The 114,911-nt window shown below is 41.8% G+C and overlaps 1 protein-coding gene across 1 annotated transcript; it reads right to left on the minus strand.

The window, feature by feature from the left end:
* Positions 1-5,048: 5,048 nt before the first annotated feature.
* CLMN (calmin) lies at positions 5,049-81,045 on the minus strand. Its single transcript, XM_038139249.1, has 13 exons — positions 80,822-81,045; positions 30,725-30,786; positions 28,142-28,237; positions 26,474-26,557; positions 23,826-23,918; positions 22,384-22,571; positions 20,431-20,624; positions 19,344-19,426; positions 16,859-18,172; positions 15,559-15,737; positions 14,304-14,367; positions 13,207-13,268; positions 5,049-11,691 (listed from the first exon to the last, which is right to left on the minus strand). Exons 1-13 carry the CDS (start codon positions 80,901-80,903, stop codon positions 11,538-11,540), a joined length of 2,655 nt encoding a protein of 884 aa, XP_037995177.1. The 5' UTR covers positions 80,904-81,045; the 3' UTR covers positions 5,049-11,537.
* Positions 81,046-114,911: the final 33,866 nt, after the last annotated feature.

Consider the following 114,911-nt stretch of genomic DNA (forward strand, 5'->3'; position numbering starts at 1 on the left):
CACAAGGACTGGATGGTATTGGCCTTGGAGCCTATAAAGATGACCATAAATGCAATGCCACTTCTGGCCAGCCACTGCCCTTGTAAGTTGTGCAGAAGGCTGTGTGTTTTCAGTGGAAGATATGTCACTGCGCATCCAGCTTCCTCCTTCCATCTGCTCGCTACCAGGGACTTGCCATTGTAACTCAACCATTGTAACACAACTGCCCGCAAAACCAGTATGAAAAAATAAAGCTGACTGGAGCACTCCTAAGGTTCGTTTAAAACAACCCGAGTAAAATTACTTCAGATTCAAAGGGATCTAGAGGTCGGGGGTATTATCAAATTAAGTATTTTCATGGCACAAAGTTCTGCTGCTGTTTAGAGCACAACTTCTGTAATGCCTGACGTTATGTTGATAAATGTTACAGTACTGGGTATTTTTACAGGATTGAAAGAGCATCCTTCTGTTTTTTTATGGATGGAAGAATAATTATACCCCATGACAAAAGCTGAGGAAGAAGAGCAGCTGTTCAGCTTTATCCAGTGGGAACTGTCAGAGCATATGGGTCTATTTTTCCAATTTTAGCTGAAGTACAGAAGGAAATTGGCATTCTTGATTTCTTCTAACATGAAATAGAGCAGAAAGAAACCCTCCTTAGTGCAGGCCATGGTTAAATAATGAATTTTATCCATTTCAAGTAGGTTCAAAGAGAAAGCAAGCAGAATACTTAGAAAACAAAATAGACGAATACCAGGAGAATTCTGGAAGTTATTTTCTTATAAAATCGGGTGTCTTTCTCCACAGCTATTTCCTCCTTGAGCCTGCCTGCTGACAGGAGTTTTTGATATAAAAGCACAGGATACAATCTGTGCTGTTCCTTACAATCCTGTTCCCACTACCCTCTCTATTCTAAGAAACACATATTTTTTGTCATATATTTGTGTAATCAGACCTAACCTTCAGAGTTAATCCCCAAATAAAAAGTTTCGTTTTATGTTGATTTCACAAATTCCTTACAAAGATTTTTAAAATGAGATGAACTCGTCAATGTGAGATGCAACTGAAAAATTCCACATCTTTCAAACTGGTTGGCATTCAGAGTTTGGTAAAAAAACACACAACCAACCATAAAAACAAAACAAACAGGCTGTGGGATGAAAAGGACACACTGCCCAGCTATTAAAATCTGGAAAAGGATAAGTTACAATGTACCAAGTAACAGCCTTCCCCGTATCTTTAGTACTATAAATACTGATATCTACTCTATGGGGTAACTGTTGTCAGACAACAAGAAGACAGAGACATTTATGTCCCTTTAAAAAAAATTAGTAATGGATGGGGAGTGGAGGCTTTTCTGTCTTGGTTTGGTTTTTTTTGTTTTTGGGTTTTTTTCTGTTTTGTTTTTGTTTTTTTCTCTTGACTAAGATTAAAGAAAGATTCTGTTGGGGTTTGAAAGGAGGAAAACTAACATTAAAAATCACTTTGTCACAATGAATTGTCTTTGTTCATGCTACAGAACTGTCCTGTCACGCTGGTGGAAACCAGGCATTTCAGCTCCACTCATATCAGGGTCTAAAATGGACTCTGAAGAGGTTCCTTCCTGCGAGACGGTGGTGAGCTCTGTTCCCTGCTGCTGGTACCAGCCATCTGCCTTCTGGCCTCCTGTCACACCCTGGCTCAGTAAGGCACTTCGAACAAGCTGGCAGTTACCGAGGAAGTACGTGCCCAAGTGTTGCATTCTAACTTCTGTCCAGGAAAGGATGTGTCTGTTCTGCACTCCACTTGGGAAATTTTTCCTTGAGGCTTTCCTCTCAAGAAGCCCCCAGTCTGGCTACCAGGTTTTCCAGCTCATAGCTGTGAATCACTGCTGGAAAGAGCAGTTGAAAACGTTTTAAACCATGGTGCTAATTATAACACCTGCAATGTATTACGAGAAAAAGCTGCAGGCATGATTATAGAGAAGGAAGTTGGAAGAAAGAAAGAAGATTCCATTTGTAAAACTGAAGCTTAGGTTTTAACAAGGTGTTAGGTTGCATGAATCTTTGTCTCAACCTAAAATGCATTAAAAAAAAAATTGGCGTGCTTTCCCACTTCAGTGCCCCAGACTTCATAATTCCAGGGATATTTTCCTTAGCGCAAGAGAAACTTCAGTAATATTTTCTTTTTTTACCTCTTTAAATTACTGACATGAGGATATGATCTGACGTAGTTTGGAAACTGACCCCCCTCTCTCCTGGCAGCATTTCCCAGACAAGTTCCCTGCTTTTTCCTTGGATTTCTTTAGACTGATGATCTCCTCCATAATCATCTACTTGCAGTCTCTAGAGTGTCTCTATCACAGTGACACATCACTAAAGAAATTAAACAAATTTAAATCACTGGTAAGGAAGAAGGATGGAGAAAAATATATGTTCTGTTAGGAAAGAAATCAATTATAGCTACCAGTGGCTAAAAAAAAGGGAACAAAATTTATTTCAACTGCAACATTTGTATTCAACTCTGAGCTTTGAATTCTGTAGCTGTTCTGGAATGCCTCACAGAGAAAGAATATTTTTAAAACAAAATTGGCTTCCAACTCCTCTATAAATAATTTTTGGCTTTTTTTTTTTTTGATGCCATCAAACGTACAATGGGTTTCGATGCTGTGATTAATTTTCCTATAAATTTAGAAATACATCAAAATTAGAAAAAGGAGGGAGTCACAAAAGACTTGGGTGTGACTAAAAACCCCTCCAGAACATGGAGCAAGAAGGAAGAGTTTTGTTGAGGTTTACTGATGATGTTAGCCTGTGGAGAGCTGAGCACTGCACTGTTTCCTTTCAGGTTTGTGCCAGTAAGGAACTAGAGCAGCAAGTGGGAAAGGCTCTTCCTTTCTGCCTTTTGTAAAAATGGGTGCAAGGTTTCCTTTTTCCAGTCACTTGAGACTTCACCTGATGGGATTTTTTTACTGAAAGAGGGGAGCAATTTCACAAGTAGCTGCAATGGCACAATGCAAAAGATCTGTCATACAACAGTTAACAGAAGTTCCTAATGTCCTTGAGACATACCCTTGTTAATGCTCATTTATGCCTGAGAACCAAGAAATACCACTTTACAATGTATAAATCTATATTTATGTTGATTCTTGTTAGCATGCAGAAAATACATATCAGCAGAGTGATAAATCTGTTCCCCAGGGAACAGAGCCATAAAAAAGAAATGTAAAAACAATCAATTCAAAGTCTTTACAGCAGATGGAGCTATACATTTTGCTTTGATCATGTGTTATATGATATTCCATGATAAAGTGTGGTTTGCCAAGGACTGTGGTAAGCCAGTGATACTGTCTCACCAAGGAATGGAGGTAGTCACAGAAGGCATCTCATAAATTGCTGCAATTAGCTCTCCTGGAAATAATCCTTGTAACATCAGTAGAAACAGCAACTCAAGAAAAGATCACCGCCGTATATTTGTGTCGTAATGGAGAGCACAGCTCAAGTCAAAGGCCTTGCTCTCTCCACTCACCAGTTTGAAGGTTCTCCTGCTCCTGCTGGCTTTTGTTTACTGAGTGGGTAAAATGAGCCCTGAAGAGAGGATGAAGGTTTCAGTTTACACTATCAACAAGAATATGTGTGATGGCCACAGGTTATCCTTGAAAGTCTGGGCTCCTGCACAACCCAAGTGCATACTCAGTGTATACGTATGTGGAGGGCTCCTTATCTGAAATGAACCCTGTGCTTGTCTTTGCTTCTGCCAAGATTCATATGGATCCAGTGTGTTTCCAACACTGCATGTGCATCATCTTCAAGCTACAGTAATTGTGATTTTTACACAGCAAGGATAAGGGAGATTATTTTTCATTTTCTGTCAGAATTACTTTTATCCCAGAGTAGTTGAAAGAAAAACAGTCCAACAGTTCCTGTCTTACTAAGTTTGAATTTGAACTAAAGTTTGTATCTCATACCATTGTAAAAGTTTGCTTTGCTTCTACACACACTTGCACCCTCCCCTCCCCAGTGCATTTGCAAATTCCACTAACCAAAAAAAAAAAATTAAAAAAAATTTAAAAACTAAGTGTATTTAGAGATTTTAACGTTTTGGTAATGAAAAGTGGTAGATGCCCTATCCCTGGAAACATTTGGTCAGACTCGAGAGGTCTCTGAGCAACCTGATTTGGTGGAGGTGCTCATGGCAGAGCAGGTAGACTGGATACATTGCTAACGGGACTGGACCCAAATATCCCAAATTCTCAACAGAACCATGAATATTGTCTTGCTATGTACACTTAGGGGTGGGGGAGGGTGGTCCAATAGGGAGGTACAACTACTACAGGAGTGGTTAGAAGCACTTTGAAAACATGTGAGATGATTTGATTTTGCAGAAGGATTAGAGGAATATTTACAAGTCCTAAAGTGTGATACCCATGAAACTTTTAGAGAAGGAGCATTCCTATACCTTTCCCGTATGCCATTTCTTTTCAGTGTGTATATTCAATGTAGATATATTTTTCAGGACACACATCATGGGGCTGATTCTGAACTGTATTGCAACTCTGTTGTACTAAGTTTTCTTTTTCTCATATACTGCAAGGGAATTAAGGTGTAGGGGGAAGTACATAGTAAATGTGAAATGGTACTGCAGCTAGTGATTTACTAATCCCCAAGTCTAAACATGTATATAGAAACAGCCCAGATAAATAAATTGTAAGAATAGTAAATAATTAAGCACAACTGTTTTTGTAAGCTTTCCCGTGGCTTCCCTTTATAATGCCAGTTTCTATGCATTAATGAATTAGTAATTCTTCCCCTTTATAAAAATTTTAAATCCATTTGTTTGTTGACCAGAAGAAAAGTTTAGATTCTTTCTCCAAAATGAAAAGTCACTTTTTGGGTAAGTGGGAAACAATGCACTTTATGAATTTGCAGTCTTTACTGAGGTCTTCTCTCCTGGAACATGCATTTAGTTTCTGGGCATGAAAATGTGTAATAGATCCAAAATAATATATAAACAGATACAATATATAAATATAACAATTAATAATTGAACAATTAGAATCCACAAGACAAACCCACAGGTAACAGATTAGCTACAGGAAGCTGGTCCATTTATTTCAAAATTGGAAATTCTGTAAAATAAATTGGAGCTATTCACTAGTAAATGCTATTCTTATAACAACATAACAGTTTCTAAAAACATTTTGTTTACCAGCTATACAGAAGAATTTAGTTCTTTCTCACAAAATTAGCTTTGATCAACTAGTGCAAACATCCAGTACAAGCCCCTGACGGAAAGTATTCAGAAAAAATGTATTTGATAGTACATGAAAATGCATTTCCTTCAGTATATCTGGACCCCACTCAAATCCTCCCAGCATTTGTTCTCATTTTTAAAAAAATCATCATTCCTCACCACTTGCCAAAGAGAAACATGTATTTTAAATATTACATTCCTTACTTACAAATTATTTATTTAGGATGAAGTCCCTCATTAACTCTTTAGCCATCCAGCACTTTACAGTTTAAACTAGAGAACTTTAACAAGAAAGGTAGAACAGTTTATTCAGCTTTTTACATAGCAGTATACAATAGCACAAGGTGGTTTGCCTACTAAAATGTTTTGTTCAAGACAAAAGTACAAGTTGAATTTTTCATTACAGTAAAAATACTTATTTGACTTGTGTAACTTATTTGGCATTAAAATGTGACTGCATTGTTTCTCTCAAGGACTCAGCAGCATATCCATTGAAAGTTACTTGATTCACATCAGAACACTCATTTTGAAATAAACGAGTGATTTTCTGTTACAGTCTTAATAATGGCCACAGACCAAGGACCCCCCTGTACAAACTAGTCCTTGGACACAGCAAATCTATTCTGTGAATCAAAGAGATTCCAGGAAGGCCTAGTGAAATTAAGGAAATTATTAGGGAATAAGATATTACCTGGCCTTAACACAGCAGTGATGACCAGGAACTAGCCTTTCTTGAATGGTAGGTTATAGTATTTCTTACTAAGGTAAAATCATTTCTATTGATCCTTCTAACCTTTTCATGAAGAAAAAAAAATAATAATCACTCAGGGGCAAATTTTATGTTCCAAAGACAAAACATTTCTCCCCACTATGGAGAGAAATAACATGGGTCTCATTTTCCAGTATCAGCAGACGCAGCTGCTTGGAAAGGAATTGTCAAAAGTGCCACTAAGGTGGGAGGAGGTTTACCATGTCTTACATTTAGTGGAGGAAAGAAATACTTTGATGTTTCACAATTTCAGTTAAGATAACTCTAAAATGACTATGGCACTTGAAAAAATAAGGATTAATTTTTCACCCTTTGTAAGCTCTGGAGTTGTGTGAAGCAGTGGACAGAGCAAGTGAGCAACTGCACAGAGAACATGACTTTTTTATATAATTGAATGCACATGTATCCCATCCTCCTGCATGAACGGCTTCATGATCTTGGGCTGGAATGGGTGAGGACAAGCCACACTGTGTGTCCTGTTTATATACAAACCTGGAATGTGAACAACGGTAAGTTGGGCAGCTGTAAATTAGTGTTATCAGTGGTGTGCCAGGGGGAGTTATTTACCTGACAAAAACCTGCACAATGCAGAAATACAAGGGATTTTGTGGATTTTACCTCCATTCAGATCTGCTACTTACTGGCTCAATGGAAACAGCAGGCAACCTATTGTCAAGGTATGAGCTTTCAGCTGCAGCAGTTTGGGAACTTCTATGGCCATACCCCCGCCTGAAACCTCACACTTGTTTTCCAGTTATTTGTTCCCTGCTGCTGTTCTCTTAATTGAAGATAGAAGTAGATGTTAACTTACTCTCTTTGGAGGGTGGATTCTGCAGAATTTAGGCAAACAAATGCTCTGTATAAAATGGAGGTAACTGAAGTGAGTGGTGTATGGTTGGTGTACATTGGATTTGCATGGGCATTGCATAGGCTTCAGCGACTTCCTGGCCTATGTGGTTGATGTTGATTTAAGTGCCCTCAGGGCCAGATCTTGTAGTGTGTGCTTAGCACACAGATGTGTTGCACTGACTTCCACAGAAGTAGAGGAACTGAACACATCACTGGATGCATTCACGTTTGTGCTTGGCAAGAAGGGACTCCCAAGTATTTAAAGCTAGTATAAGTGATAATGCACAATTATAATTATTATTGTGTTAGATGGCTGAATGTGATACCACATACACAGGCCAAATGAATCTCCTAAAGCTCCAATTCTTTGGGGATTAGTGCAGAGAACCCTAAAAACTCCCACTGAGTATGGCACGGTACCCTTGTAAACTCAGTGGAGCACTACTTGAATAAGGAAGTTACAGTCATACTGAACAGGAGTAAACTGGGAGTGTCCAGAAAATGTACGGGATTTAAGTGTGTTTAGACGCCAAATATAAACATGTAGAAATTTCAGCCTCAGGAAGTTTTAATGGAAGAAAGTAGCTCAATCACTCAGTATATTTTGCAACTTTAGCTGAAAGTTTAACATCACAAAATGACATATTGCTATGCAGCTTTAAGAATCACACAAATGTATTCAATCATTTCCCCTGCTTTTCAGATCTGCTATTCATTAAAAGCTCTTCTCCTGTTTGCAGTTTCCAGTTTTCAAATGGATGACACAACCAATGCATAGCTTAATGTTCATTCTCATGAGTCCTCATTAATAAATAATCGTATCACATACATATAATTTTACAGGTACTCTTAAAATGGTTTTACAATTCTATTAAATATATAGATAAAATAATCACTGCTATATAAAAAAATCATTTTAAAACAGCTGAACTCTCAAGCTTTGCATAAAATTCTGTAGACACATTCATTACAATCTAGAAACTCAATAAAAATACATTTTAGAGCTCAATCTCTCAAAAATATTCATGGCATTGAAAATTGATTGTCGTTTTTTACTGTAGTCTGTGTTTGCCCTGCCTTTGCACTGATAATTTCCTACAATTTGGCAAAAGCTATATTCTGGTCAGTTTGTAGATTATGTGACTGTTTAACTCACTTCTTCAACTTTAAGTCATCTGCCCCATAAATATTTAGTGGGGGTTCTGTCTTTAATGATGTATTTTTCCTTGCACTTTCTAAAAAATCATGATGAAACACTTTGCAGTTATGACTACAATGACATTGAACCATCCTATTACAGTTACCTCTCAGTCTTTAATGCTGCTTCTATGAACACCAAACATCCTTTATCCAGTGATTCTCAAGGCCCTTCCTGACACTTACACTTCACAATGCTCTGCTACCCACATTTGCTCAAAACCAGCAGGTTTTAGAAAGAGTCTTAACAGATCAGTACCTCTGTGTATCTGAATTCAGCTGCCAAATCAATATACCATATGTGGTCAGTTCAAGCTTAGCATTTTTCAACCCAGGCAAAAGTTCAGCAAAAACTTCTGTATTCAGACAGTGCACCTACCTATTGGAAAATGGGTAGACACTGGATTGCCCACCACAGTTTAAACCCTCCACTATCGCCAGCCAGCCCTCTGGGCAGCAAGTTAAAATAGGCTTTGCCATAATGAATGTTTCATAATCAGGCTTTTAGGCAGTAGCTCAGAATAGGCCACAAACCCCAAAACCAAGCAGTGTTTTCAGAACAGGGCTCTTGCATTAAGGAATTGGATCTTGCACTGTGGAAGAAGAGATGCAGGCTCACAAGTCAGTGTAACTGGGGGAAGCTGCTGCTTAGGTAGATGTCAGTCTTTACAGTTCGAAGTAAAGGCAGAACTCTTCAAGAGTTCAGTTTTTTTAAGCACAATTGACAACATCAGTATAATCACTCTTAGTGCTTCACCCTGGGTCTTCTCACCCACGGAATGGCTGGGTAAGGTACACTGACTCTGTTATAGCACACCCACAACAAAACAAACCCAAAAATTGAAAGCAATGTAATACCAAGTATCATGGAATTGCTTAGTATTTTTTTTTCATCTATTTTGGATGGAAGAAGCTGTCTCTGTCTCTCACACTGGAAAGTGTACCTCAATTGAAACACTGGTGGACATGACCAATACAATTGTGGGATGCTGTTTGACATTTAAACTGCTCATTGCAATGTATCAGTCACTGTTCATCAGTGGCAGGTAACAAAGAAAACCTTGGGTTTTCTCCTTCTTGGACAAAAATACTGTGTAATGACATTTCTGGCATCACTGTGTTCTCATTCACCTTTCCATTCTTCATGGATGTCAGTTGGTTAGCTAAGACATCCAAATTGCTCCTCATCCTGATTAATTTTCTTAGGAGGAAGGAAAGAAGAAGGGAGCATACTTGATTGAACTTTGATAGCTGTAAAGCCCTATAAAGAGACTGTAATCCAACTCCAAATAGCCTCTTCGGAAGATTAATAAACATGGAAGAACCAGAGTAAAGATACAAAGGGTCAGAAAAAGTTATCATAAACCAAAGAAGCCTATGAAGAGTGGAACATAATGAAAAGCTGTCAATATTTTGCTCCAAACTAGTGTAGTACACTGCTGCTTGCAGCTATTAAATAGATGCCGTACCCCAGCCTAGTATTCCCTAGTTTTCAGGATAAGCATGTTTCTTGTACTAAGTTTTATTCTTTCTGAGGAGAAAGCACTAACCCTTCAACTTTCTCTTTTAGTCTACTTCCAGAAAGCACCTTCAAAAATTCTTATATAGGTTTTCTTTTGGAAGAAAGTCTGTCTTCTACAACAAGCACAAACAGGTTCATGGATCACAAAATCAGCTGACTCAAAATCTTGACTGCTTTAGTGAACAAGATGAAAGAAATGTATCTTTTTTTTACTTAAGCTGATTTAAACCAAAATTAAGTTGGGACATTTGAATCTCTTCCTCAACAATAGATCTTATTTCTAGGTTCATGGGGTGAATCCAGCTCTATGAATAATGCAGGACAGAATAGGAAAGATTTCAGCTTTGTTGAAAGGTGTTCAGAATTTTATCTTCAATGTTTAAGATCTCCTGTCATTCTTTGCTTCTACTGAATTCCAACTGCAACTCCAGAGAAAAATGTCAGGGGAACAAAAAGAAGAAGAATGAAGTGTGATGGATGATTAGGATTGCCCCAGCAGACAAAATGACTACAGACAGGTTTTAAATACCTGCAAATAAATTGCTGTATATTTTGATGTATCTTGATCCCAGGTAAGATTACTTCCTCTGAAAACTTAGCCTGGGTAGGGATACACCTTATGGTACAACAAAATAGGTAAAATTTATAGCCATGTTATTTAATTTTCACTCAGTGTAAAATTATAAAACCCTTCATTTTAGGAAGCACATTGCAGTCAACCTTCTGAATTTTCAGATGGAAGCAGCAATGTGATGTAGTCTCATACAGCACACCATGGAACTAAAAATGTGCCAATGAGAAGTAGTGACTTCACTAAAAGTCACATGGAGAGAAGTTACTGTATGAAATTGAAGACTTCTCTTTAGTCCTACAAAGCATGAATTACACCTCTGGCAAAAACCCTATATGAAGTATCCTAAAGTGATCATTGATGTGGACAAAAATGACAAGAGGCAGAAGTAGCTCAACTGTGCCCAGGGATAAGTCACAGGAATCTCTTTGGTCACACTAGGAAGTCAATACTCGTTGTCAGCATTTATCTGTATTTAGTTTTACATCTATCATTTCTTTCTGAATTGAAATGGACACTTAAAAGATATTTCTAATTCTTTTACCATGCACTAGTGCCTTAACAGTAGCCTCAGCAAAGCTGGCTACCTATTATTTTTTTAATCTGCAAAAGACAGAAATCTTTATGTTAATAAAAGCAGCAAAGAAATTGAAGCAGAAATGGACTCAGAAGCACTGAGGTACTTTAAAAAAATTTTAGTTTCTGGCCTGAGATTTCCCATATAAAGTCTCCTAAGAAGCAGCTAGCATGTATATTCTCCACACTTCTACATACCAAATTTATTCCTGCAAATCAAACATACCAAAAGGAGCAGGATAAAAATTACTTTCAATCCTAAAAAAATCAAACTTCCCTACCCCAATAAACCCTCAACCTGAATTTGTTGCTCCACTGCATTTGCTGCTGTAATCAGTTCCTGATGTGTGTTTCCCTACCTGTAATTCTGCTCTGCCTCCAACTCTTTGAAATGGAAAATGTGAAGAAGCATTTCTAGCCTTGCCCTTGCAGGTGGTCAGATCAAGAGGTAAGTCAACACCATCCCTCTTCCAAAGCTATCAGGCCCTACATAAGAAAGTGAAGCCAGAAGAATAATTTTTGAAGACTAGAGCTCTGAATTGTTCATACTTCTACTGATAATTATCTGGTTTTATTTAGCATCTTATAAAGCAAGGCACAAATGTACAAAATCGCATCTACTAAATCAGATAATTTTATATATATTTACACAATTACCGTAATATAAAACGTGCTTTGACACTGTCATAGCACAACAGTAGCGGAATTGAGGACAACCTGATAATAAACACAAATACCAGGTTCTGGATTTCTGTTTGTGCTTCACCTGAAGGAACATATTCATATGCAGATACACAAAGCAATCCAGCCACCATCCCTTTATTTCCCACACCTCACACAGATCAAACTTTGTTGCTAAGAAGCTGTGGAAGGAGTAAAAGGCAGTAGACCAGCACCCAAAAGAAAATGACAAAGTAGAATAGCTCTGGCTGCTCAAAAATTGTTATCTCATGAGTTGGTGCTGGAGTCTCGCTTGCTTCCAAGTCCTTTTTCTTCCTGAAAATAGGAGAGAATTCAGTAAGAGGCAAGGAAAAGAAGAAGAAACCTTCAGTGTTAATAATTACTGTGAAGATCAGAGGGTGGTCTAAAAGACAGCAGTTTAATGAACCTTTTCAGTCCTGACAGTTGGAGGGCCCCAGCTAGACTAGGAGGGGCATACTGGGCTTTAACAGTGTGTTCCTTCCAGAGTCAACATATGTAAGAATCAGTCTTCTGAAAACTCCAGACAAATTCTAAAGTAGTTTAAGCAAGTGCCATTACAGCACAGCCCTCTGATGTAAGGAGATTTCCACCTGCCAAAAAGATGCCCTTTTATTTTCAGAACAGTAAACATAGCACTGGGCAACACATCTCACACTTCCAAAGTTTTGCTTATACAATGCATCTGACTTGATATACTTTCCCCAAATCATCTACTTTCAGAGCCCCTCATGGTAGGCACTAGAATATTAAACAGAAAAAGCCCAAGACTTCAAGCCAAGAAACCAACTAGCAGTTGGGGGTTTGCAGGACAACTCCAAAATTTCAACTTCACAAATTTCCAGCTGTGGTTCATAAGGGCAAAGGCTGATGGATTCTGCCAGCACCACTGAGCTCTCACAAAGACAAGGAAAGGTCTTATTTAAAAAGGTACAAGATGGTACAATCATTTTATAATTTTCTAGTACTGTAAGAAAAACACTCCGGAAAACTGTTTTTAATCTACTTTTGGAGAAAAATTGTGTTTTCCTGCTTGGGGCCTCCTACTGGATATATACCTAAGTATTACACAAAATATCAGCAAATTGTACACAACTGATACATCTGTAACAGCTATTTGTGTATTTTTATTTATTTTTTTTAGCAGAGAGAGAGAGAGAGAGAGAGAGAGAGAGAGAGAGAGAGGCCAGTGGATCCTGATAATATTTTGTATGTTTTCTGCATCTAAATATAACAACCATTTTACCTAGAAGTTTTGAGAGGTACTATTCGGTGTCAGCTAAGAGGCAAAACCTAAAGTGATCCTTGTTTCTTAAAGATATTTAGACCCTAATACCAAAGGGATGCATGTGTTTATCACCAGTCACCTTAAGTCTAAACTAAACACACATACAAATTACCAAAACTCAGAGATGCTCCAACAGGGGCCAGTCCTCCACTGAAGAAACTGACTTTCCCTGGCACTGATCTCACTAAACATTGTTTTGACAGTCTTCCAAACCTGGAAAGAGTCATCGCTGCCAGAGGGCCTAACGTTTGAAGTTCTCCCACTGTTCTCTCAGCCTGAGATATCCACCACATGGGGAAAATGCTCAGAATCTTGCTTAGACAGCTGAATCTTTCAAGTCAAAAGCATTTTAGTAAAGGGACAGATTGAGCAATAAGAAAATTTTGTATCTTATACCTATGGAGCCATTGCAGAAGACAGTTGCTACCATTATAATTAATTTCCAGCTCCCTTTGTATCACTGCTAGTAGTACCTAGGAGTTATGGCTGCCTTGCAAAAGTCAATCTGTATAAGAACCACTCACCCAATGATTAATGGATTTTCACCCATATCTGTCATCTTCTGCTCGTTTACACCATAGGTTTCCTTAAACAAACCACAAACAGATTAGATAACAAAAATAAAATTCAGTATCTCAGAAAGGTGGTAATTCTGTATTTTATGCAAATTGTATCTAATGTTTGCTCAAATAAAATGAAAGTGTGCTTATAAACATATTTTCTGTCAGCACATCCAGCACTGCAGTCTGGTGCACACACAGAAAAGGAAAAGAGTTGTGAAATAAGATTTTTTTGCTTTCAACTGCTTCCATCAGTTGAATAAAATTCCCCTTGTTCATATGTATTTGTAGTAGCTCTGACAGTATTGCAAAATTAAAGCATCTGCGTGAAACCTCCCTTTCACTGAACAATGGTGGCAGCATTTTTTTTAAAACTCTTAAGATGGTCAGAATTTTATTTTTGTGTTGAAAAAAGGCCATATTCCTGTCCTTGCTCAGCATGCCCAGATTGCTGATGCTGTCCTTCCCTTCTGGCTTTAAAAATAAAAATCCAGACCTCAGCTGTATTGTGTGCTCTCAAGAAGCCAGTGTGAATCACATCTGTCATTAGGGATGCAGTTTCTCATTACAACTAAAATTCTTGTAGGGTTAGTAGCTGCTACTGATAATATAATACACTGCTACTGGGAGGAAGAGGGACAGAGCCCAGTTTTTCAGAAACAGTGCTCTTCAGGAGACACCCAGCATTTTTGCAGTATTGAGACCAGGGCATCAACATTATACAGAGAATGCAAAACCTAAAATAAACTAGAGCAGCAAACAAAAGCAGCTTCAAACAAGCAAAATGTTGCAGCTGTACAGGTATGATGAAGAAAGATTTAAAGTTACAGCAGATGTAACTGTAGTATTAGGTAGTCCTTTGTGAATTTGCTTAGGGTTCAGTAAAGTTTAGTATGTTTTTAGGAGAGTTCAGTAAAACTTTGCAACTATGCCTGGTTTTAGCACTAAAAGTCACAAGAAGTCACAAGACTTTCATACTGTTAGAGGCCTTTTTACAGTGTGTGAACTTCTGGAGTTTGAGAGAACCAGAGAACCAGCAATAAATAAATGTCCACACTTACCTCCTCAGAAGCATTACGAGAAAACCTTTTCCGGAGATGAATGTTGGCATCACTGTCACTGCTTCTGTATGTAAAAGCAAAGTTTTTAAATTCATAAAGTTAAGTTTAAAAGAGACACTGCAAATGGATGTGACAGGTTTAAGATACACAAAACCACAAATATCCATTGCTGCATGTGTTAGAATATGGACTGGAATTTATCAGTAATGTGATAAAAATGGCTTTGGGAAAATCTAACCCATAATAAAAAATCATATTCTCAAAAAGGAATCTTTTCTGAAAAATGGTATCTGAGGCATCACTGACATTTAACTAAGAGTATACCCAAGTTTTACAGCCATTGATATAAAAAATTTGGACTGACAGGGAACAGTAAGCTTGAAGGGAACAACAGGTTTTTCTAAGCAAACTCTCAAATTCATTGGAGTGCTCCAGACAAGCATCAACAAATCACAATGTCCCACTCAAAGAGATTACCTAAGAATAAATTAGAACATAAGAAAAACTAGAAGTAAATGAAGCAAAATTAGCTGAGTGTCTCTGTACTGGGTCTGCCTGGGCCGCAGTTAAATTTCCCTAGAGCAGTGTGCTGGGGCTGGGCAAGAGGCTTGGAGGGGACCCAGCCAGGAGAGCTGACCCAAACTGACCAAAGGGCAGTGACACCCACAAGTGACACACACTTGTTCTTATATCTGCCTTCTGAAGCAACCACTACACCTTGCTTCCCAGGAAGTGGCTGGACACTGCTGTGCTGATGGGAAGTAGAGAATAAATAATTTTTTTTTTGTCTTCTTCTAATTTGCTTCCACACATGGCCTTTGCCTTTTCATTAAAATGCCTTTACCTTGACCCATGAGTTCTTCATCTTATTTTCTCTCCAACACCTCATTTACTTGCTCATAACCAGAAAAAAGATCTAAAAAGTATCTACTGAAATCAATCAGTGTCATGCTTCCTCGCGGTGTCACAATGCATATGGACTATTTAATCTACATTACAACATACTCTCTCTGTTAGGAAAGCAATTATAACACTTCCATGTTCAAAATGCACTGGGCTTCCACTTGGGTTTTGTGTGGCAAAGTTTGTAGCACAGTCAAATCAAGTCCCACTCAACACATTTAAGAGAAACACAGGAAGAAGTCAATGAATCCCAGTACTTCTTCCTAAAACAAGACTACAACAAACATCCAATGGACAGGGCAATTTCAAAAGACCACTTAGGTGTATTTAAGACAAAGTTAATGTGGGATACCCGGTAAATTCCTGGAATTCAGCATTTTCTTCCAGGTCATCTTGTGATAGAGTAGTAGTGGCAACATCTGAGATCTGCAAATCTTCTTCAATCACATTTTTCTCTTCCTCCTCTGTATTACTATTTTCTTCTGGTGTCTTTATGGCTATTGTTAAATCCTCTAGATGTTCTACTATGGCCTGTTGAAATTAGGAAATGTTTTGCTTTAGACAACATGACTGATTCCCCACCCTTCCAGATATCTCAGTGATGCAGTCTATTCAGACACTCAACTGCAGATAGTATGAGACTCAAAGTCTCACTGAAGAGAATAAAAAAGCAATTCAGTTCTTGCAAATCTTTTCCGATACGCAGAATCATCAGTTCTACATACATGCACACATACACACATACAGTTGAAAAGTCAGATCTTTCTATTAAGAAGTCATGACATGACATGGCTCTTTGAAGCAATCCACTAGACTTTTTAAAATCTACCCCCAATTAGTCCTTCAAGTTAACAGCAAACTGAATTAATTACTGTAGGTAGAGTTAGGATGAAAATGTGTTCAAGCAACGTGTCTAAGCAACATGTAGAGCAGCATTAAATGGACACTCATTCCTGAAAAATGCTGTCAAAAATTACTGTGCTGGAAAACATGTAAGGCACTTCAAAACTGGTGTCTGCAAGAAGAGATTCAGGAGCAAACTGCCTAAACCAAATACCCTCAAAGTACTCACTTCTTTCTCCTCCTCCAGTGCAGAGAAGCCTTCATTTCATCCATGTAACGTATCCTACTCAAATTGCTTTTGTAAGTTTTTGTAGGCAAACTTACTTGGATTGAGACAACATTATCATTGTCTGTATCCTTTCTTTAGAAGCAATACTAATTTTTGTTACTCTTATTACAGATTTTTAGAAATACCCTCTCTGGTAATCTATTATGTCTAAGGATTATACAGAAACCTCTATTTTAAAACATAATAAAAAGTCACATTTTTGCTGTACTTTTAGGTAATCTTTTATGCTTAGGGATTACAGAAGCCTCAAATTATTTTAAAACATAGTATAAATTCACATTTTTGCAATGCCATTAGTATTAGGGCTTATTTTCTCTTTTAATGTCAGATCTTCTCAGTTATCTGCAATTCCATTCATTCCAGTAGGGGGCTGTGGCAAACAGTGTAATGGAACAGGAAACCAAGTACATTTTAAGTATTTCTCCCAAACATTGCAAAATGATAGCAAATGAAAACCACTGGGATTGGATGCTAAGTCCACATATATACACAAAGAAATGCTGGTAATAAAATTAAATACCTCAGGATGTTGTGGAATAGTGGAATCTTCATGGTTGGTGGCCTTATTGCCATCTTCTTCTATTTCTAGCTCTTCTACTGGTAATGGCACTTCTTTTTCATCTGAAGAATTCACGTGACTGCTTGTTTTTGTGGTTTCCTCCTCGCTGTTCTCAGTGTCTGTTTCTGATGGAGGGGTACCTAGCTTATTCTCCAAGTCTGGCTCTGGTGCTTCTTCTTTGTGGTCCTGTTCTGGTAAGTTCTTGTCAGGTAAAACATCTGTTACTGTTTCAGAAGAAGCTTTTTCATTTCCTGTATCGTAACCTTCGATACAAGGCTCAAGGTAAGCGTTCAGAACTGCTGATATGGGAACATTATAATGTGGATAATAAAAGAGATCATGGGGTATCACGGATACTTTTGAAGAACTGGGTAGCACTTCAGCTGCAGATTCAACTTCATCACAGCTGTCCAGGTCCTCTGGAGTTTTAGGTATATCTGAGAGAGAGTCATCAGATGTTTCATGCTGTGTAGATAGCTCTTGGCTTTTGAGATCAGAATCATTCAGTGAACAAGTATTTGTTTCTATTGTCTCAAGGACAGGTGATTCCTTTGTATGTTCATCTTGTGGAATTGTCTGTATTTCCTCATTTAGAAGGTGGAGAACGTACTTCTGTGTATCTTCTTGTTTTGATGTATCTTCTGGTAAAAGAATTGAAGACTGGGGTTTGCTGTCTTCAACCTTATTGATAGAATCATCTGTAAGTATACCTGAAGTCCAGGATAATGGACTCAAAGAAGAAGTATTGGCTGAAAGGCTCTTGGTTTCATTGTCATATTCAGTAGGGGTGTCCTTAGTTAATTCTTCGGAGTATTCTTCAAAAGAGTCAACAGAATTTTTCTGATCTGTCAGAACAGCTGGAGAAAGGTCATCATTTTGTTTCGGTGGATCATCAGAGATGCTCTCTTCACCTGACATGAATTTATCATTTTGAACCTCCCAAGAGGAATTGGATTCAAAACTGACAGGTCCTGTAATTTTCAGTGAGGTAGGCCTTTGAGGCTCCTCTTCAGATGTTCCCTGTAAATCGCCTAACACTTGACTTAGTTTCCCATTACAATTTTCAGAAGTGATTTCTGATGGGATTCTCTCAGGGATATCATGAATATGGACCTTTGGAGGAGCCGGATGACTCCTCTCATGATTAACAGTATACATGTTTTCTTCATTTTCACTTAAAATCAAGATTTTGCCTTCTTTCTCTGATGGTGTGTCTTTGATGTGGACATACGTGGACTCAATTGGAAGCTCCTTGTCAGGATCTGTAAAATCTTCCTGTAAGTGACGATACACCATTAGAAGACAAATCCTAGCTCAGATACCATTTTACATTTCCCAAACACAATGGAAGGAATAAATACCTAGTCTTTCAGTCCATTACCTTATGAATGGCCAATTAATGACTCACTTATTTTGAAAGTAGGAAAACTAATTTGGCAAGTCAAGTGCCTTGAACAAAGCTCAATGTCAAGAAGGCAGTTGTACAGGAAGATCAGAATGCAGACAAGCCTACTCCTCAATTGTTAATGAATTTATCTCTCCCTGCTGCACCTGTGAAGACAACTGACTTGGCTTTTTGACACGATCCCAAACCCTGGGAATAACATAAATCTAACAACTCCAATAAATCCACTGTGAAAAATATATTGATAAACCAGATTATTTCCTTCCAACAGACTCTACTAAAAGAAAGGCAGTTCAGTTTTTAACTTTGTTCATAAAAATGTCAACAAGTCTTAATGTCGACTAATCGTATTGCTCATCTAATCTAATAATGATTATTAGATTACTATAATAATTTTAATTCCAATTACTTTAGTAATGCCCACCAATTTTATCAACTACAAAATATATGCCAACTGTAACCTTCAGTCAAGAAATGAGAGAAAATGCCTGTTTCTCCAAAAGGCCTTTGCCAATTCTTGACACTGTCAACCCTTGCTTAATCCTCAATTCTTTATTTTTGCATCAAAGTCCTGGTCATTTAAACTGCAGTTTATTTCATGCTTATAATTAATGCTTTTTACTGTTGTTTTGACAAGATTCAGCTTTTGGTGTCTTGTGTCTCATACCTGCTAAATTCAGACTGATCATGGCCCTCAAACTTGAGAAGAGAGAAGAAAAATTAAATTTGAATAGATAAAGGAATAAACTTCAGCCTTATTTAAAACCAATATAGCAAAGCAGTAGATTCCTATGAAACCAATTCTAACCTCTGAGAGTTACAATTGGATGTAAATGTATAAAAGCACAATTCTACCTAAAGCATTTTAATAATCACCAATGAAAGCCCATTTCACTGGATTTAACAAAAATGTGAAATATTAAATCCAGGTTTGTTGTTCATTTAAAATAGCTAAGAAAGAAACGTAGAAAATAAATCTGACTTTATTGCGTACACCAAGGCAAACTAAAGAAATTACATGACACAGCAGTAAACACATACCCCTTCCAGCTCTGGGAAGTGCTCCAGAAATTGTGCCACATATGTCACAATTGACTGTTCATCGGGTGACTCCACCATGATATCTGTGGAGACAGACGCGAGGGGCTTGAGCACAGACAGCTTTGAAACGCTCTTGCAGAGGAACAGATTGTCAGACATTTATCCTGCCATTATGGGCACAGAAATAACAGCTACAAACACTTATTTTTTTTTTTTTTCTGACAGATAAGAGAGATGCTCTTCACTGCTGATGGCACTTGACAGAGTTCTCAACATCCTATTCACATTCATTTTTTCCTATTTCCAGACACATACTGAACCTCGATCAGGGTTCCCTTTTCATTCACTTTTATACTGCCATTCATGCTGTTGTCACTAGACAGTTGGCTGTTGTTGGGCGACAATACAGAGGTTTATTTTTAGAAGGATGGCCCAGTCTTCTAACAGGTGATGAAAATGTAGTTGTGCTTTCAATCATGACACCAAGGCCAAGTGCCAGTCTCATATAGTTCAGTAAAAAGAATGACAAGAAATCCATTTATACATATTTTACATACACATACACACTTAGGTTTACAGGTATAAATACCTGTGTGTGTAAAGGGAAAACTGGGAGATGCAGATGCATTCGAATGGGTATCTCTCCATTTGCCTGGTATGGCAGCCTCGTACAGCTCATCCTGGAGTGACATTTAGTCTCTGCAGCCTGGGTGTTACAGAACAGTGCTAATGCACTGAGACACCCCTCAGCAGAACAATTAATGCCCTCTAAGAGTGCTGATATCACAAAGCATCTAAGCATGAACCAGGACCAGCTAAAAACATAGCTAAATGTTAAACATAGCTAAACATTGGCATGGTGTACGTAGCTAAAACCACAGTAAGATCTTTGACCTCAAGGAGCTTACAAATATGACTGGAAGCATACAATTACAAGCCATCACCATTTTTATTTTTCTTATCAAAAAACTCAGCACACTGATCCCATCAGCAGCCTAACCACTGTGAGGTTTTTGGTATGTATCACAATGCAAGATTCATTAATTCATTGTAGACTCATGTTACCCAAAAAAGCTGATGTGTTTACCTTCAGGTTCGAGGAGCCGAGGGACACCCAGTTTATTCTGCGCTATGCTGAAAGCATCCTCCAGGTTTTCTCGTGCTGATTTCTCCAGTGCATGCTTCATGTCTACCAAAGTACAATCTATGGCTTTTATGACGGCTAAGAAAGCAAGGCCACTCCTCCAACTACTTGTGAAGTCCTGGACTGCAACGCCATACCTAAACAGAATTACATACATTTGACATGGGTGGTTTGTTACAAAATCCAAAGTAAAGGCATCATCATTTTCAGACTCCTGAAAGTTAAAACGTAAGGTTGCTGAGTAGCACATGTCATATTTGAGGTATTTTTGGATTTCAACATCTAGAAATACATTCAGAAAACACATGGGTTTACAAACTGAATTGGTGTGGCTAACAGTTGACACCAACCTGCTTGTAGGAAGTAGTTAGTAAAAACAAAGCCCTTAAGAATTCAGCAACCACATTTAACATTCACAAAACCAAATGTCTCTGTGATTCCTGTTTCTGTTGCTCTCCAGCATTTTAATGCCATAGCTTGGGAAAACTTCCAAGATTTAAATATTTAAACACATAAGCATAAATGATTCACATTCCTGTGTACTTGGCCTTCTATAGCAGAAAATCTGCCAAATGCAAATGGTGTCAGCATATGCATAAACCACAAGAGTGTTAGATGCCCAAAGTTTTGGAGGAAAAACAGCCATCAAATTTGCAATGGAATACAGCCCCAGAATAGAAAATTCTGCACAGATCATGAGATAACAGGATTACAATGATGCTATTGTGTTTTAAATACTGCAGTTGCAAGAACAATTTTCTCTTATTAGATCTTTCCAATTTGCATTCTTTGACTGGGCTGAAAAGTCTGTGGCCTTTACTTCTCAGGTCTTCACCTTCTTTGCATCACCTATTAATAACAACATCAGCATTATTTTGGACTAAAACTGTACTTCCTCTATGGTCTGCACTGGCAGCAGTGAACTACAGGGGGCAAGTTTATCTGCTCAACAAGCACCCTTAGCTTCCCTGGAGATAACCAAGGGATGATGCAGTCCACAGGACCAAGTATTTAAGATGTAAATTTTTGTCTTCAACACTAGAAAATTTGTTTTCAAAGGCGAGATATAAATCCAGAGACAAAAACGCCAAATATTCAGCTAACCAACCTGTATAAGTAACTTTGACACACGCCCTCTTTAAAACTCCCTGCCAGTCACTACTTCAATAACAATACATGTAAAATACACTCCAAGAATTTGCATGTGCATGAGACATCTTACACTACAGTTTTTTTAACCTGACAGTAACTCTGCCAGGATAAGGCATTACTAGACAAAATGCTTTGGTGAAAGAACCACTTTTTATTAAAGAGGAGAGAGCTGTCTTGTGCAGTGGAAATCCACTCAAATGTTACAATTTCAAGAGAAGCGACTTAAGTTTCACTCCTTTCTCCTCTTTAATACTGAGGAAAGAGGGACTCTGGTAGGGACTCTATCCTTCAAGGCACTCTGCAGTGCACAGAGACACTTCCTCTGGGCTACCACTTAATTTAAAAGGCTGCTGATAAAGTCTTTCAGTACATTTATTTTTTCAGTTCACCCCCTGGTCACACCTAACCTTTAAACAGCACAAGATGTCAAAGAGACTGCATGAAAGCTGGGGTTTGGGGAGTAGAGAATGACCCTGCTTTAAACAGCACCAAGCAGGTTAGTGCAAGTTAACATTTAACACTCAAACCGTGGAGCCAGCAGTGGCCTTCAAGGTCAGATGGCTGCTGTAAACACATGGTCATAGTGAAACACCCCCATGCAGAGACCCTGTGCTCCCCAGCTTCAAAAGCAGAAGAAGCCACAGCACATGGTAACACACCCATGGAGCAGGACAGAGAAAGGAGACTCAGCTTCAGAGGGGCAGGTGGCAAGACATTGTTTTGTTCACGGGTTTGTTAGCTTACTTTCTGGTTTTCCTCTGAACCCAGATTAGAAGGGCCCTGATGGCTTTCCGCTGATCCTTCACTGTAATGGACATGTTTCTCTCCACGCTGGGAGTGCTGGGGGATGTGTCTGATTCTGGACCACTGGGCCCAGAGGACAGGCTGGAAGAAGAGGAGTTCCTGTTGAGGTTGCCTGTAAGCTCCTTAATCTGTAATAAAAGGTGAAATACACAGTGTTCTGCTTTATCACTGGCTGCATCATGTCCTTCTTTTCATGCAAACTTTAAAGAGATCAGTGCCAAAACTGAATTTTAAGTGATAATTATAAACCTGTTAATTTTAACTTTCAACTTGTATTTTATAAGCATGACAGCCAGCAGCACCCAGGCAACAGAAAGGGCAAGCTCACAGTTCAGACCGAAGTGTGCAAATGGAACAAAAAGCAAAGAAACATGTCCTTGAAAGAAAAGTTAGTTTAAGTGTGATTGTTCTCTTCACAGGAATTGCTTGAAGGAAATATTTTCGTCAAGAAATGGTGATCTGCAGCAGCACTCATGTCCTTGATCAGCACTGACATTTGAGACTCTGCTGCTTTTGGGTCTCCCCGTGCCCTCTGCTGTTTTTGGGTAACAAGTTCTGGTCACACCATCTTTGCCTGTGAGTCTGCTTGGCCAAACTGGTTCTGTGCAGCACTGTTTAGCCTGAGGAGCTCAGCCAGGGAGAGAAGCCCCAGTGCAACTTTAAGATCATTTTTTTTAACCTTATAGCCTTTTTTTAATTCAGACCAAGAGAATGAAAGGGTCTCACAGTCTTACGAGAGTTGCAGAACCCTCCCTCCATCTCTCTCTGTCCACTAGAATTTGGGATTGTCCAGAAGGTAATTTTCAAACTATGGGCAGGTTAGGGAGCAGTTTTAATCTAAGCCTGGCGATAAATCAATTTTCAGGCTCAAATACATGTTATCAGTTCCAGGTCCTTTGAGATCTTTCATATGACCATGTATATCAGTTGCGAATTTTTGCTGTGTTGAGTAAGTCTCCAGAGAACAGTGATTCTAAATGGAATTTCCCACCACATTGGACCAAATCCAGTAAAGGTTATTGAAAATAAACTGTGACCTGGAACCATACCCAGGACATTGGTTCAGTTCCAGGGAATCTGGAACAGAACCCTGAGAAGGCACAGGAAAGAAGGGAAAGTAGTAATCTGAAGCTCTAATTCAGGTCCAAGTTAAATGAGGGCTTAAATTGTCTCCAATTTACATCAAAATAGGTCCAATGAAGTAAAATGAAAGCAGCTGCAAGTATAAAATTAGTGTATATTAGGAGGGGAAAAGCTCAGGTTTAGCATGATTAATTATGTTCTTTAGGATTAAAAAACAATTTAAAAATCAGTATTCAGCTGGAATAGATGGATACCATGAAGACTGATTACTTATGGTTAAAGTATTCAAATTTTATTACCTGAAAAAACAAGATTATATTCCATATTAGCCCAAGTACCAGAGAGGAATTTCCATCTGCTATTTCTGCTGCATCGATGCTAACAAGCTTTACCTGTAGAAGAGATCATAAATTCAGAGCCAAATTCAAAGCAGCAAAGTATATGCAAAAAATGCACTGAGACCACTGGTTATGACCATACCACTGCTGCCACTGACAGACCAGCAAAAAACCAATGCTGCAATCTTGTATTAATGAAAATTTGCCCTGATCACAATCACCCTTCTCCTGGAACTCCTATCTGAAACCCCCAGCATAGTCTGCAGAACAGAAGTGAACTCAGTTCTGCATTTTTGGGACTACAAATGCATTTCCTCCATACAAAAATGGAAGAAGATGGGGCCCCCTCCAGTGGACCCTACTCATAAAAGGTAATTTCTCATACAAAAATCTAAAATCCTAGTAAGATCTGCTTACTTCTTTTTTTCTATGCATCTCCTTTCTCCTTCCTTGTCCCACCTTACCCAGCTCGTCACAGGGTTCTGATTAAATCAGTTAGCAACGGATAGGGTTGCCTAATCCAAGCAAACTCTAGACTTTCCCACACTGAGGTTTTTTCCAGCTGATAACACCAGGATGTTATTCTCTTAGACAACACAGATTTGGTTTTGGCAAAGGTCACGGAGGAGGGAGGAAACAAGGAAGCTGTCAGTACTGCACATGGCACCCAGACCGAGTTAAAGCCCAGCAGCCCAGTTATCTCTGAGAAGTCCCGGACACGGTGAATCACTCAGCAGGGCTCTACCCTGCTGCCCCAGTTCCACAGACACTGTCGGGTTCCACCCACTGGGGTTTAATATCTAACCCTGAAGCTCTTGGCAGCCAAGGCATTTTGCCAACACTTTCATCACCGCCCTTCACTAACTGGTTTGGTTAAGCTGAAAAAAGGAAAGCAAAATAACTTTTTATCTAGTGGTCTGCACAACATTTTCAGTCTCAGCAAGAAGACACCTCCAGTTGTCATATTTCAAGGATCAGATTTCTTGCTAGCTCCAAGGTATTTGGCATGGGAAAACCCTTAAGACTTAGTACATTTGAATAACAGTTTCTCCAAAATGGGGAGCAAGTCGCATTTATCATTTCATTGTTTAGTGTGAGCTCTGTCCTCTTACTGCTGCTTATGTTTGTCACTCAGCCCAGAAGAGATACTCAGCTAGAAGACATTAACTGCTTACTTTTAAGGGAACAAGAAATCCAGAGGAAAGTAGTTTGTAGCACTACTAATTAAAAAACCACCTGTATTCAAGGTTCCTCCTTCCTGGCCTTGCTGATTGAGGACCTAGTGAGGTCCTGGCAACCAGATATGCTTCAGCTGCAACTCTGCCAAGCACTGGTACCAACAGAGAGAAATAATCTCATCTGCCAGTGGGCCTTAGCTGGATTTGGGTAAATTGGGTAAAAAGCATCAACTGGGAAACTGTTAAGAAATATGGGAATATGTAAAATATTTCTTAGCAGTTCTACAGCAGGACGTGTAGACGTACACATTTAGGGCCAGATCAGCCCCTAATGATGGCGTTTCCATAGGGAGGCTGGAACACCTGGAAGTTACTGGACAACTTCTTGACCTTTCAAATCCTCTCCTGGGGAAAAAGGCAAAGGATGTTAAACCTCCCACACCTACAAAGTCACATGAGATGTGCTGAGACCTCATTTCATGCTCATTCCTGCACCGGGGTTTGCAGCAACCCTCCTCCATGACAAGCACTGCTGCTGGAGCAGGAGCTAAGCTCAGTGCAGGGAAGAAGTCAAGTGACACCAGTTGCTGTTGGAGCATCCCATACAAGGCAGGGTTTTGCACACACTGATCCTTCCTCGGTCATAAAGTTTAACCTTACTTGAATCCCTTACAGGAAATAGCTCAATATCTGTTTACTCTTTCTGGAGGATCTAAGTATATACCATGTATATGAACTGTTACGTGGCTGGGGCTTCTCTTGACCCCATTACCCTCAACAACACACAGGCCACTTCCACAGGGCTTTGGAATAAACCCATCAAAGGAGAAATAAAAGGAACTAATCATTTCCAGCTACAGGGTCTGATCACACTTGGTCACTTACCACTGTAGGAAGTGATGCTGTGGTAGTACAAAACTGACTATGAGGGAAGTTATATCCCTTTAAGGCTTTGATTCCTGGAATTTTACATTTATATCATGTTCCCAGGTTTCACTTTCTCTTGCTTTTGACTCATGATCAGCTGCTGCAGCAATCAGTTTACCAGATAAATACATGATTTCTGTAAGTGAAAATATTTCTGAGAAAAGAAAGTCATCTACCATCAGTGTAGCTGAAGTAATACCACTAAGACCCAGATCATAAAAATTACTTGCATTTCTTTATATTTTCTTTTAATATTGGGTTCCTGATCCTTTAATCCCGTTGAACTTTAACATATAAAATGAGCAAATAATCCTTGCTTTAGACTCTGTAGGTGTTCTTGTTGTGCACTTTTTGTGGCTTTTCAGCCTTGCTGCTAAGGTAAGTCACAGCCTCTTGAGCAGTACACTCCTCTTGCATATATGCAGCAAATCAGCTTAGCAAAAAATTACAACTTGCAGCATACATCAAGAGAAAATATTAAGACCAGTCTTTGAAAATACTCACATTACTGTCCTCCAAGAACTTAAGTGCTTTGGCTATGTTGTTCAAACGAAAAATGCGATGAGTTGAAGATTTGTATTCGTGCATCTAGAAAAAAGAATTGCCACGCTGTTTTTAAAACTGGTGGAAACATTCACCACGTCATACAAACCTTAAAACACTACAAGCACTGAGGCAAAATAAAGCTAAGAAAATCTATCTATGAAAAATTACTGCCATCTTTTGTGAACAGTGAAATGCTTCAACCACAGGATTTTAGCAAAACAGGGTGAGCAACCAGCTTTCCTGCTCCCCAGATGTTACCACTCTCTTGGACTTGCCACTTTTGATTATTTATGTCATCACTCCCCAGCCATGCTCAGTCACAGGATCAGATTTGCCTGAAAATTCATAATAAAAGATTTTCTTTTGTCTTGAATTAAATGAAATTATCCTAATTAGGAAGCATGAGCAATTTTAATAGCAGGCACGGGCAGGTGGGAGGCAAAAACCTTCACTTTGGCAGAAATGAAAGATTTTGCATGCCTGTCTCCCTGCAATTCCACTGTGGCACACTGTTTTTTATCCCCTATGTGCAGAAACAGCTAACAAGAAATGCAGCCAGCTGACTTTGCCCCCTTTTCTCACCTCCTCCCTGACCTGTGAATGCACAGTCTAGGGCTTATCATGATGTATCTCCCTGTTCAATTCATTTCAAGCCTGGCTCTCAATGCAATCTGTGTGAATGCACATAGAGAATGCACAGCTACTTCTCCTGCAGCTCTGCCAACCTTCAAGAATATTAAAAAATATTCTTGACTCTGAATGTGTGAGCACACATTCAGGAGGCATTCCTGCTGCAGCGTATGCAGGTGGTCAGTCACTACAGAGCATCACCGGGTGCATCTGCTGAGAGAGATGGGTAAGAGACAGCTGCTCCTCTTACCCAAGTGTGGTAGCCACACACAGGAGAGCTCTGGTGACAAGATTGATGGAGAAAGAAAACATTAAAGTCAACTGGGCATTTATATTTGCATTGGGTGTTCCGTTTCTGGTATGTGGAACTTTACACAGCTCTTACAAAGAAAGGAGGAGAGAGAAGTTTCTGATTAGTAAAACTTTGCCCTGCTGATTTAGACCATATTAGTAAGACTAATGAAACTTGAGTCAGAATACCAGAATGAAACTCAGGTTTCATTAGTCTTACTAATACGGTCTAAATAAATGAATTTAATTCCTTGATTCATCTAATCAATGAATGAAACATAGCTCTACAGCAGGCATCAGAAGAGCTACTGAGTTTCATAATGATCTTAGACAAAACAGAAACAGAACTTAGGGATAAAAAAATGATACAGCAATTATGTGTTTTCTTGGTAACATAACTTGGGTGATCTCCAAATGGAATGTGTGAGCATTAAAGTATTAAAGCCTTAAAAACCCTCAGGGGTAGGAACATTAACACTGATCACCCACCATTATACACCTCATTGCCATAGTTCCTTGAAATCTACATTATAGCTCAGGACACCCACCTGTAACATAAGAAAATTACAACAAAGTTGCTGAAATTCTTACTACAATATGCAAGACATGGGTCCAAATTCACCCTTATTCCTTGGATATCCAGGCACTGTTGCTTATAACATACCAAGCTTCTAGGTATGGAGGCTTCTCCCTCTCTTTACATACCAGCTTTTGTCCTGACAGGACTTCCAGGAGCGCCATCAAGATTTTGCCATCTTGTATATCAATGAACAAGTCTTTCACTTTCAAAGGAGGCTTGCACTGTGAAGAAAAGAAACCAGGTAGTTTTTAAAACATTGCTCTTTGATAAATCATCACGATTTCAGAGAGATGAAAGGCGAATTTTACAGCACAGATACAAGAAGTAAATCATAGCCTGTTGTATCAAAGAGCTTACTGTTCTTCACATTTGTGGCAATTCTGTCCTATGAATGTTGGAGCTAAATCTGAAAGCAGACAAAGACTGATTACAGATTTCCCATAACAGAATTTAACCCTAAATACTCTGCCTAAGAAATAACCAACCAAGGGTTGGGTGCTGATCCCTCAGACTAAGACATGTCCAGCAGAAGCAAATACCACTTTGTGCAGAAATAAGCCCATGATGAGCCAGCCACAATGTCCCTTCTCATGTGAAAGGCTTCCGGTGGTGCAGTTCTGTCTCCCAGCATTTTTTAAGTACTTTAAAAAGCAACTTGTATTGTGTCTCTTTTCTCAGCAAACTCCTCCAAAGGGAACCATCTCCTCACTTCACTACGGTGTTGGTAGATGCGTGCACTTCAAGGCACACAGCCAAGTCAGATCAGCCCTTAGGGGTAGTCCCAGCTGCAGCAATTACAGTCTGCTCAGGTGCCACTCACACACATGTGCCTAAAGAGCTCAATCTTTTCATTTTTGGTTGGGCAATGCAGTTCTGTTCGATTCAGCACTGCTCCTGGCAAACTGGGACCACACATTTTCATTACTGGTCTTTAATCTAGCCAAGAGACTAAATAATGCTCTATGAAAGAAAGCAAAGTATCTTTCCTTTCAAAATTAAATAACTCATCTGAAAGACTAAACCCCAAACACTTTCTATTCTTTCAGTACTTAAAGCAAGAACAGAACTCAGAAATTCAGACTACTCCCATGATCAGCAGAGCCAGATCCTCTCAAGAGATGACCCAAGTAGGATCACAGCAAAAGTTTCCTGAAGAAGTACAAGAAGACTTCATTGCTGCCTCTGAAAAAAAGAAGCCACTCTGTAGGAAGTGCCTCTTTGAGGATAAAGGCAGAAGACACCTTTCTCAGTGAGTCTCCTCAGGGAATCACCTGAAGTTAGAGACAGCTTCAGTGAAGCTGTCATTGTTTACATGGTTATGTTTATTACACCATTTCCAGGAAATACCTTAATAAAGCATTAATAAAGCAAAAGGCTTTCACCCTTTCTCCAGAAAAGCATTTTTATTTGTTGAATCAGTGAGGAATAAAAATTGTATGCACTCCAGAGAAAGCTGACCTGCCCACAAAGGTTCTAAGGCTTTGTATGCCTGGCACACCAGAATTAACAGCACCCTTTCAGCTTTTTTTAGTCTTTTTCCTCCAGTAAATCAAAGACCTTCTTTGCAGTCACGTATTTGACAGCCCTTTCTGACAAGTTCCAAACCTGCAGTTAGTTTAAAGCCCTAGAGCCTGATTCATGAAGGCATCATGTAACACTGTCTTCGTTCTGAGAGGCCTTTGGGAGCAATTGCTAGTCAAAACATTTCCAACTAGCCTTATTCTGATTTTCCAGTGAGATTTAAGGGGATCCCTTTATGCCTTCAAAAACACTCACTGCAGAGTAGTGGACTTAAGCAACTATATATGTGATGGCTTTCTTCTAAAACCCCTTCACTTTACTGTGTCTGGAATGCAATCACTTCTCAAGAACTACTCAACTGAGAGTCAGCCCAAACCTAGTCCCACTCTGTACTTTTTGAAATTAAGCTGCACTAAAGCATTGTGAAGCTCAATCACCAGTCTGAATAGGTCAGGAAGCTGGTCTCATTCCTTGATCCTGCACTAAGCATTGCTGCTGTCTCAGTAATATCAGGATTTTTTTTTTCTTTTTTCAACCTCAACACCAAAAAAAAAAATTCTCTGCATGACAGACTACTCAGGAGAGGTAGTACTTATCTACTATCAATAAGAACAGTATCTTAGGTTTAAGAGCCACATTATGGTGTTATTAAGAAACAATTACAACTTAAAGATATGATGTCCAAACATTAGCTCTCTGATGTAAGTGGATATGTGAAGATGTCATCATATTGCCCCCCATAACATGACTGATAAGGAATTATTGTTTTCCATCTTCAGATCTGGGATGAAGACAGGTTCTGAAGAACAGCTTTCTTTAGCCCTGATTCCTCAGATGTTCAAACTTCCAGTTCAGGGAAGAACACAGACATCATCATCTCAGAGCCTCAACCATATTTGATTTTATGTGGGTCCAGTCTATGGGAAAATTCTACCTTCATGGTAACAGGTAATGGCATTTAAGATTTAAATGCACCTGAGAGGATAAATGCCAGTCAAGCCTTCATTGTGCCTGGAAATAAAGTTTAATTAATCCAGAAACAGGCTTTGAGCTTCCACTCATTCTACCCAAAATGTGCACAGACGTCAACTTTGTTTCCAAAATTTAACTACTTTAGAGGAGTTAACTGCAATCTCTCTATGGCTATGTCCTTGTATCACAATATCAAGACTGTTTGTCAGTCTTACCTTTCCCAAGTGCAGGTTTATCCATCTGGTAAAGGTCCTCTTCTGCACATTTTCGCGTTCAACTAGAAATATCAGAAACAAAAAACACCACTTAACTTTCCAGAATTGGGAAAACTGGTAGTAAATTTCAGAAACTGATGCACAAAAGAGTTAGAATTCATGAGAACTTGATGAATAAAACAAATATATTCTAAATCAGGAGAGATAAGCTCCAGTTTCAGTGTTTTATTCAATTTCTTTGACCAGACGTGAGCTATACACTTGTAGAAGCATTTAAAAGGAGCAGGAGGAAGGAATTTCTTAGTTTTGCAATCTTCAGTGTTTAGCTTCTGCAAGGTGAACACTTGTGTGCTGTGCACAGCTCTCCAGTGTTGTCACTCTCTGAGCTTGACCCTTCTATGTCAATTTATAGGATTATTGCTCTGACACCCTCATGCAAATTGGGCTGGCGTGGATTCCAAGGTATTTGCATGCACAAGGCAACAGGACCAACACAGCAATTTTGTCTTCATTCTTATGAAAGGAAAAGCCTCACGAAATCCCATCTTCCCAGTCTCCTAACTAGTGCATTTAGAATGAAAATTCCAAGTCCCTAGACTGAAGAATCATTTTATTTATATTGCAATAAGACTAGGAGTGCTTGTCCTCGCCAGAACTGTGCTGTACAAACAGCTCTTGGGCCAGCTGAAGAGTTTTTAATCACATCTGCCATTTCCTGAATCCATTTCCATAGTGAACTACGGCAGGAGTGTAAGGGGAATCATATTACTGGCCAGCTTTCATTTACCTTCTAATATAAAAGAGTAAACCATATATTTAATATAAATGAAATAGACTGTCAAAGCAATATTTCACTTTAAAGACAATTATTCTCAAGTGGTTACCAAGTTTCACTTGAATTAAGGAAATCTGGCAATTTATGAACAAAACCCATTAAAACTAGTTATATGCTAGTATTTCAATTTACTCATAGAGCATATCAAATACATTTTAAAACCATTTTGTGTTTCTTCAGCCCTACAAAAAAGGCTAACTTATCTACTGGGAAATCACATTCTGAAAAAGTCTGGGCTGCTTTTATTGGTCAGACTGATTACAGGCCAAGCAGTAGCTTGTGTAAATCAAATTTTAATACTGTTCTTTTTGATCATTTGAACCAAAGGGTCAGCAGCCTCTAATCATATGTATAACTGTTTTCCTTATTTTGATGCAGTGGAATAGAGCTTTTCAGCATGAAGTACATCTGTCACTGATGTCCATTCAGGCCTTTTAAGTCATCTTATTCCATAAAACCTGATTTTCTCCAAGATTGGTTGAAAAAAAAGTCATTACCCTTTAAGTGCTTTAGAAAACATAGAAAATGCCAAACTAATTATTGCTGTTGGCTTTTCTTTTAAAATGTCTTAGAAGAATGTGCAAAGATTTGAAACAGCTCTCTCCAAATGAAACTGTAAATTATATTAGGACTCCGGAGTGTCTGTAAAAAACACCCACAGCATTTACCACCTACAAATCTCAAAGTACAATAAACTGAGAGATGTGTCACATATTTCTTGGGCTTCGCTTTCTTCAGCACCTCAGCTTCAGAACTGGGTTTCCATGCACTCACTCCCACAGCCACTGCTGAGCAGCAGAAGTGCTGTGTGTCACCCAGGGTGTAACTTCGACAATCGAGATGTTAAAATTAACCTTTGACAGTGGGTGGAGGTTAAGCCAGAATTATTCCCAGATATACTTATTTCTGTTCAAATACAGGTGAACAGAACAGGCAGAGAAGCTAGCAGTAGGCAGCAGGGCCACCCATTAAACTTGTCTGAAATGGTGAGGAATGCTTGGATGGGCACCAGAGCTAGGCTTCAGAGAAGAAAAAGGAGACCTTATCAAATGGGCTGGATATACAGATTTTCAATGTCAACCAAAATCAAAAAAGAAACACAGAAAGGTTCACAGAAGCAAATACAGTGTTTTCTGGTCTCATCAGAGGCTTGGTTTCTTGTCATATTTTTCGCCAGTCACTTTGGCAACCTTCACTTTCAGTGTAAATAAGGATGCAAAAGAGAGCTGTGTTTATTTACAGATCATCCATAAAACTGAGCACACACTGGCTCCTAATTTTGCTGCAGAAATTCTGCCATGATGCAAATCAGGAGTTACACATATGCCTCAAAGGATGGGTGAGCCAAGCTGGTATTACTGCTTCAGAAAGCTCACACACCAAACATTTAAAAAAAGGCACATTCAGGAAAGCACTTGCATACATAGACAGGTTTCTGAGATGAACTTGTCTCTATGGCAAACAGCTTCTTTCCAGGAAGTGATGAACCCAGAATGGGCACTATTTGGTTCTGTAAAATTCTAAAGCAACAGTAACTGGAAGGGGAAGAGGAAAGGAGAGGAAATGTGTTTATAAAATCCCTAAGGCACACAAACCCCTAATGCAGTCCATATGCTCGATGGCAGATTTAATGGGAAAAGTTCAGCACAGGTATTTACTGGTGTGTGCCTTTAACTGCTATTCTGCTCCAGACTTGTGGACCTCCCAGTTTCAGTACAGCCCCTCCTCTCCACAATCCTTTCATTTAAGACTATTGTAGAGACTCTATAAACTTTATGCAGTTTCTGTAAATTAAATGGAATCTTTTTTTCTCCTTCACACCTAATATTATATGAAAGTGAAGAAAATCATTCAAGTCCAAAGTTCCTATACTTACATATATAGTTTACTAAAACTGCACTGTGTTTACTGGGCAGCTAGAGAGCAATAACACTATTATAAAATAATAATTGCACCCACCATATGGCTGGCCTGTAAACAAATCCTATACTGGAAAAGAAGGATGCCTGCTGTGAGGATTGAATTGAAAGATGTAATGCTGGAAGGAAAAAAGTCAGGAGTTGCCTTTTTGATTCAACTCAGCTCAGACCTTGATATAAGAGAAAAATTAGAGAGACAAATTCTGACCACTCACAGAAGCTGGGTCTTCCACACTCTTCCAGTAAGCCCAACTACAGCATGCTCTCACAGGAGAGTGTAAGAGGCACAGTGTTTGTATCAAAGTGCATGGGTAGGGCACTGACAGGCATTAACTGCAATAATTTAGAGGGAAAGAAGCAACTGGAGAAGAACAAGTTGTACTGTTAGGATTGGGTGTACCCTATTGTATAATCCACACAGTTCTCTGCCCCACAGCTGTGTCCTAGAGGACAGCAGAATTTGGCAGAATTTGGCTCAGCCTCAGTAACTGCACCCTAGTCAGTATTCAATAGTCACACAGATATACTGCTTCACAAAATCTTATGGCAAAGGCAGCTAATTCCTCAAAGAGTAAAACTAAGCTAGTTCAAAAACCACTTGGGCAAAATTCAAGCTTAAGCTGCTAATGCACAAGGGGGTTTGGCTGCTTTCCTGTGTGGCACTATTTCCTTCCCCATCAGTCTAGAAATTCCTCAGGCATTTGCTAATGCCATTTCTCCCCCTCCCAATTCTCCTCAGAGGTCACTACTGTTTGCATCACCTGCAGGAAGCCAATCCCTAAGAGCCTCTATGTTCAACAGCAAATTGGAGATAGCAAATATTGATTTGCTTCTAAATACTATTTATTTTGTTGTTGTAGAACCAGTTATGAATAATCCTCTGAGGCACACCACCATGGGGCTGGGCACTTCAAGGAACTAGGAAACATGGAAGCTGATTTGAGTAGAACACTTGTCAGTGTATAATTATACAGTTTCAGGAAACTGCTTGATTTACATGTATGGATATTACTCCCTAAGCAAAGCAGAAGGTCACTTAAATTTGCTTCCAAACCTATTAGCATTTCATCTAGGATATCATCATCAAATGACGTTAAAACCTTCACAACAGGCCAAGCTGGCTTGTAGATCCCCTTACAACTTACCCTCCAGACATCTTGCCAAGTTCCAGTTTTGTAATAAGCACAAAATCCAGCTTTCTTCTTTCTACCACAAGCTCAGCCTCTATAGATACACTCGCTATTAACAAGAAGCAAGTCTTCAAGATGGAAATGCTGGTGTTTGCTATCTAACTGTGACAGAGGATGCTTTAGCCACCCTTGGCTGCAGAGGCAGTAACTTGCCAGGATAATCGCCCCATATTCACTTCATAAGTAGCCAGTGGCCACCACAGAACCAGTTCATAATGTGCATGGCTCTGCATGTATCCCAGCATTTGCCAATGTCTTTGATCAGGAGAAAATGACACTTCTTATTACACAACAAAAATAGATGGGGAAATGTATGATAATTAAATACTACAGCCTAACTCCAAAGTGGAACGTGGTTCAGACACCCTAAGTCTTGGGAAATGCAAATTCCTCTCCTGCCTTCCTCACCCCCAAACTCACGTTCATAGAGTTAAGCAATCAATCAGTTTCTAATGAACCCACATTGAACAATCCACTTTTGAACTCCAGGCCACTAAATAAAATGAGAACTGGATTTTAAACTGGGTGTTCCTGCACTGTGACGCAGCTTAGGTATTTCTGATTACTAGGTGTCATACTAACAAATCTGAATACTCCTTTCTCTGCAAACAGTGTTCACAAAGGAAGCCAGACTGACATCTTAGAAAATGGATTTTACCTAAAAATGCTCATTTGAGATGATGATAGATGCAAGTAATTGCCTCTGGGCAAATAAAGACCATGCCATTAGTTAGAGTACGTGGTCAGGCACTAGATGCAGGATGCTGATGACAGATACCGGATATGGACAACCCTAAGGAAGTACGGATCCTTGTCTGGGAGACCTTCTACTGTTCAAATACATGGGACAAAGTTCAGGTGCACAGCCCAAGGACAGAGCACATCTAAGCAACACATCTGGCATGGGGAGGATGATTAAAGGTGTACTGCAACAAAAGGAAAAGGGGGGTGAGCAAGAGAGACTGGGTGCGGGTGTAGCAACTGACACCAAAAAAACTGAAGAGTTTAAGATTAAATGTGTAAAGTAGGGCAGGGAAAAGGGCAATTAAATTTTGTACTTTTTTTCATGTCAACACAGAGTTACATTAAACACATTGAACTATGAATGCTCAGAGACATAATTTCTATTAAATTTTTTCACAAGAGGATGAAAAAACAGCTCAAAATATCCACTCGTGTATATGGTGCAGTCCAGTAACACTGCTCTGTGAATACTCAGTACTTGCACATAAAAATCTCCATATTTGTAGGAGTGTGAATTTTAAAGGCATAATCAAAATATAAGGAAAAATTTTAGCCAAATTGCCTACAAAATTAATTTTATAAGCTCATGAATTCCTGTGAATTCTATATTTTCCTTGTGCTCAAGAAATCCCCAAACAGCTTAGAAGATTAATATAAATTTTCTGTTTGATCTATACAGGGGTTGAAGGCTTTGTTGTGTACCATATGCCAATTTGATGTAATCTGGAGCATATGAAATATTAAATCTTAAAAACCCTGGTTTTCTAAAGCAAACATTAACTACACTATATAACATGAGTCCGCTCTCAAGTTACCTCTTATGAACAGGGCCTCTAAGCTCTCCAGATGAAGTTGTTAAGTTAATTGTTTGTTGAAACTGACCCATTTATTAGGGTCCTTATTAAATTTCTATGGCAGGTGTTGAAAGCTTGAGGCTTTTTCATTCCATCAAAGTTGCAGAGTCCGAGTCTTATTGGTCCAAAATTCTTTAAAACTCAGGTTGGTGCTGCAGAACACGAACATTGTAAGATCCCAAGCATTACATTTTCATTAGCTGCAGCTAAACAGGTTTCTTTTGGACTTCAGTGTCTGGTTATAGCAAAATATTTACTGCTGCAATTGGTATATTACGATTACATGCACCAGACAAATACTACAAGATGAATATGAGATTTCTAAAAAACTCTTAGTGCTTCAATCCTCATAATGTCTGAGACAGATGTTTCTCTTGCCAAAGAATTAGATGAATTTACTTGTAAATTCTATTGGGCTTTGGAAGAGAAATCCTACATAAAATATTACTATTAGAGCTGATCAAAATAGCTTCCAATAAGAGGGATTTATATTTTCCCTTGAAAACTAATTTAGTAGTGGCAGATGGTAAAGATTCCCCTCCATGTACCCTTCAACCACAAAGCAAACATCTTTGTTCTCACTGCTCTTTATATACATGGGAAATGTTATTGAACAGAGTAACAACATTTCTCATTTACATACCAGGAATGTTATGAAACAAAATCTGACAAGGTTAAAAAAGAGAAATGCAATTCTCTTCTGAACACTGAATGAAACAGACATCAGTGTACACCGTGAAGATTGCTGGACCCAAATAAACATTAATTAGGTTAAATTCAACAGGTTTGAAATTGATCTAAAAACTGACTTAAGTGTTGGTCCAGCAAGGGGTTTTCAGGCTGTGCAGAACACCTCTTGTGGTTTATTACACATTGTTCAAGGACCATAATACCTCCTTCTGTGTATGAAATGAAACAGGATTTGCTGTTACCAGCAATTGCCATTAGGAGAAATGCAACAACAACCAAGAACATCGTGGTTCAAGAGCTGTTCCTCGCCCAGATGATGTTCCAGTGCTGCTTGCTGCACTAGTAGTGGCTTCTCCAAATGGTTCACCTCCTGGGACTGCTAACGTTTCTTGAAGGGACTGAGTCCCCAGCTCTGCAGTGGGCAAAATATCCCACCCCTGTCATTGCTGGCATATTGAACTCTGTTTAAAGCACAAGCTTAACTTCAATTTCAACCTCTTGCACTTTTTCTACCTACTTGAGTATACTCAGTCAGATTCTCTGTACTTGCTCAAAAATAAAATCAGGAGGGCCCATCTGAAACTAACAAAATCATAGTTGTCACGTTCAGCCAGGTACCAGTTAGCCCTATCTTCTTATCAGTTAGAGAATTGGCTCTTGAATAAAGTTCACATTGACGTAGTTTTACCACACAGACCTTTCCCTCACACATGAAGAAGGAGGTCCCACAGCCATATCAGCATCTGCACCAGTGTATCACTTCTAAGTGATCCTTGGCAAGATCTCCATTCTCATCCTGTGGCATCTAAAATGAAAAATTCATCATCCTCCAGAAACCATCCTACATCCAGCAAGTATGGGCTAGTCACAGAGTCCAGTCCATTCCATCTCCACTTTGCATTTACCTTTACTTGTTATGGCAAACCTAGAAAGCTTAAACTGTGAAGCATTCCTTATTCTTCTTTTTTTTTCATTTCTAGAGAGGAAGAAAAATCCTTTTGGCTGGCTAACTTTGTTGAGACATCAAAATCTGAAATGCAGTAAGATATTCTGCTATACATCAGATCTGACAACAGTGCTAAAGCCTGAATAATTTGAGACGAGCAAAGAAGCCAAACAAAACCCACATTATGTGACAGGGATATTTCTTGACATTCAGAATCAGATGAGAACTAGCACGTGCCCAGAGTCCCACTGTTTCCTATATTTGTCAGTTAATGTTAACAGGTTGGTGTTTAACTGTAGCATTTGAAATCACTGTAATTAAATCTGCAAGTAGAATGAAGAAAACGCAGGAGCGGGGGACTGGCAACACATCCACTTTCCACAGAAGAGTCCCAGGCAGTTTCCCAAGCTTCTTTAGACAAATCAGTCGTTAACTCTCCCTGTTATTAACTAGAATCTTTAAAGCACGACAGGATAATACAGAAAGGCTGAAAAGACAACTGCCAGAGGCATATCATCTTCTTTGGAATTTGCCTTTACCTGTGGGAAACTTAAATACAGTAGTTTTGTTTTCTAAAATCAGGTAAGGAAAGGCAACCATGAACATGTCACAGAACTACCTTGCAAAAGCTCTGAAATCACAAAGAATTGCTTGTTGGGGTGCTGGTGGCTTCTGGATTTCTCTTTTCTGCTTCTCCCACTGCCCCCAGACAACTTGAGATTACTGGGCCAATACATCATCCAAACCAAGGAATGCTTACAAAGCCTTCTGCACACCTCAGTGCTAGAAGAGGTTCAGAAGCAGAACTTAGTTACATATTTGCAGAACTGAAAGAGCAGTAGTAAAAGCCAGAAAGAGTAACCCAGTGCAGGGACCACCAAAACCTGCTGGTGTGCTCAAGAAATGGAGGAGCCTTGTATGGATATGCAGAATCCAGAGCCACGCTGCCTACTGCCTCTATCCCACTGATTCTTCCTTTTAAAGTCTCTTATCAAAGCCAATAAGCAGCACAGAAGAAATAGAGTGAATAGCATGGTAATCAGGTGAATATTAGAGACATGCAGAAATACATGCAACTCTAAGAGCAAAAGATTGAAGAGATTTATGGAGATTAATATTTACTAGAGAAAAATCCTCTGGCTTTGGAGGAATAAGCAGATGCTTTGTTCATTGTGGGCCAGACATGTGATCTGAAGTAGAGGGTACAAACTTGTTTTGGAGGGACAGAGAGGAACACAAAACCAAAACCAGCGTAAGAGCCACCATTCAAAAATGGATGAAGGCAGACCATAGGCTGCCAAAGTTAGATTAAAATGGATAAAAAGCTGAAGTACAGTAGAAATTCTTTTTAAGATGCATTTTATAAAATGCAAGAGCCTGGCATACTCCAGTATGCTGTACCAATACATACTCCTAAGGAGTTGCCATTTGACTTAAATGACCTGCTGGGAGGTATTCTAGGAGGCTTCAAGAGAGTTACTGCTGTTTTTCTAGAAAGGGTGGCTGCCACAGAAGAAGTTACAGACAGACTAAGGATGGCAAAATTGTAAGTGTTCAGTGAAGTCAATCATGCAGTCTCCCCCACAAGATCCCAAGCCTGGCCCCACTAGCACAGGCTTTGTGGGCAGCACAGCAGAAAGCCTGGTCCCCTCTGCACCCTGGTGAGCACTGCTTTAGGTAGCACAGGGAATTGTGAGCTGAAAGTCCTGAGTATTATTCAAAAGTGAGCAGAGGAATTATTTTTCTGAAATCAGCAGCAGTATTTGCTTTGCTCCAGCAGGCTCTAAGACCAGGTTATAATGTATGAACACAGTTCAGAAATAATATTGGCACAGCTTACCAATTAATCAAAACTAGAAGGTGTCAGACAAAATCTTGGACTGGGTTTGGATTAAGGCCTGCAGTAACACTCAGAATCCCAGTTTTTCCTGGGTTTCCCAGAATGTGGAAATGCAGCCCTCAAGTGACGGACCGATGCTCTTGATGGAGTTCCACATTTTTAGCTATATGCCTGAAGGAAGGTTTGAACAAATCTGCCAGGATGAAAACCCAAGGAAGAGCAATGTGTGTATGAGCTCTCTTGTTCTGAGGATCCAACAGTAAAATAGTACCATTTTATGGCATTAAACCAATGTCATCAAAAACCACAGCACAGTGAGTTGTGCTTCATCCATCTTCAACACTGACACTGACATGGCTCCTCACTTTGCTATTAAATAGTTCACCTGTAGCTTCCAGGACAGCCATCACTTCTCTACCTTGCTAATTTTTGCAACTATTTTTCAAGTTTCAAATGAGAACGTGGCAGGAACTATGAAACTTCACACTCTGTCCTTCATAGCCATGGAACATCCACACAGAAGGAAAGGCCAACATAAAAGAATTCGGATTTAAGTGCCAAGCAAGTATCTGTGTTGTTTATGGACATTTCCAAAGACAAAATCTACCAGAGAGACATTCCTCATGTACAATTTTACCCATAGCAAGAAAATCTTCTTTCAAACAAAACACCCATTACTACCTAACTATACTGTGTGTTTGCACTGTACCTTCAACCGACTTTTTCATCCCTGGGGACAAGACATAGCAGTGTCTTCTGTTACAAAGAAGCAAATGGGGGCAGCAAGAACTTCAGGAACCAATTATCACGCAAGCAACAAGCCCTTCCTTTAATACAATCTTCAGCGCTCATATGGCATCATCACATCTTTCAAAAGCCAAGTTTAAAATTAACAAAAAAAAAAAGCTCATGGAAAGAACACGTATTTTGTTGCTTTGAACTGTATCCAGCATGCGTAACGATCCCTCCTGAGATGTGTTTAAGAGATATACTTCAAAACAGGACGTAAGCCATCTATTTGTTCTATTAGCTTGTACTCAGAAGAAATTAATCTGATATTCCAGAGAAAGGCAGACCTTCCAATATGTGTCATAGTCCCTAGCAGAGGAATAAAGGTATTTTGGCATGAGAGGGAGGGCCAGCCCAAGGGCAGGGTCAAGCCACATTTTGGCAGCAGACCTGGCCTACTGTGTACAGCAGCCCCTGGCCCAAGAGCACTTACATTTACAAACACTATCACATGAGCTCACTCTTGCTCCCCTTGTTGCACTGCCTTGCATCTCACCCCAAGCCTTAACAGCAGGATTATGGTTAGTGCATGTTCCTCCTGTTTTTTTTATCCATTTGCCATATCAAATCAGGAATGTTATGCAATGGGAATAATGCAGAGCATGAGGGCTGACAGCATTCCTGCTGCTGTAGGAGTCAGAAGAGCTCTAATCAGTCAGCTTCTGTTCTGCCTCTTTTTCCTCTCTCTGACAGGCACACCTGGCAATTTCAGCCCAGAGGAATGCTGGTATGTGCTGGATATGGTTAATAGGTGATACCTCCACATTCTTTAGGCCTCCAGTTACCTTTAGAGCTGGAACATGCATACTCCCCAACAAAAAAAAATCAGTGCCTTAGCCTCCATTTTTCTTCAACCATAGGAAATGAGATGGATGAATGGATGGGTGGATGGATAGATGGATGGATGGATGGATGGATGGATGGATGGATGGATGGATGGATGGATGGATGGATGGGTGGATGGATGAACAACAGAAGAGGACACCAATGCTGTCAGGACCACACAGTTCCTTATGGCAATCTTTAAGGAGCTGAACAATCCAGTTAAATAGGAAAAGACACCAAAAGCATAAGGAAGGCTGCCCTGCTCACAGACCCTGATATCTGAACACCTTGTCACCAGCATTGGCAGTGTGTGTGGATGGGATGACAAAACCTCTTCACTCAGGCCCTGTCTATGCTCAGACGTAGAGATTTCAAAGCTGTTTTAAGATTTTATATGATTTGTAGAAGATTCTTTTATAAGAAGCTCAGGTATCTCAGAGAGCTGTGTTAGAGCCAGGACAGAGCCATTCTGCCTTTGCATGTGCTTTCAGCTGAGAAGCTTTTGCTGATGGTCATGGTCCTGTGCAGCAAACAGTGCCTTGCCTGGCTCATGCCATCCAGCAACTGCTTCATTGTGAGAGCCTGGTTTTAAGCTGAGAAGATTAACTCTTGTGAGGAGTTTCTACTTTTTACAGCTGTATGAAATGACTTCAAACAAACAAACAAAACATTTCAGAAATATGAGACATGACTCATGGATTTTGAGAGCCAGAGTTCACATATCCCCATTGTGTGTCATTTTGAGATCATGGAAAGACATTATTAAGTATTCCAAGGACTCTGGCAGGCTTGAAGTGTGCATGGCAATGAGCACCATCAAAGCACTTGCAGCACCCATAGTACAAGCCAGAAAGTCAGACCAGAAAATTGAGTAATCATGACTAAAACATGATCATACAGTCAGCACCCCTCAGGATTAGAAACACAATGAAATTTTCATAGAGAAAAAAAAATCAGGAATGCAACAACCTGATTGCAGCCTTTTGCATGGCAACAGGGAAACACCAAGTCTTTAAGCAAAAGATGCTACTTTGAAACTGAGGTATCATTAAAAAAATAAGTTTACTCTCAATGCAAAACAGCATTTAGATTGTGCTACAAAATATTGCTGGGAAGGTCATGGATACCAGAGCATGACCTCTATCAAAAATCCTATGTAAGGTATGTCAAGGAGAAGGCTCAAAATCTAAATGCCTGTGGGAATTCCTTTCAGGCCTTGGGTAAATTTTCATGCTCTGTGCTTCTCATCTGTAACAGTGCAATGATTCACACTTTGAAGGTAACTTGGAATTGAACCCACAAACACTGACTGCAAAGTCAGGCCCTAATGTTTCGTAAATAAGGAATTCATAAGATTACTTTCATGATTCATCTATCCAACAATACCAAAACTGCTGATCAATAGCACCACTTGCACAGCCAAGGAAGGAATGCCAACAGGACTTGATACAACAGTGTGCCTCTCTTGTGCTGGCTTTGTCTGCACCCGTATATTAACTCCAGTGCAGTAAAGTTGTAAAGACAGAAATACCTTTTACCTACTAACCCTGGAAGCTACTGATACTGGAAGTAACAGAGGAGAAAATGTTAAAATTGAACTTCATCAGCAGGCTATTCCTCCCTTGCTCACCAACATGACATTCATAAGAAAGTAAACAAAAAAGTCAGGATGTGAATTTTGTTTTAGTGTAACTTCACAAACACTTTTCATGGGTACCCTTTAGTTTATTTTTTTCCATTAATAATTATGACTGCAATTTAGCTGTAAGAATGGCTTTGAAAATATACCTTCTCTATTTCAATTTATTTCTACAGCTGCAGAATTACATTGTTTAACTTTTCTTTCTTAAGTGGATTTCCTTTGGCTTTGGCTCCCATTTAATAAAGTGACGAGTTTACTGAAAACAGCCTTTGCAGTTTCAGTGGATTAGTAGGGTAAAGCCTATCTTGATTGAAAAATAACTTTGCTCCATGTTGCTTTACTGCTAGTCAGCTCACACTACTGCCTACAGCTGTGTCTGGCTGACAGACCAGTAATTTCACTTTTTGTTTGTTTTCAAATGGTCAGCAACAGCCACACCAATAACATGAACACTCTTCATTTTCTGTGGCGTGTGCAGAGACCTGCACCAGAGAAGGTGGGAATCCTCTAAGTGGAGACACATTGTCAGAAGAGGGTTTTGCTGCTCTGCTGGAGATCAGCAGTTGGTAAACGCAAAGAAAGCATGCATGGGCCAAAGACAGCAGTATAATTACTTACAATTCCATGCCAGATGAAACACGTGGGTGGCAATTAAGTACAAAAAGCTTGTCAGAAATCCCTAAGCCCATAATTTAATCAGGATTTGATGCTATGACACCACAATGTGCAGCACACCTCTTTAAGGTCTGCAGAGCCTTCGTTCCTCACTCATCTCACATCCTGCAGCATTCTGGGCACAGCTGTGTCCCACAGAGGCTCTTCCTTGACAGCACCCACAGCTCCTCAAGATAAGCATCAGGATTTAGCTTTTATTTGTCTTCTAAAACTAACAGATTTAATCTGTAGATCATTTCATTATAAATAAAATAATAAATAACAGTTACTCTGTTCTTTCAACATCGAAAAGGTTTAATTTTATAGGTGTTTTTTGTAGAATAGTCACATTAAACCTCACATGTGTAAGCAAACAAAGACACTTTGATATTAACAGATGAGAAGAAAAGACCATGGGTCATTCATATTCCCAAGACAAATCTTGTCTTCCTCTCCTACCTTGGCCAAAAAATTAAAAAATGGAGATAACTGGTGGCTTTTAAGAATGACAGTATTGGCTCATATGTCTCCGCTGGAAAAACAATAATCAATCTATTTACTTCTATGACCATTAAACATAGAATTTTAAAGCTTAATTATATAAGTCCTTCCACTTAGACACTTCCAACCAACTCTCTCCATTAAAAAAAATTTAAGAGATACAATCAGGTATAGAAGTACAATTATATAGTAAAGAACATATTTTTGTCACAGACAACATGAAGAGAAATAAAAACTTTGAGTTTATGAACAGATTAAAATTTTCAAAATAATGACAAAAAGTCCTAAGACAAGTTCATAATATTTACAATTTCAACAGAGATTGATCACCTTGCATAAAGAACATAAAGTTTGCCCACTAAGTGAGATACAGCAGCCTTCTAGAGAACTTCACTGGTAAGGAAGCTGCCAAGGGGTCAAGAGATTAAATCATCTGGTTTCAGAAGGAATTGCCGGTCAAAGGAAAAACTTCTGCTGTTATAAACTGAGCCTTTTCCTCTGGATTTTTAGACACTTATAAAATTCATCCATGCAATTTCAGGGTCAAACATAAGAAATTATCACTGTACTGATTTTACAAACAAGTTACATTTGATTGATTTATCTGATGTCATACAAGAAGCCAAGTTTACATCTCAAGCCTTGCTCTTTTAAATCACACTTTGCATGGCATGCCAGGATATGCTTAGAAAGCACTGATTTGATTTGAGTTGCTATGCAAGAGATGGATCTTTTAAATGCAGCTTGCCTGGGCCCTTTTCTTAATGAAATCCACTGAGATACTGAACTCCACAGTTAAAATAGGTTTTTCCATACAGGTTTGAAGCGAATGAATTTGGAGCAGAATGTACTTGCTATAAAAAGTAAAGGGAAGAAAAAGTCTTCAAACTTAACATTTGTCCCAAGAGTCACAGAAAATTTAATGTCTCAGGGTTGTCTTCCAGGGAAACTAATGTTTCCCTGGAAACATGTTTCTAAATACAGTTGCTCCACTCACATCTTGTACTAACAGTTTGTTCTTCAAGAACAGAGATGGGCTAATCAATGCTGAGTTAGTATCCCTGAAACTTGCCCACTCGAGTTAAATCCCACATTTTCTCAGGATCCACCTATTTTTTATAACTTAATGCATCAACATTTTGTAACAAACCTAACCTGTGGTTCGAGTTACTTCCGAAAGTCAGTGCATGCAAGTCCTCATCTCAAACTTTAGCAGTAGCCCTAAAACATTTTTAACCTCTGGCACAAAAATAGAGATGTACTACTAATTACTCTTCAAGTCTGAGACAGCTGGTGCTCAGCCAGGTACCAGAGGCATTCCAGGAAAGTGACTGTATCCTGACTTCGTATCATGCCTGGCACATTGGAGCACCAATCACTTCTAGAAGCAAGATCCAGTTAAGCCTTGATGAGTTACACATTTCTGAGGAGCTTCTGGGAACCAGTGCAGGAAATCTGTGAAGTCACCGTGGTGTGTGGTTTCCCTCCTTATCCAGGCACTAATGTAAGCATTAGTCCCAGTTTCCCCATGGATAAAGCATAAATGCTGGTGAATATTTCACTTCTAGAGTGCAAGAAGAAGGAGCTGCCTATTTCCAGCACTTCTTCTGGTTACCCTGCATTGAACTTCTTGCCAGTATCCACCTACAACAAGGAGGCAGTGCGGGTCCTGGCATGTTTCCTAACAAGATCTCCAAGTTGCAGTGGGTTTGGCAGAGTGCTGTCTTGTGTCTTGTGTCTCTGCCTAGGAAGAGCTGGCTCTGAAAATAAGTCGATGGGTGATACCAGCCTTTGCTCTGTCATCTTTATGCTTTACCAAAACAGAGGTGCTGGAACACATCATGCTAATCTCTAGTGACTACTTACCTGGCAGATGGATATTTTTGGTGACAAACAATTCTTTGATCTTTTGATACAAGAATGGTGGCAAGAGTAAGATTATTTGATCTGAACAAACGAAGACTTAGGATTTGACGGAATAATTTTTTCTCTTTGTGTGAGGTGTCTCATGAGTGCCACTGAGAGACTAATTTGCTGTCTTTCCCAGCAAAAGAACTAAGGAACATCAAATGAAAACATCAGGACACAGGTTTAAAAACAAAACTAAGGGAATTGCCTCTTCACCCAGTTGCACTGTGGAAGTCCTCACAGTCAGACGCTGAGGATTCAACACCTTTAGTGAGAACTTAAGGGGAGGCACAGTCACTCAAGAAAATTCACAAATGTTGTTCACCAGTAAATTCTCTCCTGACTCTGGAAGTCCCTGTTTTGCAAATGGTTGCAGACTAGATGAGACAATTGTGAAAACTCTTGCCCTTTTCTTATACTAACTAGGTACCCCCTTTGGCATTGTCAGAGATACCTGGCTGGGCAGACCTCTGTGTGAGTAAGTGCCTCCAGCACATTCTCTACTGCAGTGGACGAGTCTCAGCTGTGGGACAGGTCAGAGAGAACCTGGGCTGAAGGCATGCTGACATGTTCTAGGCTGCAGAAAAAGATCACTATGGATAAAAGGCCCTGGGAGTAGAGAAACAGTGAGAAACCTTTTCTTTTTTGTATAGCAGTGGCAGGGCAAGGGCCTTGGGTCTGGTTTTCCTTTTAACTATGGCCTGCTCTGTCCAGTCTACAATAGGACTTTCACCACTGCAGATAAATAGATGATTGTTACCATACCTGACATCAATTTAAAGTCTTCTTTGCAAGATCTTGTATGGTCCCACCCTTAGATGGACTGCAATATTAAAAAACAAATCAGGGAGAAGGAAGGACCTGGATAAAACAACCCTTTTGTCTTCCTGCTCCAAGAGCCTTTCACTCGCTTTTACTGGTAAAAACTAATACATCTTGTTAAAGTCAACTGCTTTAACAACTTACTTTATTAATTTGAAATGTACTACCTTATTTCTAAAACAACTGGCCTTGTTAAACCAGCTGTCTGTCAATAAAACAGCCGTGAAAAAATTCTGCCGTGTCTTTGACAGTGCAGCTATCACAGAGCCCATGGGTGGGAGAAAACTATTGTCATCCCAAGCTGGACACACAGAAAAACCCCTAAGCATAAGAACCAAAGTTAATAAATAGGTCTTCTGTCACACCCTGAAGGTTGCCACCACCCAGTCATTGCCAAGGAAAGCACATTCCAGATACAGGGCCCTTCCTGCCTGCCACAATTACTTCCAGAAACAGGTCTAATCCATCAGGCTCCAGATCTCTGTGGGAAATCAAAAGCCAGAAATAAAGTCAGGAAAGTAACACAAAATTATTCTCAGACAGGTCACCACAGAGAATATTTTTAAACCAGAAACAGTCTGCTCAATGTGGAATAGAAGCAAAGAGCAGTTAGTTTCTCTTACCCTCATAGTGAGCACTATATCACTGATGCAAACATCTTCTGGAGAGTTATTTCTCCATCTCCTTGTAGATCTGTTTATCTTAGCCTGACCCCTAGTTCCTTCCTGGAGATCAGAAAATGACACTTCTGCCTGCTTTGCCTAGGGCTGTCCCTGCTTTCCCTTGGGCTGACTAGGTTGTATGAACACCCCTCTTCCTTCCCTCCCTTCATTAGGAGAGCATTTTGTAGTGAAGCAGGTTGGCTAAGCACCTAGGGATACAGAAAATGCTACTATTAAAGGTTTTCCTAGCAATGCAACTGCTTGACAGACAAGGTCACAGTTGTATTTACTTGCTTTAAGAAGGAAACACTACAACATCAACTGAGTGTTTATAAAAGAAACCTGCTGCTTCCAGGCATGTCAGCATCTACTGTCCAATGTCCTTGCCTTGGGCCTGTAAGAGCATCCTGGCACTTTTGGAATAAACTCTGGGCAGAGAAGTTATCAGTCAAAGACAAGAAGAAAGAATTTTAAGCACAAAATCTGACTCTGATAAATTCTGTGGGTGTGGTGATATAAGAGAATGTCCTTTCAATTTGAAGCATCTCATTGCTGCCTCTGTTCTTTTCTGAGAGGGAAAAAAAAGGTGTTTCTTAACTGGTATTTTTTTTAAGGAATTGCGCCTGTAGCAAAAGAGAATACCACAGTTATCAAAAAGGACTCTGTGTTCTTACTGAGGAGGCAGCTCAGTCCCCAAGTGCTGTGACTACTCATGACCTATACACGAGGTGCATATCCAAGCACTTTTCCCACAAAGGCACCTGTGCTGCACTCTCAAGGACACATTCCCTTCAGTCTATCTGCCACCCCTTGCAGTTCCTGGGCAGAAACTTCTCACACTGTAGTCCCTAAACCTCAAATGATCTGCACTGGTCTGGACATACTCACCAGCAGTTTCTTATGACTTGGAGACTTTGTATTCACTTCAGACATAGAAGTGAGAAGGTAGAATTGCTTTGCATTAAGGAATGCTGTCAGCAATCCAGTTTTGGAGAAGACATTTCTTTAAAAAGTTTATAGTTTCCCGAGTTGCAACATGGATCAATGAGAAGTTGATGGCCAATAATGGCACACCTGAATTTTTGCCTTCAGTTTGGAAGCACCAACTCATGCTTATCTTTAAATGCCCTTCTGGTTCTTGCTTGAAATTGTACAAAAATGTCCCTGTGACCAAGTTACACTGTCTGCAGTTGTCTGTACTGAAGAGGTTCACAGGTGTTCTAGCTAACTCTGCACACCAGTCTGCTCTTTCTGGGTGAATGCTCATTCCAGTGAAACCCTCTGCCCTGAACAGAGTTGGTGGTATCAGACATATCAGTCCTTGGAAATTGATAATTTTTGTCCTCTATTCTGCTGCTTTAGAAAAAAAAAAAAGAGTTCCTTCCGCGTTAGGAAGTTACAGGCCCAGTGAGCCCTAATTCAAACCCACACGTCCTCTGGGTGCCCGTTTGCAGATGCACGTCCTTGTTCTCCACATGGCTCCTGTCAGTGTCCCACATCACCGTCCCAGATTTGTACCCTCCTGCCAATTCTTCTCAAAACTGCAGAGGTGCTCAGAGCCAGCCCAGTTCTGTCGAAATGATCCCCATTTGCTGAATCCCCAGCGCAGCCACAGCAGCTGAGCCGTGGCAGGAGGTGCCAGGGTGCAGCAGCAGAGCAACTCCCGGCGCAGCAATGCCGTGGCTGGAGCACCAGCCTGCCCCCAGCCCGGCAGCCCCGAGCCTGCAGGGCTGCCCTATGGCACCTCTACCAGCCTGGGCCGTGGGGGAACTGCCCTCCCTTCCTCCTGCTTTGCCCCAACCTGCAAGGAGGAGTTTTGCTCCCTACTTCGTGTGCCACTGTCTAACATATGTCTGACATCTAACTAGATCAGATACTACTTTTTATGTCTTCGTTAATCTCTTTGAGCTCCTTTAATTGCAGCCTGGAAGCTTTTTCCAGACTAGTGGCTGGCATTATTTTATCCTTTCCCTGAACAGTTCATCTGCCTTAGCAATTTACAGGCATTTCTCTAGGGGTGAATTTCAATTTTTCCTGGGGTATGAAGTCACATGTTTCACAGATTATCCCACCATCCATCCTCCTTCTGTTTCTTGAGTCAAGTCAGAGAAAAAAACCAATATGCATACTTCTCTCTCCCCAAAAAGTACACTCTATCCCATTAAAAATTGATGCACCATGTACTTCAAACAGCAGAAATAAATCTTGCAGATTCACCAGCTTGTCATTTGCTCCCCTGTGCTACCATTAGACAATAACATTAAGTGAGGTTTTAATTTTTTTTTTCCTATGGTCCTCTCTGCACTCAGGCTCTGTACTTTTCCCACATGAAAGCAAGCATTATTTGCCAAGGAGTCCCTTTTTCCAGGCAGTTTCTACTGGATGTACAGCCCTTCTAATTATTGTTGCTTTGCTTTCCTGTTCTATTCTTTACTTGTTAAATTGTTATTTGATTCTATTACACATACCAAGTACCAGAAAATATAATGTTTCAGAAAAGATCAGAAAAGGCTGGTTTCAGAAACACCTCAGCTCATTCCAAGACCAGCTTGTCTTGTGTCTCACTGGGTGCACACAGACCCTTGTGGGGCTCTCTAAATTCCTGCCCTCTGTAACCTGAGTTTCTTCCTCAAATTTGAATGCAAGTTGCTCCATGTTGCTTTTGAGCAGTTCTCGTGTTTCTTCATAAACACGCTGCATCTCTGTCTCTTCTCCAGGTTTGATAATTTGACCTTCAGTAGGAACATTTTGAGGAGCAAGGAAAAAATGTAGGTGCAAATCACAGGCACTTTCATTTTTTCTTCATGCATATTAAAGGCAGATGGAAAAGCAAGCACAGCAGACCAATATTGTAAATAATTCAGGGACATGAAAGGTTCCTCTACAGAAGCATCATTATATTTTAAACTGCTTTCAGCTTAAATGTTTTCAACAATTAAGAAACAGCTGTGCAGGCCACTTCCTTTTAAAAGCATCACTCTCATCAATAAGCACTGTGTTCCTCTGCTGAGTAAATACTATTTGTTAGGATTTCCAAAAGGACCACTGATTCCTGTTGTATAATTTGGGTACAACTCCTTAATAAGATTAATCAGCAGCTCAGAGCTTGTGGGAGGTGTGCAAATGTGATACATCAAAAAAAACCATGCAACTGCAGGGTGATGGAAAATTAATACTTTCCATGTCAAAAGGATTCTGGGTGAAAGGAAAGAAGAAAGAAAAGGAAGGATTTCTGCACATTATTAAGTAAATATCAGTCTGTAGATTTTATCATTGGAGTAATGTCAGCATCTCACATATTTTTGTAGCTCCTAAGATGACTATTCAATTCAATTCACTGAAGCATTAGGCTTCTGCAAGTTTTGGTTAAAGTTACACTGAGCTGTCTTTTTTTTTTTGAAAATGCAAAGTGTACTGAGTTTTACTGAATCATAATCCATTAGATCTGTTGATTTTGCAAACTAGTTCCTTCTCTCTACATATCAGAATGAACTTTTTTATTACAAACCCCCAAACCTAATACTGTCACATTCAAAATATCCTTAAATTGTGACTAGGATATAAGACCTGCAGCCACATCTGCAGAGACACGCCTGAGACGCCTCTCCTGGCACAGAAGCAGGAAAAGGATGAGGAGAGAGACTGGTGGTGCTACCAGGAAAGGACAGATATCCTGGTGCACCTCTGGGGCTGAAAGCATTATTTGAAGATTTCAGGTCACCTACACATTAGGAGCCTGAGCAACGTACCTGTTGCCTAGCAAATAATTGAAATTACACACTGGGTATTTCTTTAGTAAGCTGCCAGTGTTTTCTGGATGTGTTTATTTATTTTTTTAAAATATAATTACTTTCATCATCTTCTATTCCTTTGTCAGTTTAGCTTTTATGCTGCATTCTGAAAAAGCTGAAGCTTTTTCAGAACTTGCTTAAAGCTTTCAGAAAAATGCACTCGTACCCTTTCAAAAAGGTCATTTTAAAATGTTTATTGATGTTCCAAGACTCATGACAAGAAACACAATTAGAGACACTGTGATTTTCCCCATATGCATTCAATTTCTCTATTCCCCATGGTAGCTTGGATCCCAATTGTGGGCTATTTTCCCAGAAAATCATTCAAAAAGATACTCTTAATGGTGGGTTGAGGCTGTTTTCCCTAGCCAAGAGTTTGCCTCCTAAAACCTTTGCAAAGCAAAGTCAATTTTTCTTTCATTTTCATTATCTTTAGAGATAAACATAATAACTTAATAACATAAGCAGCAAAGAACAACACTGTAATTCAACAGTACAGTAAATCCATCCTAAATTGTTGGAACCAATTTGTTTTTAAACCCACATCATACAAAATGCCGAACTAATATAATCTTAACCTAGCAGCTTTATTATGTAAAAGAGTTGGAAGTTAACTTCATATCTCCATGTTTTGGATCACATCAGTTATTATCTGGTGCTCTGCAGCCAGCAGGTCAGTGCAGAGCTGTCAAACTCTTCATTGCACGTTCTGGCAAATGCAGGAGAGAAGTAAACGTGAGCCCACGTGGGCTCTCGATTACCTCCACGTTGTTTTCTTGTACAGTAACAACACATAATCAATATTAACAGCAATGGGCTAGGTAGTGTTAAAATAACTCCTGGTTTCAATGAGCTGGGGCAGCAGGATACACTTCCCTCATGAGTTAGGTTGTCAGCCTGTGCATCCCATCAGCCTGTGCATCACATCCTGGCACGCACCGAAAGGAGGTGATGCCTTGAGAGGATTCCTAGAACAGAGGCTAGACAGTGTTAAAGGAATAAAGTAGGGATTTATTAAAAGGTCTTCAGAGGATACACCTCGGGAAGTGCAAGAGCCCAGCCGAGGCTCCGCCCAAGATGTGGGTGTGATCACAAATTTTCACACTTTTGTAAGTTTTGGTGCATTTACATATTGGGGTTAATTGTCCAATTAGAGCTCCAGGTTATGAAGCCCCATCCTCCCAGATCACTCTCCCCAATTCGCCATTGTTTTTACTTTCTGGGCCTGAAGCTGCAACAGTGTCTTTGGTTCTTGGGCTGGAAAAGGATTGCTTTGCCTAACTAAATGGTGAAGAGAACTTGCTAACACTTTATATGAAGTTCAGAGTTATACACTAATGCAGTACAGAACCTGGAAAATATGAAAGCTGACACTTAAGGCATCAGACGGAAACACTTAATGACAAGTCTGTTCTTGGCTCATCTTGTATTTTGGCACAGCCAGTTGCATCCAACCCAGGAGAGCCTCAGACTTCCTTTTACACCCACTGAGGGGACCTGAAAGCACAGCAAGAAGAGCAGATTCTGCCCATCCCATTTTGCCCTCAATTCCTTCCCCATGAGGGTCGGGAAGCAAACTAAAGCCCTCATGCCTATAAATAGGGTGGTTGTGGAATGCCTGGATTAGAGCTTATTTGCAAGGGAAGGGATATTCTCACAATCTTCAAAAAAAGTTTTGTTTGCTACTTTTAATGTGACTTGCATTTGAATATGTTCAGTCATGTAATTTGTTATAGCCTATTCTTGGAAACAGAGGTTGGAACTAAAATAATACTACTTCTTTAACTTAGAAGCATTCATGTAGCTGGATTCAAATCTTCATCCTAGGAAGCAATCAAAAGCAGAAATGCAGAAATGGAGAAATGCCTGCCTACAGGAAGCTTCATCAGCCACATAACATATATCTCATGACAGAGCTGCAATACCACAACAGGTAGAAAAGACCCAGAATGACAATTTGCTTTTTTCTTCATCCCTTAGTGGTACATGACTAAATGTGACATGTAGTGCCATACCTGTTTTTCCCTACCTTTATCACAGATTCACCATTTACATACCCAATGAGAGCATACAGATGGCTCTTGTGCAAAGATTTGCCTAATGTTCTCCATCAGCTCAAATGGCTGATGAGTGGGGGACAGGGAAGAGCTGTCTAAATCCCTCTATAATTCTGTGGAAAACCAGACGCAGTATTTGATGCCAGCTAAAGTTAACCTGATGGACAAAAGGGTTTATTTTAACTTGGTCACTCGATCCAATTCACTGCACAGTCACACAAACACTTGTGCCTGTATGAGCCAAGGGGGAAAAGGGTGTGTTATAGCTCTGCCTGTCTTGGCAGCAGCACTGGCTTATTTCTATTTAAACTGTACGTTAAAGTATGTCTTAACAGCCCTTGAGCCATTTTATTTAGTCTCCTGAGTCACACATACATCACAGAGATTTTTGCTGCTGTCCAGACTGGAGACACTTCATAAACAAAGCATGAGTCCTCATATAGGAGGGAAAATTATGGCATGTCTAACCAAATACTCAGCGATCCAATGGCTGCATACAATGGCTGCATTTTCAGAAATAGTTGCAGTTTGGTAGTTAAAGCAAAGGATTGCTGAGGTATGCCACCAACATGAGAGAAGCAAACAAATGCATTTGTTTTCATGCCCTAGTCTCCCTACCTTTCATAAGCGCTTTGTAAGGTCTCAGGATGAGAACTAACATTTTGATGTGTATCTAGGAAAAAAACAGCTGACTAAACCTTTAGATTCTCAAGATTCTTAAAAGCATTCAAAAATACAACATAGAGCTGAGATAAAAACCAGGTATGTGTAATGTCTGTCAACAGGCTGACTATCCATTCTCTCCTGTGTATTTGCAGGGTCTGCACTATAAGAAAAGTCCTTAATAGTTTCTTCATTTTCTCTCTCCCTAATACGTACCTTTACCTATCCAGTCATAAGCCATAGAAAAAAGTACAGATACATTTACAGCATTTAAATTACATATTTTAGCTGCTTGTCCAGTTAGCTGCTTGTCCCAGTCCTACTCCCAATGACATGAATGGAGGACTTTGTTTCGCACAAATGGTTGGAGACATAAGGATCAATGACCATCTTCCTCCTTGCCTGCTTTGCATTTATCATTCCTACCTCTCTGTTTTGCTGGTGCTGATTTCCCCATTCAGTCTTTGATCTTGGCTGTAATCTTGGCACACGGTTATCTCTTCCTCTTCCCTTCCCTGCTCATTCTTTCCGTCTCACAGCTGATAAAGTGGTGCAGCTCTATAGAGGTAGTTCCCTTCCTTACCAGACAACAATTTGGAAAACCAGAGCAATCATAACCCACTTGTGATGCTGCTCTGCGATAGCTGTGGTTAGGGGAGCATTACACATACCTAGTCACACCAGCTATAACATTTCAGGCCAGCACAAGATGAACACAGCACCCCTCAGGCATCTCTGCATTATGCTGCCCAAAGGCAGCAGCTGATGCACCATCTCAGGAGGCCTGATAGCAGCATTCAGTCTTTGCTCATGCATTAAATATCAGAATCACAAGAGGCTGCTACCTTTTAAATCCAGCTCACCATAAAAGGATCCTCTCTGTTGGTTATTTCATAGCTGAAGTAATGAATAATTAAAAGGCAGCAGGTATTCTTCACCAGAACTAAATCTTTGGTTAGAAGCAGAACAGCATCCAGCAGATCCAGACTTTCATATATAAGAAAGAGCTTAGACAAGTCAAAGGTCCCTCAGACACAGGCAGAGCAGGCTGACAGCAGAAGTCTGACGTGCAAAGCACACACCCACTGATCCTGAGATACTCTGGCTCTCAGCTGGGGAATGCGTTTGTCACACAGGCACCCCTGCCTTCTGCAGGACTCACACAACTGTCCTGTTTTCACTGTGCTGGTGGCACATTACAGGCAGATGAAGATTCCCTCCTTTCCAGTTTAATTTTACAAGCTGCTCCGGAATGAAACCTGCCACCTGGTTAAACAAGAGCTGGGCTCAGCATGTGGGAATTGACTGGCATTAGCTGCAAGATGCCATATCAGTGGAAATAAAACAAACTCATCTTGTTCCAGTGACTTAATGCTGCACAAACAGAAGCTAGTTAAATATAGACCATGGCTGAAGAATCATTTTCCATAGGTGAAGCCTACTAAAATCCCTTCTCTCAGCAAAGCTGAAAAGCTTGCTGCTAGCTGACATCCCTGGCAGCTTCTCCAAGGGGGCTTGGTGCTGCCAGCCGTGCTGGGGCACAGTGGAATGGACTGGGCACACATGGCATGATCCACACCTACCCAGGTAGGATGGGAGGTGCAACAAATGCTTCTCCAGTCCAGAAATCTCTGTGTTACAGCCCCGTGATGGAGGCTCTGCTGCCCACAGACACGTGTGAGGTCTGTAGAGCTGGCAGCTGCACTTTCCTCCTTAACAGCCTGACAGCTCTGAAGTGCCAGTGGCACAGTCAGAAGTCCTCTTACCCTTATTAGTGCAGGAAAATTGCTATGGATATACATCAGGCTAAGGGGTGAATCTATCATTTGAGGTAGGGATGTAAAAACAAAAAAAATAAGAGAACAACTTTTGATGACAAAGTCCCTTTGAATACTCAGCTTGCTAAACAGAACTAAAACATGTGAAGGCTGATCATGGCAGAGTCCTGTCTGCCTCCACTTGGGAGTCCTCACTACTGCAGGATGAAGTGTTTCAGCATCAGTCACCAATATTCTCCAAGGAATGACCACATTGCAGTTGGCATTTGCTGGGTGTGGAAAGGCAGCCCAGAGGGCAGTGGGCACAGGGCTCAGCTGCACGTCCTGGCTTCTAGAAAGAAATTCCTGACCACTTGCAGTACTGCATATCTTCCAAAATTGGCAGGTAGCTCTGTAACACTGAGAATAGATGGCATAAAAATCACTTTTATTTCCTCCTTCAGTTCTTTTTAAAAGCTGGATTATTTTAGACAAATAAAAGCCATTGTTTTAACAATTGGTCAATACCCAATAACATTTTTCTGCCTTAGCAAATTTATCTTTTCTCAGGTCTCCTATGGAAGTGCAAACAGGCACGTTTCAAGTAAAACTTCAGGATAAAAACACATGTTGAACAAAATGCAAGTGCTCAGACAAATGCAAGTGTTCAGGAATGCACCATCTCTCAGGCAAGTGCCCTTCCACAGCCTGTAAATGTCAACTGCAGTATGATAGCTCCTTGGAGAAGACTGGCCTTGACTAACACTGAAACAAAAGGCAATGACCTTCCCAATGTAACCCAGAAGATGGCTTCACTTATTCACAGTCAAGGTGCATTGTTGGGTTGTTTTCAACTTTCAGATCTACTGGCATCTTTTGGCCTTCACAGTAACACCCACGTCCATATCAGCTGGACCACAAGTCACACAGCTGCTTCCCAGCCTCGACCGTTGCAAGGGGCTGGTCTCACCAAGGTGCAGACCGTTTTGTTTTCTGAATTCCACGAGCTTCATGTTGGCCTAGTCACCAAGTTTATCCCTGTGGATTTAGGCTCTCTCATTTGCTGTTGCCACCCCTAATTTAGTGTCGCTCCCACATTTGAGGAAGGCACACTCTGTGCTGATCAAAATGTCCAGCAACGTGGACTCCAGCAGAGTACGCTGCTCACTGCTTGGTGCCAGCTGGATGTCAGCCCTTTGATCTCCTGGAGTCCAGCTGAAGGTGGTCCCAGCAGATTTCAACCCATCTAACAATCTGTTCTACCAGATTGTGACTGCAGTACCAGAAAGGCCATTTCCCACTGGCAGAATTTGGCAGCTTTGAATCTTTCCTGCATTGGCAAGGATGAAAATATGCAGATGGAAAGAGAAGCCATGGTATCTCTGAATGAAATTTTTAAAGTCCAAAACCGTCTGAGACCTGGGATTGCAAAGGTCAGCATTGAACTGTACCACAAATTTATCAGCACAAGCTGCCTTTGTGGCTGTTAGATTCTGAAAAGGATGATGATGTTCACAGATGAAATTGAGATCCAGCACAAATTCAAGTGCATGTTATGCACAGCTTGCAAGAACTGATTAATTTCCAATGTCAGTAACTGTGTTTTAAGCACCCCTCCAAACCCAAAGAACATCTCTTTAGTTAGGCCTCCTTAACAGTTAACAAGATTATGCTTTCCAGAAGATCACAGAACTTGTGAGAAGAGATCTTGCAGCTTTCAGTAAGCCATTAAAAAGAAAGACTATGATACAATCCAGAAATGAAGTAAAAAATGGAAGCAAAACCACACTGACTGACTCCAGTGAGAACTGGGTGTTCAGATGAAGAGATTACCATTTTGGGTGTACATACACAAATTAGCAATTAGGGGTAATTGCTTTCAGCTGCATTTTGCTGCTTAAAAAAGTATTAATAACTTGTAATTAACATTAATTTAAAACCAGATGAAAGCCCATGTTGGTGCTGCGAGTAGACACGCCTGACAGAAAACAGCTACCTCATACGCAGTGCTGGTGGTTGTCAACTAGAATATTTCTTGTGTGTTCCCAAACCAAAATTACAACAGCTTTAATCTCTGTGTCTTCTCAGGCAATTCCTGTCCACTAATCCCTCCCCTTAACTATGGTCAGATCTTCTACAAAAGTACCACAGAGGAAGAAACTCATTGTGCACAGGCTGCCAGGTATCAGCCAGACACTCTCCTTGGTACGCGCCGTGGCACCGTGCCTGCCGTGCCCGAGTGAGCTGCACCTCTGAACTCCAAGGGCAGGCCTGTGAGCCACACTGCCCTGCCATTCTCTTCTACTGCCATGTGAAAAGATAAATGTAGCCAAGATTTAAGACTAAAATGAGTCCGCTGGAAGATTTCCTCATAATTTGCCCTGACAGCGTTTCCTGCCTGGAAATAAAATCTGTCCAGCCCCAGGCAGCCCTGGTTGTGTTCCTCTGCACATCACCACAGAGGCAAGCCCATGCACAGGCCACAGGATGGGCAGGACAGCCCCTCAGCCAGCCACACCCAGGTGAACCTTTCCTTGTGCTTCCAGGGCAAACCAGCGAAGGGCTGGGGGGTGCTGGAGAAGTTACTTGGCCATCACAGAGGTGTGGCTCTGTTGCTCCCCGAGGTCAGTGAGAAGGTACATGGCCCAAGGCACCCTGCCTGGTCAGCACTTGAGCCAAGTCCATCTCATGAGTGCCCCTCCCATAAGTTATAACTCAAGAATATAACTTTGAAGCTATAGTTTCAAAAGTTATTTCTGTACTTCACTCTGTAAAAGTGCTTGCCTGTTACAGGCTTAAATGCATCAGGCTTGTAGACTTGTTCCAAAGAACTGTGCTCCCAGCATCTGGTTACCCAAGCTGTAAAACCTTTGTGCAGGGTGGTTTAGTACACACTTTTCTGGACAGAATGCTGGGTCACACCTAAGTGTCCATTTGACACAGAATCTTATCTGGGTTAAATGGAAGTGGACTTGGTGTTCTCAACAGTAGCCAATAGCACATATTTGTCAACAAACAGGGCAAAGGCCAACAGGGACACTTTCTCAGCTGAGCTCCAAAAGACCAGGCAAAGCAAAAAACCCCAAACCTCAAGACAGTGATGCACCTGTCCTACACAGCATGTCCATTTCCATTAACTGTATTTCCTCCTGTGGACTACAGTTGAATTTCTAGCATTTTTTCCCCCACTCTAACCAGTATTTCTGTTTGGTCAAATGGGCAGCCTTCAACCAACAGAAGCATTTCTCAAGTTACCCACCACTGCTTCCCTGAGCAGAATCACAAAATATTCTGCATTGGAAGGGACTGATGAGGATCACTGAGTCCAATTCTTCTCTGAATTGCCTGCTCAGGGATCAAATCTGTGACCTTGGCATTATTAGCACCATGCTCTAACCAAATGAGCTAATTCCAGGGTCAGGTACTGACCTTCCCCACTGGGGCTGGAGCTGTGACTAGAGTTCATTGCCCAATTCCTGTCACCATTCCAACACATCTCTGTGTTCAGCACACATCACCTTCAGTGGCAGAGCTGAGCAGACTGAGGTCCCTACACTATAACTGCCTGTGTAAGGGTCATGTGACTTAAAAAAAAAAAAAGAAAAAAGAGCCCTAAAAATAATTATTATTATGAAGCCTCAGCCTGGCCTCCATTCTTCCAAAAGTGGAGAAGCTCAGAGATCTCATTTCATCTCAATTTCCTGTAACTCCTGTTTCTATAGTCTGAGGTCTCAGGCTTGGGAACCTTTTATCAATAAAAGGCTAGCTCCTTACAGTCTCTCCGAGGGTCTCAAACAGACTGAGAACAGAATTCAGTCACTTCTACCACCAAAACTTAACAGCAAACAGGTTTCACTGTAAACAGAATTGGGAATACACTATTCAGATATTTTTAAGCTTCTTGGAGCACAGGACCCCCTCCCCCCTCCCCCCTCTGATTGTGATTTTCAGTTTAGCTCTGGAAAAAACCTTTAAACTTCCCACACTCCCTCTATTCTACTGATTTTGCAAGGAACATCTCCTTACCTGTTACAGACCATTAACAAAGTGCCCTTTTTGTGCTTCCTCGCCCTCCCCCACAGCATTTGGAGAAACGCTGCAAAGCTGCGACCCTCCTCAGACTCCACTGCCTGTTGCCCAGGAGCTGAGGAAGGCAAAGAGGAAGGTGTCCTCTGAGCAAGGGTGCAGGAAAACAGGAATTTCCCTGTAGGGATCGGCTGCAGAGAATTACCTGGTTGCTTAGAAACATGAGATTAACCACAGCTCAGTTTCCCTTTCCTTCACACATGCACTTAAGGAGAGGCTGTAAATCAGCTTGGTGGGAGACTCAGGATGGCTGGTCTGCAGGGTGAGACACAGGGTCACCACGCAGGGTCACCACACAGGGTCACACAGCAGGGTCACACAGCGGGGAGGGCATGTTTTCTGCTCCCCTCCCCAGGCTGCCTGAGCTGCCTTTGGTTTGCAGTGAAAAGTTTCTCACTGCCGAGTTTCAGCCACCAGGATGAGGTTCAGTCATGGAGCTCCGCAGCCACGTTGCCTGTGGCAGGATTTCAGCTTTCATGACAATCAGATGAGGGAGCGCAGTTAGGGCAAAGCATCTGACAAGAAGAAGCAGATGATATTTAAAGCAAATGATATTTTAAGCATAAACAAAAGTTACATTAATTCCTGCACCTCTTAGTAATATTTTCTGTATGAGCTGCCAAAGCATCAGTGATTGGCAGCCGTAAACACACTCCCTGCCTGTTTGCATCCTTCATACCTCAGGGATTTGGACAGAAAGGGTGATTAGCAACACAGAGACCCAACTGCTGCTTTGCTTACCCATCCTCACGTAACACAGAAGAAGGAAAAAACAATCTAGGTAAAAGAGACGTGGACTTAATGTCATCCAGTTTATGGTCAAACCAGTTTAACATGAAAAAGCACCACTGCTAACACAAACATGAGAGCATAGCCCACAGTGTGTGCTCAAGAGCTTAAATGAAGTCTCTGCGAAAAGAATACTCTTCAAATCTGACATAACAGGTCAAAGGACAGATGAACTGGTATCTGCCTAAAAAGCATTAGAATCTGGAAAAAGATACTGGCAAGTGTGCCTAATTTAGAATCTTTCACATTCATTCTCATTCACAGACATCAGCTCCCAGAGACAGAGTGGAAGGGATATGCTGTACAGTACATACCCAATAACCTTGTGGACAGGAGCCAGCAGTGTGGCTATCATGCTGGATGGTTACTACAAGATGAAGGTTAATTATTAGCACAACTTAAAGAGAGTTTGATCCAGACTGAATAGCTACACACACACACACACACACACACACACTGCTTCTACCCTGAAGCACTTCCCGTCTCTTTACAGACAAGCTCAGCATAGTTTAGACACGTCCAAGGTGGCACACCATGCCAAGGTAGCAGTGACAGGGAAATTGTAGCCAGGCACCTCTTGAAGAGTCAGCACCTACAGGAATGGCTACTGCGGGGCTTTTCACTGGTTTTTTTTTTTTGCAATACTGTTTCAATGGTTCTTTAAAAATATCATGACCACAACAAAGTTATGTTTTGAGTATTATTTGTAAGTTCTGCACACAACAATTCTCTCCTTGACCTTGGAAATATTTTTTTTTCAGGGAGAAAAGACTAGAGTTATCTTCTGCTCCACATTTGCATAATTTACAATGAAAAGCAATGACCTCTCTGCAAGAATAGGTTTGCAAATATCAGCACTGTGATTTTTAGAGATTCTTTAGTGATATTTAATAGTGAATTCAAGCTGGTGGGATGGGGAAGGCCAAGGGAATGAAGCAACAATCAAAACCTGCAATCATCTGACAAGTTTCTTTTGTAGATTAACAGAAACTCAGATTTGGTAGAGTTGTTCTTTTTCCACAGCAAAATGCTCTTTGGGCCTACATGAGCAATCATACCCAAGGGTTTTTTCCACTTAATTGTGCTGTTAATTCAGCATTAATCTGATGGACTCAATTACAACAAATAGTTTTACCTGTGCATAAGCACTTGATATTCAATCTGCATTCCGTAAGAAAACCAGGAAGTGGGTAAGCAGATCAGGTTGAGTTCAGAATACACCACTTGCAGTCTTCACCTGGGATGGTGCAGATGTACAAACCTGGAGGTTTCTAAGGCAGACACAACGAGCAAGTACTAGATACAACTAATAGATGGAACACAGTCTTCTACCAACACCACAGAAGAAAAAGAAAAGGAGTTTACCCCACCAAAATGAAATAAAAATGACGAGCCAAGTTGGTTAAACAAGGCAGTGTTTGTATAGGGCGGGGGGGCTCAGCTGACAACACTGCTCTTTTATGTGCTCTCATGCTGTGTTCTGTGCATAAACATGGGCTGACGTGACCAAGGGCTCCCCGCGAGCCAGCAGAGCAGCTTTCCCCTGGCAGAGAAGGATTGGTGTTTGCTGACCCTGTCAGAAGGAAATCGGGGTGACCTCTGTCTCCCCCCTGCTAGTCCTGCCACCTCGGTAGCTGCAGGGCTTGCACTGTAGCCTGCAGTGTTTACATCGCTGGCTCCTAACCTTTTTCTGTGTCTGCAGAGTTACAGCACAGGCTGAAATTGAGCCTAATTCTCTCACAGCAAAGGAGAGTGCTTTCCCAGCCTGGCATTTAGCGTTTCACATCCTCATGTACTGCAACCAACCATCAAACCCAGGGAAAAGTCATGCTGCAGGGGAAATCTACATGACCAGCTCACAAGGTCCAACTTCCACTTAGGGCTTAAGAGAAATGCCACCCAGTGAGCCAAAACTATAAAGAGCGTCCCGGGACTCTTATTAGGCAGGGCAGCTGGGTTCAGGGATCACATCCAGCCCCTGCAAAGTGCCACAACTCAGTGTTTGTCGTTAAGAGTCACAGCTGTGAGAACGGCACAGCTTTAATGAGGGCTAAGTCAACAGGAGGGACCTTCCAGGCGTGTAATAGCAGCAGCCACGGTGGCTGCAGAGAGGAGCAGACTGTACTGATCAAGGAAACATTTGCTGAAGTAGTTTGGAAAGGAGAAGTTCAAACAAATCTCCCTACTGTTTACACCAGTGTCCTCCCAGACAGGGGGCTTTTGTTAGTACCTCAAATATTGCTTTAGTAAATTAAAATATATTTCCACTTTGCTCTGCTAGCCATTGCAAGAACAGAAAAGGTGAATTAAATCCTAACACTGTTTTTGGGAATGAATGATCCCGGGACAATGTCAACAGCCTGGTAAGGGCTGAGGAAACACTCAGGCATCTCCCAGCCTCCTCCCTGAAGTACTCCTCAAGGACTTTCCATGCATAAATAAGCTAAGGTAGGATGAACTTTAAATAGGCCTCGCCCTACACAGTCAAATAAACTAGGGAAAACGTATATATGATTTGTAATATTTGCATTTCAAGCAGTGAAACTTCTTGTTTTGATACATTATACATGCTGGGATCACTAGCAAGCTGCAGACTGGAAGGTATTTTATGTGTTCCTTTCTACCATGAAGCACAGATGGTTGACTTTGTTCAGGGACTGGGCATCACTGGGAAAACTTGGGTTATGGCAGTACAGCTAAACAGTGCTCTCCTGCTTACAAGTGTAGTTTAATTTATGCACTTACTACCTCTCAAGGCCAAATTTCACATTTTGCATCTGCAGTCAGGCTGGGCCTTGGCTATGTTGTTACTTGTCATTCTCAGTCAGTCAGTGCTGTAACCTCACTTATTTGTAGCCAGGCTGTTGAAAATACAATCATGTATTCATTGTATTGATTCAAGAGATTGCCCTGTAAAAATGAAAGAACTTAATTTTTTTTCTTAATGGTCACAAATCAGATTTTTAAAAAGCAATATAAGCAAGACAATAAATAAACTGGTTTTATACAAATTAACATTGGATTTATTTGTTTGCTTCATAGTCGAGTCTGGAAACATGACCACTTGCACTAGGCTAATGTCACTGATTTCTGTTGCTCAGATAAAAGTCTGAGGTGAGGTGTGAGCTTTTATAACGCCAACAAACAGGATCAGGAAAAACAACAAAGTAACTTATCAGCCAGCCTGAAAAAAGGCATTACCTCTCCCTACAAACCTTGCCTTGCTTATACCATGGCACTGTATTCACTACTCAAATATTTCTCATGCTAGCAATTAAATTTTACATTTACTACAAGTCCAAGAGCAGTCTTAGCTTATAATTGATTTTGTTAACTAAACAAGATTTCCAGTGCAGGAGGGCAAAGAAAGCATGAGAACACTGGTACTGGAAAACACAGCTTGTGTCGTTTGGCCAGCACAGGCTTTGAATCTGTGAGTTCCCCCACCCCCACATGCTGCAATCCCAGCATCCATGGAGAATCCCCAGCAGCAAAACGATGGGCCTGGGGACCAAATTACCTTCCAGCTGACACTGCCCAGAATTACCATCTAGAGTGGGTGGGGCTGTATCCCAAATAACTGATTTGAGAGACGAGCTGGCTCTCTTGCAGGCGTGCAGGATTCCTTGGGGACTCCTGAGAGGAGGCAGCAGCAAGCTCCTGAAGTGGCTGAAAGTCATCTTTTATTCCACACTCACTGCCACAGCACTGAATTAGGAGAGCATTTTCTGTGAGCCTGGAGGAATAATTGCATCCCATGGATCAGCAGATGAACAGGTAATGTATAGCTAAGGGGCTGTGCAGGCATTTTCCCTGGAGCATCCTCGAAGTCTGGAGAGGCCTAATAAACTGCTTACAGGAACCACTATAGGTATACAGCTATTAAGTATATAACCCTGCTTGTCAGCTGTAGAGTAAACATACCCACACACATGTGGTCACTTTCCAGCATCTTTGTTATTAACAGCAGCTCAGACATCCCCAGTGAGCTTCTTGTTGAGACAGAAAAGCAGGAAAATACTCTTGAAATTAATTCCTAGCCTGTTTTTGTTTAGAGTAGCCACAGAACTCCTCCTCCCTGCCTCAAGGCAATGTCAAAAGCAAAAACCGGAATTACAGACAAATGAGCCTCAGCCCCAGTGCTCCAGCAGGACAGGGCTCTGTGCTCAGCCTTTCCAGCTGAAGTGCTCCTCTGCCTGCCCCTCCCAGCACAGCCTCCAGCACCAGGGCTGGGACTGAGCCCAGGTATTGATCCTGGTACAAAGCAAATGCTTGGCCCAACTCTCTGCATTCAGGATCCTCCTCTGCCGCCCTCGCTGCCTTCTCTGCATCCACTTCTGCTGTCAGGACTTGGGTCGACTTCAAGCGTGCAATGGAAGATCTGCACTGCTAACACCTTGTCTCATGGAGGGCACCAGCAGAGGAAAAAAGTATCCTAAATTCAGTTTACATTTAACTATGAGCAGCTGAGACAGAGCCCCCTTCATTCTTCAGGGGAACCATTACACCATCACCCAGGCTGACTTTCGGGAAAGGTAACTCTCATTAACTTCTGAGGGTACTCATGTTGACACAGCCTATGTTACTCCTTAGCTGCCCCAGACCAGAGTGGCAGTGGCCACGTTTATGGCTCCATGGTGCTGTAAATAAATGCTAAACCTGTGTTTTAATGGTGGCAGGCAGGCAGCAGCTGGTGCTGCTGAATGCCCTGCAGATTGGTATTGCTCTCAGAAGGGAAGGCACTGAGTAGCCTAAAGATATCATTGTCTGCAACAAGCACTTTCTCTCATGAACACCACCTGAAAAAAATCAACCAGCCAACCACCTGAAGAAGTTGTATGCTGGAAATAGATGACGAAAAGGCTTTCCTGTGCCCCTGCACTGGGCACCAGGCTGTCAGATTTCATGGGAGGGCAAAATAAGACATTACATGATCGGCAAGAGCATGTTAGAATAAGGAAAAGCAGGACACAGAATAAAATGCATAATTCATGGCTTGTGAAAGCCTTGAGGCAAGACCTTTCAGACTTGCTAATTGCTTTGCTGAGAAATAGGCCAGAAGCCATAAGGATGACTCCTACAGCTGGGCAAATAACTGCATAAAGCATTGCAACATCCACCCAGGGGCTTCCACATCACCTCTCCCGCACAGGTATGCTGCTGGCTCACCGGGCAACATGCCAACCCAGGACAAGTGTATGGCATATCAGGCTGATCCAAGGATCTAGATTTAATTCTGGTATGTAGGTCTGTGCATTCAGGTTTTTGAACTGCAGACAGATACATTTATATAAACTGGCTCCAGCCACTCTGCAGCCCTTGGAGGGCCCTCACTGTGTGCTCAGAGCCTTAGCATGCAACTCTGTGCACGTGAGAGAGGCAGAGATGAGCAGTTCCCCCACTGCAGTAGCCAGATTTAGCCTCACTGAGCTCAGTAGCAAAAAATTCAGTGGGTGCAAGATCAGATCCCAGTTGCAGGCAAAGAAATTCATATGGCAAGTAGGAAGGATGAAAGCAAGCTTAATAGCTTATAGTTACTGAGGTTTGCCCAAGTACATGGTTTGGTGGATTTAAGTCATGGAGAAAGCATCAAAATCTTTTAGCTTCTTATCTTGTAACTACCTCCTCCTCCACGTTACCAGTGAGCAGCTTTGGATTTTTTCATCCCAGCAGGCGAAATCATAGGATTTTGTCTACCTACATGTTCAAGTCTCTCCTACTGATATTCTCTCAATTCAGAAAATGCTGCTCCAGCCAATTCTGAGATAATATCCTGCTGACCACCACCAGCTCTGCTCTTCTTTGTTAAACCTCACCAGAATTTTTGCCTTAAGGACCTAAGAAAGGCTTTTCTAGAGCTGTTTCAAATTTGTTACCAAATCCAGTAAGTCATTTGCTGTGTCTGAAGAAAGATGGACTTGGCCCCAAAGCATAGGGATCAGGCACCTTGCTTCTACACCAGCTTTTCCAGCTTCCAGCCCCTTCAGTCCCCTTCCAGCCCCAGCATGTTCTTGCTGTCCTGTTTTAATTGTCTTCCCTCACACTTCCCTTCCTTAGAGAAGTCTAACCCCTCAACTGATACTCTGAATCCATCAAGAAAAAAAATCCCCTTTTTTTGCCCTTTCCTGCCCCCTTGGTATTATTTACTGATGGATCAAAATTACCATAAAAACTCATTAATAAAACACAGATCTGTATCTTCCATAAAGCAACTTATCTCCATGAGATTGAAGAAGTAAAACTACTGAAAGCACAAGAAAATAAAATCTGTCCCTTAATTGTACTTAGCTCAGTCGTACTACCTCAATTAATTTATGGAAGCAGATTAAATTTTTACTGCTAATATACTTATTTTATTACTTAGAGATATTCCATCTATTTCTCAGTGCCAAGAGTATGAAAAAAAAAAAAGAACTTGACAGAGATGAAGAAAGAATAAGATGATGAAAGATCCCTGGGCTTGACAGGTTTCATGGGGAAATCATCAGTACCAGCTTGTGAGTATGAATGAAGCTATCAGTTAGTGGTATAAAGTTTCAGAGCATATAAAACACTTTTTTTGTAATATTTTAAATTCCATAATGGTGAAAAGACAGATTGCTTTGCAATACCTTCTGTATAAGAACCTTAACTATTATTCCATAAATATAAAAGAAGTCACAATGAAGGCAGGAGAATTTAAATAGCAGTTCAGACATCAGTGGTGAAGTACAGTGAACTGAGGATCCCCAGCCTTAGATCAGACTAAGACACCATTCCTAGCTCTACAGGCAAATAACCTCTAAGCCACTTTATAACTGATGTGCAATCTGATTCAAACCAAACTGCAACACACTCTATGGGCAACTCTCTCCTACACCTTTTCTAAACCTGCCTGTAACATTTTATCTCTTAATGCTACTGTCCCTTAGGTTTTGACATCTGCAAGGGCCATACAGGGAATTCACAGTTTCCCCAAGTCCAGAGGTTCCAGCCCAAATAAGCTGGATGTCAAAGCATACAGAAGTGAAAGTGGGAACAACAGAAAAATGTCCCTTAATCTGTGAATTCCACCTTTAATAAATGTTGGTAGCTCCCACATTGGATGTAAAGTAAATAAGCATTAGCAGTAAGTAGTGTTGGGTGTAGATGTAGTCTGTTCTGTGACCTATCCATTTGGTCCAAGAGAGAAGGCAGTAAAAGCAGAATGGATCTATTGCAATCACAACACAAAGAACAGGCTTTCACTTCATGCAAAGAATACTAGCACAGATGGTGAATCCACATTTTGCAGGAAAATCCATGTGCTTCCACATTAATGAGACATGGGTTAGAAGAACACAGTATTATACACTGTCGTCATTATGTCAAAAGTGATTTGTTGTCCAAGCTTAGGTGTCCAGATGGTACCAAAAATACTCCAAACTTTCTATAAGCACAAGGCTTTCACTATAATTAAAAAATGGTTTCTCTGAGTATTTCTAATTCACTTTTAAGTGCTGAACTTGCCATGTATTTTGCTTGCAGTACTTTAAACAAGAAGAACATATATGCATTGGAAAACTCAAAAGGCAGAGCTGAGGAGTGATAGCACAGGAGAAGGGAGAGGGGCAGAACCATCACATTCCAAAGTGCAGAAAAGAAGGAGCCAAGAAGCCAAGAGCTATATGGTGCTTTCTTGATGGATATACTAGCAAGGTCTTCAGAAAAGAACTGGTCTCTGGTCATGCAGGATGTCACAAAAGCAACATTACAGAACAGAGTGTTCCACATTCAAACAGTTAAAATTAGCTCCAAGGAGCAGCAATGGCCCCTTCTGATTCAGATCAGGTTTAACCCCCTCTGTCCACAAGTTTTATCCATACTGGAACAAAAGTAACTGGATTTTTTAACTAAGTTCCATTATTAGAACACTTTATTTTCTGATAGGAGCCTCAAAACTCTTCATAAAAGCTTGCAGTGAAATCATTGCTTTATTTTCACTTCACTTTAACTGACTCCCACAGGTTAGACTGTATTTTTTCTCTTCAAAGTAGATTGTACAGCTTCTCTTAAAAAGCTCACCTTTGAAAAAACAGCCTAGAAAATACCAGGCTAAGTTTGACAGTTTTTCCTTACATTTCAAAGCCAGGGAAGGGTTTTTTTCTGGAAGAAACTAATATATTTTCTACTCAAGAAGACTGAAAATCTGCTGCCGAAAAAAAAAAAAAAAGTGGAAAAAAAAATAAACTGCCAGGAGAGTATGTGGGTGGCAGGATTCAGTCTTTAATCTGACAGGCGTATGTCAGCACTTCTTCACAGTCAGGTACCTATAGGGGATCTGATTGTTTTCCTCTTGTTATTGTACGATTTCCTAATGAAAGCCCTTGGTTTTTAGGCTAGCTTCCTGCTAGTCTCTTTGCCTGATGTCCAAAAAGTGAACAGGTTAACAAAACAAAAAAAGCTGACATCTTTCTTCATCGATGTATTTGCTCTTCTATGTGTCTCAAGCAGATTCATCTTGAAATTTAAAATCATGTTGTCAACCATGCAGTAGACAATGTGGTCCAAAGACAGATTTACAGACTGGTAACTAAGGAGCAGACAGAGGAGGTGGCTGCTCAGCTGATGCATATAAATAGTAAAATCCTAGTCAACAGGATATTATTGTTCTTTGGGGTTCCCAAAGAAGCCTTAAGTGATGGATCAGCTCCTACGCACATGCTGATTGCAAGCCAGTGCCTGTGTGCAGTGGGAAAAAACCTGTCCAGGAAAGACTCGGGGCTATTTCAGGACTTACCAGGCCTCAGCACTTCCCATGCTCTGGTGGAAAAAAGATTGAGAAGGTGGGGGAAGGTGCCCAGCAAAGCACCTGTCATTTATGCATTCTTCATAGTATTAACAACTCATCTCTAAGAAGGAGACTAAACAGTAATGCTTTCCTCTGCTCATGCAATGAAACCAAGCCTAGATGGAGATGACCAAAGAGACACCAAAGAGCTTGAGAAACTGGGAATAGAGAAAAAGAAGGAAAGGAATCTTCCAGAAGGTCAGAATGACTTATTTATCAAGCTGTAACTCCACAAGACACCAGCTGCAATTTGCTTCAATTCAAGGCAGCTTACGCTCTCAGATATCGCAGAGCTTCCATTATAAACCACTTCTAAAGGTTAGGCAATTAATTGCCTCATTCCTCTATGACCTTTGCAGTAAGAAAACACAGAATCAGATTGCTGTCCTATTTCTAATTTTGTTTTTATTAACTCTCCGATTTCTTTCTCTTGCAGAACATATTCCTATGATCATCCAGGGCAGACACACATCCTTCCCTACATTCACACAAGATAAAAATGCCTCATCCATGCCCTTAGCAAGCTCTTCCTTAGTCTTCCTCTCTACCCCACCGAGCTCTTTCAGACTTGTGCACAAGGCAGACAGGGTTTCAGGACAATGGATATAGCACTGATCTCTGTTAAAATAACATTTGGATGATGCTGAAAACTGAAGAGCATGAATTGACAGTAAGTTCATGCTGGGACAAAATTTAATCTGATTCATTTATGCATGCAAGCAGAAAGCTTTTATTAGCATACATTTCTCAAAGAAAACAAATTATAGTTCCTGGAGATGTTCATCATTAATTACCCTCTTCCATCTAGCAGGAAGTTTCCTTCCTTCCCCAGCTTTACTTTATCTTCTTTCTAGAAACACATACTCAAAACAAAATAAACAAAACTTCTGTAACAAACTCAGTGAACTGAAAGCATAGTAAGGGCCAGAGGGAGCACAGTTAATTTGGCTCTTAACTGAGGTAACTCCAAAGCCCTTGAAGGAAAAAAGAGTTTCTACCTGAAGATGATAACTAGTAACTCATAGAGATGATAAAAATGAGACATCAAAAACACATCTTCACAAATGGGGAAAAAGTAAAACAAAGCAGGTTTATTCCATTCTACAAACATTTTGTTCTTCTTTCATTTAAAAAACCCCAAGTCGAGCCAAACTGAAATCTGATTGCAGTTAACCTTCACACCAACTGGTGTGCACTGCACAGAACACCAACAAGCACATGCAAACCCAGAGGGGAACCACCTGCCACCAAACATGAGAACACCACACGCTGGGGTGAAAGATGGGTCTGTAGCTTCATGGTAATTGTCAGCTTGTTAAGGTTTACTAGGGAGAAGGCAGTATATATGTCACATGAATTGTTAGGGGACATTGTCAGCTTTTGCTCTAACACAGTGAAGGAGAGAAGATGTGAAGAAAGGAATTTGGTCAGGTAGTTCCAATGGTCACCTTGAAAAGAGAATACCAAGATTCAAGGCCTGCTCCACCAAAATTTTCCATGTTCATACATAGAAAAGCATGTCATTAAATTCTCTGGGTAACTTAAATCAATCCTCTAGCTTTCAAGTCTCTTTTATCCTCAAGCCTAACTTAAGGGTGTCATCTTGAGAAATACATTAAAACCATGAGACACTCAAACACTAAAAAAATAGAAATAAATCCCTGCTAGAATGCAGTAGGAACACATTTCAGTTTCAGTCAAGACAAACACAAAGCAGTAAGAAAAAAAGCCTGTGGGCATCAATATCATCTGAGAACCAGAACTCAAGTTTGGACCCTCTCTGTAAAACCAGAATTCCTAAATGCTACTTCCACATCCATAACAGCCCCTTCATTCTTTAAGGATGCTGCATGCAAGAATACACATGTGTAGCAGGACCAGAAAGCCAAGAAGAAGTGGGCAGCCCCCACCAATCTTTCTGTCACGGGGCCATCACATTAGCACATTACGCTGTATTTTCCATGCAGCTCCTGTGTTTAGGCTCCAAAACTGATCATTAGTATGATAAATTAAATGAGTGGAAACTTTGGCTCAAAGAGCCCAAACTGCTGCAGCTCTGAAGTCAGTCACTCTTCCTAAGCTTTGGTTCATTAGTGAAATGAGAATATAAGAGGTCAAGTGAACATCCAGTTCATAATTAAGTGCCTAAATGACAAAGCTGTTTACTGGCTGGAGTGACGCAGCAAGGGGGTCTCATCAGCACTTGCTGTGGGCATCCAGACTGCTTCTGCAACTGGCTTTCAGTAATCAGCCCCAACATAAAAGCAAAGGACTCACTGTGCATGAAAAAAGCTGAGATCCTGCATGAAAAAAAATTGCTCTAGAGCCATCTGTGGGATGGGCAATGAAATAATGCTTTGACCTTTCTCAAAATTAAAGGGTGTCAAGGACTTGAAAAGTACTAAGATCTGACCAGTTAAAACAAAATCTGAATATAACTTGCTGTGTTAATTAGCTTCCAGTTTTGAGACAGATGGATATCAGCTTCCCGGTCCTCCTCAGCTACACTGGGATCTCTCAGCGCCTGAGAATGGCCCCTCTTGGCTGGGTGTGGACAGGAAGCATGCACTGTCCTTCTCCTGCAGAAATGGGCTCCCATCACCAGGGTCAACCCATCCACCTCTTCCTGACTTCACAAGAGTCACACTGGTGCAACCTTCAAATTCTTAAATTAAAATAAACTCATGATGACTGATACTGTCAGCTGCAGCTTAGACCAAGGATTTTACAGCATCCCTTAGCTGTGCTAGCAACCAGAACATGGTGCTTCCTCTCTTCATACACACGGTTGTTGAATGAAAACCTCCTATCTTCTTGAAGCCTCCTGATAAGGATAAGGAAACACATAATATTTTCAAGTTTTAAAAGGCCAATACTTAGTACGTCAAAAAGACTGTCTACCTTCACAAGAAGAAATGCAGTTTAGCCAATAAAAATTCATACTCTGTCTTCTTTCCAATGTCAGTAACCAAACAACTTCTGCAAGAAGATTGAGCACAAGTTCTTTTAAACAACATCAACTCCCTTAACTTTTTTTTTTTCTCTATAATGGGAAGAAACAGAAGAACTCAGGCAAGAGTCTAAAACTTCAAATCACCCTTTGTCCTGTATCCAGAGAGATCTTAAAAAAAACCCAATCAAACAAACAAATAAAAAAAAACCCAAAAAACCAAACCAACAACAACAACCAACCAAAAAAAAAAAAAAAACAAAAACAAAAAAAATGAGAGCAACAGGAACTAAATGTTGTTCAGTGGCACTAATCATTGGGCCAGGAAGTCCCCTACACAGCCTGAAACGTGAGAACAAGGAGAGGGACCAAATGTTTCCCAGCTACTCTTACCAGTTACTCTTGAAATCACTCAGGTTTTGTACCAGAAATAGGCCTAGGGAATACCTTATCAAAAAAGGGTGAGTCAATAGGAATTTTGTCTCTGAAATACCATCTTCTCATTTGGGCAGGATTTTTATGTTTCACCAAGTTGAAGTATGACACGCAAATACTGGCTACAGTCCCTCCTGCACTATCTAGATTTCTGAGGAGCACACTCTTCCCCATGGGCTTGCTTCTGTTTGCCTTGTTACTCTCCCTGGGCAAAGAGCCCAGACAGATTTATGTTTCATTCCTTGTATTTAAGACAATAAGTCTGAAGTGGACATTTCATACTATGTTATTTATAAATGCTATATCTTTATTAAGTTACAGCTGCAGTTCATGTTTATCGTGAACATCAGTTAGAGCCAGAAAACTTAAATCATGTGTCCAGATGCAGTCATATGAAGGATCAGATTTTAAGTTATCTTCATTGGCACTGCTTTCATTTGTCACAGAGCCAGGTCTCTCTTGCCCTTCCTATTTCTCACTGAGCCAAGAGAAGCATAATCAGCCCTCAGTTGTGAACTACCCTGACTGCATACACCAAACACCTCTTGACATACATCAGGGAGTTCTTCAAAAGGACTGAAACAAAATGGCAAAGTACTTCTATCTGGCCATTAGTGCACAACAGAAAGACAGGCTGTGCACATAACTGCTCCCTCTGCTTTGGCTGCAGTTCAGAGCTTCAGCTGGAGTCCTGTGAAATGGACACTTCAGGCTGTGATATGGCTCTCACAACACATGAATAACACATGGCCTCCCAGTCGTCAGGGGCCTTAGTGCACTGTTATGAGCATCTCTTGAAGAAAATTTAGGAAAAACAGGCTGGAAGAGTAACAATGGATCTGGGCCATTCCTTGGGTATGGGTAAAGCATCTCTGACCTTAGCAGGGCTCGAGAGGAACTCAGACATATGGAGCATCTAAACAGACGTGTTTCCTGGTAATGGACACTACAGAAGAGGAGCTTTGGACACTACAAAATGCACTCATCTCCACAGTCTTAATTATGATAAAATGAAAATCCAAAAGGATGAATGCATTAAATATAAAAAGGAGTGGTATGTAGATCTTTGTTTTTAAAATGAACTCTGTGACAACATATTTAATGAACATTTATTTTATAAACTACTGGAATTATACAACCAATTACACTATAAAAAGAGGAAAAACATGAAGTAAATCAACACTAGATTTGCTAGAAAGTCTAGAAAGGTCTCATTTCTGACTGCTAACAGTAAGACATGCTAATATTAAAAGTGTTAAAAACAAGGTAACTCATTCTTCACAAATCCACTAGGTCTGAATTACATTGACCAACATCAGGAGTAACTTTCAAGATACTATGGCATAAAAAATAATTTATTTATGTCTGAAATTAATTAGTGGAAAATTAATAGAATCCCTCAAAGTATTACATTATTAAAACAAATATGTCTTGAATCACACTATCAAATTAAGTAATGGGCACAGGATTAGAGTTATCTTTTAAGTGTTTTTGATAACATCTATTCAGATTCAGTGGGATTTCTGGTTTTATAAAGAAATCCTCTGCTTAAAGCTTACAGGTCCACAGGCATTCATTCTGTAGCTATCCAGGCTGTTGCTATTACAACCATCCCCAGAAGATGCCAATTTAAACTTTTGTTCATGGCTATACAGCCTCAAACTACAGCTAAAATGCAGCTCAGCTCTTTGCAAAGAAATATGCAGCAATTATAATGAAGTAAAATTCATCCTGCAATCCTCCACCTACAGTCCCTGTATTTAACTGGTTGGGGAGATATAAAAATAGAATAACAGGTACAGAGACATGTAGAAAAAGACAGTTATTTCTTATAAGGTGCTCTGATGCCCTTCACCACCCCAGCACTGACACACATCTCACTGCCTATCTGATAATTTCTACTCCTGAATACAATTTTGAGATCATTTTGACTTTTACATGACACGACAGATATTTGGCTCTTTCCCTTTAGACATATGCCCTTAAGAATCATTCTGAAACAACAGTAAGGTTCAACAACTTAGGACATAAACAAATAATGTCTAAATAGACACTGACAAGCCAAAATGCCCAAGGTTGCTTCTTTTAGTCCGACAGAAGTCTGTCTTTAAACGTAAAAGAGGAAATCAAGTAATCTCTTTGCAATATTTTCAAAATAAATGCTACACATTCTGCAGAAGGCAAATGACATAACCTTGAAATTGACCTTAGGATTGTTTGAATTTCAAGTGGGGCAAACAAGTCAAGTGGGCAAAACAAAAAAAAACAAGCAGGAGAACTATGAAAAGTCCATCATATTTTTAAATCATCACTAGTTTTAACACAGTGTTTTGAAGACTGTCATTTTTAAACTCTGACTTCAGGCAAGTGACATGATCTGAGGGCTCACCAGCTCTCCTAATGCTGAGACTGGTCAGCACTTGAACCACACCTCACCCAGGAAAGACAGAGAAGGTGATGTTGGTAAGTGACAGCGCATCAACCCCATGCCTTGAGTCAGGTCCATGCAGATGCCAAACAGTCTCTCTTAAGACAAAGTGTCAGTACACAAGTGAGTTCATGTGACTGTGCAGCTACTGGGCATGATTTGAATTTGGTGTCATTTCGTCCATTCAATGGGACAGAGAGCCCAGACTTCTAATTTGTTAGAAAAATTAGGCATTAACCTTGTTAAAATTGCATGCTGAAACATGCAATCTGCACTTTGTCTCACCTCTTACTGCTCCTTTATTTCAGTGCCAGGGTTCCCTACATCTGGAGCAGGTAAGTCTTCCCTCCACAGCTGACAGACACTGTCAGGTAAGAGACTGCCCTTACACAGACCATGCCCACCAGGACACTTGGGTTTCCAGCATTAACTTTGGTTTCTTATACCTGGATCTGAATCTTTATTTTGGGAGTTCACATTTATAATTCTCAGGCCTATTTAACTTAGCTTTTATATAGAATAGGATCACTTTGTAGTTGTACAGTGCTTTGCCTAAGGTTCTCCAGACAATTTAATCTTTCCAAATGTCACCTGAATCTACAAAGATCTCCACTAAATGAACATGCTTCCAGGCAGAATGAAATCTTGCTGAATATGCTGACAAGTTATAGAAGAGTTAAAGTAATGAACAGTTGCAGCACCTTACTTTTGTCAGAATGAATAGATACATTAAAAAGGTTTCCTTCTACTTGTGAAATTTCCATGTATTTGAAAAGCATGTCAAACTACAGCAAACAAGTTGAATGCTGCTGTATCTTGTAACTAAAGGAAAATTATTACTCTCCGTAGCTAAGTGCAAAAGTCATTAAAAATAGGCCTCATACATAAATAAAAAGAAAAGTACAGAGAGAAACATTTTCAAGACTGACTATAGCACCTGCCTTTGGTCATCCATCAGTGATGCTTAAGCCTCCGCAAAGTAGAGCTCTATAGATATTCTCACTACCAGAGTTAACTTGTGTTAGGCATTTGTATTACTTCTTGAGACAGAGGCTTCAGAATCTGTCACCTCATTAGATGCTGAGATTCATGTTAGTGACAATTATAGTTACTACTACTGTCCAAAGCTTATGAAGTCTAGATCTCAAGGATCCAAAGAGGAAGTCAAGCAAAATCAGAGAGTGCTGGGACTTTATGACTGAGTGATCCACCAGAGATATAAACTATGGCAAGGATGGGGAACCAATGGGGCTGATATTGTTTGGGTTATTTCTTCCAGTCTGTCACCCTTCTTTTCCTTCATTATTTCTGTCAATGCTACAATACACTCCTGTGTAGCCCTCCAAATCCTTTTGAAGGCCATGTACCCCTCAGCAGAGCAAGAATGAGACTTCAGAAAATATTTAAAGCTACAGAAACCAAGGAATAAACATGTTTCTGTGAGTTCTGGATCAAACCCTGAGTGAGTAGTGAAATAACAAGCAGCAGGACCTTGACTTGTCCTCTGATAGCAGAAATGCAGAGTTCTACCATCCCAGTCCATCTACTGTATTAGAATTATACAAAATGAACATTCAAACCATAATTATTTTAAAGTTGTGGTAGCTGCACTTGTTTGCCAGAGATGACTGCACAATTATTCATCTCTACATATTTCATTCCAAGGAATGTAAGGAAAGATATGTGCTACTCAACACTCATTTAGACTATTGCAAAGCACACAACATATCATCTAAAAGAGGATGAGGATGTTGCTTCTTTCTAGCAAGTGCAATTCACCACACAAGGAAGTATATTTCTGATGATCCTAAATCAAGCTTCCAGTAGGGAAGATTTTAAAATATTCTTGTATTGTAACAAAATGTTCCCAATGGTGTCGTAATGGAAGAAAGAAAGAGGGAAAAAACCATCTCCTGGCAGGAAATTAATAATTGAGCATCCCCCTGCTTGACGACGCGCTCCTACATTCTGTGCAGGCTTTCCATTTTTCTCTCTCAGTATGTGCAGAAATTCACTGTGGAGAATATACAAACAGAACAAAGAGCATGAGGGTATCAGTTTATTAAATGCATTTAGGAGCCGAACACACCGGGGGGGAGGAACTTAGTTTGCGCATCACCACAACCTAGAGTTTGTTCCTTCTTTATATTCCTCTCTCCTCTTCTCCATTAGATTGTCACTTCTGTTTCTGTTCTCTGAAATCACCTCTGTTGAGAATGGAAGAATTGTGCCTGGCTTTTAGCATCACTTAGCTGACACAGTTTTGAAATGTCAGTTCCTAGTTGTAAAAAATAAAATAGAAAATCTCTGGATGGAAAGGGAAAAGAGAAGCCCATCATTACATGCCTAAATATCAAGATGTAATTCCATTTTTGAACTCTTTTTTTTTTTCCACACCCAAGTCCAGCCTATTTAGTAAATTTTGTCCCTTGCTGTCAGTTTTAGTCTCCCCATGAAAGAGCTGAAAAGCCCACAGCAGCCATAATTTCACCCATGACAGAACATATAGTTCCTGAAGCTACTTCTGCAGCCAGCACATGCACCTACAACATCTCAATTTGGTGGGATCATACCACTGCAAAAGCATCTTCATGAGAGCAGACACTTCCCAGTAACTGGCATCTTGGATTCTTCCTGGATGTGGAACAACCGAACTAGAGAGGGAAGATGCAACAGACTGAAACAACATATGCTATCTTCAAATAGAATTCATGTCAGCAATGCTCTATAGCTTAGCTAAAACATAATGAAGAAATTTGCAAGAGAAATAAACAATTTTCACTTTTTAAATCAGAGCCAGAAAGGGTATGGAGAACTACTACAGCAGATGTCTGTATGATTCCTGCAGAAACCTTAATATCAGCTAGGCTGCCTGGGACCCTTTCTCACTTGAGTCATCAGCACTTGGGTTCTTCCAGCACTTCCAAGCTGGGCAGGATGGCTCAGACACAGCATGGCTGCACTGCCTCTGTCTGCCTTGCACACCTCACATTTCTCTGGCTCTGTGCATCAGCCCAGAAGTCTCCACCCCTGCATGCAGATATGCCAGTGTAGTGTGTGCATGTGTTGTTCATATCTGCAAATATTTAGCTGCTGCCTCCCATCCTCTCCTTATTCCTTCTTGGGTCTGTATTACCACAATGGGTTCCCCAGAGACCAGGAGGGACCTCCACATATGCAAAATGTCCCACTGAATGGGAGCATTCTGGAATAAGGCAAACCATCCGCTAGACACTCCAAACACAGCTGGTGATACAAGAGAGTGCTGCAGGAGCTGGAGATGCAGCAGCAGACAGGGACCTCCACTGCACGTGGTCCTTCATGTGGCTCTGGGCAGCAGGGCCAGGGGGTGGGGAGGGTCTGATGGAAATGCTGTGTTGTCCTCACCTAGTTTTTCATCCCGAACTCTTGTTTTCTAGCACATCAAAGCTGTTATTGATTCTGCAACTGATAGACAATGATACTAGCAATTATTCAGATGGCATTATTTTGAGAGGAGAGGGTGAATTTTGAATTATAAAGCAGAAGAAAGTTTAATTACCACATATGAGCATAGAGCATATGCTGCTATTTTACAAGAAACTGTTCTGAAGAGAAGCACCATGCTCTGCCACCAAGCTCCCAAGCGACGAAAATCACACTCTCCCTAGTATCAGACTCACCATCTGTAAAATGTTTTTCATCTCTAGAAGATAATGTGAGAACTATGTGTTACAAATCATATCTTTTGTGACAGCTATTATCACTTGCTTTTGAGCAGCACCTTAGAACAAATGTTTTTTTCTGCCCTATAAGAGCTCACGTGAGGCATGAAACTTCTTAAAAACCTATTTAGTAGTGCAAAGAAGGTGATAATCAATAGATGTTTCAAAATTTCTCTTGGATGATAAGAGAACAGGAGGTTTTTTTCATTAACATAATGTCATTCAAAGGAATTTGCTCTGTAGGATGACATTCTCCTACACAACTACAGGAATTTTAGATAAGGCTGTGTGCATTTTTAACTGTGTGCATCTGCATTTTAAGTTCCAGAAAGGGAAATTAACCATTCTCTCACAAATGACTGAGTGGCAAAGCCAAAAACATACTACTCTTTCTAGGAACAGATTACTTTTGTATTCCTTCTCAAAAATGCCCATGAATTAAGGATTAAACTTGGCTTAAGGACTACAGTTTTGAGCAGCAAGAGATCAGAGGCAGGCCAGCCACGTTAACACAGAGAATAGAAAGGGACTGAGAAAGAAGCCAGAAACGTAGAGCTACAATGTAACGAGAGACTGTCAAAACCCAAAGGGAATGCAACCTGGAATCAACGGCCCTGACTGTGCTTAAAATCTGAATTTCAGAGGATAGGATGATGCAGATCGAAATGATGTGGAGTGACCCCATCAGTAGCTAACTGCATTAATATACCAGAGCTGAAAGAATGGCTAATTTGACTCTCTTTTCTGATAAATTATATATCTTCTATAATCAATCCAAACCGAAAATAATTTCCAGCAAGTGTACTGCTCTGCCTGCAGACAGTGTCTTAATATAATTATGCACAGACAGGAAGAGATAATGACCTCTCATTCAAGTCTATTATTTTATGGAACATGAAGATACATCGCAGTATTATATGAGCTATTGATTAAGATCAGTATGTTACATTGAACAAGTTGTTCTCCCATAAACCACTGCTGTTTTTTTCCTCTTCCATCGAATCTTGCTGTCCTTTCCAGTCACGAGGAGTTACCTGGTGAGGGGCAAACATAACTTTGGAGGAACTACTACTACGGCTACATTGATACCGATCTACATTCAGAGCCAGGTATTTGCATCCCTTACACCGGCACAGCCCGTGGCAGAATAGGAGAGCATCTCGCAGATGATTTATCCAAAAGCTCTGTCCATGTTTATTCAAGAGTAGCTTATTAGAAGATACACTAAATTGAGTCCTCTGATAGCGGCTTCTCTTCAAATCGCGGTGGGGCGGACCCGCAGCCGTGCCCTGACCGCGGCCGAGTGACCCCCGATGTCCGCCGGGGAGCGGCGGGCGGGCTCTGCCCGCGGCTGGGGCGCCCCGGCCGGGCCCCACGGGGACCCCACGGCAGGGTGAGATCTCCCCTGAGTCCACCCGGAGCCCGTAACCCCCGCCCCGACGGCCCTCGGGGGAGGCTGTGCGTGGCAGCAGCGCGGGGGGAACACGATAGTGCCACCCCCGCAGCATCCCCGGCGCGGCGGAGCCCCCGCGCCCCGTCCCCGTCCCTGCCCCGGGGCCGCTGGCCCCAGCGCCGGGGATCTCCGCGGCCGGACGGGCAGGCGCCGCGTTCGGGGGAAACTTTGGCCCCGCCGACCTCCTCCCCCGGCCCGGCACCCGCGCCGCCCCCGCTCCGCGGAGCTGCGGGAGCCGCGCACGGCGGCGCGGGGGGCGGCGGGCAGGAGGGACCGGCGCGGGGAGCAGCGGGAGCCGGGGAGCGGGGCGGCGCGGGGGCGGAGGGAGGGGTTTCTGCGGGGGTGTTGGTTTACCTTGGAGGTTCTGCACTCGGATGTCGCTGATGTGCCCGATGAGCTCCTCGCGCTGGAACCAGTCCCACTCCTGCCCGGCCATAGGGACGCGGGGCCGGGGCCAGGAGGGCGGCGGGAGCCGGCGGCACCGCCACCGCCGCCTTCACCGGCACCGACGGCGGGCGCGGAGCGGAGCGGGCGGGGGGGCGGCCCCTCTCCGCGCCGGCTGCGCCCCGCCCCGCGTCCCTCCCTCCCTCCTCCCTCCGCTGCCGCTCGCCGCCTCCCTCCCTCAGCCCGCCCGGCCGGGGGCGGAGCGGGCGGGGGTCCGGCCGTGCCCCCGCCGCCGGCAGCGCCGCGCCCGCCGCCCCTTGCTCCCCTCGGCGGCGGCCGCCCGGCCCCGCTCCCGCAGCCACTTCTTCCCCTCGCTCCCCTCCGCGGCCGCCCAGCCCCGCTCCCGCAGCCCCTTCCTCCCCTCGCTCCCCTCAGCGGCCGCCCGGCCCCGCTCCCGCAGCCCCTTCCTCCCCTCGCTCCCCTCCGCGGCCGCCCGGCCCCGCTCCCGCCGCCCCCTCGGGCGCAGCCGGGACCCCGCGCCCGTCCCGCCGCAGCGCGCCCCATAAAAACGCATTTGTTGCCGAGGCAGGGGCCGCGAGCAACGCCGAGCGTGTGCCCGCGCCCTCCTGCCGAACCTGGGGACCGCAGGAGGGTAGTCCCTAGAACAAGTGTCACGCACCCACGGCTGAAGAACAAAAGTATGAGCAGCAGAGGGGTTTTCCTCGAGGGCATGAAATCAGTGCCACTATACATTAAAAACACTAACAGTTGCATTCTGATTTAGCTTGCTCTTGGTAGTCTGTTCAGGCTCTCAAATTTCCTTTGAGGTGAATTCTCACATTGACTGTCTTCATGTGCACCGTTTTTCATCCAGCTTGGACTGTAATTGTTACCAAGGCCCTTCAGAGTCACCGAGATTTGTTCTCTACAAACCTGATGAACAGCTTGAGCATTTCATTTGCATACAAAACATTTCATTGCAATATACCACTATTTGTACCTTCGTGCAGGTAAACAGCAAATTTTGGCATGATCCAGTCAGACCAGTATAGCATCAAGAGTTAGACTAGCAAAACATGTAAGCAAAATCTACAAAGTTAAATATAAACAAACTGGGATCTAGAAATTGTGGTTCTTTCAAGTCTGAAGTGTTTATGTGATCCCAAGCAAACACTCCACACAACCAGTTGTTTCACCCAGCTCAGGAATGCATTGCTCTTCCCACAGCCTGCTCTGGTGATTTTGCCATTACGACTGAAAATCAGATGGAGATGGTAAGAAAGCAAAGTCATCCCTTAAGCATCTAATAAGGATTCGTCACCACCATAACATGCAGCAGTCAGCTATCCCAAAATGCAGTCTCCAAGAGTCTGAGGCAGTCTTCAGCAGTTTACATATCAAGACTGGAAAGTTTTGCACAGGTGTAAGGACACATGAATGCCATGACAAAGTTTATAAACCTGAATGTAAGGAGCAGAAAAAACAGCATGTGGAAAAGAAAAAGCGTCTGAACTCAAAGAGATTTGCACAAATCACAATGCCAAACTTTGCCTTCATTTTACACTGGGAGGACCTGTTATTTTTCCAGGCATTATCCAAGTGGGTTGAATGCATCAGTACAACATTTAGAGGTGGAGCTGGAAACTGAGCAAGTGTGGCTGTGGGAAAAACAGGCGAATTACTTCACAGCATCAGTTGAAATACTGTCTGCCAGGGGTGGCTGGAGATCCCTAATCCACGCTGCAGCTCAAAGCAGGACTATTCCCAGTGTCGAATGGGGCTGAGGCCCCATCAGCTGAGGCTTGGTCCCATTGTGTGTGAGCATCCTCCTGGAGCTGGGGTGTCATGAACTCTCTAAATAGCCTTTTCCATCCTGCACTAGGCTGCTTGTGAGACCTCTGAGTGGCCATTTGCTATGGTCAGCACACCAGCTGGACAATGGAAGGCTGTATGAGATGCAGGCAAATTAATGGAGAAGCAAACCAACCTGCAACCTTCAGCTGCAGAATCATAGACTCACAGATCTGGAATTGTTTGGGATGGAAAAGACCTTTAAGATCATCAAGCTCAGCTTTGAAACTAATACTGTGAGGGCCACCACTAAGACATGTCCCTAAGTGGGACATCTGTTAAATACCTCCAGGGATGGAGATAGGAGATTCCACCATTTCCCTGGGCAGCCTTTTCCAATGCTTGATAACTCTTGCAGTGAAAAAATTTTTCCTAATATCCAATCTAAACCATCCCTGGCAAAACCTGGGACTGTTTCCTCTTGTCCTGTCACCTGTCACTTGTGACAAGAGAATAACCCTCACCTGGCTTTCAGGCGGTTGTAGAAAGCGATAAGATCCTTCCTGAGCCTCCTTTTCTTCAGACTAACCCTCCCAGCTCTCTCAGCAGCTCCTCACAAGACTTGTGCTTCAGACCTGTCACCACGTTCTTTGCCTGTGTCTGGAAGTGCTCCAGCTCCACAATCACCTCAATGTCTTCCTTGCAATGAAGGCTCCCAAACTGAAAAGGATTCAAGGCGCAGCTGCACCAGTGCCAAGTACAGGAGGACAGTCACTGCCCTGCTCCTGCTGGCCACACTCTTTCTGCTGTAATTCCTCACTACCAGCCCAACCTGACCTGTGATGTTACAGCTGTGATTCATTGTTCTTGCAGATGTCCCTAGAGCTAGTTACTGCCCTCACTCTCCTCCTTATCCTCCTGCAAGAACTGCCCACCTCCGCTCTCATGGTGGTTGAGGGTGCAGCCCATGTCTCTGACATCTCCAGGCCTGCCAGGTAGCTGCACTTGACCTGCACAGTCTGGGTCTCAGAGTCAAGCTGGGTTTAAGATGTAAATGATTAACACTGTGAACACAGGGAAGTTAAAACTTCCGCTTAGAGAGAGGAGAAAGGCATTAAACCATTCTTACCCGGGAAAGCACCTGCTCTGTGTTGCCCTATACCACAGCAGAGGCTGGTGTGGTCAAGCAGCAGCACAGGCTGGGGCTGCCAATTCTTCCTGTGCCAATGGAGGCAAAATCTTCAGCGCAGCAGCCTGTCCTTTTGCCAGCAAGTCAGGCAGGACTTCAGCCTGGGGCTCAGCCTGTCTGCTGGGTCTGATCACTCCAGTTTCTAGCCCAGCACATCAATATAAGCTGCATCAACCTCGTCTTACATTAACACCATGGGCCATGAGGTGCTGGGGATGAAAAGCCTGATGCAGTTTCACTTAGCAGATGTGCAGCTGTGTGCAGGGAGGCAGCAGCCATGTCACCTGAGTTTGTCCACACGAGACTTTCAGTGGGCTCTCCAGCACCTTTCCCAAATCAGCTTTGTGGTTAGCAGAAGCTCTCATTTGTAGAACCTCCTTTGAGATAATTGTAAAAAACATTGCAATATATGCATAACCAAGTGCTCCAAAGTAGAAAGGTAAGCCTCTAAAGTTGTAAGGACATTTAAAAATTATAAGATCAACAGGGCATCCTGCATAAACATTTTTCTTTTAAGTTTTTTAGTTCTTCCCTGCAGCATGGGGTCTGTGAATCAGCTCAGCAAAAAAGTATGAAATCTGAAATTCTCATATAAAGCTAGAACACCAAGTCTTATGTTAGTTGTTGTAAACTCTGTAAAGGCTTGTGGAAATTATCTGTGAAAATACTATATGCCTTCTAAGAAGTAACTGATTGTATGCAGTGAGGAGTAAAGAACTTCTCTTAAAACAAAAAGTGATTTTAGATTTTATTAACAAAGTCCACTTGCCTTTTGATGTTAAAGGACTATTCTATAACTGAAAAAGCAGGTTAGATTTAATTAAGTCCCTTGGCTCAGACTTGTTACTTAGGGCAATGCTGTAAACACTTGGCAGAGACTCTGAACTATAATAGCTGGTTTATTAAAAAAAGAGTTTTGTCACATATGAGAAAGCAGAGAGTCTGATATGAAGTTCATGGGGAACCTACCACTCTTCTGCTTTGCCTTTATCTTTTTTTTTTTTTTTTAGTGTATGCAGAATAGGGATGTTAAAAAGCTTTTGGTTTCCCATCCTTTGCCTATCTTATCAGCGAGTGATTTAATGAGTTGAATTCTCAGTTTGAGAAGAAAATTTACACTCAAAGGTTGTATAATAGTAGAGACAAAGCCATTAAATTCTACAGCTCAGCTTTGTGCCTGTCCAGATGGAGAATCCTTGTGATTCCTGCTGAAATGGCAAGGGAAGCTATTTCTGAAATTAGGGAAGATATTTATGCCATTGTAGCTAATTTGTTTAGCCTTTATAAAGAGAGTTCTCCATGTGAACAGTCATTCTAGGAATGGATTTTTTCCTGCTTTTGTTTAAAATAGTTACAGACCAATGGTGACCAGAAAAAGGTGTTGTCTATCTTGAAATAGGTGAAAATATTCATTTCAACCCAATACGCATTTCAGCCTAAACCTCAGAGAAGTGTAACTTCCTATCCAACCATGCCTCAGCCATCCATGGCTGCTCAGACCGAGCTACAAAACCAACTTTCCACTGATCCTTTCTAGACCTCCCTCTGCCTACATTCCCAAAACATCCTTGTTGAGTGCCATGGTTTGCGAGGCGTTTCTCTGCCCATCACAAACAGTGCTTTGGGAAAGGTGGTGGGCATTTGGGTCCTGCCCCTGCACTACTGGCATTGCCCTTGTGTCTTTGCATGTGCTTCTGCCTTGTTAAAGGGGCTGCAGAGTATTTGAGGATCTCACGCAATTTTTAACCCTTTTATTGAAGTCTTACAGGAAGAGGACTGAAAATGGATGCTGTCTTACCCTATGGCTGAATGAAAAAAAAAATGGGGAAAGTTAGAGTCTGTAACACAGGAAAGTAATCCACATTCTTGTTTAACTCTTGTGTTTTACAGATACATTACAACCCCACTTGAGTGGTCACTCTGTTTTAAGGCAATAATCATGTCCCTGTAGGTCTCATCAAGATTTTACTTTCCTTGCTTAGCCCATATCTGAAGTACCGAGGAGGGCCAGCTCAGAGAAAAGACTCATTAGCTCTCTCAGATGAATAGGTAAGCAAAGATTTATTTTCTATTACCCTGTCTGACAGCAGCCACCCCATAGTCTGGCTCCTCTGCCCACACACATGTAAACCATGGGAGGGGTACCATGTGAAACAGACTTTCAAAGCAAAACACAAAAAAAGTCAGGAGAGGAAAAGACAGTCTAATTCAACCAAGTCAAGAGGAGACACTGAGATAATATAAATGAATAAAATGAATACCAGCTTAGAAATAGGTGTTGTGCCCCACTAGACCCATCTTCCTCTTAGTCCCTTTCAGATGGTAAGAGAAGAAGAGGGGTGATGACACTTGGCCCAGCCTCAGTGTACCACTGAGCATATTTACAAACTCTGGATGTTGAGCAGCCTCCCTCTGCTGTGTGTCCTCCTTCCTTGACTCCCAGAAGTCCACCACGCAGGCCACACTGATGAACCACAGGGATTCACAACAACTGGTGCCACATACTGGCAGCAAATAGACTATGGAAATTGCTGGAAGGTCTTTATGTGCTCTGCATGAATTTCATCACACAGTCCATGAATAATGCCAGGAGTTACAGTGGCTTCTAACTTGGAAAGTGAATTTGTTTTGTTTGCTTGCTACCAAGGTAAATCTTGTTTGGACCAACTTAGTAACAAAGTAATTTGGTTATTTCCAAGTCTGGGTCTTTTGTAGTGATGGGGTGGGATCACAGGGACAGCTTTCATGTGCTAGAGCTGTAGAGGTGAGTTCCTTCTGATTCTTCATCAGGACAGCTGGTGTGGTGGGAGCAGGGTTGTGTGGGTCACTCTCAGTCCTTCCTCTTTTGGTTTTTCATTTTCTTTGGTAAGTGTGGTTTATTTTAAGGTGTGATTTATTGAGAACATATGTGCTTTACTTGACAGAGGCAGTGGGAAAGGCTGCTCTCTGGCCTTCAGGCTGGTTTTCTTACATTCAGTTTGGTTTTCTGCCATTCTTCCATGCAGATAAAATTTGGAAGAAAAGGAGAGTAGTTATGTAAAACTCATTTGAATATTATGTACTTGTGGAGCTGATTTCTTTCCTGTTGCCATGAGCCTTTCATTCAAAATCTCCCCTTACTAGGGCAAAACCCTTCCTAGATTCAGAGAGGAATTAACACAGAAAAAGTTCTGTCTAGGTTTTGGAAACTTGTTTGTTATTTTTTCCTTTTATTCTGCTTCTATTTTCCTTCTGTTCCTGATGGATGCGGGATGCACTTGTCTGATCCATGTGACAGCATTGTGTAATTCTGCCCCTTTGAGCCTGACTTGCTCTTACTCGTCTGTGACCAGCTGAATTCAGGACCTTCAGATTCCCTTCTGTGTGCTCCAGCATGCTATGAAGGCTTGTTTCCCCAGTAGACACTGAACAAAGATTGCAATGTTTACCAGTAAAGGGATCATTTTTCCAGCTCTAGAGGGTGTGTAGCACCCTAAAGGCCCGGAAAAAGACCATAGAAGCAAATCTTTCACCTTGAGAGCATCTGAGCATCTCCTAGGAGTTTCCATCTCTTCAGAATGCACTCCCCTAACATGAATTTCATGGTTTCATTCTGTCTGGTCTCCGTGCAAAGGTAGAGAGGCCAGCCTGGTGCAAGCAGTGCCTTAAACAGTAACCCAGGAAATGCAGGGGCAAATTCTGGGTCAGGGCTTCCTGCATGGAAGGAGAGAGGGACAGCAAGCAGTGGCTTGGTGTGGATGTCTGTGCAGACGATGGTGGTGGCAGTAAGGGTCCTGCAGAGCGGTGTAAGCTGGTGAAGTTGTGCAGGAAGAAGCAATCCAGCTGGATGCTGCTCAGGGGTGGCCATCCCTGCTCAATGTTCAGCTGCAGGTCACCCTGGCCAGCCTGGTTACCTTCCTCTGCCTGAATTATCTTGCTTAGAGAAACTTGTGATACATTCACTGTAGACCCCAGAGATATAAGTCAAGGCCTCTGCAATAGTACTTTCTGGCAAAGACTATTTCTGGACATAACTACAAATATTTAATATGGGGTAAATTATAAATCAGCCTTCTCCAACACCAACTAAAAGTGAATGCTTCAAGAGAAAATGGAGATTGCCTGGTCCGTTTTTTACCCCATCAATATTAGGATTGGAAGCGTGGCATCAGGTAATTATTAGTGTTCAAGCACTGCAGTTGCTGTATAAACAATGCTAATATTGCTGACTTTTATACACAGCTTTCCATCTGCAGATTTCAAATCTCTTGTATATTACAATTTTCTGTAATTTCCTGGCATAACCTGTCTGAAACAAAATCTACAAGCCCTGAAAAAAAATTGATATTACAGAAAACAACCAGTATATTTTTGCAATAAAATGTTTGTGGAGGAATGAATTATGTGATCTATTCTGCGTACTTCACCATAGTAACAAAATGAATTGGTTTCTTAGAAGCCAGCAAGAAAGAAGGCTTCTTTTGAACTGCCTGACCTCTTTCACAGCACTGGAGATGTCAAATATTCTTAAAATGCAACATTCAGCTAAACTGCCTGTCAATGCAGCACCCTTCCAGAGCAATTCAACCTTTTTCTATTTGTTTGTTTCTATTTGAAGAAGGGGTTTCAATTTTACATCCAATGTAAAGTCAGTCTGATTGTGAAAGAAATGTGAGAAGAGCTTCCTTCCCTGACCTTCCCAAACAATATTAGCTTGAAAAGTAACAGAAATACATAAATGCTTCAAGTGGAGGGGCTGTACCCTGTAGCTGATAAATAAACTGATAATTTTTTGAGGTAAGAAATGGATGATTCCAATGTATAACCTGCCAGACAGAGGCTTTTGCAGTATGAGATGCACTCACGAATGATTCCAAGCTCTTTCAGAGCAGGCATTTTCAAACCTTACTTATATTTCACTGAATATTTAATGCCGCAGTTCTGCCAGAAGCCTCTGAAAATAAGGAGAATTAAAACCCATCAGTCATTCCTTAGCAGAAGGAAGTTGATGATTTAGAAAGTTTCTCTTTATCATGTTTCAAAGTGTGACTTTGAGGAGTGCTAGGAATGTCCTTGTGGTGCCTATGGAGGCAGTTTAGAAGTCATGGTTGGTGATATTTCACCTGAGCACAGTTAACTGCGAGCATCTGTCAGGCTTTGTCATCCTCCAACCAATATGCCCTTAAAGACTAATCACCTTACAAGTCATGTTAGAGATCACACAGTGGAGCCCTTACTTAAGGAGGTTTTGATGTCCTTGCTTTGGTGTGGTCAGCAGGGTTGGTTTGGAGAGCAGCACCCAGCCAGGAAGTGTGTCTAGTGAGAGGTGGCTGCCTGGTTCCTTCTGATCTATTCTTGTCCTCTTTTCCAAATGCATTTTCCAAATCAAGCTCTGGATTTCAAACCCATCCTTTAAAGAGAAAAATCTAGAATCTGGAGAGAAGAAAACAGCAATATCTTGTGGGTATGAAGTACCAAAAAGGACTTTCTGTGCTCGGTTTGTAGGTGTTGGTGTGTGCATGAGCACAGAAATGCAGGCTGAAGTGACAACTTGCCTGTGGTTCAGTACAGGGGCTTTATTAATGCTGCCTTCCCCCATGTCCAACCTCCCTCTGCATCACCCAGTCCCTCCTGAATCACAGAGTTGGGTTGAGGGGATAAAAAGGGATGGATTTGTATGTATTTATGCATTGTTTTCCCTCTAATAGTAACTTCTTTGCAAAAAATGAACAACAGTTAACGAAGAAGGCAAAAGTATGAGGCATCCTCACTTAAGTCAGCTTTGATGGAAATGTTTGTACTTTGCTTCTGAGAGAGGCTTAGGAATACATCTATTTATGTTGCAGCTCCCTTGACTTGAACTGGCAGATGATCATAGATACCACTGTACAAAATTCATCTGGTCTGATTTGAGTAGAAGTTTTGGAGATTGAAAATACCTGTTAATTTTCCCTTCAAAGAGCCCAGAAAAGGCATTTGGTGCAATCTCCTACCTCTCAAAACCAACACAGTTGCAAGTGATGGGTTTGAATGGAAGTCCCAACAGCAATATTTTTCTCCAGTACTGCAGAACTGTTGAGATAAAAATCTGACAAATTTCCCAATTTTTTTCAGTTCCAGTAAGATTGCCAAAAAGCACAAAACTTGAAAATCAAAGATTTTCTTTCTTGTGTTTTTGTACAAGTCGGTGGCTTATCCCATTTATCTAAAAGAGCTATTATGAGAGCATTTTGAGATTCCAGGATGAGGTAAAATTATGACCACATTTAGGCACACTGGAGAGCTCTGCCTTTAGTATTCAGTGGTTTTTTACCAGCGGTGAAAAAACTTACAAAACTTGTATTTTATTGCACAACTGATTTTAAAATATGTATATGTCCAGGAGCTCTTTCCTGTGATCATTGGTGAGAAACATCCCTGAAGTGTTTGATGTAGAGGCAAACTGTTCAGGGCTCTTCACATACACAGTTAATTTTCTTCCTAAGAAGAAAACACCAGGCCTGAAGGGGTTTTAAAATGCACTGGGGAAAGAAAGACAAAAAGCAATGGCCAGAAGCTGAAGCCAAGATGAATCCAAATGAGGAGATTTTAATAGTGAATCAGTCATCCAGAGAAATGACGATTTGCCAACTCTTAATTTCTTCAGAGAGAGAGTGTGCCTTTCTAGAAGATGTGCCATACTAACAGTGCAGTTTATTCAAAAGTGGGTTAATTGTGTGAAGTATAATGACTTGTAAAATGAAAGCTGTATCAGAGGATCTGCCTAATGGTCCTTTGCCTTTATTTTTGTGAGATTAATCTTAAAAGCGCATTCTTTTTCTTTTCGTTTTTCTAGCTCTTGCACAGACTAGGTCAACGTATTTTAATTCCATTCCTTACAGGTTTCTACCTTGGAAAATGAAGCCATTGAGCAAAGCTAAAGTCATAACAGCAACTGTGAAGTGATAACAGTTTGCAGTTAGTGCTCAGCCAGTGGGAACTAACTCACTCATTCACAAAGCTACAAAGCTGCCGTCAGATGCATTTTTTTGGTCGCTATCACACGGATTGTGATTAGATCCACTGACAAAGGTGAATGGTTTGATAGTCATAATTTAATCCTCTCCGATCAATTCAGCAAGACAGTCACTAAATCGCACAGTCCATTTTTGCGAGGTTATCCTGAACTTACAGTCAATGCCACACCATTTGAAAATACATGTTGCTAGATGGTTGTTACAGCACAGTTCATGCCCATGTGTGTACCTAACCTGAATGGCCTCTCTGCCAAAGGTGTGCATAAAATTATCGTGTATGTACCTGTATATACATGTGTATGGAATGAATCAATATGGGGGTAAACAGAAGAGTGTTGTTGGTGGAACATGAGCATGTGAATGTCTGGTTTACTCAGCACTGTTTCTGCGAGTCATACACATCTGCGCACAAGAAGCTACTGCCTTCTCTTATGTAACTTCATGAAGACTCACAACATTGACATGGTATCTGCAAAGAGAAGCTCAGCGAGTCAGTGGGTGCCCTGTTACCAGGTGATCCTTGTCAAGAGCTCACCTTCCCCATTCAGATGTGTTCTGAGAGTTAAAACGCAAATATTGACACACCTACAAAACATTATCAGCACTCAATTGAGAGCACCTGAATTTGAAAAGTCTGGATATTAGTTTGGCTTTGGCTGTGGCTTAGGGCATACATGATCATATGTAAGTCACTTTATTTCTCTGAATTCATATTATCTTATTTATAGGACTGGATGCTCTTGGTTTACTATGCCCTACTTCTCCCAGCTCTTGTGAACTGCTACATTCATGTGTCTTCATGTGGAGGTAGTTTCAGGAAAGCTATGTGGTTTCATTATTGCCTGTATAAACAGAAAGCAATGCCTGTATTTTGGCTGGTAAAAGTGAAGCAACAGTGATCAGAGTTTTAATTTGTGCATGTTTTTTTTAAGGTAAGGTATCAGATATACCCATGTTCAGTTCTCTTTTATGTCTTCTTTTCAAGTATGTCAGTTGGTATTGCATGTGCTCAACCCCTCTGATCACTAGGAATGGTTCCAAAGTTCTTAACCTAAGGCTGTCAGTTTGGGGAAATGGTGTGATCTCTCCAGATTACGGGAAAACCCAGTACCAGAAATTCTCAGATTTCTTCTAACTGCTGTTGCAAAAGATATTTGCTTAAAAGTCCCTTTCCCTGTCAGGAAGACAATTTCGGGGAGTGATGAAGTATGGTTTTGCTCCAATATTGGAGGAAACCTAAGAAAACATGCTGCAGTTGTATCCTAGAGGTGAAAGGGGCAATCAAACAAACAAACAAACAAGCAAAGTAGTGCTTATTGCTCTGAGATATCTCATAATTTCTGAGCTGATTCCAATTATTTTTGAACAGCTGCAGGCGCAGGGATGCTCTGCCTTTCCTGAAGAGCTGAACAGACGATATATCAGTTTTAAACCAGTTCCCAGCTGATAGGGAAAGGATTGCAATCTGCTTAATAGTGTTGTTGCTGCAGACAAGTAGACGTCATTTCTGAAGGGAAAATGTTGGGAACGTTGCTGTTTCGTGAGCCAAAGGAGACAGGTCTGCAGCCACCGGTTGTGTCTGGGAGCACCGTGTCGTGCGTGCAGACTCAACCCCACACCAGCGGCCCTGAGTGCACAACTGCGGCCCCTGTCAGCTCTCGCCTCATGCATTTTATGTGCTGTAAAAGCCCCAGCTTTATTCCTGCCCTGGTCCTCAACTTCTGCCAGCGCCTCCTTCTCGGAAAGCTGGAGCAGTAGCACACAATGCACAATACAACACCTCTCTCCCTGTTTCTTCCCACAGACCAGCCGCTGAGCGCTGGTCGGGAGCCATTAGCACCCAGCTCGAACAATGTAAATTCTATGGGAGCGCATTGTTTCTGTAAAGATCGCATGCAATCTGTTGCCAAGCAGCCTACACAAATATTTAAAGCCTGCCTCTTTCTTCACACGGTTTAAAAAAACCAAACCAAACCAAAACAAAAATAACAAGAGCTTTAACTTTGTAAAGGCTGAGGCGGAATTAACTCTTCCTGCACAAGTACCAGGCACTGGCATGATAAAATTATTGACATGTGCATGCATTCCATGGGGATGATGCTGGAGAGGACTTGACTTGTATTTATATATGTATTGTTATATATTATATATTATAACATTTAATATATAATATTTATTATAATACAATATATAATATACATTATAAGAATAATTATAATATACTGTATACATTATATAATCATATATAATACTTTATATTTTATATATTTTATATTTTATATATTATTATATATATATATAGACACACACGCACACACACATATATATATATTATATATATATATAATTTTTGCCAGTACAAGATAAGTCTTTCCAATCCCCTCTTTTCTTGAGAGGTAACAATTTTCTGGCTAACCCTAATGTAACTACCCAATTTCTAAGGATCACCTCCTCATCCCAAATATCTCCAGAGTCCAGGCCCACCTAGGAATAGCCACATCTGATCATGTTTTCTCTCTCCCCCCACTCCTGCCATCATTCACATCTAAACAGATGCTCAGCTGCTTTGCTGAAGTCATCAGACAGGAACAAAGTCCATTCTGTAAAAATGTTATAGGAGTGCCAGCTCGAGATTTCTGTGTAGAACCTTGGAAGTAGACACATATTTAGAAATACTTGTTATTATTTTTACTCCTATCACACTTCAGTCTCACTAATATGAGTTATCAGGCTGGGTTTTTCTGTCTCTGGGAACAGTATCCAGGCACAGAGCTGTCTAGTCAGGCAAGAGTTATCATCGGTATCACACTGGATAGACTTCATGAAAAAACAGACCAAGTACAAATACAAGCAATGGCTCTAATCCCAGCAGCACTTTTCCATAGGAACAGGTCTTCATACTGTACCTTTGTGTGTGCAACTGCAGTACTCAGAAGGAGACTTTCCCAGCCAAATGAAGCCTTTATCAGTGACTCCAGGGTCTGATTGCCGAGGAGACATCTATGATCTGTGAGGAGTCAGGATTATGAAGGTAATTAACATGCCCCTCGGAAGTTTGCCATTCATTCATGCCATACATACCTATCCCATAAGAAAAAGACTGTTTTCAGGACATTTTCTCACCACCTCTTTCTTGCATTTAACTTCTGAGTTTCACTTGTTCTTCTGCTTTTTAAAATCAAAGTTTCACGTTCAGAGTAGAACCACATAAATATGATCTGAGCTCCCTGAAGTTGTAAAATTTCATGACACATCTCATATAAGCTCTAAATCAATTCTTCCAAACTGATTTCATAATTGCCTTAAACACCATTTAGTATGGCCTGACCTATTTTTGCTAGACAAACTTAAAAACTGGTTGGAAAGTATCCCCATTTTAGCAATGACCTTGTTATTTATAACCAGGTCTCGATCCTATAATGTCTATTAATTATAATAATTTCCCTCAAAATGTCACTTATCCACATGTTCATAAGGACAAAAAATCCTGTAACTTGCCTGACTAAGGTAGAGCTGAAAGACCTTGTTGTGGTTTCTTGTTGTGGCTTCCTATAAAAATGCAAATACCTACAGCTAATGTGCCACGATGGGATTATCAGGGTGATAACATCCTATGCATAACTGTTTTTTGCATCAAGACATTAATGTGTAAAAGCACAAACAATTTTCAAGATTTATCTTACTTTTTAATGTATTTACTGACTGTGACTTACTATATTCCTTCTGTGAGAAGCATAGACCAGTAGACAAGATTTTTCTTTTGTTGCCAGTTTGCTTCACCCGTGGTTCTCGTGCACTGCCAATGAGATCTGCAGTACACACAAATGAAAAGGATCATTTAAACTCAGGAGCAACTGAAAGTAACCAAGAGTGATTTAGAATAATTTGGATTGGAAGTGACCTTTTAAAGGTCATTTAGTCCAAGCTCTCTTCAACGAGCAGGGACAACTTCAACTAGATCAGGTTGCTCAGAGTCTAGTCCAATTTAGCCTTGACTGTTTCCAGGAATAGGGCATCCGCCCACCTCTCTGGGCAACCCGTGCCAGCGTTTCACCACACTCCTTGAAAAAGTTTCTTCTTTATAACTAGTCTAAATCTACCTTCTTTTGGTTTGAAACCATTATTCCCTGTCCTATTGCAACAGGCCCTACTAAAAATGTTGTGTTTCACTTAAAGATCCTTTCTGGCCTTAAAACCTGCCTCCCCTTAAGAAATGGCTTGCCCTGCAGCCGGGGCATTGCAGAGGAGTGCCGGTGTGTCCGGCGGCTCCTGTGCCGTCTGACCGGCGCGGGCAGCGTGTGCCGCAGCAAAGCAGCGCATCCGAGTCGCGATGGCTGATGCAGAAAATCTCCTTGAGTGCCCTCTGAGGCTGGGGGCCCGCGGAGCGCCGGGGGGGCACCGCGGAGCGCTGGGCACGGCGGAGCGCTGGGCACCGCGGAGCGCTGGGCACGGCGGAGCGCTGGGCACCGCGGAGCGCTGGGCACCGCTGGGCACGGCGGAGCGCTGGGCACCGCGGAGCGCTGGGCACCGCGGAGCGCTGGGCACGGCGGAGCGCTGGGCACGGCGGAGCGCTGGGCACCGCGGAGCGCTGGGCACCGCTGCCCTCTCCTGGCGCCCGCCCGCATCCCGGGAGGAGCCGGGGCCGGGAGCGCTCCGGGATGGTGGGATCGCGACAGCCGCACCACGGCGCGGAACAGAATGAGGTTTCCTGGATATAACCCAACTTACAGGTCACTCCAAGGGGGTGTGAAGGACTGTGGCAATAAAGATGGTTTCAGTGCTTCCCTGCCTTAGGGACCGGCCCCACCTCTGCTCCCCTCCTCACCTTCTCGCACTCCCCAGCGGGACATGCCGGGCTGCCTGCAGCCTGCTGTCCTGCACCGAGGAAAGCAGTAAATGGGAGAGCTTTTCATTAGTTAGAGCCCCTAATTTGGGGATTGTGTAAAGCTTATTCCCATTCCTGTAGTTAACCTGAAACCTCTAACACATGCGCTGCCAGTCTCAGTGGAAAACAAATCAAATGTTGAGTGTTGCAGCACTCCACAGAGACGTTGGGGAGAATTTGTCAGCCCTGGACCCTAGAGATACACAGGGCCTTTTTGTTATTTCAACTTTGAGCAGTCATTTGTGACTGAGTCAAGAGAGCACAAAACTGCCACATTTTCCAGGCACTTTGCATAGGCACCTTTGCCTGTACAAGATGCAGGGAGCTCAGAGCAGGGTGCTGCAGATCACTCCCTGCTGCTCATCCTCTGAAGTGCAGAACTCCAATTTGTACCACATTTTTTTTACCACATCTCTCCCTTTTCTCTTGTGTCTCCATTCCCATCTCTCACACCCCTGAGGGTATGAGAATGCTGCACACCTGCAAAACACCCATTGACTTTCTTCCAGCCAAGCCCGTGTTCAAGGTTCCTACCCTGGCCGGGGCAACTTTTCCTTGCAATACAGGGAATAAAAGAAAGAGAGAGAGGAAAGTCCTTCAAGCCTTTCTCTGGCCAGGGGTGGAACCTCAGGAGGATGAGGAGCCTGAGTGTTCAAGAAAGATCAGAGGAGAAAGGGAGGAAAATTCCAAATGTGGTACATTGCTTTTGCGAGCACCTCACAGCCCTAACCTGCTGAGTTGTAAAAGAAATGTTCTCCATTCCCTCTGTTTTTATTTTCTTTCTCAGGGAACTTTGCATAGCTGAAGGAGGAAAAGAACAATAACTGTCTTAGATATTATTTCAGTACTTTAATTTCTGTTTTAAAGAATCCAATTTATTAGCAGCAGTACCTGAGATTATACTCACCAAACAAATTCTCAAAGGAAGCCTCACCATCTAGGTGTATTTTTCATTATACAATAAACTCTGAACTCCACCAAAGGTGTTTTCTCGTAATGTTAAACTCAGTGCCTGACAATTATTGTCCAGCTCCATTTGGTGCCAGAAGTGCATTCAGTGGAGAAGTAATAAATCCTTTCATGCTGTTTAATAAAATGAGAAAATGTGTTGCTCACACTTGGATGCTAGACTTTATTACACAAACACAGCTAAAAAAAATAAATGGAGTATTTCCTGTTTAGAAGTGCCTACAAGTCACATGATGTTGATTTTCTCCAGGTGTTGCAACTCTAAATGAAATTTTCACTTAAGGTATTCTTAAAGAAGTGAGCTATTTCAAAATGCAATAATCAACATGTTGTTAAAGGTGCAAAAACCATTGTAAAAAGCCCCAAAACATTCAATGTGCTGTAATGAAATTAGATGTGGAACACTGCGGTTGCCAAATTGTTCAAGATATTTGTGAGACACGTTGCCATTCACTTGAGTGCTTTTCTGAAGAAGAAAAACCAAGGAAAAATCCTATGAGGTCTGAGAAACCATTTCAACTCCTCCTGATTTTGTCTCTTTGTAAGGAGCTGGGGTTATTCTATGCTCTGATGCCCTGGTCTTGGTTAGAGGTGCCTCTGCCATTGTAAAGTAAATGCCTGATATAAATAAATACCTTTGAGGTGAAAGTGCTAAGTGAAAATCACTCCTTAAGTGGGATTGTCTGTTTTTTTGTTTTCCACTAATTTAAATGAAAGAAAAACTCAGCCACACATTGTCTTTTAAGAGCTGAATCGTTTGGTTTTGGATGTGAACCTCATCCAGTGAAGCTTTGAAGAATGTGATGAATATCTGTCATGCATGCCTTATTCCTCCTCTCTCTTGCCTTTCATTTACAGGCTTGTGTGGGTGAGTCTCTCCCCTTTGGGGACTTGGTGGGGAGCATTTAGAGGTGCTCAATAGTCTGTATTTCTGTGGAAGACGTGGAGCAAGAAGCACTGAGCATTAGAATGGGTCTAACATCTTGCTGGAGTTCCTCCCACAGCTTCTGAACAAGCACCAGAGTGGAGACCCCTGCCCAGAGTAGCTTTATGCACAGTATAAATTCCTTGCACACCTGAAAAGGATGGATCTCACCCCAAAACTTCAGAGACATCTAGAAAAATTCTGAGTCCCAACCATCTGTTATTCTTATCCACAATAATTTATTTATAATCCATCATATGAACTTAGCATTGCCTCTTTTGTAATTAATAGCTGAAGCTGTATCTCCCTTCTGTTAATCTCTTGCTCAAGTCTTTTCCAATTTAAAATGTCTGAGCACACTTACATCACTGAGGTTAATTACTCCTGTTGGTGTTTCTTACAGAAAAAAGCAGATCTCTATCATTGGGTGGCTCACACCTTTTCTGTAGACTAACATTACCCTGAATATCTGTAACAGGCACTGACACTGCACCTGTATAAATGTCAAAGAACAACATCTCCTTTGATACCATCCAGAAAGCTCTTGTACCTGAAAGGATGACTCAGACAGCCACGATTTCATACACAATGGTACTGGTCAGAAGTGTCTGCAAATACTTTCTTAAGGACGTGAATTTTGTAACAGGCCCTCAGAGCTCAGGAGTTTCCTTACCAGCTTGACCAGCTGATGGCTCTGCAGCCACCAGAAGAAGTGAGGTCACCCTGTCCTCCCACCCCTCCATTTTGTGGGACAGCACCTGCAGTCACATGAGTCATGGAACACACCCATCTGAAAATTACTGGGCTTTTTGTAGGATTATTTTTTGTCTAGATCAGTTTGCTGATGAAGTTGGCCAAACAATGTGGTTGGTTGCTGTGCTGTGGAAGTGTGGCAGGGAGAAGGGGTGGGACATGCCTTTTTAGTAACAGCACAGTCATCAGAAGGCTGGAAGGGCTTGTGAAACCCTCTCCCAGGGTTTTGCAAGCCTAGTGTGGTGTGCATCTCCCTGGGGTCCTTTTCTCCCAGAGGCCTCAGTTCAACATTGCAGTTAAATGACTGAATTTCAAGCTCATGAGTAGTTCCCAAGGCATTTCATATTTAATTTCAATTTAATTGTATTCTTAACTCAAATTTAATGATAAGCATAGATTTACTCATATGTGCAGAGCTAGGTATGTGTTCATGTCCTTCTCAGGAGGAATATCACAATTGCCCGTATGGAAAGTAATTGATTTTTCCTAATGGGTGATTCCAGTTATGAATTTATTTGGCTCATTAGTTTAGAGCTGATTTATTAACTCTTGTTCTTTACTGACAGCAGCAAGTTTCCTTCCACCTGGGTGTAACTCCAGGACTCAGAACTTTCCACTTAACTCCCTCTACAGATTTAGTCAAACTCTCTCCCATCAGAGTTGGTCTTCTAAGAGGGTTTTTGCTGCTTAAAAATTTCCAAACTCAGCAGGATCAAATGTAGGCTTTTAAATCTGCATTTGAGCTCCTCCATACACTTTGGGGGCTGTGAGCTTCCCACGTCATCTCCAGTGAGAGATAAAAAAGAAAACATGTGAGTCTGGGAAGCAGAAGGAGCACTTTGCAGCTGTCCTTTTTCCTGTTGGGCATTGGGGTCGTGGCACAATGCAGAGAACATCTCTGTAGCCTTGTGGGGTCAGACAAGCACAAGTGATGTGGGGAACAATAATAATAATAGAAAAAGAAAGGTGAAAATAGTTGGGGTTTAAAAGGTGTTTCAAAGACACTCCAAGAATACTAAATATTGGTATTAAACAATTAAGTGAAACCTTCTGCTGGTCGAAAATATATATTAAAAAATCGGTCTGTCTGAGTTGAAGTGTGATGCCATGCTGCTTACATTATATATGAATAGTAATTGGAAACAGGACATCTGCAGAAATTAACCATTAGCTGTTGAGCACTAAAATGTCTAATTGAGTTTGTAAGCCCTTAATGGCACAGTTAACCTTAAACATAGCTCAGTGCACACACTACCTGGTTGACACTGGTTAATGACTCTAACAGCTGATAATATTTCACACCCATGAGAGCACCAGATTAGCAAGAGACTTGGTGGAATGAGCTCAGCTCACCGCTCTTTTGGACCACAGACATAACAGCTTAACCTTTCTGAGCTTTACCTTTCTGCTGTAACTGGTCTTTTTGGGCTTTCTTCCTTCCAGACCTGCACGTGATGAGAGCACCCCTGCACGTGTGGCTTGGTGAACTGCAGACAGCACCGTGTCCTTGGAGCACTTCCCGGCACAGCAGCAGATGGAAGCTGCATGGATATGATGGATAAATCCACCTCAGGTGGGCTGGAAGAAGTGTCTGTGACTTGAAGTGTCCTTGAAAGGGAGCAACGCTGTAAATTACACAAGGGCAAATCTTACCCCAGAGTATCAATGGGAACTGGAGAGATCAAAGCTGTGAGGAACAGCTCAGCTGGGGATTCATTCATAAATCCCACATCCCACATCCTCTACCATTGAACCCTGTTCCCAGGAAACCCTAGGACTGTGCAGCCCAGGCAGGCCAGCTCAGGAAGGACAATTTCAAAAGTGTGGGTGGTTTAAAGTGATTGGTGCAAGGGGCAGAGCTGACAAGCAGGTGGAAGAAGTGTTGTTGAAAAAGCACATAATTCTTTGTCAGTGATGAAAAGTAAACTTGACAAGTGGATCCAAAGCATTATCAGCTTTAGGTGTCTTAATTCAGAGGCTTGTAAAAAAATATACTTGGTTACTGCCAACTTCCAGCACATATCTAAGCAAATTATTCTGCAGCTGTTCCAGAAGAAGCATGTACATATCTATATATGTGTGTGTGTATATATACGTATATTTTTTCTTTTTAAAGAAGCAAAACCCCTAAATGTGGATTGAATAAATTTTTGAAGACGCACACAAATCTCTGCTGCAGACCTGTGTTGTTATGTGTGCCACAGCTCTCTGAGGCTGGCATTTACCTGGAGAAAACCAGGTGAAGTCTGCACCTTGGGCTGTCCTGGGGGCATCCCTGCCAGGCAGAGCTGTCAAATGCTGCCCTCGCCCCTGACGGTAGAACGAGGGGCAGTGCAGAAAAGCGTGTGTGCAGACCTGCCCCTGTGCAGCAGGGTGTGCTGGATTGCCAGCAGCTGAGAGATGCTGTCCTGTCCCGTCCTGTGCTGTCCCCTGTGCTGTCCCCTGCTCCCCAGGCAGCGGTGCAGCCCGAGATCTTCACCTTTCAATGGCAGCTGCTCTTCAATGCCTGAGACCTGCACCGTGTGACTGAGGCCAGGAAATGAAAATCACCTTCTTTTCCCAATTTACTCACTTGCCTTAAAAAATCGTGCTTGTTCTTATGAGCCCTTCTTTTATATAATTTTCATTAACAGTACTTAACATGACAATGACTTTGACGATAATTGCTCATTTTTCTGGCTGCTTTTGTGGTACATGAAAATTCAGAATAAACGGGTTCAATAGATTGAACCTCTGAGCTAGCAGATGTCTCTGAAAACTATTTTTCCTGTGCACTTATGATAGAAATTCTTTAGCATTTTTTGTACTTGACCAGAAATTTTGCTGACCAAGATAAATAAAACAAAACCCACAGCTCCGTGCAATATGGGGTTTGGATTGAAAGTAAATCTTTCTCCCATGCAGAGATTTAGCCCCTCCGAGGCTGCTGTTTTGTCACCTTTTACAGCCTTGTCTCCTAGGCACCCTCAGAGTTTACTGCAGCTGACATGGCTTCCTGTGGACCTTCACCTATGCACTGCCCTTAGGTACCTGCAGGAGTTGATCACTTTGCAGCCATTACCCTTTTCCTATTTTCCCATGTGTTTTTACAGCAACTTGTAGTGATTTTCTAGACTAGCTGGGGTATCTGGGGTTTCTTTGTGCCTTTGTTAGATGTTTTGTTTTTCTTTCTTTTTCCCCAATGGCAGCTATTTTATTACATCCCAGCCTGTGTCTCCAGGCCTCATGCTCTGGGATTCTTGTTTGGTTTTCTCATGGAGCAGCCCTTTTCCCTTACTATTTCCCTGATGCCTTGTATTGCATTTTTATTACAGCAGAGGCTGTGTCTACAGGTCCTTCAGGCTATTTGTTCTGAGACTTTTATTGGATTCTCAATAAATATGTTTGCCATTGGGGGTCCTTAGCTGGTTTCCTTACCTATTTTTATTGAAGCTGTGCTTCCAGACAAAATGTTAACCAGCTATTTCAACAGCAATCTGGTTTCTCTTCTGAGCCCTTGCAGAGTTTCTTACATGTTTGCATTGGCTGAGCTACATGTCCTGCTTTTTTTTTTTTTTTTTTTTTTTTTTTTTTTTTTTTTTTTGACGTTTCCCTCATGTTTAAGACCTTTTGTTGATGCAGTCAGGGTGCTTTTCTGCAGCCGTCTCCATTTTACCTGGCAGCACAACTACACCTTTGTGGCAGGCAGCAGGTGGAATGAGAACAGTTCTCTGCAAAGCTGAGAAATCCTAGGATTTGGGTAAACAAAGACAAGCAGGTCACATTCCCACAAAAAAGCTGCCCTTTGCTAAACTGGCCTGATGGTTTTTGCTTGGGTAACCCGTGCTTCACTGAGGTACATGAGGGTGCATCATCTTTATTAGGAGAGATGGATTTGGTGCCTTGCAGGATGGTGGGTTTGTTGTCCTGGGGAAGGTCCTGTGAGGAAAGACTGTCAAACCCTTCTAGGCATGTCACCAGAGTCCTGGATCTGGAGGCTCTCAGCGGGCACTGCCATGTGGATTTTGATCCAAATTTTTGCAGAAGTTCCCCTCTGAGTCTTGGTTTAGTCCCATTTCCCTGGTTGTTTGTGATATCAAAATAACCCCCTTGTGATAAGTTAGGGGGCGGTGGCATTCCCTGGAGACTCTCCATGGAAAGGATGAGGTTGCAGCCTAGATACAAGGGCAGGACTGGCAGCTTTTCCTCCCCAGAAGCAGCAGTTGCACTCCTGTCCTAGTCCTGTCAGGAATGGGGTTGTGGTACGGGTGCCTGGTGTTCTCATCAGAGAAACCACTGCCAGGGCTGGTTACCCTGCACCCATCAGTGTGCTGGGGCCAGACAGCAAAACACTGATGGGTAATACTGGAGAGGGAAAAAAAAAGGCCTCTCTCCAGCCTAAGCCTAAGACTTCATCCTTCTGAGTAGTTTTTGTGTATTTCATTGGTTTTCTTTTTTTAACTTGGGTGAAAAGGCCCATGTGGTCAATGTATTTGTGTGTGTTTGTGCATCTCTAACTGCTCTTCTCATAGTAACTTTTGAATTTATGGATCACTTTCAACCAGATTTGACTGAGAAGGAGAAATCACAAAGATAGGATGCTCCTGCAATTTCTGTCTTAAATAAACAGCTGGGTAGAGGAGAGACTATCACAGAATCCGCACAGGAAAGAGCCAGTCTAAATACTTTAACTGCAGGAAAAGTTTAGATCACAGTTAATGCTTTATTAGACATAAAAATCCACCAATCATTCAAGCTGTCTTTCCTGGATGAAGACCATATCCTGTGTGTAGTAAAAGGTAATTCTGATTGAGCTTTTTCTGGTGCTATGGACATTTACAAAGCCTTCTCTCACAAACACATGCTGCAGATTTAGCCTAATGCAGTTTTAAAAAAAGAATCAACTACAAGATGCAAATTCATTTGAAACCAGGATCTGCTCCTTATGATACAGCTAGAAGTAGATACTTGCTTAGAGGCAGTTGTAAAGCTGTTCTGTGGCATTTATTTTACAAATACTCTAGAAAATTTCAATAAGTATTTTTCATTTAATGTGACACACACATTAATAGCCCTATTTTTTGGAGGGAGCATTTGTATTTTGGGACCAGATGATCTGTCGGAGAACAATAAGACACTGAAAGCAAAGAAATGAAGACAGTCCATATCAAACAAGTCCACTGTCTTACCTTGGAAGACTATTTCTCTTTCAGCATGAAGCTGATGTCCAGGCATAGAGAAAGGTGGAACTATCTCATTCTACACTATATTTTACCTCAGAAAAGGAAAACTGGGACACAGTGAGACTGATACCCTTGACTTGTTTGGAGTGTACAGGTAATCTGACTGAACCATTCCCAGGTCAGCAGTGAGACTGGAAAGACCCTGCGAGTCACATCCACGCAGACAAAGCTACTGGGACGTTACTAGCAGGGAAGAAGCTCATTAAAAAACCCATTTATTTGCCTGTTTTGGACACAAGAACTAAAACTTGAACAAAAGCAATGGAAACAGAAGCTGTTAAATCCTAATTTTTATCCACTGTGTTCATATCAACAGGAAGAACTTTGTGATGTGCTGTTGGAGATTCGCTCGGCCCAATAAATCAGTGGTTCTTCAAAGTTTTGCCAGAAACCTGCTCCTGCAGAAGCCATGGGGATTGCCTTTTAATTCCTTCAAGAGAGTCAGAAACCAGGTTTGTTTTGCCCAAGTCTGGGGGAGACACAGGCTGCAGTGCAGCACAGGGGCCAGGAGGATTTGGCATCCAGGTGCCACATCTGGCATCTCCCTAGAGCATGGACTGCCCATCTCCCTGGGGCAGCATTGGCTCCAAAGGGATGCTGGGCTCAGGAAAAGCTCTCCCATGCCAAAAACTGGATTTCTTGTGAAGGCTCCATCACACCAGCTTGTCATGGCCCTTGAACTGCCAGGTAACCCCCTGCCAGGCAGCCCATGGCTTTGGGGATAGTGACACAATCTTTGAAGGGGATCTTCTCTCAAGTATTCATGATCATTTCCAGGAACATAAGGAGCTCAGCTTGGGTCAATTTAGGGTCTGCAAAAGAACTTTCTGGCCCCATCTGCAATGAGAAGCTAAGAGCAGCCTTAACCATGCTAAAGCCAAATTATTTGCTGCTGAAGTGGACTGTTTATCCACATCCAGCTTCATTTGTCCAGCGTGTTGAGCAACAGCCTTGACTGGTACTAAAACACACTCAGATTTTGCCCTCTTTCCAGGCCTCAAAAGGATGGGTGGGAGTTGAGGCTGGAGTGGCAAGAGCCATGAACCTCAGCCTGGTGATGACAATGGACTTCTTAGGCCAACAAAAGCCTGTAACGTCTAATGTGAGTACCTGCAAAAATTCAGCTTTCTTAGTGTCAGAATTTGGGGAAAGCACACAATGATAATGACCCCATGACTTTCTCTGGAGCATGGTGTTTGTGGGACAGCTGTTAATGACCCTGGTGTGAATGTGGGGCACTCAGTATTTCAGCAGGCTGGAGAGGTGACTGTAACTCACAGCTCCCAGCAAGAAACATCTCTTTAAAAAATCAGAACATTTTCCTGCATTTCTTGGACTCTTTTATTGCAAACTCTGTTTCTTTTTTTAAATTTTCTTTTGTTGCAAACCTGCAATTGTCTGATAGAAAATGCGCCACACATGGATGGTTGGTGTTCCATTCATGGGACTGAAATGCCTGAATGTTTTACAGCAACAATAAAAACCTGAGTACCATTATGACTGAATAAAATTTGGGACACAATAACAGTAGCAATTTAAATTTTTTCTTAAATGAAAGCAAGTAGCAAGAGCAGAACTCCAGCTAATGAGTTATTTTGAGCAAACAAAAGGCTCACTCTCTTAGCCAAAACAGTGGATACTTTCTCACTCTTAGCAAAACCATAATCTTCTATTATTGTATCACCAAATGTATCATGAAGCAAAGCCCTTAAAACCTGGTTTTGACATCAGAGGCCAACATGCTTACCTGAATTTGGGATTCTGAGATGCATTTACACTACTACTTTTTTAGTGACCATTCCCACTGCATGGTCATGTGCATGGATAACCTGTTGGGATGTCCATGGCCTGGCTGCAGTTGATGCCAACCAGCATCTTGTAGCTGGGCCAGGGGGAGCACTGGTCACAACTGTCCCCAAAGGCACTGGGGAGCAGCCTCCCCATTTCAGAGTGCTTCTAGCATTTGGAGGTTATTGTCTATCAGGAATTATTGTGATTTCAGACAAAGACCTATCAAAGACCCAGGTTTCATGCTCTATAGTACAGCTGGCCAGGAGGATGTGAACTATGATGAACTTTTAAATTAGTTTCTGCCCTTTTGAAGTGCTTGTCCCAAAAGCTTATTTTCTTTTCACTGTTGATTTCTTGCAAAAAAACACTTCAGATGGTGTGAATTAGAATAGCTCTGGAGAGACTTAGGCTCAAAAGCTCTTGTCTCATGCCTTCATGGCCTCAGTGAAATCAACAGCAAAGCTCAAATGTATTTTAGTGAGAGAAGAAGCAAGCCTAACACTTCCCTCACTGGGGAACAGGAAAGTAATTCTGAAAGAACTCTAAGTTTTGCTTACTGAAGTAAATTTGACATGAGCTACTGAATAAACAGAGTCCTATGACTAAAGGCATCCTGAAATGTGATAAGGGAGACAGAAGAGAACTTACTGCTTTTCAAAAGAGCACACTAGAACTACACAAGCAGAAAATGTATTACTTGATAATGGACACGCTTTTTGGCAGGAATATCTCATGAGTCTACAAGGTCATTTATGTTCTGCAATAGTTGCTTCATAATGAGGAGGGGGAAGAAAAGAGTAATTAGATCCCCATGCTTCAGGAAGGCAACAGATCCCTCTTTACTGGCAGATTTCAGATTCTTTTATCCTCTTGTGAGTCCCTAATATCCTCACATTTCTTTTATATTAAGATTCTTCTCCTCATCCCTTCCACGTTTTTTCTTACAGGGCAATGCACACAGAACTTTTATCTGCTTTTGTCTGAGCTGAGCAACTTGATTTCATTTTTTGTACTACTGACAGCTGTGCGTGACACTCCATGCTTCTGGAGTGCATGGAAAATGAGGACTCCATCCCACAGATTATCTGTGACACTCTCAAGAATTAAAGTAAACACTGTTTTGCTTTGCTATTTCAAACAAAGGAAGAAATAGCAGCTGGTTTTGGCTGGTTGAAACAGAAGAGGTTTTTCACGATGTAATGGAATTTAAACACAATTGCTGCAGGCTGTGGTGTAAAAGGGGCAGAGGAAATGGAGTCTGCCCCCTTCCCTTGGGAAGCATGCACAGCCTCGTGTGCATGCACACACATGTGCCCCAAAAGAGTTTCCCATAGCAACAGTGCAAACTAGAGATGTAAACTGGGAACTCAATTGCATCCAAGGTCAGCACATGGGGCCTTCAGAGGGTCCTATCAGACAAGTCCTCCAAACAAAAATGCTTAAAAAATCAGATAATCTCCTATTCAGCAGATCACAGTCCACTCCCAGCTGCTCTCATTTGGCAGCCTTTTACTGAGTGAATGCCCAGCACTCTGGGATTGCACCTCTGGAAGGGATCTGGGCTCCCAGGCAGGCGGCCCCAGTGCACAGACCTCAGGGACTTCCCTGCTTGTGAAACTGCCCAGCTTTTCTCACTGCTGCCTGCCTGCCAGGCTCCTCACGGGTGAGATCTGACACAAATGGGCTTAAAACCAGAAGTGATCCTTCTTCTGCCAGCTGCTGGCACTCCCACCTGCACTCCTCTGAGCAGAGACAGAGCAGCATGGCATGCATGTCTGACTGTGATTTCTGTTAGATTTTAGAGATGTTTTAGGTGCCAGAAGGTAAGTTCTGTCTTTCTTCTCTCTTCAACATCAAAAAATTTGCACAAATGCAAGAGCTGTCTGTGCTCTAACACAACTGGTGTCCATTTTTATGGAACCCAAGTTTTTCCTCATAACAGGCAAAGAAATCCAGGGCAATGTGACATCCAGACAGCAATAACACGACACCTGTATTCATGGTAGCTACCCTGAGTTACCAGCTTGATCCAACACAGCTCCCCAGGATGTTGACTTCTATTTTCCAAGGCTGGGAAGAAAGCAGTACCAAAGAAAACACTTATATTTCTCCTCTTGCTCGTCACAAATCTTTTCCTCTTGATGCTCTTTTTGTCATAATAGATTAAACCCTTTTTGCTGTCCTGGAGGAATCACCCAGCAATGCACACATCAGCCGTTCCCCTGCTGCATGGCCCATCTGCCAGCCCACAGGGCCATGCACTCTGCTATGTGAGGTGAGCACGGGACAGCAGTACCAAACACACCACCAAATATTGTCTGGATCTTCCTAATTGCTGCATTTAGCTCTTCCCACAGCAAAACCAAGGTGATTGACTAGTGGTTAAAATGCTGTAAAAATAACTCAGACAAGGCGTGGCTTTTATCAAGGACAAATACAAACCATTAGTCACGGTCTGAAAGGGCACTGCACACAAGAGCAGGAATAGCTCTTCTCAAAATCTGACCCCAGGAAGACAGCTGTGGCCAAGATTGCTCATTCTGAGATGAAACCTTGTGTTTTGGGACTGCTCTGAAGTGAAAGGAGATACCCAGATTCCCCAGCCGCCCTTCCAGCACAGCAGGCAGGCACCAGCAGTGGTTAACTACTTTGACACAGAAATTTACCTTTACTCTCCATCAGACCTTTCCCTCTGGCTTTCCTGGAGCTTTCCAGGTGCCCCCAGGAGAGGACTGTGCTGCTGGCAGGCAGCTCTGTTGCCCAGCACTGTCCAAGGTGGCTGGAGACAGCCCAGGAGGCAGAGACACAGAGTGTGGGTGCCCTGTGGCAATGGACATGGCCAGAAGCTGATTTTGGTTGGTTTCTGCCTTCAGTGCAACAGTGCCCAGGTGTTTTTGGAGGGAAAATGGGTGTAACTGCTGGTTATAAGGATCCCTGGGTGGGGTTAGTTCTGCCAAACTTCTGAGGGAGACCATACTCTCAGGTTCCCTGCCAGCCTGCCTGCACACGGGGCTGGGGCCAGCTGCTGTGCAGCCTCTGGCTCCTCTGCAGGGGATTGGGCATTCCCCTGGGCCAGGAGCACTTTTTCCATGCCAGCTGTCATAACTGGAGCTGGAGAGCCAGGCACAGCAAGAGAGTGACAACGTGGAAGAAGATCGGTCTGGAATTTCTTACCATGAGGAATGTGACTCTTGATTGGAAGTGTTATTAAAAAGTATCTCTAGATGTGATTATTAGCAGAAACCACTTGGCTTTTCTGGTCAGTGCTGAGGAAACAAGCTGAGGTGTAGGCAGCAGATCCCTGGCATGGCTGTGCCCCTCCAGACTGGTGACTGTGCCCAGACTGGATCCTCACTGCCTGAGATGCTGCCTTGCTGCCTCCTCTGCCCTTGGAAACCCAGCATGGCTTCAGGGGTTGTGAATTTCATGAGATCCATAGGCAGGCCTGACTGCAGAGCCCTGCTTATATCCCCTTTTTGCGGATCAGCTCCTGGAGGTCTCACCTCAGCTGTACAGGATGGATGGATGGATGGATGGATGGCACCAGCCTCCCCCAGCAGCACCAGGATGCAGCTGCCATGTCCAGTGGGTCACATGGCTGTGCCTGAGACTGTGCCTTTACTCCAACCCTGCTGCTTCTCATGGGTCTTCTGCAAGTCAGGTACCCACAGCTGGCCATGGAAAACATCAAGTTTCCCCCAGTGTCTCTCCGCTTATTTAAAGCCAGATTCCCAAAGTGTGAAATTGCCATTGCACTGTGAAATGAAGGAAAGACAAGGGGAGTTCTGGCAGTGACTTCTTGGGAAGAGTGGGAATTGCCCCTGGTTCCCCCTGTGACCAGAAGACAGCCATGACCCAGCTGGAAGCAGAACAGGAATCCCAGGCCTGTCTGGTGCCTACACAAAGGGTGTGTTGTGTCCCCAGGCTGTCACCTCTGTGCCACCCTCCCACTGGGCCAGCCCTGTGCTCAGAGTCATGCATAGCCCTATCCTTCCTGCCCACTCCCACTCCCACTCTCTGCCAGGTCCCCCCTCTTCCTCCAGAATTTTCATCTGCAGCTCACCCTGCTTTCCTCTTCTCATTTTTTAGAAAACTGCCACTTCATTTGTCATTTATGGGGTTTTGTTTTCTGTACATAAATGATATTATTCTTTGCTTTTAATCTTACTGCTGCATCTTTCCTTTATTTCCATTTTCGGCTCGTTTAGCCGAAAAGCCTTTATTTCCAAGGCTCGTTTAGCCTTGGAAATTTGGGGTTTGAATGATTTTTGGGGTTTTTTTTAAATTTGATTTTAGTTTTCTGGGACCAAATTGCCACCCTGTGTAAATTAAGCAATCAGTCACATTTCTCACTATCATCTCATTTTTTGAAGAGCCGCAAGAAGGGCTGAGACAGAGAGGAGCCTACACACTGGTTTTATTTACTAACCTCTTGCCTAAAATCTGCATTCACCAAGACAAGCCTGGCACTACAAATTTTGCTGGTCATGGGTATCATTTTATATATATATATATATATATACAGGCATGCAAAAAAAGCCTGTTGCATAGACATAATTGCACTAATAAAAGCACATTTCTGCCTATGTCTTAGTTCTCCACTGGAAAAATGAATTGTTGAAAAGATCAATTCTGCTGGTGTGTACCAAGCTCTGCCACTGAATGTTTTGCCAGTATTGTATAAAAAGAAATTGCACTCTGCAAAGTATTTTATCTGCTATAGATGAGAAGGTGTGAGTAAATCATCATTTACTTCATCCCTAGTGAGCTGTGATGCTCAAGCTGAAAGCAGTACAGCAGTTGTGTTAGCAGTATTTGGCTCACTCAGTCCCCAGGTGGGCACTCTTGGCTCTCTGCACAGCTGAGGAGCTGTGGCTCCTTCTCCAGAGGCTGGAGGCTCCACTGCTGATGCTCAGCTCTGCCCAGCCCTTGCTCAGCTCAGGCCCCACAGTGACCACATGAGCCAGGCAAGGTGAGTGCATTTGCCATCCTTTGAAGAAGAAGGAAAAGAAAGTGGTTGTGTGTGTCTTCTCCACTTCTGCACTGGCTCAGAAGCAAGATATTTGAGGGCCTGATGCATTAGGAGGAAGAAGTTGATGCCGGTTCCTCCAAGTGGCAGGGGCTGCAGATGAACAGCTGGGTGCAACACATTCCATCGATTTCAGACTGATGGCAAGGTAAACTTCTCCTCCAGAGCCTTGCTCCTTCTCCTGTCTTCTTTTCACTTCTCTCTGCTCCAACAGAGCCCCCTAATTACTGCACAGAGGAGAACATTTTCCTCCCTCTGCCAGAAACCTCGGTCAGATGTCTACAGAAAACAATTTTTAGAAGTTTGCAACATTTCCCTCCTCTGCACAGTATCACTTTTTGAAGAAACACATGACCTGGTGCAGAATGAAAACCCTTCTGTGGGTACCAGCATGACCTGCAGAGTAAACACAAACCCTGCCAGCTGCCATGGACCAAATTCATTCCGGCTGCAGCTTCAGTGACATCCTTGGAATTACTCAGGGAGGAAATCTGAAGCTTACAGCCACACAACCAAATGGCTGTTCATGAGGATGTGTTACTAATTACAATTACCGAATGTTAACAGCACTACAGAAATATTGAGAGTGCCCTATATATAAAAATATTTTTGTAGCACCTAAAGTCGTAAATGAATGGGCTAATTTCAATTTAAAAGCAGAAGCCAAGGGTCTGTAAACTTGCTGAGAGGCCTCTTGTGGTCTAACACAAATGAAGTAGGGGCTGCTGGCACTTGGAAAATGACAGATGAAGAAGAAAGGTAATTGCTAGTCCTGACCTGTCAGAGCTGCTCCTTTGTGCACAAAGTCCAACTTCCCCTTACACTTCCAAGTTATCTACAGCAAATTTTCTTCCAAACTAAACAAAATCAGAGGCTTTTAGGAACTTAGAAATGTCTGCTTAATTTCAATGTCGATAAGCCCCTGCTCCAACTCATTCTTAATGTATCAAAATTAAATGTTTTAAACATATTTATCTAGTTGCTATGGCTTTGCCTGGCGTGTCAGACACTTTATCCATCAAATATGACAATTGAATAATATTTTTACTTTTAGATATGGATCACAGATCCTTCTCATCATACTATTCCCTTCCCCCCTTTCCTGAGTTTTGAACTCACTGGAAAATCTGTTCCATAATACGGTGGGTAAATGAATTACAGTCACAGATGGCCTCTGGAGATTTCATACATGCTGCAATTCATTTATTCAGGAATGGAGAAAAAAAAAAAGAGACCCTTGTCTTATGAGGGTATTATCAGAGACAGCAGATCAGACACTGTAATGCTGCCTTGCACTCTGGATTTGACCCATTTCCTAAGCTTTTATGACTCGGCATTTACTATTCCTGGATTTGAAAATTTTTAAGACGAACGTCAAACTGATAATGAAATGATGAAATGATAAAATGCAAGGAACTGTAGCTGTTACAATTTATTTTTACAGTCCTGAGTGAAACCATTGTATGCTGTTGTAGAGAGATGCTCAAGAACAGCAATCTTCAGCCCTGGCAATAGCGTTTCAGCTAAAAGAACTTAATGCACAGATGGCTGTTGAGAATTAGTCAAACCTTGCAGTGGGCCTTGAGATCCTCAGAAGGAAAATGGTAGAAGAATAAGAAATATAATATAGAAGCCAATGTATAATGTTACTGCTTGGGTGTCTTGTTCACTGCAAGTCATAAAGCCTATTTGCAGGCAAGCATCAGGGTCAGGCCCCAAGACTCACTTCTGTCTCTGAATTCAGGCCAGCCACTATGGGAGGAAGGGATGGGGTGGTTGATGCATCAGCCATCAGGGAAAAAGTAATCCTGCAATTAATGCAAAGAATTTGCCTCAAGAGTGGATCAGACAAACTCATTTCTGTTTGTGCAATGATATAAAAATACTACGGTGTGGTCAAATGTAGCATGGCGGTTTAACTATCTGCACTGACACACCGCCCCTCCATTGCAGGGTCAGGCTGCAACAGGCTGGAAGAAGGGACCCTTTATATTGTCTTGATATTTACTCTGCTCTCGTGAGACCCCACCTGGAGTGCTGTGTCCAGGACTGTATTCTGGAGTGAGTCTAGAGGAGGGACACGATGATCTGAAGGCTGGAGCACCATGAAGACAGGTAGAGAGAGCTGGGGTTGTTCAGCTGGAGAAGAGAGGGCTCCAGGGAGACCTTTTGGCACTTTCCAGCACCTAAAGGAGGCTTATAAAAAAGAGGGAAAGGGACTTTTTATATTGAGAGATAGCAATAGAATAAAAGGTAATGTTTTTAAACTGAATGAGGGCAGATTAGATACTAGGAATAAATTCTTTACTCTGAGGGTGGTGAGGCACAGGAACAGGTTTCCCAGAGAAGATGTAGATGCCCCATCCCTGAAAGTATTTAAGCCAAGCCAGATGGGATTTTGAGCAACCTGGTCTAGTGGAAGGTGTGCCTGCTTATGGCAGGACCAGGGGTTGGATTGAGCTGATCTTTAAAAGTTCCTTCCAACCTAAACCATACTATGATTCTAAGAGTCTTTAGCTCTTTCTGAAGGCCATCTCACACTTTCATCTCACTCTCCTATTAGGCCTCAGAGCTGACACAGCCCACTGGGTGCTCTAATGAAGATATTTGTCCAAATGCCAGACGAACCAGCCAACACGGCCACTTGAGTGGAACAGCATCAGCCAAGAGCCCTCGTTCTGTGCCTGTGAAACCTCTCAAAACCTTCTTCCAGCATGTCCACAGGCCTGAGGGGAGACTGCACATCCCCCAGGGGGACTCCTGACCCCCTCCCCACCTCTGCCCTGGGGATGAAGGTCCCTGTGTGGAGCTGGGTCACCTACATCCATCCCTCCGGACAGAGACAGCACCTGCTGCTGGAGATGCAGAGTGCCCACAGGAATGCCTTCACTCATCCCCTTCAGTGGGAGTTTAGGGAACCAGGGGGTTAAAATGTCAGCTGAATCCTCCCAGGGCTGCCATCCCCCTCCTTGTAAAGAAGCAGCAATTTAACAGACTTGTTGCCTTGAGGTTTAATGGATGGCTCTGGCTGCAGTGCTTGGGGACCCTCTGACAGGGCGCTGTGAAAGGGCAAAGGGGGACTAATAGCTGCTGTGTTTTCCAGCAGCCCCAGCCAGAGATAGCTCTGTATATAGCTGACAAGCAGTCAACGTCTGCTCCCTGTCTCTGTTTGCACTTCATCGAGTTATCTCCTTGCAAGCAAAGAAATCCCAGCTGATTGAACAGCACATTCATCATCTGGATTTCCTCCATATCTTTTCCTGTATCAATGGTGCCATAAAAAGCCCACCAGAAAAGTCGACGGAAATCTGCTCTATCTTCCATTAAAAGCTTTTGCAGAGATCTGAAGTAAAGAAAAAAATCAAAACAAACCCAAAACTTTTTTTCCTCTCTGAAATGTCAATCAACGAACATTAAACAAAAAGATTAGTTCTGCTCTTATTTGTTTGTAAAACAAAAAGCATGAAATATTTAGCAGTATTGTAATGAAAAGCAGATGGGAATAATGCTGCCTTTCAAGGCCGCTGGTAACCATGTCCTTTTCATGCCGCGGCAGCAGCAGGACGAGGCAGGCAGCCCATTAGGACAATTTATGAACTGGACTTCCACAGAGGGAGTTCTAGCAAGAGGTCCACAGCTCGTACAGAGCAACCCTGATAACATCTGTTAGGGTTATTCATTGAAGAGGATTATATTACAATCCCTCTTAATACTACGAGTGCTACAGTAAAACTGGATGAGCCTTCAGTTTCATTTGCTCCAGCAATATGTGTTTATCAGAGCATTTTTCTGAAGCTGGAAACCTGGGCTGCATTCATGGTATGTCACAGAATGAAGTTTAGAAAGCTTGAAATATTAGCCTAGAAAAAAACCTCAGTCTCTGCTTTTAATCTCTCATGGCTGCAGTGCTCAGCTTCTATGTGCAGCATCAACACACCATCAGCCTTTTTCCATAGAAAGCCACTCCCCATTAACTTTCCAGGGCTGAGATTGATTTTATTTAAATAGTTCTCACTCGCTAACCTTGCTCCATCCTTTATTTAAGACTTTGCTAATGATGTATTTTTTTCCCCTTAATTTACCTAAGCATCTAATGAACACTCACATCCAAAATGACCTCATTATACCAGCAAGGACTTTGTGTGGATACGATTTAGTGCACAGACATAAGGCAGAGAACTCTCTAAATGGAGAGTTTTAAAACATTCTCTAAAAATCCCCGTTGACTACAAGCCAGGTTCTTACTGCTGTAAATTGACTTAGTTCCAACAGCTTCAATGAAGCTACACTGATTTACTCCACTTGAGGGTCTTACCCTATTATTCTTATTTATTGAACTTGCCACCTTTTGCTGCTACAACCTAAACTTCCATCCTCTAGCAGCAGGGTTGCTATCTAAAACAGGTGTTTTTGCAGTAATATATGACTTCAGAGATTTATAACTACCTGGAGTATTTCACTGTCCTCCAAAAGTGTTTATAATAATTCTTGTTGACTGTCCCAGCTCCCAC

The sequence above is a fragment of the Motacilla alba genome, chromosome 5 (genome assembly GCF_015832195.1).
Source record: "Motacilla alba alba isolate MOTALB_02 chromosome 5, Motacilla_alba_V1.0_pri, whole genome shotgun sequence".
Taxonomy (NCBI): Eukaryota; Metazoa; Chordata; class Aves; order Passeriformes; family Motacillidae; genus Motacilla; species Motacilla alba.

Excerpts from the sequence above, each read along its gene's own strand:
- CLMN (XM_038139249.1), bottom strand. The coding sequence starts at position 80,903 with ATGGCCGGGCAGGAGTGGGACTGGTTCCAGCGCGAGGAGCTCATCGGG. Across the intron at positions 22,572-23,825 it reads ATATAATCTTGTTTTTTCAG|ATTAAGGAGCTTACAGGCAA; the intron begins GTAATAAAATTT and ends CTTTTATTACAG. Across the intron at positions 20,625-22,383 it reads GTTCAGAGGAAAACCAGAAA|GTATGGCGTTGCAGTCCAGG; the intron begins GTAAGCTAACAA and ends AATTCTGTTTAG.